At 47.4% G+C, this 144,179-nt stretch overlaps 2 protein-coding genes across 2 annotated transcripts; one reads left to right on the forward strand and one right to left on the reverse strand.

The window, feature by feature from the left end:
* Positions 1-10,958: 10,958 nt before the first annotated feature.
* On the reverse strand, positions 10,959-103,111 carry NR1D2 (nuclear receptor subfamily 1 group D member 2). The gene is made up of 8 exons (XM_086939917.1): positions 102,931-103,111; positions 85,722-85,988; positions 75,114-75,202; positions 65,897-66,041; positions 61,925-62,571; positions 54,684-54,869; positions 43,753-43,963; positions 10,959-11,976 (listed from the first exon to the last, which is right to left on the reverse strand). The coding sequence occupies exons 1-8, from the start codon at positions 103,109-103,111 to the stop codon at positions 11,780-11,782; spliced, it is 1,923 nt and encodes a 640-aa protein (XP_086796043.1). The 3' UTR covers positions 10,959-11,779.
* Positions 103,112-107,857: 4,746 nt separating this feature from the next.
* On the forward strand, positions 107,858-109,408 carry LOC147689339 (uncharacterized). The gene has a single exon (XM_086940072.1). The coding sequence runs from the start codon at positions 107,858-107,860 to the stop codon at positions 109,406-109,408; it is 1,551 nt and encodes a 516-aa protein (XP_086796198.1).
* Positions 109,409-144,179: the final 34,771 nt, after the last annotated feature.

The following is a 144,179-nucleotide window of genomic DNA, read 5'->3' on the forward strand; positions in this document are numbered from 1 at the left end:
AGAAAATAGAGGTTATCTCTCGTAAGACAAAAAGAGTAATTAGGCCAAATCAAAAATATAAGTCCCCAGAGTGGACCTATATAAATATTCCACCAATTGTTGAAGTGGAAAGCAGTGGTCAGGAATTTTTAGAAAGTGACAAGGATTAAAATTGTTAGAAATTAGTTGAGGATTTATTTCCTGGCAGAAGGCTGAAGAAAATGTGTTAGGTAACTTTTTGTTTCCTGGCATAAGGCTGAAGAAAATTTGTTAGGTGACTTTAGGCCGAAGAAATTCTGTTTAGTTGAAGAACACATATTTTTGTGACACAAGGTCAAAGAAAAACTGTTTAGGGTTAAAAAAAAAAATGTAAAAGGGGGGATATAATTTTTTGTTGTTAGTTAGTTACTTACATTCATTTGAATTTAAAATTTTTGTTTTTAGAAATGCCTAGATCAGATACTTCTAGGTGTTCAATTTTTAAAAAATGTTGCAAAATGACTTCAATTTGTGTGATATTATTAATTTTACTTTGGTTAATGTTAGCTGTGGTCTATCCTTTTGATGCTAATAAGCAAAAATCCAAGACTAATATAACTAGTAAAGTAGAGTCTAAACATGAGAAACATGCTGGCAAGTCCAGTAGAGTTATTAATCATGATCCAGAGTCTCATCAAGATAGATCTATTGGTGATTTTTCAACCAATTCATTTTCAAGGCTTTTATCTGAATATGTCAAAGTAATGAATGTCAAAGATTGCTATGTGTGCGTAAAATTACCTGCTTCTGTTTCTGAGGGGGTGACATATAATATGTTACCTCTCACTTATGGCATTACCTGTAGTGTGATTGCTAGCCTGTTTTATCAAACTGGTCGTCTGGAGTATTATTACTCAGACTTCGATGAGGTTTTTGCAAATCTCAAAGTTGTAAATAGCTTAAACAAAGTAAGGCCTGCGAAGCAGATGAGGGAATTCTTTTTAGTTACTAATGAACTTAATTATGAATATGCCTATAGAAATAATTTAACATGCAAAATGAGAGCTGAAGAAAAGACTTTCCTTAACATGGTTGAGGAGAGAAGGGCTGTTTACAAAAGAAATGAAATGCTAAAACATGCTAAATCTAAATATTGGCAGTTAGAGGATGCTAAATTAAATGGTGTCAATACTAATGCAGGGATTCATATAGATGAACCAGTTAGTGGTAAATTTTGCATCAGAAGAGATAATACACTTTATGATAATCTTTTTGTGGGTGCTAGTCAATGTGAAGATACTTATCGAATTGTAGGGGGATGGGGATTCAAAGGTGGAAAGGATCCAATTTTCCCTGGAATTTATTTTATTTGTGGTAATAAAGCATATTTTAGCCTTCCGGACCACTGGTACGGGACATGTTATCTTGGCCTGGTCTTTCCAAAAATATTTCATGTTGACAGAAATGAAAAGGGTACCTTTGAATTTGGTGAACACTTGAATAAGAATAGGTACAAAAGAGAAAGTTTTACGGAAATCCTGGGAGACATCTTTGGTGCTGTTATTCCTATGGTGGGGATTACTATGAACTCAATTAAAATCAGAAAAGTTTCCACAATTGTAGATAGGTTGTCAACTGATACTGCAAGCGGTTTTCAATTGGTTAGCACAGAACTTGTTGCTACCAGAAGTATGGTTATGCAGAATTGTCTTGCATTAGACATTCTGCTTGCAAAAGAGGGTGGAGTCTGTGGGGTCTTGCATGTCCAACATTGCTGTACTTATATACCTGACAAAAGTCGGGATATAGAGTTACTTGTTAAGAACATTACACATTTTCATGAAGAAATAGAACCTATGGAGGAAGAGTCATTTACAGAGAAAATTGGGAAGAGAATGGAGGCTATTAAAGATTGGTTTTCAGAACTTGGCAGATCAATATTAGGCAAAGTGCTCTATCCAGTAATTGTCATTATTATAGTGATAATGCTGCTAAAAATGAGTTGTTTGATCCACAAGATGAGGAAGCATCAGAATGAAAAGAGAAGGATTTATAAACTCAGAAAGGAACAAGAAAAGGAATATGAGTTAGAAGAAATGCGAAGGGTTCAGTTTGATAGAGATAATCAGACAGCTGAAACAGGGGTTTAGGGAAACTAATGTCGAGAGAATTCAGTGTGTGTTGTCTCCAAAAATGGGTAAAAATTTTCTAAATTTTTTGGGTGTTGCTTGGTGATTTTAAAATCACCAGATGAGGGAGTTGATGAAGCGGGCTTCAGAAAATATTTTATTCTGACTCGTGGATTCAATTCCCCATAACATGAACTAATCAATTAATGAGCTGTTGCATGATTTGTTTAATTAACACAACCTAGATTAAGTTTGCACCACACATATACACGCGGGAAACTAATTACATGTGCTCTTGTTGCATTTGCAAGTCTGTTTTTGTAACACATGATTAATATTGTCTTGTTTGTTATGTCTGTCCTATTGTCTTTGTCACTATTAATATGCGGCTGATCATTCATGGCATGTGCTTTTTATATGTGCTTACATGTATGTCCTATGTTGTGTTTGTCTGTCCGTGTATCATTTAATTATCTTTTTATTCTTTCAGAAACATAAAGCTGGATTACATGAAGAATGGTAGATATTTTATGTGCTGCTTTAAATGTTTGCTTTTGCTAAATGTCTTTTTATTAGTGGGTTAATTAATAATTAGCAAGGGATTGGGTGGTACAAAAGGGTTTGCTTTACCTGAATTAATCACTCTTTTTGTGTTTGTTTAATAATTAGCTCAAGAGTGAGATGAGGCCTAGTCTCTATTCTGAAGAAAAGTTGGTCGGCCTGAACTGAGCAGAAGCTGGAGCCAAGTGTACACGTTTGGAAATTTTCCATGCAGAGTTTGTTGAACTTACTTCTTAAAAGGATTATGGCTCTAACTTTTGAAAAAAAAAAGAGGCTCTAACAATGGAGCTTGTTTTCATGGACTGCTCTGGATGTTCTTTTACAAGGCCGAGGAAGTGACAGGCATAATTCTGCCGAGCTTTTGGTGGAAGTCGGATTGGTAACTTTTTATGTTGCAAAGTTCGGAAGTTGATGTCACTCTATGTCAATGGACAATGGCATGGTGACGCGCATATTCTCTGGACTGGTAGCTCTGGTGGCCTGACAGCCATCAACCAATCACAGTGCTGAACTTTTCTAAAAAAAATAACATTTAGTTAAATTTGAGAGCAAAAATGATATAAAAATTGGTTCTCTTGAAGGGTTTGGGGCTGTCTATTCCAGAGGGGCGAAGTGCTGTCCGACTGCCTTGGGATTGATTGTAAGCATTCAACTGTTTATTATTTGTTTCTCTTTCAGGTCAGAAAACTAACTTAGAGAATAAGATTTATGTTTTCCTTAAGTTCATTATTTTGATCAATTCTAATTTGACAGCAGACATTGTGCCAATGTTAATGAAACTGAATTAATAAAACTAAATGTTTGATTTTAATAAAGAGAGTTAATAAAGATTATTCAATTATGAATTTTAAAAATAAACTTTTAAAAATGACAAGCTGGTCTTGTTTATTGTAGATAGTTTATAGCTTAAAATTTAACAACATATTGATCTATTCGCCTCATGATTCAGCTGCTCTATGTTTCTTATGGGCCTGGTATTGATTGGTAAGTGTGATAATGGATTGTGTCATCATTTATAAAGAATTTTAGTTGCAGCGCTGGATCAGCCCCTAGTCCCCCCTCCTCCGATCCGTGTTGCTGGCCATCGTCCCAATTCCTTGACCCACCTGTTCTTTCTTCAGTTGTCTCTTGCGGGGGTCATGACAAAATATAAGTGCTATGACTTGGTCACAGCTAGCTGTGTCATAGCATTTCCCCCACACCCTCTGTTGTTTGTGTTGCCACACCCCCTCGGTGTTGTCTCTCATCCCACCCACCAGCCATAAAAAAAGAGCTATGACGTAGCCAGCGCTGAACGAGTCAATGCTCTTTTTAAAAAAAACTTGCAGCCATGCTGTTCTCCAACATGGCTAAAAAATATTGACAAAGCCAACCGCTCTTGTCTCATAGGCAATGCATGTTTTAAGGAGAGGTTTAATGAGTGTGGGTCAAGTTTATACCTTGTACGTTCAGAGGCATTAATGTGAGTTGTGAGTCAGAAAGCATTAGTGGGTGACGTTTGTGCTGCAAACGGCTACTGCCACTTGCAAGGATTGCTTGAAAATTACAAAATCATGGTGATGCCTGGCTGTGTGGCAGTCGATGGCCTCTGGCAGGTTGGGAGGGGTGTTGTTTCTGATGCACTGTTTTGTTTTTGAAGAGTGAAAGAGGTTGTCACATAGGTGACTGGAAGAATTGGCTGCACACTGTGGCACATTAAGGCCCACAGTTTTTTTTATAGATTTGGCACAGTTTTTATGGGGTTTTCTGTGCCATGAATCTACATCTTGAAGTCAACCTTCTTTGCTCCGAATCCATCAGATTTTCAACTACACAGATTAAGGAAAGCTTGAGACGACGTGCATAATTTGCACAAAAATTAAGTGCCAGGGCTCTCGTCAGGAGGCCAATGCATCTTGCACCCACATTGCCCCTACCACCGCTGCCAATGATCCTTACAACACAACTACTACCCATCACACTCCTACAAGTGTGACAATTCAGACTATTTCAAGCGCCCAAAGCTATAAGAGTGACTTGGACGGCAAATATTGGCTATTTTTTATGTATATTGAATTAAGAAACAACAGTTTTGTTCATCTCTAAATTACACAAACAGCACCACCATGTGGCAGACTGTCATTAGTACCGGTGTTGACAATTAAATGCCGGTGCCAAGCACTGTAAACCACCGGCTCAACTTAAGCTATGTTGGAACCCATGACAACAGATTTTGCTAGACTTGGGAGAGCTCACATTGTCTCAGATGGGTTTGGAGACTTCTAGTTTATGTTCTGGCTGAGACCCTCTGGCTCCGTACCCCTTTGCTGGCTAAGCTCATTACTGAGGAGTAGCTTCATCCTAACGCGGTCCGCCCAGGGGTGACACGTCTAATAAGGGGAATCTGGAGATCAGGACGCACAGACGCTCCAGAGTGAGACCATGGCAATGGGTTGGTTTTCTGATAAATGTAAGAAGACCAGATTGCGTTTTTTTTTAATGATTCCATGTGCATGTTTATTTGAAAGGCCATCTGTCCAGACCTTCAGGTTGAATGCATGATTCAAGATTGTGTGTGCATGGTGAAGGTCAAAACAAATGATCTTACAAACTGCTCTTATAGTGCCTCAGTAAACACACTGCCCCAGTAAAGACGCAATGAGGAATACAATGCCACAGAAAATGTTCATCGATAGTGTCCATAAAGCTGCAGTAAATACACATTTATAGCTTCAATAATGCCCCAATAATCTGTGTATTGCTGGTTCACCACATTGCCCAAGTCAGCATGAGTTTTCTATATGTTTTAGTAATCACAAAGTTGACTTTTACCACAATGCCTTTTTGCACAAATTGACAGTGTCAACATTAGGTTAGTGAAAACATTTTGCTGGTTTTCATATTTCCTCCCAAATTGACGTATTTTCTATTATTCACAATGTAACATTAAGTGTAAATTAAGAAAGTCCACAATGCTTTGTAGTTTCAGTAATGCCACAGGAATCAGGCATTGCCAGTTTCCATAAGGCCCCAGTATGCCTACACAGCTAGTTTCTTTAATGCCCAGCATGCACATATTAGCAGTGTCCATAATGCCCTAGCTATGCAGAGGTCCCTTTTTTATATAGTTCATTCTAGCACACATTAGCAGTTAACAAAACGCTCCATCATGCACCCAGTACTAATTTATTATAAAGCCAAGGTTAACACATATTTTGAAAATTGTTCTAATTGGTGCAGCAGTTGTATAGCTGTGCACTCAGCACAAATTACCAGTGTCATGTTGCCCCAGTGCACTGAAACAGTTCACAGATTCTATAAGGCCCTATATGCACGCATTACCAGTTTTCCTGTTGCCCCAGTGCACAGAAACCCTCCAGAGTTTTTATAAGGCCCAGTAAGCACACATTACCAGCGTTCATGCTGCCCAACAATGCAGACAGTTCAAGTTTTAATATAGTCTCACTTTTCTGTGATTGTCCAGTTTGCAAAAATGATCAATGTCCTCAATGACACTCACTCACACAGGAGCCCTGACTCTTTCCGTCCCTTACTATGCGCCCAGCAGCTTGTACTTCCTGTTGCTGCTGCCCAGTTTTGGGGAGACCAAGTCGTCTGATGGTTGGGGTGAGGCAGCTGCTGTTTGTGGCTTCTGATCTACACTAAGAGAAGATGAGGGTCAGGCAGCAGCAGCCTCCTGCAAGGCCATGCCCCAGTCTCCCTTCAAGCAAGGAGCATCTTAACCCCTTGCATGCTCATGACGAGCTCAGCTCGTCATGAGCTACAGTGCTCCGGTGCTTATGATGAGCTGAGCTCGTCATGGTCATTAGAACGCTCGCACGCTGGTATAATTCCCCTGCTGTACTGAACGTTCTATTGAAACGGGTGTGGACGTAACGAGCTCAGCTCGTCTTGAGCACAGGAACACTGTAGCTCATGATGAGCTCGTCATGAGCACCGGGGTGCTGTGCGTGCCCCCCACCCCCAGCACAGCAGGAAAATTACCTCAGCAGCCAAGGTAGGCATGCAGAGTCTGAGCGATAGAGGAGCGTGAATGCCGGTGCATGGGCAGGCCCAAATTACACACCTTGGGGCATATTTATCAAGGTGTTGCGTTTGTTTTGCACCACACAATGGGGTGCAAAATCAACGCAACCCTTAAGATGCAATTTATCAAACCACGCAAGGCTCTCTTGTGCGGCTTGGTAAATCCAGAGTAATGCAATGCAGCACACACCGCTGTGTTGCGTTACTCCAGCCCAGGGAGGCGTTCCATGGGTGCTGCGTGGGAACACCCATGGATTTTGGCCCATTCACAGATTTGCCATAAGTGGCAGACCTGGGAATGCGCCAGATTGCTACGCCTCCCTAGGTGAGGCGTAACACGGAGACATGTTTATTTCACCTCGTTTTTTCCTCTTTGTGCGCTGCACTCTGCCGCACACACAGAAAGAAGAAAATGCCTCAGGGGATTGATTTTGTGCAGGAAGGTGTCCCTTTCTGCAAAAAACAATCCTGCCTGTTACACAGGCACCCGTGCACAATGTTGCAAGAGTGCCTGCGTTGTCGCTAGGCATCACGTTGTGCACTTGAGTTGGGAAAAGCCAGGAATGCAGCCTATTATGTTAACCCCTTTACTGCGGCAGCTATTCCGCCGCAGTGCTAAGGGGTGGGGAGGCCGCGCGGCGGGTGCATGCTGGTGACAGAACCGCTCCGTCACCAGCCGCGGTTGCGCGGTGCTCATGACGGAGCGGTTCCGTCACGACCCCGCCCGCTCAATAGAACGTTCAGCGCAGGCGCGGAATCAGCGCCGCGCAGGCGTTCCGAGCGGGCCGTGACAGAACGGCTCCGTCATCAGCACAGCGCGACCGCGGCTGATGATGGAGTGGTTCCGTCAACAGCAGGGGGGGGTTAAATACAGCGCATTCATGCCCTTTCCCCATCATGCAGCTCAGCAAGGGGACTTGTTGCTCTGTGTGATTTCTACATAAATATGCCCCCTTGTCTACTGTTACCAACATACGGGAATTTGGCACCCACTTGTGGCAGGACCTGGTCCTGCACCTTAGGTTATTAAAAATGTTCTGCCAGAAGTGCACGTCGTCGTCCTCTGTGCATCGACGACTACAGACAGATACGGCAGTGAGGGGACAGAAGGTGGGTGTAGGGAATAGGAGAGAGCCTGAGACCAGGAGTACCGGAGTCACCATAAGGGTACTCTCATCATATTTCAAAGCATTTCTGTTTGCTATTCCAAAGTCATGGAAACAAATCCCCAAGACAGAGGAGAAAAGGGTGGAAGGAAAACAATCTGACAGCTGGGTTAACATGTGTCGGAAAAGCTGCTAACAAGGGGAGCATTAATCAAAATTTTTAGCTAATATTTCCGATTGTCTATTCAAGACCTTTTCGCAGCACAAAAAATATTAGCTGCAGACGTGATATGGAGCATTTCAAATGGTTGTGAAAATTTCCTAAAAATAGGGTGATCAGATGTTCCTAATTTTCCCGGACATTCCCGGATTTCAGTGGACTGTTCCGGTGTTCCAACACTTTCCTAAATTTTAAATACATGTCCGGGTTTCTGGGGAAAAAGTCAATTTATCGTGCAAAGGAGAATTGAAAGGTATATTTTTTATTCAGGCAGCACAGGAGGAGGTCGGCTGCATTACATGCTGCAGCAAAGGGAAAACAGATTGTGGAGGAGGACAAGGGGGTTCAGAGTAGAGGTCTTGCCGGAGTTAATATTATGTAAGCGTAGCTTATAAATGTGTGGCTATAAATAAAGGCTGTAGTCCAACTTTTACGTCTGACCTGTCCCGGTTTTTGCTTCTCAAAACCTGGTGAACGTACCTAAAAGGTATAAGACCGCAATTATGCAACTTTATGATACCACCATCAGGTGGCACCAAAGGCTTAAGAAACATCCTTTGCTAGTAGGGAGTGTTCCAGCAGCAAAATATTATTTTATCTGGAGGGCCCAACATCCGAGTGTTGTTCATGGCTGTCGGAATTTAAGTATTTCCCAAAGGGATTCAGCCAACTTGACAGGCTCCCCCATTAGCAATCACATGAGCCTAATTGGAGGGTCCAACTTGATTGGCTGCACCATTTGCTACTACTTGCTAATATACTTTGTGTGAGTTTCTCTAAAACTCCACTGCGAATTATTCTTTAAAATGTATTACATTTTGTTAAACTCATGCCAAGATGAATCAAAAGTGACACATTTGAATATTTTTTGTAAGAGATTCTTTAGAGGAAAACATCCAACCCTCTTGGCTATTTTGGAATTTGTTGAGCAATAGGCCTGGGCGAAATTTTGTTTATGCCAGCGTGACCTCGCATAATATCAGGAATTTTGCATTGAGCTTGTTAAGTGAAATGCCTGAAATTAAGCTATTATGCCATGTTGCGTAATTGAGAGGTAATTCGGGTTAAAATCCTAAAAATGTGAACGAAAAAAATTTGAGTGGTCGTTATTCTCTTCACATGTGATTTAGCAGCTTTTATTGCGAATTTAGCATAAAAAATAGGGTGAAATGCCAGAGTGCCATTTCACATGATTTTATGTAAGTTTTTGGGTTTTAAGCAGCTCAAAGGAAATTAAATGACTATAGCCAAGGTGTAACTTCAACACAAGTGTGATAGGAGAGAGGCAGGATGTCAGGGGAAAGCGAATGTGGGGGCTAGGCTTGCAGAATTACTTGTTCAACCCTTGCCCCTTGTTGACCAAAGAAGAGTCCCTGGAAGGGATTTTATTTGCACAATAAGGCAAAGCAGCTAGAACTAATACAAAAAATAAATATGCATTCTGCAGTACGCATTGAAAGAGAAAAACACCTCTTGTGATTGTTTTTGTGTAATCATCCCCACAACGCAGGCACCATTGTACCATGGTGCAAGGGGGCCTGCATTGGCACATAGCAGCCAATTGTGAGTACAGGGATCTGCCATATTGTTGCAAATATGACGCATCCCTGTGCTCTGAAGTAACCAGGACAGGGCCGTTTCTCCATTAGGCAGGACTAGGCAGCCGCCTAGGGCGGCAAAATTGGGAGGGCGGCAAAAATCATGCGGGCAGCAGCAGCACTGAGTGGTGGTGTGCACTGTGCAAGCGCTGCGCACCTGCTGTTTGTACATAATGCTGCTGCGCAGAGAGCAGGCCTGCACGCACGCTGGGAAGCCGTTCATCATTGCAGAAAACCGTTTCCGTGGACCTGCACTGCAGCTCTAACATCAAGGGCAAAACAACAAGAAAGCAAGGTTAAATAAAAAAAAAATGAAAGCAAGGTTGGAATTCTGGCAAGAGACTAAAAGAGTGAATCTCGACTGTATTTATCATGCCTTTTGAGCAAACAGGGCCTTGGCTGTGCGTTTCAAAGGGAAGAAAGCAAAACAATGCCGCATGAGAAACAGGCTTCAAATCTGTCGTGTAGCAGCTCAATCAAACACTGCATGTCGGACGGCCATCATTGAAAGGGGAGGGGTGTGGGAAGCGATAAGGACAGTAAGTGTGGGTCCCCACTTCCCAGGGCCGTCAATCTTGTAGCGCGGGATAGCGCTACCAATGACGGCCCTGGGCAACCTTGTTGTCCAATCCATGAGCAGTGCTTCAGCAGCCTGCTGTTACGCCGGTGACGCGCACCACCCTCTCTCTCGGCGCGCAGGGGACGGACTGTGTGCAAGTGTCGGCTGGCGCGCTGCTCGGGTGCCTGGATGGTGAATTAAAATTACAAAGTAATTAATACTGCTGCCACCTGCCTGCCACACAGTCTTCTTGTCCCGACTCCCGGCCCGTGGACGTACCGTCCGACGGCGTGACTTTTACCTCGAGAGCAGTGACCTCCCCCCCCTCCGGTGAGTTAGCGCAGTCAGCGAAGGCCGCTGCGAACGTGGGTGGGTGTAAAAAATATAAATATATATTTAGGATGCAAGCAATGTATGTATTATGGAGGTTGACTGTGAAGGCCTAATGACGCATTTGAAATTGTAAATGAGGCCTGTGAGTCTCCAAGGCTGAGCTCGTCCTCAGGGCCCCAGAGACACTGGCAAACTAAGAAGTGGTGTCGCATAGAAGTTGTCAAGTATGCGCTTATCCGCCTGCGCCATTTTATGTAGTCATTTTTTGTGTAGTCATCAGAAAAGCGTGCAGCTTCTTATGTGTAGTCAGTGCCGCATTTCCAACTGTGGAGGATGGTCAGCATGTAATATATATATTCTTGTAGCCTGGATGACGGGGGAAGAGAGTGATGTTAGAAAAAGGGAGGGGGCGTCATTTTTCAATTCTCGCCTAGGGCGGCAATAAACCTAGAAACGGCCCTGGAAGTAACACAGCATGGCGCAGACATATGGCTTGCAGCACCCCGCTGCCCTACTTTCTCGAAATTAGAACCCAGGATTTATTTTTTTAACATTTTCTATTTTATGTACCTTCGTTTTCTCCATTTAAAATTTGATACAATACTTTTATAATTTTTTTTTCAAGAAAACGATTCAGAATTTGGTCGCTATAGGCTGCAGAGAGGCAACCACAAATAGATGTTATGTAAAAGCTGGTTCCGAAGTGCCCTGAGAGGGCTTATCAGTGCTTATGATTATCAATGGAGATCTCCTGAAGGAAATCTTGAACTCATAAACTCCTACTGAAAGGACAGTGCATTGATCTTCAGTCACCGTCAATACCGGCATACTTCATCTCTAAGTTTGTAGCTACAGCAGATGATCCTCATGCATGTTTCAACTATAGTTTTTACAGGGCTTAATTTGTGCCCGTGGTTGCAGTTGGTGGGCACTGGCAATAATTTTGGCAGTGAGGACTTATTCTTCGTCATCCGACTTCAACCAGAAGCAAGACAGCAAAAGGAGAAATAAGAAGGAAGAGAAAAAAATTAGCCGCCAAGAAAGAAGCTGGGCTGAAAAAGAACAAAGTAGAGTGAGATTGAGAGACAAGAAATTTAGAGTAGTGGAAGAAAGAAGCATGAGGTGGATGGAAGGTTACCAAAGTCATGCAACCGTGAGCAAGAGAAACTGGCCCCTAAATTAACACTGTTTGTCCATAGAACATGCTGGTTGCCCCTAGAGCAGGCGATATATCTGCAGAACATGCTGGGTGTCCATAGAACTTGTCACATGTCTCAATAGCTCAGGGCTCAAGGGTGGATGCTGAAGGCCAGGAGCTCCTCTGAGTGCATGTTGCTGAGCGACCGCAGATCTGGCAGCTTCAGCAGCAGTTTAGTGAATGTCGATGCCGTGTTAGGATGCTTCTTCCTGATCAAAGCCTTAAGCGCCCGAATGAGCATTTCTTGCAGGGCTTCCACCGAGTTGACGTTTTCTATACCAGATCGATCTGCAGGTAGAGAGAGAGAGAGGCAAGGAGTGAAACACAGGCAGAAGCTGCTTCCAAAGCCATCAATTGCCTTGTTGGAGTGCTCAAGACACACCAATGAGGAGTGACCCAGCCCTGAGAAAGAAGTGACCCAGCATTGAGAAAGAATAGCAGAAAATATACGTTTTGGAACAATATCCAGTGTCATTATCCAGATCCATTGTTTTCAGGTCAATCAAATCAAAAGTACAGCTCTGAAAGTATGACATCTCATGAAATGCATAGCAAAATTATTGTAACATACCAAAAGAAAAGCAATACACAGTGGAAGGAACATGTTAATCAGTGAATAATATGAAAAACACACATCGTCAATGAAATAAGACCTACTGAAACGCACAACCACCACACTGAAATTAAAATGGGAATCAATAAAAAGGAAATAGCAAGCAATAAAATTCATATGACACGTGTTGAAATGCATTTTACATGCACTGAAATGATGGTAACTCCACTGAAGCACATTATGTGTTAAAATTAATATAGAATAGGTTTGGCTCACTATGGTATATGTAGAAAAGAATGTGATATGTTGAAATGAACATTACATGCACTGAGTTGAATATAACTGTATTGAACAAGTTACTTACCTTCGGTAACGATACATTTGTAAGAAACAGTAGTTAGTATTAGATTCCTTACCCTAGAATATCCCCAGGCGTCAGACTGGATCCGGAAATTTTTGCGAAGCAGTACCCTTGCGCGTCGGTAGGCGTCGTCTGCGGCTCCGCGTCCGTCGTCGGCGTCGTCATCGGAGTACTTAGACGCCGCCTCTGCGCGCAGACGTCAGTTCTTAGACACAGCTTTTCCGTGCCAGAAACGCAGAGCCATGTTAAAAACCAACACTGGTGCCATTGAAACTAGGGCCCTGAAAGGGGATGACCTTAACCCTAGATATCGGTTCGCAGAACGGGGAGGATGGGTGGGGCGGTAAGGAATCTAATACTAACTACTGTTTCTTACAGATATATCGTTACCAAAGGTAAGTAACTTGTTCATCTGAAAGAAACAGGTTAGTATTAGATTCCTTACCTTAGAATAGATACCCCAGCAAAACCAACCCCGGTGGTGGGTCTGCGAACCAATAATCACACCAGAAAGTCCTGGAGGACGGAACGGCCAAAGAAGCCATCCCTCCGGACTTGGCTGTCCAGGCAGTAGTGTCTTGCAAACGTGTGCAGCGATGCCCACGTAGCTGCCTGACAGATGTCCTGCAAGGGGACTCCCCGGCCCAGGGCAGTGGTAGCCGCCGTGGCCCGAGTGGAATGAGCTCTCAGCCCAACAGGAGGCTCCTTCTTAGCCAAGGAGTAGCATGCCTTGATGCACAAGACGACCCACCGAGAGTTGGTCCGTTTGTGCACTGCCTGTCCCTTCTTAGCGCCCACGTAACCAACAAAGAGTTGGTCATCCACCCGGAAATGGCGTGTGCGATCCAAATAGAAAGAGAGCGCATGTTTTGGGTCCAGACGGTGGAGCCGCTCTTCCTTTTTAGAGGGATGCGGAGGCGGATAGAAGGTGGGCAGGGTAATAGACTGCCCGATGTGGAAGGCCGTGACAACCTTGGGCAGGAAAGAAGGTCTAGCCCGCAACACAACCTTGTCCGGATGGACAGAAAGGAAAGGAGGTTTGGATGAAAGAGCCTGGAGCTCACTCACTCTCCTGGCAGAGGTGATGGCAACCAGGAAAGCAGTCTTCAGAGTAAGAAGGCGGATAGGACAGTTGTGAAGTGGCTCAAAGGGAGCACACATCAGATAAGTAAGAACCAGGTTCAAGTCCCACTGAGGCATCACGAATGGAACAGATGGAAACGTGTGTGTGATGCCTTTCAGAAAACGAGTTAAAATAGGGGACTTGAACAAAGATGGTTGGTCAGGCAGCCTTAGAAAGGCTGAAAGGGCAGAAAGCTAGCCCTTGATAGTTCCCAGAGCAGAGCCCTGCTGGGCAAGAGAAAGAAGGAAGAGAGGAACCTCAGAAAGAGGGGCAGAGAGAGGATCCACAGCCTTTGCTGTGCACCATGCCACAAATCTGTTCCACCTGCAGGCGTATATCGACTTTGTGGAGGGACGCCTCAATCAATCAATCAATCAATCACAGGCATTTATATAGCGCACTACTTACCCGGAGGGTCTCAAGGCGCTAGGGGGGGGGGGGAGTGCTGCTACTGCTTGAATAGCCAGGTCTTGAGCTTCTTCCTGAAGGAGAGGTGGTCTTGGGTCAGGCGCAGGTCGGTCGGTAGGGAGTTCCAGGTCTTGGCGGCCAGGTAGGAGAAGGACCTTCCTCCCGTTGTCGTTCTTCGGATGCGGGGGACGGTGGCGAGGGCGTGGCTGGCTGATCGGAGATGTCGTTTGGGAGCGTAGAAGTTGATGCGGTTGTTGAGGTAGCTAGGGCCTTGATCGTGTAGGGCTTTGTGTGCGTGGGTGAGGAGGCGGAAGGTGATTCTTTTGTTGACGGGGAGCCAATGCAGGTCTCTCAGATGTCCGGAGATGTGGCTGTGTCGTGGGATGTCGAGGATGAGTCTGGCTGAGGCGTTCTGGATCCGCTGGAGTCTCTTCTGAAGCTTGGTGGTGGTTCCGGCGTAGAGGGCGTTGCCGTAGTCCAGTCGGCTGGTGACGAGGGCCTGGGTGACTGTCTTCCTGGTCTCGGTGGGGGATCCACCGGAAGATTTTCCGTAGCATGCGCAGGATGTTGAAGCATGATGAGGAGACGGCGTTGACTTGTCTGGTCATGGTGAGGGAGGAGTCCAAGATGGCTGCCAGAATGATGTTACAGACTTCAGGAGGCAAGTCAAATGGCCTCAACTGTCGCCGCTCAATCTCCAAGCATGGAGGTGGAGAATGGACAGGTTCGAGTGGAGGACCGTACCCTGCTGCTGCGACAGAAGGTCCTCCTGAAGAGGCAGACCAACCGGGGGATCGACTGACATACTGAGTAGCTCGGGATACCAGTACTTTCGTGCCCAGTCCGGAGCCACAAGGATGACTTGGGCCCGGTCGCGTTTGATCTTCTTCAGCACTCTGGGCAGAAGTGGTTTAGGCGGAAAGGCGTACAACAGACCGCATCTCCACTAGTGACGAAAAGCGTCTCCGAGCGAGTGCCGCCTTGAAAATTCCAACGCGCAGAACTGATGACATTGCGCGTTCTCTTCTGTGGCGAATAGATCTAACCAAGGCTCTCCCCACTGCAGAAAGAGACCTTGCGCTACCTCCGAGTTCAGACGCCATTCCTGATCCATCATGCACCGGCGGCTGAGTTTGTCTGTCCTGGCGTTCAGAGAACCTGCCAGGTGTTGAACCACCAGGGTCACGCCCTGATGTTCCAGCCACTGCCAAAGGCGCAGAGCCTCCTGGCAGAGGGTCTATGACCCCACCCCGCCCTGTTTGTTGCAGTACCACATGGCGGTGGTGTTGTCTGTGAACACCTGCACTACACTCCCCCAGATAGAGGGGAGGAATGCCTTCAGTGCAAGACGAATCGCCCGCAGCTCCAAAAGGTTGATATGGAGCCGGGACTCTGCCGGAGACCAGAGGCCTCTGATCTCTGCCTCTCCCATGTGGCCTCCCCAGCCCTGGAGGGACGCGTCCGTCACAACTACGTGCTCCGGTTGGGGTAGGGAGAGGGATCTGCTGCTGACCCAATCACGGTCCGTGAGCCACCACTGCAGCTGTCTCGCAGTGCCCTCCGAGATCAGGACATGGTCGGACAGGTTGCCCTGATGCTGGGCCCACTGAAACTTCAGGTCCCACTACAGAGCCCGCATCCGCCATCGGGCGTGATGCACCAGAAGGATGCAGGAGGCCATCAGCCCCAGAAGCCGCAGCGTCCACCGGACCGAGACTCCGGATAAAGGATGAAAGACCGGAATCAGAGCCTGGATATCCCGAACCCGCTGCTCAGGAGGATAAACCCGAAACTGTGCCGAGTCGAGAACCGCTCTGATGAAGAGGAGCTTTTGAGAGGGACACAGGTATGAGTTTGGCACATTGATGGAGAACCCCAGCAGTTGCAGGAGGTCTGCCGTCATCTGGAGGTGGCTGATGAATGTCTGGGGCGAGCCCGCCTTCAACAACCAGTCGTCGAGGTAGGGGAAGACTGAAACAACTAACCTGTGCAGATGAGCTGCGACCATCGCCATCACCTTCGTGAACACCCGTGGGGCGCTGGTAAGGCCGAAGGGGAGCACTGTAAACTGAAAGTGCTTGTGGCCTACCGTGAACCGCAGATAGCGCCGCTGGGCCGGCAGGACGGGGATGTGGAAATAAGCGTCCTGCAAGTCCAACGCTACCATCCAGTCTCGTGGGTCCAGGGCAGCTAAGACCTGAGCCAGTGTCAGCATTTTGAACTTCTCCTTCCGGAGGAAGCAGTTGAAGTTCCGTAGATCCAAGATAGGGCGTAGGCCCCCTTTGCCCTTCTTGGGTACCAGAAAGTAGTGGGAGTAGCAACCACACCCTACTTCTGGCCCAGGAACGCGCTCGATGGCCCATTTGGCCAAGGGGGCCGTAACTTCCTCCTGCAGAAGTCACAAATGATCCCCCGACACGCGGTGGAATTGCGGTGGCATGGCTGGAGGGATCTTCTCGAAGGGGACGGAGTAGCCCCTTCGGACGATTTGCAGCACCCACCTGTCCGATGTGACAGTGCGCCAGTGGAAGTGGTGATGGCGAACCCTGCCCCCCACTGGTGTCACATGGGCCTGAAAGCACGGACTAGGAGGGTTTTGAGGCGGATGCTGCAGGGGTAGGTGTGGACTGGCCTCGCCGTTGTCCCCGACTGCCGCCACAGTAGTTTCCACGGTCGCCACCGCGTTGATAATTAGTCTGCGGTGCGTGGCTGGCAGCACGTGTGGGGGCGCCCTTCCTTGGCCACGAAAGGAGCGAAAGGCACCCGATTGTTTGCGCGGGGCAGAGAGGCCCAAGGACTTGGCTGTAGCCCTGGAGTCCTAAAGCGCTCAAGCGCATGGTCTGCCTTGTCGCCAAACAGGCGACGGTCATCAAACGGTATGTCCATGAGGGTATTCTGGACATCGGCCGAAAAGTTGGCGGACCTCAACCAGGCCTGGTGACGAATCGCCTCTGCCGTTGCCATCGCTCTGCCCAGTGAGTCGGTGGTATAGTTCAAGTTCAAGTTCAGAAATTTATATAGCGCACTACTCACCCGGAGGGTCTCAAGGCGCTTGGGGAGGCGGGTGCATTTACTTATCGAATATCCAAGTTTTTAGTTGCTTTCTGAAGGAGAAGTGGTTTTGAGTAGGGCGGAGGTGGGTGGGGAGGGAATTCCAGGTCTTGGCTGCTAAGTAGGAGAAGGATCTTCCCCCTGTGGTGGATCTGTGGATGCGCGGAATTGCGGCGAGGGCTTGATTGGAAGATCAAAGTTGGCGGGTGGGGGTGTAGAAGGACAGTCTAGTATTGAGGCATTCGGGTCCTAGGTCATAGAGGGCTTTGTGTGCGTGGGTGAGGAGCCGGAACGTTATTCTCTTGTTGACGGGGAGCCAGTGGAGATCTTTCAGGTGGTTGGAAATGTGAGCTTGATGAGGGATGTCCAGTATGAGTCTGGCTGATGCGTTTTGGATGCGTTAGAGTTTTTTCTGTAGTTTGGCTGTGGTTCCGGCGTAGAGGGGCTACTCTCTTCATAAGCTGGATAGACCTGTACGTAGAGGAGGAGGAATTGCCATTCTTTTAAAATCTTCTTTTTCCTGTACGGTTAAACCGCTATCCATGCCTCAAGATCGCTTTGAAGCTCTATACTTCTGTATCATGTGTGCTCCATCGGTCTCTTTTACGGGGATACTGATCTATAGGCCGCCTGGCTATAGAGCCAGCTTCTCTTCTGACTTATTGAGAATTCTCGAACCCTATTTTGGAAAGCCCTGTCTTACCATATTGGGTGACCTCAATTTCCATCTTGACGAGGCTGACTCAAAGGATACCCTGTCATTGGTTGAGTCACTCGGAGCCTGTGACCTTGTTCAGCTTGTGAACAGTCCCACACACAAGGCAGGTCACATCCTCGACGGGGTATTTTCTAATGACTCGAGACTCTCTAGCGGCTCTCCTCTGCCGTTGGTCTGGACTGATCATTTTGCAGTACCATTATATCTTGCTCTTTCTGCCTCATGTCCCACTAATCAGTCTACAACTTCACTCGCTCTTAGAAGAAACCTCAGAAACATCACGGATGAGGCTTTTGCCTCTCTAGTTCTATCTCCCGAGGTCCTCTCCCCCAAAGACGCGGATGAGGCAGCTCAAGATCTGATGGATTCTATCACTAACGCAGTGGAAAAGCTTGCCCCTGCATCCCTGCGTTATGTAGCCCGGCGTAAGCCGACAGCACCGTGGTTCTCTGACCAGTTGAGATCCCTAAGGCAGGGCTGCAGAAGCAGTGAGAGAAGATGGAGGAAATCCTGGGACCCTAAGGACCGGGAGGCCCATAAGTCTGATCTGCGGGAGTATAAACAGAAAGTGATATTGGAAAAGCAGGAATACTTTTCCAACCTTACTAGCTCTCTCACTTCCTCTAGGGAGCTTTTTAAAATCGCTGACTCGCTATGCTCCCTTCAACTCCCAGATCCCGTAGTCAGCTCTCAGGATCTATGCAATGACATCTCAAACTTTTTTCACAATAAAATTCTTGACATCCATACCTCATTAGAAGTACAACGTCATTCCCTGGACGAGAATATCCCTCCTGTTATAAGTACTTTGGATTCTTTGGATGCAGCTCCTTCCAGTTCATTCATGGAATGTCCATCTCTGTCTCTTGAAGGACTGAACCTTCTACTTGACAGGATGAAATCCTCCTCCCCTATGGACCCTCTACCTCTTAAAAAACCGAAAGAGTGTAGAAGCAGTCTTCTTCCCTCCATGTTGGAGGTGATGAACAAGGCTATTGCCCAGGGTTCCTTTCCATCGGTATGGAAGAAGGCTATTGTGAAGCCTCTCCTCAAAAAACCATCACTTGACCCCGGCCTCCTTAAAAATTTTAGGCCTATTTCCCTACTCCCTGCACCAGCAAAAATACTAGAAGCACATCTCAATCTCCATCTGTCTTCCTTTCTGGATGCTTCCGAGTACCTTGACAACACCCAACACGGATTTAGAAAATATCACAGCACAGAATCTGCTCTCACTCTTGTGGTCGATAACATCCGACGCAAAGTGGACGCTGGTCAAACTACAGTTCTAGTGCTTCTGGACCTCACAGCCGCGTTCGATACCCTGTCTCCCGCCATCCTAACATCTCGGCTTAGGGAGGCAGGTGTTACTGGGTCGGCCCTGAGTCTCCTCAACTCTTTTCTCCTTGATAGGGAACAGAGAGTGTTGCTCGGAAACCACCTCTCCCCTGCCAAGTCTCTGCAATGTGGGGTGCCACAGGGGTCGGCACTAAGTCCGACCCTGTTTAACATCTACGTGGCCCCCCTTGCTAGGCTGGTAAGATCGCAGGGGATGGAGGTGGTATCTTACGCTGATGACACCCAGATCATGGTGTCACTCACTCATTCCTCTGTCACTACATCTGCCTTCAGCTTCAGGTCATGCATGCAGCATGTGGCAGACTGGATGATCATCAACTCCCTGAAGCTGAATGGCGACAAGACAGAGGTACTGGTCTTTGGGAAGGACCAAGATGTCTGGTCGAGTGAGTGGTGGCCTTCCTCTCTTGGCACCTGGCCCACCCCCTCTCAATCAGCCAGAAATCTCGGCGTGGTCTTTGACACTTCACTCTCGATGTCTCTACAAGTGAATCGGACTGTGGCCACTTGCTGGGGTGTGATCAGGATACTCAACAGAATCCGTAGCTATCTCTCCCTTCAGGCGCGCAAGCAGATTGCAGTCGCCCTTGTTGGCTCCAGGTTAGATTACTGTAATTCCTTATACATGGAGTCCAACAAGGGCCTCATACATCGACTGCAAATCGTGCAGAATGCTGCAGCGCGTTTTGTCTTAGCCCTTCCTAAGACATCATCTGCCACCACCGCGAGGAGGGATCTCCACTGGCTTCCCGTCCAGCACAGAATTTATTTTAAAATGTTGTGCTTGACGTATAGAGCACTCGAGGATGGCTCTAAGGGTGCTATTAGCTCTCTACTCACCCGCTATTATCCAACAAGGTGTCTCCGTTCTGCGGGATTATTCCAACTTGTTGTTCCTCGATTCAGGCTGACCAGATGGGGAGCCAGGGCTTTTTCCGTCGTTGCCCGTCAGCTCTGGAACGCCGTTCCAATTGAGATTAAAACCCTACCCTCACTGGACTTGTTCAAAAAGGCCTTAAAAACGTGGTGCTTCTTAAGAGCCTATTAATGATGGACTGCTACGCCATGGATATGAGTTGGTATTTTGAAGTAGGCGCCTTGACGCCGATTGGGCTAAGTTTGAGCAGGATAAGACGCCTTTCATTCATTCATTCAGGGTGTTTCCGTAATCCAGACGGCTGGTGACCAGTGCGTGGGTGACCGTCTTTCTTGTTTCAGTGGGGATCCAGCGGAAGACTTTTTTGAGCATGCGTAGGATGTTGAAACAGGATGATGAGACGGCATTGGCTTGTCTGGTCATCGAGAGGGAGGAGTCCAGGATGAAGCCCAGGTTGCGTGCGTGATCCGTTGGTGTGGGTGCGGTTCCCAGGGCTGGTGGCCACCAAGAGTCATTCCAGGCTGAGGGGGATGAGCATAGGATGAGGACTTCCGTTTTGTCCGAGTTCAGTTTTAGACGGCTGTTCTTCATCCCCCCGGCTACTTCTTTCATTCCTTCGTGTAGGTTGGTTTTGGCGGTGTTCGGGTCTTTGGTGAGGGAGAGGATCAGTTGGGTGTCGTCTGCGTAGGAGATGATGTTGAGGTTGTGTTGCCGTGCGATGGATGCGAGGGGACTCATGTATACATTGAAGAGGGTGGGACTGAGTGATGATCCTTGTGGTACGCCGCAAATGACTTCGGTGGCCTCTGATTTGAAGGGATGGAGGCGGACTCTCTGGGTTCTTCCGGTGAGGAACGATATGATCCATTCCAGTGCTTTTCTTTCTATTCCGACGTTGCTGAGTCGTTGTATGAGGGTGCAATGACAGACTGTATCGAAGGCTGCGGAGAGGTCAAGTAGGATGAGGGCAACTGTATCTCCGTTGTCCAGTTGTGTACGGATGTCGTCTGTTGCTGCGATGAGAGCGGTTTCGGTGCTGTGTTTGGCTCGAAAACCGGACTGTAAAGAGTCGAGGGATTTATTGGATTCGAGGAAGGCGGCTAGCTGGCTATTAACGGCTTTTTCAATGACTTTGGCGGGGAATGGGAGGAGTGAGATGGGGCGGTAGTTCTTAAGTTTGGTGGGGTCTGCTGTGGGTTTCTTCAGAAGGGCGCTGAGTTCGGCATGTTTCCAGATTTCCGGGAAGGTGGCGGAGTTGAAGGAGCAATTGATGACATCGCGGAGATGGGGTGCGATGATGGAGTCTGCTTTGTTGAAATTGTGGTGGGGACATGGGTCGGTTGGCGATCCTGAGTGGATGGAGTTCTTCAGGCGGATGGTGTCTTCGGTGGAGATTGGGTTCCAGGCGTGAAGGTTGTTAGAGGACGGTGTTGGATCGGAGATGGATGGAGTGGGCAGGTCTTCGGCCTGGTTTTCAAAGCTGTTATGTATTTCGGCGATTTTGTTGTGGAAGAATGAGGATAGAGAGTTGCAGAGGTCTTGGGAGGGAGAGATGTCGTTGGTGCCGGCGGTGGGGTTGGTGAATTCTTTGACAATGTTGAATTGTTCCTTGCTGTTTTGGGTTTTGTTGTAAAGTCGATCCTTGAATGCTGATTTCTTGGTGGATCTGATTAGTTGGTGGTGTTTGCGGGTGGCGTTCTTGAAGGTGGCTAGGTTATCGGTGGTTGGGTTTTTTCTCCAGGTTGTCTCGAGAGTACGACAGAGCTTCTTGGATTTCTTAAGGTCATCGTTGAACCAGGGGGCTTTTTTGCTACCTTGCTTGATTAGATGGTTTTTCAAGGGTGCAAGTTCGTCAGCACCCTGGGTGATCCATTGTGTGAGTTTAGTGGCTGCTTGGTTTGGGTCCGATGGTTTGGTGGGGGGGTTTTGGTGAAGCGATGTGAAGAGTTGTTCGGTTGTGATTTTGTTCCAATTTCTTCGCGGAATAGGTAGTGGGGGGTTGTGGGTAGTGGACTTTTTGTAGTTGAAGTGAACGCAGCTGTGGTCCGTCCAATGGAGTGCTGTGGTGTGATCGAAGGAGATGTGCTTGCTGGAGGTGAAGATAGGATCGAGCGTGTGTCCGGCGTTGTGGGTGGGGGTGTCTACGAGTTGTTTGAGTCCTAGATTGGCCAGGTTATCCAGAAGGGTGGAGGTTTTGCTGTCGTTGTTCTTTTCCAGGTGAAAGTTGAGGTCTCCCAGTAGAATGTAATTCTCGGAGGGGAGGGCATGTGGGCTGATGAAGTCAGCGATGTCTTCGCTGAATTGTGTGCGGGGTCCTGGCGGTCTGTAGATGAGGGTGCCTCTGAGTGTGGTTTTGTGGTCGGTGTGAATCTGGAATTGGAGGTGTTCGGCGGAAGCGAGGTTGTCGTCGGAACTGGTTGTGATGCGGATGGTGTTCTTATGGACGATGGCGATGCCTCCTCCTGTTTGGTTGGTGCGGTCTTTACGGATGATCTTGTAGGTGTCCGGGATGGCTATGGCGATGTCGGGCGCTGATGAGGCTTTCATCCATGTTTCTGTGAGGAAGGCGACGTCCGGCGATGTAGTGTCGAGTAGGTTCCAAAGTTCAATGGAGTGTCTGTGGACTGAGCGGGTGTTGATCAGGATGCACTTTAGATGGTTAGTGTCGGAGCTCTGTTTGGAGTTAGTGGATTTGGTGTGGGTCCTGATGCAGTCGAACTTGCAGGAGTGGCAGGCGAAGGGTCCGTGGGTGTGAGCTGGGGCGGCATGGTAGCAGATTGGGAGTCAGCCGGGGTTAAGGGCTGAGAGGGGAGCGGTGTCATAAGTAATGCGGGGGGAATGGGTTTTGTGGAGAGGAGGGGTCTGGCGCTGGGCGCGGTCCAGGCGCGGACTGGCGTAGACGGGCTTACCTTTGGCGCGACCGCTGCGCGTGGACGCTGCACGTTGGTTCATCTGTCTTAAATGGAGAGTGGAGGGGGGCGGAGCGTGGGAGGGTCAGCTGGGAGGCGGGAGCTGGGAGGAGACACGGGCCACAAGTAAACACACAACAAAATGTCTGCCCGGTACCTGAATCGAAACTGGGGCACAGCCGGAGTGCGAGTCAAGGTACAATTGCACAGAAATTACCAAAAACACTTTTCAGGCACTTTTAAATTCGCCGCAATGCAAGGCCAATGTGCTAAAAATAAAAGGAGAAGCAAACGATACCAGGCGCTGTGTTCAATTCAATGCGCTCTATCAGGGCAGGCAGGCAGCAGGGAGCAAAGCGTCTGTTGGGTGGTTGTGAGCAAGGGGAGCGACCGCTATGGAGAAAGTCCAGACGGTCACAAATTGAGAGAGGACGGGGCGAGTTTACTATACCAGTGGGTGGGAGGGTCAGCTGGAAGGCGGGAGCTGGGAGGAGACACGGGCCTCAAGTAAACACACAACAAAATGTCTGCCCGGTACCTGAATCGAAAGTGGGGCACAGCCGGAGTGCGAGTCAAGGTACAGTTGCACCACACCGGATGGAATAGCGTGCTGCATCTCGACCCTCCACAAGGGCTTGGGTGAGTTTAGCCTTGACCTCCTCCAGGCATTGTGGCAGCACGTCCGCGACCGTGTCCCACAGAGAGTGGGTGTAGCGGCCCAAGAGGCATGCAGTGTTGGAAGACCGCAGTCCCAAACTGAGGGAGGAGAATCCCTTCTTGCCGTATTGCTCATACCTCTTGGATTCCCGATCGGGCGGAGCCGACGGGAATGCGGTCTGGGAGTTGGAGGCCCGGATCACCAGGCTCTCGGAGGTGGGATGGGTGGACAGGAAACAAGGGTCCCCCGGGGCCGGGAAGTGGCGTCTGGCCACGTTCCTATCTACAGGCGCACCTGTAGCGGGCCTGGACCAAGTGCCCAAAAGAACGTCAGTCAAGGCCTCATTAAACGACAGCAGGGTCTCGGCTGAGCTTGACTGCGGTTTAAGGACCTCAGTGAGGAGGTTAGTCCTCACGGCCGTGACGGGGAGCTCAAGGCCCAAGGCCTTGGCCGCCCGCGTCAACACCACACTGAAGGTCACCCCCTACTCCGTAGCCACGGTAGGGGGTGAGACAAAGCCAGTGTCTGGCGACATCCCCAAGTTCACCTGTCCAGTCCTCTTGGGACTGACACTCACGTGTCAGAGGGAACTCAAACCCCTCCCATTAGTCCTCATCACCCATGTCCTGAAATTCAGAGTTGTCAAAAGATGGGGCCGGTTCATTGAAGTAAAACTCTCCAAGCGGCGTCGTAAGCGGCGCCCAGCGCCGCCGTTCCGACGCCGGAACCGGATCGAGGGAGGTATCGGGGACGGCGCTGCCCAAAGACGGCGCCGGTGAGGTCGTTAGGTCAACCGGCGACAACCCGGATCCGGAAGCGGATCCAGCGGGGCCCTGCGGCGCGGGCCTGAAGGCGCCGGCGGCGTTGGGGCCAAAGCACCCGACCCGCTAGGACCACCAGACTGGTCCGCTGGGCCCGAAGGCGCCGCGGAGCCCGTCGGAGGAGAGAGGGACCTCATGGCCATGAGGAAGCGCTCGACCTCCGGTGTAGCTTGCTGCCCAGGGACCGGAGGGTATGGGCAGGTTGCGACACCCGCGACTCTGTCGGAGCTGCGTGGGCGTTGTCACCCGAACCTCCGGCCACGTGGCGCGAGCGTCGGGGGGGGGGAGTAGGAAGAGCGATGCCGCCTCTTCGACTTCTTGTGCTTACCTGACGACTTCGAGCCTGATGAGTGATGTCGACTCCCAGAGCTATGATGGCTCCGCCCCCGCGACCAGTCCCTCGACCTCCGTCTGGACCGGGACCTCTCACGGCGCGGGGCCGACTGCCGGAGCTCGAGCCTCTTGCGGGACCGCTCCCGCCTAGCTTTCGAAGTTAGGGCTCGGAAGTCGGGGCAGGCATTGTCGTCGTGGTCGACGCCGAGACAGTGAAGACACCGGCGGTGAGGGTCGGTGACCGACATCAGTTGGTCGTAGTCCTCACAGGGCTTGAAACCTGGCATCCCTACCGGCACCGCTCGGAGTCGAAGACTCGAAAAAGGATGAAAAGAGATCACACAAAAGTTTAGTCAAAAAGTGACTAAGGTACCACTTTTTCCGGATCTGCGCTGCTGGCGAAGTGAGAAGTGTGGCTCACTGGTTAGAGTGGCAGACCCCGGGACCAGGGTCCAATTCCCGTCGCGGCAGGGTATTGGGCTCGATGTCCGCGGACCCAATAATTCTCGCCACGGTGCCTACTCTAATCATGGGTCCCACTCTGCAACTCTGGGCAATAGCTTGCTTAATCTCCACACCGGCCCTAATCGCTAAGGATGCCTGGCTTCACCTTGGGGTGCCCAGGAGTGGGCGCCTCACAGGAACAGGCCAGGATGGGTTCCTCAGTGGTACAGCGCGGGGACACACTGGCTAGTGTAACCAGGCACTTCATAAGCTCAGTTACTTACTTACTTACTGGTGCGGAAAAAAGAAGAACTGACGTCAGCGCGCGGAGGCGGCGTCTAAGTACTCTGACGATGTCATCACGGCGCCCACGACGCCGACGACTGATGCGGATCCGCAGACGACACCTACCGACACGCAAGGGTACTGCTATGCAAACATTTCCAGATCCAGTCTGACACCTAAGGATATTCTAAGGTAAGGAATCTAATACTAACCTGTTTCTTTCAGATGAGATGGATATGACACAATTTGAAATTCATATGACAAAACACTGACACAACATTTTGACATGATCTTTTCCTATACTCCTACAGCCAAGTATCAAAGTTGACACTAGCAGAGGGAGCAACTGTTGTGTGCCTGATATAGTTTGTGTCCGTTTTATGTGTTACGTTTCTCCGAAAGATCTCCCTGATGCATCACTGACTGTAACTAGAACAAATCTGAATTAACTGGTGATGAGAAAAAACTTTTTTCATGTAAAAAATCTATCCCAGCTCTACAGAGGTGAATTATGCAGGAATGTTCCCAACTGATGAAAGTTTAGTTTTCAGAATGAAGAAAGTTGAAGTTCCAGTGTAGGAAACTTATTTGAGTCATAGTGGGACTGCTGTGAACAAATGTGAGCAGTGGAAAAGTGCCCCAGGATTGGGAAACATTTCTGTTAACTATCTTACAAGTGTTGCTGCTTTGCTGGAAGTTTTTTCCCAGCATGTCAATACCACTTGCAGGGTTTACTGTACAAGACTACAATGATATACAGGTCAGTGTTTTACAGAGGTGTGGCTCCCAAAAATATAAACCGGCCATCCAAGCTATATCTGGTGTCTGATCCAACACCATTTTTGGTTGCGTAACAAAGCAGCACACACAGAAAGAGGAATATGTCTCTCAGGATTGTTTTGTGCAGGAAGGTGCTCCTTCCTGCACAAAAATAATCCTGCATGCAACACAGGCGCCAATGCACCAAGGTGCAAAGGTGCTTGCGTTGGTGCTTAGCTGCCAAAACGGTGCCAGCGCAGGGGAAAAAGCAGGAATGCACTGTATTGCCTTAAATATGGCGTATTTGTGACACTGAGCTCTGCTACCTGGGAGTGATGGTTCCCAGAGACAAGGAACAAATCCTAAGGGTAAATTATGGCACAGTGCTTTCTAATATTACTGACTGCATAACATGCTGGATCTCTCTGCCCTTATCCTTAGTGGGACACATCTCACTGATCAAAATGGTTATTACGCCTAAGCTTCTGTATCTGTTCCTCAATATATCCAATCTCGCCAGGACACCCCTTCTTCAAGGCCATTACGGAACAGCTAATACGTTTGGCAAGGGCTGGTAGCAGGCCCAGATCCAATGAGAGACGCTCATACTGCCCTTCGCCAAGGATAGATTTGAAGCCGGATGGTGGCCTGGGGGCACCTACGGTGCCCCTCCGTTGATCCCTACACCTGGTGGAAGGCACCTTGGGGTGCCGGCCACATGGTGCAGGGATAAACTGCACCCCTGCTCACTATATTGCAAGCATGCTTTCCGGTCGGAAAGCATGCTTGCATTGTAGGGTATACGAATGCGACCGAACCCTGTTCGTTCGCATCGTAGTAGCAGGGCTGTAACCGATGACAGCATGTCGGTCGGTTATAGCTCCTGCCCGATGTCGGACGGACTTAGGTCTGTCCGACATCGGAATAGACCCAAGAATGTAATATACGCCGGTAAGGTTACGTAAATAGCGTCTCTGTCCGGATAACAAATGTGACAGATGTGGTATGCGGGCACAGAGTTTTTTGCATGGTCCTGCGCTTCCATACACATTTACTGGAGGGAGGTAGCCCAAGCCCTCACAGACATGACGGGTCAACCTATCCTACTCACACCGCTCATGGCACTGCCGGGCTACACTAGTGAGATGGACATCAGCTTTAGGAATTAAGTCTGAGCTTACTCCTAGCTAAACGCAGATTAGCTTGCAAATGTGGAGAAGTGTGGCTCACTGGTTAGAGCAGGCAGACCCTGAAGTAGAAGTCAGACCCGGGACCAGGGTTCGATTCCCGACGCGGCAGGGTGTTGAGCTCAAATGTCCACGGACTCGATAATTCTCGCTTCGGTGCCTGACCTAATCATGGGTTCACACTATGCAACTCTGGGCATTAAGCTTGCTTAATCTCCACAACGGCCCCCCGCGGCGGGATGCCTGGCTTTCACCTTGGGGATGCCCTATAGGGGCTATCTCACAGGGAAAAACCAGGACGGGTTCCCAAGGCAAGCGCGGAGATACCCCTTCGGGGGTCGATTCTGGCGCTATATAAGAAATGCAATAATAATAACAATAATAATGGGGTCGCGGCTGAGCAGCTAAATTCAAGGAATGGCTGAAAGATCTGACCCACTGCCAACAACCATTAACCACACATGACAAACTTCTTCCCCCCAGCTCCCGTCCTAAAAATATATGGGAACTCTTATATACTTATCTGATTAGCCAGCAACAAAACAGGAAGGCACCCTCAGTCTAAACAGCTCCTTGCATCAAGGGGCTGGCCCTGTATCCATAGATAGGACAATGGATCTACTCACTCCTACTACATTACGATTCCTTTCGCTCACTCCCCATACCAACTGCGCCTCCCTACAAAGTACTGGCCTACACATAAGCATATCCCCTTACAAAATAACACCATGGTACTGATAACTACTTCCCCAAAGTCACTGGGATTGAGGTTCCAAGATGTAATGTTGTGGTGCGAGAAATGGCAAATGTAATTGAGAGTGATTTGGTTGTGAACTATGTTTATTATCATTCTGTACTTCTGACTGGTTTCAAATTCAGCTAAACCAGCTGAAAACCCATTAAAGAAGTTTTTTTTAAAAGAGCGCATATCTGCCCTTTCCCTGTCACACTCTGCAGCGCAGGAAGGTAACTCGCTGCACTGCGTGACTTTTTCATAAATGAGCCCCTTCATGAATTAGAAGTGATTGTGATCCTATCAAGTGATGGTTAATTAAGGTGATATTGTCAGACTGCTGAGAGAGACCATTACTCAACTCAATTTCCTATAGACAAGCACTATCAAAGCCAATAGGTCTGACCTTTGTAACCTATCAGTTTTGACAATGATCTGCTGTTCTGCAGCACACTTGGAAGGAGAAAAACACCATTAATAATTGTTTTATGGCCAATTATTCTTAACATTAAGCATGGGCGAATTTTGTGAATTCGCAATCCGCAATGCGAAAAATTCGCAAATTCGCGCAAATTTGGGGATTTTGTTATTTTTGCGAGTTCGCGGGTGTTCGTGGGGCACTTTGCATGTTCACGGGTGTTCGCGAGGCGCTTTGCGTTTTCGCGGGTTTTTTTTTTTGCTGGTTAATCACTGCCACCCTCTCGTTTTTTATGCCCATCTGCCCTCTGTACCACTTGTTTCTGTGCCCTTCTGCCCTCTGCCCCACTCATTTTTTGTCCCCTTCTGCCCTCTGTCCCACTTTTGTTCCCTTCTGCCCTCAGCCCCACTTAGAATGGCGCCGGCAAGCTGCCAGCGCCATTCTAAATTAGCTGCAAATAGCTTCCACAGGAAGCACTAATAGATAATGTAAAGCTGGTGCTGGAGTTGAAGGTCAAATTAAGTTGCACAATCATTAATCACCCCAAGTTTGGGGTGATTAATGATTGTGTAACTGAATTTGAGCAGCACCTGCTTTACTTTATCTATTAGAGCTTCCTGTTGAAGCTGACTTTTGTAACTATTTTAGAATGGCTCTGGCAGCTTGCCGGCGCCATTCTAAAAGAGTTACAAAAGTCAGCTTGAACTTTTGACCCAATCTGTTCCGCTCGCGGATTTTGCGGGAAATTCGCGAATCTCGCGGATTGCGAATTTACCGAAAATCCGCAAAATCTGCGAGCGGAACGGATTTTCCGCCCATGCTTACTTAACATGACCCAGAAGAACAGAGTCGAGGAACAGTCGACATTCATGATGCATCACAGTCATAACTTGTCCCTATAATGTGGCAACCCCCAGAAAACTCCATGCTAGATGGAGGAAATCCGCCCCCCCACACACCACATCTTTTACACCAATTAACAAGCCCCTAGCGCCACCGGTACATCACTTTTGATGCTCTGTTGGCGCTCAATGCAAGCCCATATTTACAAGGTTGAGCTAAGCCACTTTGCATGGCTTAACACAGCCTTGTAAATATGGCCCTCTGCAACGCAGTTTTCTGCAGCAAAGGGGCGTGCAATGGGTGTCGCTGTGGGCGTTCCAGCAACACGCATGGCTTTTAACCCTCCAGATTAACAAGGATTGTAAATCTGAGGCAGTGCCAAAATCTAACACACTTCAAAAGGAGGTGTTAATGTGGCGCTTTTATTTCACCTTGTTTTTTGCTCTTTGTATGTATGCTGCATTCTGCACCACTCTTAGAAGGAGCTAAACGCCATTAGTGATTGTTTTTTTCCAGGAAGGTGTCCCTTCCTGCACAAACACAATCATCCCTGCGACGCAGGCGCCCTTTCACCGTGGTCATGGTGCCATGGTGTTGTAGCTCAACTAGTATAATTTTGACAAACAATCCCCCTACAACACAGGCACCTTTGCACCAAGGTGCAAGGGTGCCTGCTTTGGCGCATGACAGCCCATTGTGCGTCAGCGCAAGGGAAAAAGGACTGTGCTGTATCTCATAGATAAGGCACATCCCTGCCCTTTTGGTTTTACACTGTACAGCGCATGCAAGATTCCTTGCGGCGCTGCCCTGTGCCAAAACCTCGTAAATGAGGTCCAGAGTATTTCTGCAAGAAACTCCTTTTCCTACCATGCTTGGTGCATACATAGGGTCCTTGCATCCTACTCTGCATGCTTTATGGGAGTGGCCATCCCAGATAAAAAAAGAAACATTGTTCAGACACATACATTTCAGACCCAGAAGGGAGGTACCTTATATTCCGGTGCCTAGAATACTTCACTCATATGCCCAAATGTTAATGATCTGAACTTCTTCTCTAGGGTAATGGCAGCCTCTCAGAGAGTGTCACCTTCAGGAGTTCCAAGGGGTGGAGATTTAAACACAGCTATTGTAGGAGAGTAGGGTCTGCTATCCTATGGTCACCCCAAATTTCTGCTTTTTGCTTCACTGGTTTATGACTTAATGTGGCTGTGGGCCTGCTAATCAGACCCACAGCCTGCTGTTCTCTCTCTAAATTACAGCCAATGCACCCTAGGTGCATTACGAATTGGAGCTGGTTCACCTTATTGGCCCCTGTAACAGTGTACCCTAGGTACCCAGGGCATAGGTGTTTCCAAGGCCTACCATGGGCTGCAGCATGTATTGTGCCACCCCTGGCCTGGCCTCCATATTTGACACAACTGGCTGATCACTCAGCTGGGGTAAGTTGGTGTAATCACCTCTTACTTAGATATAGTATCCCTATATCTAACCTTAACTGGACACATATGTTCCTATCAGCCACTCCTATGGAAGGCCTCATCAATCCTGGAGGCAGAGTGCTTGGAAATATGTGAGATGGTGCTCTAGCATGAGCTGAGCCTGTCTGCAGCTGTCGGGAACCACTCCCTTAGCTGTTCCGGGATATTGCCATACCATATACTCTTAAGTGCATTATAATCCTCGCGGTTATTTGCTAACTTTGGTTTGGCTTTATCAAAACATGTCGAGTAAGGTGTCATACGATTTGGAATACTATCCCCTCGACATTTCTGTCGACGGGGATAGCATTCCACCCTTCTAGAGGGACACGACATGTGTGTAGCCTTAACCCCGGTTAAAGTTAACCAGAGCCTCAGCATCACAAAATAGATGCTGCCACCACAGACACAAGTCTGACCTCCTGTTGCTGGGAGTCCTTCCAGCGAGGAAGGCTTGGACAAAGGGTTTCCTGCCTTGGGAGGTGCGAGCACCACCCCAGACAGGATTTTGTGTATTGGGTAGGACAGGGCTGAATAGATTGAGACATGCCTGGGGCACACAAGGTGTCCCCGTGCATAAGCCAGTCCAAACCGGTCCTGGGACTTTCCAGACCCAGGCCTGGCGAGGAGCTGGACAAAGGTAAGGGGGTGTAACCGCCCCCCTTCCTGGTCCCACCCAGAGGAGGGACCTAGCAGGTGATCCACCCCTCAGATTGGGAATAAGAGTGGGAGCAGTGCCAGAGCACCTCAGATCATCCTGAATCAACTTGAAACTAAGAAGACGACTGGACTTCGACATTCTGCTGCACAGAAGACTGAAGAGCATCTCCCTTGTGGCCTAGGAGTGGCCACCCTGTGAACACAGGCACCAACCAGCGAATCGACGTCTGCTTTGCCGCCGCCGGAGCCCGAGCCCAGAGCCTGACAAGACCCAGACGTGGGACCGGACATCTTGGAAGACACCCGAAGAGCTGACTGCACAGCATCAGAGGCACCCTCGACGTTGTGCTTTGGGGACTGAGAACCCCCACCACCGAGCAGCCCTTGCACCAAAGATCAGCCCCCCAGCATCTCCACGATCTGCGTGGGGCCCTTTTGCATTGTGCCACTCAACGCGCCATCCTGGCCACTAGCCACGTGGTCAGCTCCCATCTTGGCGACGAAACCGAAGAACTACACTGCGGGTCTGGTTGCTCCAGACTTGCCCTCGCTCCTGTAAAAAGGAGCACCCGCTCTGACCTTGCTGGTCCGAGTGATAAGCCTTTTTCGACTCCTGCTTGGCTTGCATTAGCCAAGGCCTGTTTGCTCCGATCAAGTTGCTGACACCGCCAACAGCGAGAAGCCTGCGTGGGACAGCTTGTGACCCACTCCTGGACGTTCTCGACCCCCGGTGTCCACGTGGCTGCAGAGAGAAAATACACCTCAACGCCTGGTTGCACCCGACATCGCCTGGTTCCAATCTGGTTCCACGGTAGTCACTGGCTAGTGACTTTGAACATTGTCCCCTCTGCTTTCAGGTCTTCACAACTTCAGATCCACCCTTGGATCCACCGGAACTCTTCACATCGAGCCGCCTGCAGCATCTTCAGCTCCAAGCACCATCGACCAGCCTGACGAAACCCGACACTACTTCGACCCTATGCACCCGCTTCCTGTGGGTGAGGTAACTCAGCAACGCCGGTGTTCCCACACTGGTACACACCTCTAGGGCCTGTATCTTAAGTTTCAGCTTTCTAGGTCACTCGGAAGGTTCCGAACTAACTAACTTTCTAACTTTTATGCACCATAGACTTTGCATTGGTGAGTGCGTGCACTTTAAACACTGCACCCGAGTCCCGCGGGCCTTTTCCCGACTTAGTCACTGCTAGTCCCGAACAGCTCCAGCGATTCCCAAGGCCCTAGGCCTGTTCCCTTTTAGATTGGTATCTCTTATACCACTTTCTTAGTATATGGTTTAGGTGGCCCCTAGGGCTCATCCATATTGTGCAACTTTTGTGTATTTTCAACTGTGTTTTGTTTAACGCTTGTGCTTCTGTGCTCATAAAGAGTCCAGGGGATATTTGTAGTTAATAAATATATATATATTTTCAATATATATCTGTGTGGTGTCCTTTCATTTGGTATTCAAGGGGGTTGTTTATGGTAATACAGCTGGCTCCACATGCCTTTCAGAGTTTAGCCTAAGACTGCTTTGTCCACGTTACCACTAGGATAACTGGTCTATAAGGTTGACTTACAATCGATCATCATAAGGGTTGCTTGGCATGGTACAGGGTGATCACTAGAATTAGTGATCATCACATACCAGGCCAACTTCTCACAGCTATATCATAGAATGGACAGAGCTTACGCTACCTCTACTTCACTGTTGATTAAAAGAGACTTATTATGGTTACCATTAACTAGTTTTCTCTCTACAATGTCAAATTGATTCCTCTTATTACATATTACATTGTTGTTTATTATATACTTAAGATTGCTCTTAAAATGTTTATGTTGTATCTTTTTTAGGACTCTACCTTCTCTTCTCTCTTTCTCCCCCTTTTCTTTCTTCTTTTTTCTTTCTTTCTTTTTCTTTCTCTTCACCTTAAAATCTTTTAAAAATGCACTTACTCTAAGTACAGATTTTCTATTATGAGGATATTGCTTGATACTACTGCTCATAACACATTCTATTTTATTATTATCCTGTTTCTACCAGACTTTGTACTGATGTTTTACAGTGTTTATAATCTCAATAAAGCATTCTAAACTTAAAAACACAGCTACGGACTCCCTCTTGGATAAACACAATGCAGTGCCCCATTCTCTCTCACAGGAGGGCAGGCAGGCCGCATGAGCTGGTAGATACTTGACATCACAGATATCCTGTAACTCAAGAATTCACCTTCCACTCCATATTACATAACATGCCATCATTGTACGAGAGATCTCTGAGGCAGGACAAGTGACATATCAGATCCGGTCTGCGCACTTCCGACTCGCACACCAGTCAGCTCTCCTTCTAGAATTACTGACTGTAATAGTTCACTCAGCCCACCCTTCCTCCCGAGACATCTTCCCCCCATGACCTCTACAACCACAATAAAGTTTACCCTCTCTCCACCTCGACTTCGAACTCCCCCCCACCTCATGCATCTATCCCAGTGATATTGGGATTTAATAGGATCCCGTCCTCTCCTGTTTCTCCTTCTAAACTGACAGACAGTATTAGCTCATTCAGCCCTCCCTCCAGCCATCTTCCCCCCCATGACCTCAATAAAATCTACCCTCTCTCTACCTTGACTGCGAACGCCCCCCCACCTCACTCATCTATCCCAGTGATCATGGGAATTAGTAGGATCCTGTCTTCCCCAGTTTCACCCAGACTCCCTCAACAACTCACTTCTATCCACTCCTGTTCCTCCACAAAATCTAGTGATCCTGAACCCCTCAACTAAATTCTGCTTAATTGCCAGTCGGCCTCTTGTCACGCAACAGAAATCACTGAAACCATCCTCAGCGAAAGCATTGACATCGCCTTTTTGACTGAAACCTGGCTCAACTCCCACTCCTCAACAATCCTTGACATGCTTTCTCCCCCAGGGTACTCCATCCTCAGAAAAGACAGACTTGATAAAATTGGTGGGGGCCTCGCTATAATTTATAAAGAAGAACTTAAACTTTCACCTGTCCACCACCATGACCTATCCACTTTTGAATACCTTGGTGCTGAACTTACAGTACAGGGTTACCCTACTATCTGCCTGCATAATATCCACCACCCCCTGGCAACCCTCTCTCCTTTGCTGAGGAGATGTCCAATCTCCTTATTCAATCATCGCTCTCCAAATCTAGAAACCTCTTCGTAGGGGATTTTAACCTCCATTGGAACAAAACCGAAGACCCCGCAGTTGACTCTGCAACTCTCCAACTCACTCCAAAGGTGCCATGCTTGATGCTATTATCACTAGCAAGGAACTGGCTTCTCTTTCCCACATCATCCCCATTGACTGGTCAGATCACCATCTCATCCTCTTCACCATTAACAGCTCTATGCCCCCTCCTCCCTCTTGCACCAGTAAACAAAAGAAGCTAACCCGAAATCTTCACCTTATTCCTCCAGGCGAGCTGGAGTCTACAATAAAAGCTAGACTACAGCTATCATCCCTCTCTCCCAAAGTACCACTGGTCTTACTGAACATTACAATAATTCTATCCTCTAAGTTCGTGACCAAATTGCCCCAGCCAAATTGAAACTCCAAAAAACTATTCCCTCCAAAACTTGGTTCAATTCTGACCTAAACAAAGAGAGACAAGCTCTCAGGCAGACTGAACCCATTTGGAGGCATCAACCTTCCACCTCGAATCTTGCCCTCCGCAGAGCTGCTAGGGCCAGCTACAACAAACACATCTTTAACGAAAAAGCTTCCTTCCTCCGTTCACAACTTGATCGGGCTCGAAACCGTCCTAGGGAGCTTTTTAACATTGTCAAAAACCAAACTACCTCAGCCCCCCTAAATTACGGTTGAGAGGTGTGAAAAATTTGCTAGCTTCTTTTCTGATAGTCACCATGATTGACCAATCCTTCGCCTTAACTCCCCCACCACCTAGTCCACCCCCCTTCTAACATTCCCCCTGTGCCTTCTTCCACTCCCTCCCCCCCTGATTCCTCCCAACTCCCCCCTCTATCACCCACTATGAACCTTACCTTACCGCCCCCCAGCTAGAAAATAATGCTTCCTGGAATGATTTTTGTCCAGTATCAGAAAGTGATGTCCTCAACATCATCACCAAGCTTAAACCATCCTCCCATACCAGAGATCCACTTCCTGCTCATTTGGTACAAGAACTAAAACACATCATCGCCCCACTATGGACCAATATCATCAACTCCTCCTTTGCCACTGGCATTGTTCCTGCTTCCCTCCAACTAGGCCAAATTACCCCCATCATCAAAAATACAGCGGCTTACCCCAACAACTTAAACAATCTGCGACCTATCTCCAATCTTCCCTTCCTATCCAAAGCTCTCAAAAAATGCGTCCTGGTACAGTTGGAAAAACACATCGACTCATTCAACCTCCTAGACGTTTTCCAATCAGGTTTTAGAAAGGGATGCAGCACGGAAACAGCAATGCTCAATATTACTGATGACATACATCGCTCCCAGAACAAAGGTGAATCCTCCTTCCTCATTCTTCTTGACCTCTCTGCTGCCTTTGATACTGTTAACCATGTTGCCTTACTCAATATTCTCAAAGACCGTTTTGGCTTTGACGGTGGTGTTCTCAAGTGGTTCACCTCTTATTTCCAAAATAGAACTCAACAAATGAAAGTCAGTGGTTGCCTTTCTAAACCTCAACCTGTCTCCTTGGGCTTTCCACAGGGCTCTATTCTTTCTCCCACTCTATTCAACATCTTCATGGAACCCCTCACCCTTATTTTTAAACAAGCAAAAATCAGTTATCACCTCTATGCCGATGACACACAACTATACTACAAGATCAAATCCCATGACGACATCTTACATCTTAACGATGCCCTGACCAAGATTCAATGTGGTTCCATCAAAACCACCTCAAATTAAACCCCAAAAAACAGAAATCATCCTATTCTCTCCCAAGAACAACTCGCTCCCTATTCAACACTGAATCACGGACATTAAAGCTCTCAACTGCTCTCTCGCCATCTCCAACTCGGTCAAATCCCTCGGTATTAGCATCGATCAGAACCTCAATCTTACTCCCCATATAAAAAACTCAGCAAAAGGTGCTCTCTTCACACTACATCACCTTAAAAAAATTAAACCCTTCATTCCAGCAGATGACTTTAAATCAGTTGTACAATCACTAGTCCTGTCTAGAATTGATTATGGTAATGCCACTCTTGCTTGTACCCTTAAAGTCCACCTAGCCCCTATCAAATCCGTTCTTAACCTCACTGCCAGGCTTATTTCTGACTGTAAGCAATACGATCACATCTCTCCTTTCTCAAAAACCTCAAATGGCTTCCGATCAAAGGCAGATCCACCTACAAGGTCGCCTGCCTCACACACAAAGCCCTTCACCAAAATAACCCTTCTTACCTCTCTGACAAACTTCAAAAAGCTGGGTGTACTAGAACATTGAGGAGCACCAATGCCCTTGTACTAGTTCCTCCTCAGCTAAAAAAAAAAAAAAACTCAATATCGCTCGTTGTCCGGTAACGCCCCTTCTATCTGGAATACTCTTCCCAAAGACCTAAGTTGTAAACCCTCCTACCCCTGCTTTAAAAAAAGACCTCAAGCTGCTTCTCCTCAACAAATACTGGGGTTCTTAATTATACTTACTGTCTCTGGCCATGAACTCCTCCCCTATACACTGTTTATACTGCCCCCCCCCCTTTACTTATAATTCACCTCCTCCCTCCCTTCCACAAATGTACCTCAATCTCACGCCTTTCCATCCCATCTACTGACACACTATATAATTCTTCTCTGTCTTCCTGATCTACTATCTTCAATTTGATACATGATTTTGATCTTCCAAACTTAAAACATTCTTAAAGTTCAACTGCCTTTCCTTATTCTCTCAATTGTACTAAGTTGTGTCTGTTATTATGTTTAACCAAATCCTGTAAAGCGCTCTGATACTCCTGAATGTGGACAAAGGTCTCCATAAATGGCACATTATTAAGTTATGGTATATTTATTCATACAGCGTGTCTAAACAAAGGTTTCTTGGCACTCTGACACCCACAGATTCTCCAAACTGCTATAAATCCAACATTATACTTCAGTTGGTGTCTAGATTGAGACAAAGATGTTTCTGCGAGAAGAGAGATAGTCAAAGAGTCCCAGGAACTAGCCGCGGCAACTGAGAATGAGCAACCAACCAACATGACGGTCCTTGTTCTGGGGATAATAAGGCAAAATAAGTAATCTGATCTCAAATTATAGCAGGATCATAATATTTCAATTTTGGCAGGCATAACATCAGGGAGCTGTTGGGATGGTGCTCGATGTACAATCATCACAGCCTTAAAGGTAATCCTTTGCGGCACAGGACGCTTATGTAATTGCTTCAGACTTAGTGAAATTTGTTGGTGCCAAGCTAACCGGCAGACTAACTGTGCGGCTCTACTTTGAACCAGCTGTAGATGGTTTATTGATTTCGCAGCTGAGCAGCTGCAAGTATAATGACACTCCTATAATTAATTTATTGGTAGATTAAATCAGTTATAACCGTAACTTTATAGCAGATATCTAGAAAAGGCAGAATATTTTGAATGCTTTTTGAGGTAGTTAAAGCAGGTGCTGGCAATTTCCTTTGTGTGAGGACCAAGGTACTGATTTGAATCAAGGGAAAATGCCCAGGTTGCACAAGGTGTAAGAAACCAAAGGTGGAGGGTCCATTACAGAAGGCCGACGGATTGCTCCCTTAGGTGTAATTGAAAGCTCCACCATGGTGGAATTTAACCTAAGAAAGTTCTATGCTATCTACTAGTATATCAAATGCAGGGTACGAGAAGGTGGAAGCTGTCCCATAATCAAAGTCAAAGATCACTTGTCTGCATACACGTAAAATTTGGCCTCATCCTAGAAGGCATCGCGCCAGAGAGCGCTTATTGATGTTAAAGAGTAGGAGTCAAAGAAGGGAGTCCTGGGGAACGCCATACTTATCTTCTTCGGTGATCATGACGAGCCCAGCTCGTCATGAGTCTCAGTGGAGCTGTGCTCATGACGAGCTGGGCTCTTCATAACGGCCACGCTCCACCCAAGCGCGATTGATTCCCCGCCTGTGCGGGCGAATTAATCAGTGGGCGTGGTCGTGACAAGCCCAGCTTGTCATGAGTGCAGCTCCACTGTGAGTCATGACGAGCTGGGCTCGTCACGAGTCCCCCTCGCAGGGGAATTACCCCCGCAGCAAAGGGGTTAAAACCTCTGGCTTTGACTGATATGGTGGAATCGCAACAACGTGGTACCAATTGGCAGAATGAAGAAAGGCAGTTCAGCGAGGAGTGACAAATCCCTTTTCCTTTCGGTCTCGAAATTAAGATGGCGCGGTCTATGGTATCAAAAGCAACCAACGGGTCCAAGAGAAACAGGGCTGCAATTACGTCTTTGTTCAATACCTGCAAATATGGTCGACCATGGAGAGTTCATTGCTTCTGCCCATCCGAAAGCCAACTTGGAAAGGAACAAGGGGATCAGGTGATTCCACAAAAGTTACAGGTCTTTGAAAACCAGTTTTTCCTAAAGCTTTGACAAATAGAGGAGGAGTTAAGTAGCTTGAATAGATTGACAATTATGTGTCAGTGGGATCTAAACTGGATTATTTATAAAGGAGTTTCACTAAAGCAATTTTCCTATCCTTAGGAACAAAGACAGTTTCAATCACAAATTAAACAGCCTAATAATTAATCTGTTAAGAGAGGACTAAGATTGGGTCCCCACCTGGCTGTCAAGGTCTAAGGTGAATCATAGGGTCTACTTTGAGATAGTTGTAGTCGGATCATCTTTTGAGATATGGACAAAAGCAGTGAAGGTGAAGCTTCCAGAACATAAAGGGGCATATTGAGGTAATCAAATCAGATGCAGGAATACATGCAGAGACTATATTATGCCTAAAATTAGCAATTGTATTATCAAAGAATGAAAGTAGATCCTCACAAAAAGAATCTGAGCAAGAAATGTTGGACATAGCAATAGGCAATTGTAAGTCATTCATTCAATGCAAAAGGTCTTTGGCCAGGTTCAAGCTTGGCTATTGCAATGATTCTAGTAATGTGATTTTGCATCAGTTATCCTCTGCTTGTATTCCTTGGCTTTTCTAAGATACATAGCTTTCAGTTCTGACTGATAGGTGTTTCTCCATCACCTTTCAGGTTGACTAGTTTCAAGATTTGATTTGTATAGCTCCTGGGTAATACAAGGTTTTTTGAATGATTTTGAATGGGTTTTTTGGTCTCATAGAGACGATTTAGTCCAAGCGGTCATGTGGGATTGAAGAGAATGAAGATAAAGTGTCATTTAGGTTTGTAACTCTATTTCAAGTAAGACATAGATTATATTTATGCTGGTGACAGCAGCTTGCCAGATCCTTTTTAATTGGGATGTATCAGTGAAAGTTCTCAAGGCCGCAGGAGGTAAATGAAGACTAAATGACGCTAAAAGAAGATTGAACCATATAAGGGGCAACACCTTAATGTATGATAGATTCTCATAACGATAGGGTTCAGCATATGGCCTTTTAGATGTATAGCTTCCACAGAAATTAACTTTGTTTACGCAGTTCGAATGCTTCCTTAAATCTGAGGCTTAGGTTGTGAAGGTTTTCTAGCCATAAGTAAAGATCACCAAGAATCATCACATCCTTCCTCTTAAGACAATACCAACCAATTTCCTCTGAAACCTCCTTGTGTGCACGGCGTTCCAGGTCCCGGCCACTAGGGTTAGCAGGCTAATGAAGGTACTGCTTAATGGCATACCTTTGGAATTAAATTACATTTAATCACTACTAAGATTCCATCACGCGTCTAGATACATGCGCATGGGGATACGTCCCCCACTGGGAAACAGTACGATACAATGTGGTTAACAGAAATAGAATAGAAACCCATAAATACACGATTTGAATGTTTATGGAAACATACAACATGCTACTTTTTCTTTGATTGACATAGGGTTAGCAGGCTTATCAAGGTACTGCTTAATTACATACCTTTGGAATTTAATTATATTTAATCACTATTAAGATTCCATCACGCGACTAGATACATGCGCAATGGTGATACGTCCCTTACTGAGAAACAGTACTTTACAACACGGTTAAGAGAAACAGAAGAGTGGAAGTGGAGCGTTGTGATTGGCTTAGGGGAGGGGAGGGAGGTTGCTTGCTTCCTGTTCCTGCCAGAGGCAGATGAGCAGGAGCAGTGAAGACTTGGGACTCGGGCGGTAGAAAGGTAGTTTATTTTTATTATTGACTCCCCCTCCACACCCGCACCGCCACCCGCGAGCGATGCCAGCCGCTACTGAGAGTTTGGTGTGTTAAGCACCAAAATCTGCATGTTATTCCCCTCAAACTTGTACGTAATAGGTGTTATCCATTGAACTTGCTAAATAATATAGCCCATGGCATCGTTATTTATCAGGTGCAATAAATAGCACCTGAACTCGTAATAAGGCCCATAGTAATCAGAGAAGTTTCAAATCAAGAAAAGCTGCCAAGTGGGGTACAGCAGTGATTAGTACAAGAGTCTTGGGGGCATATTATCAAGCATGGCTTTAACATTACTGCCGCTTTAGCAGCAGAAAACTGCTGCTAAAGCGGCGATAATGGGCTTGATAATACGCCTTAGAGAATTCCCATTGAAGCCCATGTTCACACCAGAACATGGGCTTCTATGGGAAATCACAAGTGCGTATTATCAAGCCCATTATCGCCGCTTTAGCGGCAGTTTTCTGCCGCTTAAGCGGCGATAATTTTAACTCTGTTTCTTGATAATATGCCCCTATATTATTTAGCATATCTAGAAGTTCTGCAGTGGGAGAACCCATTGTTAGATGTTGAATTTTTCAAACACACAAAAAATTAGGGAAAAATGCTTTCAGCTGTATCGATGAAGCTGGTGAACATGGAGTTTAACTGTAATAAAAGTGAACACCTGCACCTAGAAGGAACAAAGCACTATACTAGTACACAGTGAGTTATTGCTGGCTCTACTTTAGTAATGCCGAGAAGAATCAGAGTACAATTAGGCAACAATCTTAAATAATAACAAAAGACATTCAGTACAAAAAAGAGGGGGGAAAAACAAACAGAAACCTAGTGTAGTAAAATAGAGAATAGAATATAAAAACAGTGATTTTACCTTGAATTGTGTTAGTAAGACTACATTCACAATACTGCGCTCAGTGTTGTGATGCAAAACATTAAAGAAGTATTAGCAAACTTGAAACACACAGACAGTAGAGGCAATCATTTATTCTTCAACGTAGAAAATATCTCTGGGTATTTTTGAGTTGTGTACGAGCATGCCAAGGGAACACCCCTAAATCAAAGGGACTACCTTAATAAATGTTGTAAATGATATTACAAGATGCAATTGTTTCAAACCAGGAAAACATCAAGTTAGATTTTAGAAGCAACTTTATACAGACCAACAGGCCTTCTTGAAAAGTGTTGAAAGCTCTTTACAAGGTTGGAAAGGCACAATGAGGTATACTGCATACATTACTGTATAGATAATTCCTCTGCTGTTTTCAAGGGGTTGGATATGAAGACTTCTAGCCCATAGATCAAACTGCATAAGTATCCTCTAAATAGAAATGTATTGCTGGAAACTGATCTTAAAACAAGTTCATCAAAACATATTTAAAAGTACGAAAAACCACTTAAGAAAAAGATCAGGCGAACATATATTAAAAATGAAAGGTGCATGTAAGCAGGTGGGAAACTGCATACGCTGATGTGAGAGACTTTGGGGTAAAGGAGTTAACCAATTATATACAAGGATATTTTAGGCGTAGCACACCGTTGACTATTTTAGAGCTATGTAACAAGACTAAAAAAACATTCTTTATAAAATCAGTGAAATGGAAAACTATACAAATTGGTAGGGGAGGTTACTATATCTCTCCCTATGTATCAGGAGGGAGGGATACTGTTATGAGAAGCAAAGGTTTGCAGATTGTTTAGTAACTTGCAAAGGAAGAATACTTGATGGCTTTAAAGAACATGCAATCAGTTAAATTAAGACAAACAATAATTTCTGACAAGAGTGAGTGGTGAAAGGGAAAACTTAAAAAGTTCTATGTAGCCTTCTAAATGATGTTAAATTAGATGAAAGGGGAACAATGAAACTATCCGAGTTAAGTTAAGTACACAATTAAATGTTATTTAGATATACTTTATGCAATGAAATTGCATGCAAGTTTATTTCTAACACTTCATGCCAACTCACAATAACAAGGCAAGGTGTCTGTGCAGCGATGGTTGAACATGACTAGATTGTGACGTTAATGAAATTGCTAGCCTCAACAGTCATTGATTATTGGCCAGTCAGAACGGCTGTATGTGATTTTATAGAGAAACGATTTCATAGAATACCATTACTGAGAAACCATTTCATCTAAACTCAGCACCCCTACACTCCACACCTCACTGAACCCTAAAAAAAACTCCACCCAAACCTGATACCTAAACAAAATCCTCACCGCCTGTAAACTCCACCCATTCCTGAACACTGAAAGTCCCTTTCTATACCTCAACTCCAGCCATTCCTGACCCCCCAGAATCCCTGATCATCATCCCTAAACATTTCGAATCCCTCACCCCAAAAAGCCCTCACCAGTCCTAAACTCCACCTCAGTTTATTAGCATTTAAAATTTTTCCTTAAAAGTATATTTCCTTTCAAATGTTTCCTTTAATTTTCGATTTATTTGTATTTCCTCAAAATTACCTTCCCTTAAAATTGGTCTTCTATGATTTGGTTTCCTTCAATGTGGTTTCTCAGTTTTCGTTTTTCCATTAATTCACATACATCAGTCAGAACAGCTATATGACTTCACAGCTCATATCCCAGCCAGGCGCTTGGTTGAACAGGTCAACCTAGGAATGAAGACCTCTTCAACTTTGTGGCCGACTGCTGAACCAGCCAGTCCACAATGTCAATCACCCACTTAATGAAACAAGTCAGCATCAGCAGGAGTGTGGCAACCACAATGCGTTAGTTGGCTTGCTGCATGAAAATGATGAAGTGATATGTAAACAACTTTCCTTACCAGCAGAAACCAGGACAACTGCTGTGAAGAGGCTCATCTCCTCCTCGCTAAGGTGCAGGGCGCGGAGTTTCTCGCTGAAATCAAACATTGACTTCAGCAAATCCCCAGCTCCCATGCACTGTAACTCATCCACACTGTACTTCTTCCCACTAAGGAAGGTGACTGCACGCTCCTTTGCGTCAAAGAGCGACGCGAACCGTACCATTAACACCTGGCAAACGAAAAATAGAAGAAAATGAAGGATTTATAATGGGCAAGACCAATTTTAGAATTCAACATGTTACATAACAGATTAGAAGCCAGAAGGTATTCTGAGTTTTTGCACTCACGAGCTGTAAAAAAAGAAATTGCAAAACGTTATCACTCTTAAAAAAGAAATTGGTCAAATTGGTGATAGAGCTGAAAAAAGGCCACAGCTCCCGACAAGCAGATCAAGTGTAGGATTCTGATTGAAATGAAATGAAATGAAATGAAAAAGAAATTTATAAAGCGCTCTGTGGCCAAGCGGCTTCCTGGCGCTGAGGAACACATCGGTAACTGCCTAACTGGTGCGAGAGAGAGCAAATATTTAGGTCTGCACCATAACCTACATCTGCAGTGAAAGATCTCTAGTCCACTCATCCAAAAGGATAAAAAAAAAATGTATATTGATAGTTGTATAGCACACTACTCACCCGCAAGGGTCTCAAGGCGCTTGTACGAATACCGCTGTGGAACCCATCCTGGCTTTCCCTGTGAGGCGTCCACTCCTGGGCACTCCCAAGGTGGAGGCCAGGCATCCTTAGCGTTGTGGGGGCTGTTGTGGAGATTTAGCAAGCTATTGCCCAGAGTTGCAGAGTGGGACTCCATAATTGGAATAGGCACCGAGGCGAGAATTATCAGGTCCGTGGAATTTTGAGCCCAAGACCCGCCGAGGTGGGGAATTGAACCCTGGTCCCAGGCTAGACCTCTGCATCAGGGTCTGCCTCTCTAATCATTGAGCCACACTTCTCCAAGGATCTGCTCCAACATTTATTTAAACAACATAAGCGGGTTTTTCAAAGATGGGCAAACAACCACCACTGACCTCCCCGCACCTGAAACCAATCACAAATGTGGCATTCTCTATGGGTAAACCAAACCTGCTTCTACCTTTCGCGAGAGAGGACGCCGTCCCGCGGTCCATACGGAGACCGACTATCCCAGGTTTTCCCCTGCTCCTTGCTTCTCCTGCCGGTGCCCCATATCCGACGGGAGACGACCTCGGCGCTGGATCCCAGAAGATCTGATCGCTACGAGATCGCTAAGAGGCTCCACCATTATTGAACATTCAGGAATTCCATCTTTATTCGTGAAAGACCTCCTGTGACCTGACGAGTATTTAACTCCCAAGAAGGACCCTCCTTTAATTTGATTTAACCTCCTTCGTCATCGTCTCTCGCCGCAAACAAGGACCCCTGACCCGATTTCTGACCCACGAATTCCGAGCTTACATAGAACCCCAGCCGCCCGACTTACGGATATAGACTCTGTCCATCCAGATACTCTCCCATTACTGACGCAGAGAGAACATATTAACGCTGGTGAAATCTATACCACGCTCATTTTGTGCAGCGTGGAAAGTGTGTGTGTGTCCCCGCCCCCTGGTCATCTTCGCCCTGATGAAGGTGCAGCCTAAATAGGCCCTACACCGAAACGTGCGTTGGCGTAACCTTTATGGATGGGCCAAAGTGCAGTCTTTGTTAAACCACTCCCTTTCCATCTTCCTGCCTCCATAAATGTGATTGCAGTCCTAGCAGCCACAAGATACTTCTTCTGCAGGCCTTGATGTACCTTTATGAACGTCATGTGTGTGATTGTATATTATTGTAAAAAGTGAGTTTGAGAGTGAGTTTGAGTCTAGTGGATGATTCTGGGAGAGTGTGGGACTTGGATGTTTGCATCCGGTTTGACTCAATTTATGGTTCAATCTAAAACCATTAATACTATGGTTTTTCTTTCCACCCTATTTGTGATGTTGAGTCTAAATTAATGTATATTTTTCTAAGTATTTATATGAATCCTTTATAGGAATTCAACAAATAACAAATAAACCATATATATTTTCAGAAAAAAAGGTCTATCAATTTTATTTGATGTACTATTGGCTCTGACACGTATTTTTTTGTCACCACTCATTTGATTGTTAGGATCCCTGTGGGACCTTGAAATTTACCCTGGCAGGGTAGTCCTTGTTTCTGTTTAGCTGTTCTTCTCCCCCGTTTTCTGCCAGCATCCTAAATCCCTCTGGGGAGCCCACTTCTATTCTGTTGTTAAACCAAACCGTGACCCTACTCGGGTGCATTGGGACACATAAACGGTCTGGTGATCAAGTTGAACCCATTCAGCGCCATATTCAACCGTATTTTTTGGAAATTTAAACCACCTTGCCATTGTTTGGTTGAGCTAAACTTTCCTTTTTGCTTATGTATTTCCTCTTCACCCTCCCCACCCCCCATACATCCTGGGTTTTTCTACTCTTTCTGGTCTTCTCATATGGTCAACCAGCAGGTCTTAATTACTTCGATCGATTTTCTACTTATCATCTTCACGTTGTAATTCTTTTCTCAGTTCTTTAGAGAGTCCCTCTGAAAGATCACACATTGTACGCTATTTATTGGTCCAAATGTAGTGAATACTTGGGTAGGTTTCACTTCTGGGAGCATTAGGAGAGGAAGAGCAATTATGGATGAAAAGTACTGGAATCTCCAAAGTAAAACACTTCATTCACATGGGTAACTTCTAAGAAGGGCACTTGTTTGAGCACAATGCCTGTGAGACTGACAGTACACACTATGGGCCTCATTTACAATATTTTGATGAACAGAACCTCAGCAAGCCTTCCTGCTGCACTGCAGTGAGTCAAAATAAAAGTGCAGGAATTTGCCGTATCTACAAGATAAACACAATAAGATGATAGACGGAACTGAAACTTTTCAGAAACTCCTCCTCAGTCACTAGTAGATCTGGGTTAAATCCATCATCATTCTTTTGCTCACTTTGCCGCCCCAGTTCATACCCAGCCATATGCAAATCCGTCTTCATTCTGTTCCTCAAGGGCATAGTCCAGCCCAAACTGCCAGGCCAGGTCCTCCCTGGACCGGTAAACAAGCATCTGGACTTGTTTCTGGGTAACACCCATCATCAGCCAGCCTAGCTGGAATCCAGTGGCAAAGTGAGCAGGGGACCCACATCTGGACATGCCCTGACAACTTAGGGCAAACAAAGCAAACAGAACCAGTCCCAGGATGCTTGCATTAGGATAACATTGAGCCATAGTGGATCATTCAAGGAGGAGGAGGAGCCAATTTTTCTCTAATGTTTGTAAGAAAAATGTATGTTACCCTCATGCACCTGAAGACTGATTATAGGTTGTGTAGGAGATGTTTACACCCTGTACACTCACAGCTGCAGACTCATCAATTTTTACAGTTTTTAGCTGTGACGGGCAGGTCAGAGGTCAGTTGATAATTGGGCTGAAGGGGCCCCCTGGAGCTTGGACTCCCTCGCACCGCGGCGGCCTATGTTACGCCACTCCACCTTAGTGTCACAGCCACTTTCCCCGAGGACTGGAAACATGCAGAAGTCAACTCCCAACTAATGAAACCATCGGCAGACCAGGAACCACAACCACTACTGAAAAATCTCCCTGCTCCTGTTCCTGGCCAAAGTATTTGAAAACTCCATCAACCAACAACTCTCTTAACATCTGGAATGGAACCTCCTACTTGACTCTTCCCAATCCTGATTCCGCAGCAAACACAGTATAGAGACTGCCCTCATTGCGGCTACCGATGACACCCAAGCCCTACTTGACCTAGGAGAGACTGCGCATCTGACCCTCATAGACCTCTCGGTAGCCTTCGATACGGTCTACCACCACGCACTGATCACAAGGCTGCACAACAAAGGTATAAAAAACACGCTCTCAGATGGATTGCCTCTTTCCTCACCGTAAGAATACAAAAGGGCCACCAGCCTCTTCAACTCCGAACCTAAGGAAATCATCTGTTGAGTAGCCCAAGGATCCTTCTCAGCTCCACCCTCTTCTACACTTATATGACACCTCTGGTATCCTACGCTGATGACACAAAACTCATTCTTTCCCTCTCCGAGGGAACCACTAACACCAAGACCGACTTCCACAACTGCAAGACAGATGTTGCCAACTGGATGAAGGACAACTGCCTGGAGCTCAACATGGACAAGACAGAGGTACTGATTTTTGGAAACAAAAGCTCCCCATAGGATGCATCCTGGTGGCCCTCGGAACTCTGACCTACTCCTACGCACTAGACATCACTTCTGGACAACAAGCTAACCATGTCCACACAGGTCAGCTCTGTCTCCTCCGCCTGCTTCTTCATCCTCTGCATGCTTTGTAAGATATTCAAATGGCTAACCCAATGCTCAAGAAGCACCATCACCCAGTCCTCCTCTCCAGCCGACTAGACTACAGGAACGCTCTCTACACCGAGATAGCAGCTCACCTCCTCCAATAACTACAGACAACACAGACTGCTGCAGTCAGACTTGCCCTGGATCTTCCTAGACGAAACTGGTTCCCTGTACAGACAGGATGCCAGTTGTAGCTCCTGACCCATGCAAACAAGGCCCTCACACAACTGTGGACCCGCCAACTTGAACCACCACCTGAACTTTCATCAGCCCACCATACACCTCTGCTCTGCATCCCTTTCTCTAACCCTCACCCCTCTAATCCGATGTGGCAGATGCAAGGTCGCTCCTTCTCTTAACTAGCAGCGAAGACATGGAACAAGCTAATCTTTCATCTACAGACCTCCCCATCTCTTCCAGAGATCCTAAAGTCCCTGAAGACCTGGTTATGAGGCTAATCAACTGGACCCTGCTAGAGCCTTGATACCCTCACAGGTGTCAAGACGCGCTCTACAAATCAACTGATTAATTGATTGAGTGGTTGTCAGTTCTTTAAATGGGCCGGTACTCACCGGTACTGAGTACCAGCACTTCCAAATGTTCTACCCGTCAGTACTGGCACTTTTCTTTAGTCAGGGAGAGTACCAGTACCCTGATTGATGGCACGGCAGGCTTGGTTTCGGCATCTCCTCCAGATGCCACTATGCTTCTGGATCTCGCAGTCGCACTGAGCCTTTGAAGTCGACTTTTGCAGAGACGTTGCTAAAGTCCAGTAGTGCCTCTTTGAATGTCCCCACACTGCAGGGGTTTGAGAGGGCTTACATCACGCTGTGATTAACAGGACAGGGTCTAGGCAGACCCTGCACTGTTAATTAGGCGTGCAACGAGCATTCAGGTGAAAGTGCTAACTGCCAGCATGAGGTCTGCACTTTCCTTTTCTAGAAATGCCTGGCTCGGCAAACTGGCGTCTCGCTGGTGACTGGGCACCATGGAAGCCTACGCGGAAGCGGTGAGGTTTGATCTGCATGTTCATTTGTATGTTTACAGGTCTCCTTCGACCCCGTACTTGTGACCTTCACAAATGCTCTTTTGTATGCTGCTTTCCAGAGCGGGACATTGAGACATTTTGGCATTTCCCCTGAATTTGTTGGAGTTGTAAGCTGCTGGTTTTCCCGCTATGATTGCTTGCCAATTAGTAGCATAAGGAACTTAATGAGACAATCATGTGTTCAGAGGAAATGCGGTTTAGCATTCGGATTCTACTGAGTTATTTCTATGATAAAATTGCCCTGTACATAAGGCTTATGTTAATCTGCAGTAGGTTATGCCTCATATTTGACTTTTTTTCAGGTCGAGACTTACATAACTTAACCTGAGGCATTATGGGACTAGTAGTTCCGGTCGTGTTATGAATGTTAACATGCAGCCCGACAATTTTGTCTGTAAGATTACACAATTTGTGTTTCTCAGCCTCTTGCATGTTGTTCATTAAGCTTAATATTAGACTGCCCCTCCCTGTTGAGTGAGTATGTGTGGTATCTTGTGGCATGCTGTTTATTGGGCACTTCAGAATATCGCTCCCCTCTGCAATGCATTAATAAGACAGTAAAACAGAAAAAGGACATAGGTAATATACATTTCTGAAGAAAATGTCAAAAAGTCCTCTGGGGTAGTTTGGGGATGTAAAGGTTAGTGTTAGTCTACGTGCATTACTCATAATATTCACTAGAGGCTGCTACTATATCAAAAATTAAAACAACAAAAAGTTACCAGTAAACTGTTCTCATTCTTCTATACTCCTTTTTAGGTCTCGGCCTGCGTAGGCTGCGCTTGCGCAGTTTCACTGCCGAGATTTTATGTTTTCTAGAGTACGGGGTTAAACCCGCCCCTCTTCTCCATTGGCTGGCTTCCTAAACAGAGGCCAGCCATTGGAGAAGAGGGGCGTCTGTCCGTTTAAGACCCGTCTTTTTAGGATTGAGGGGTGTGTTTTTTAGTTTCTTTCTCTCCTCTTCCCATTGGCTGAAATTTTACATTCCAGCCAATGGGAAGAGGGGAGAGTGAAAAACACGCCCCCCAGTCCGAAAATGACGAGGCTTTTCGGAGAGCCATTTCTGCTTGACCGCCGCCGGAATAAGAAGAGAAGCTGCTGAGTCCTCCGCCCCAGCCGGTGAGTGCTCGCTTTTCTTGCCTCTGTTCCCTGATTGTGCCCGTTTTCTTGCCTCTGTTCCCTCGTTGTGATTGTTTTTCTGCCCTCTGTTCCCTCGTTGTGATTGTTTTTCTGGCATCTGTTCCCTCGTTGTGATTGTTGTTCTGCCCTCTGTTCCCTCGTTATACCCTTCTCCCTCGAGGTCATTGATACCCCCGTGCCCTCCACGCACCGCGGTACAGCAGGCATGGCCGCCAGTGGGGACAGGCAGAGGCAGGGCCCGCACGGTGCTCGCCGAGCGTGCCTGGCCTGCTGCCTGCCTCGTGTCCCTCCTTCCTCCTCCCTCCCCGTGCGTGCACTTTGGTTTCAGGCTATGTTTTTTCTTCCCTGGCTCCCTTTCCTGGGCTGCGAGTGCTGTGGGAGGAAGGTGGAATACTTTCGACATGTGTGTCCATGACGCGGTGAGGCCTCGGATGTGTAGCCATACGCCAGGTGCTTGGCAGGGCTCCTGAGCGCCGAGCCCAGCTCCCACCACAGCGGCAGCGCTCTCCCCACCAACACCCTCCACTCGGGCTCAGCACCACAGCCTCGCCGGTTCAAGGCTCCTCATGGGCTCTGGCACCCCTGCTTCCCTCCTTTCTACTTCTCTTGCCCCAGAGGACGAGGTGGATGAGACGGGATGGCGTCTACCTGCTTCCCTGCCTTCCTCGACTCCTTGTGTGGGTAGCCGAGACCCGGAGGAGCCCCTTGGGGCAGAAGAAGCTGTGTCGTCCCTGCAGCCGCAAGTGGTGAGTAGAGCTGAGTGGAGGGTACTCTGGAGGTTTTGGGGGTACTTCGGAGCGGTAATAGGGTAGACGAAGAAAGATTTGCCCATCACTTGCTTGATAAGAGAGACCCAAGTAGCAGTGCTTTGAAAGAGCTGGCATCAAGGTAACTTTTTGGCAAAAAAAAATCCTCGGAATGTATTCTGTGCAGCACTGGCATGTTTTTTAGTGCCTCTGTTCCCTGCTTGTGATCATTTTTTTAGTGCCTCTGTTCCCTGCATGTGAGCGTTTTTTGTTGCCTCTGTTCCCTGGGGCGTTACTAGGCAGAGATGGGCTTGTGGCTGACCTAGACTGAGGGATGTCTGTGTGTGTGTGTGTGTGTCTGTGTGTATGGCTCTGTGTGTGTGTGTGTGTGTGTGTGGGTGGCTCTGTGTGTGTGTGTGTGTATGGCTCTGTGTGTGTATGGCTCTGTGTGTGTATGACTCTGTGTGTGTATGGCTCTGTGTGGGTGTGTGTATGGCTCTGTGTGTGGCTCTGTGTGTGTGTGTGGCTCTGTGTGTGTGTGTGTATGGCTCTGTGTGTGTGGCTCTGTGTGTGTATGGCTCTGTGTGTGTGTATGGCTCTGTGTGGGTGTGTATGTCTGTGTGTGTGTGTGTGGCTCTGTGTGTGTGTGTGTGTGTGTGGCTCTGTGTGTGTGTGTGTGGCTCTGTGTGTGTGTGGCTCTGTGTGTGTGTGTGGCTCTGTATGTGTGTGGCTCTTTGTGTGTGTGTTTGGCTCTGTGTGTGTGTGTGTGTGTGGGGCTCTGTGTGTGGGGCTCTGTGTGTGTGTGTGTGTGTGTGTGTGTGTGTGTGTGTGTGTGACTCTGTCTGTGTGTGTGGCTCTGTCTCTGTGCCTGTGGCTCTGTGTGTCTGTGGCTCTGTCTCTGTGTGTGTGGCTCTGTCTGTGTGTGGGTGTGGCGCTGTCTGTGTGTGTGTGTGTGTGGCTCTGTCTGTGTGTGTGTGTGTGGCTCTGTCTGTGTGTGTGTGTGTGGCTCTGTGTGTGTGTGTGTGTGTGGCTCTGTCTGTGAGTGTGTGTGTGGCTCTATCTGTGTGTGTGTGTGTGTGTGTGTGTGTGTGTGTGCGTGTGTGTGTGTGTGGCTCTGTCTGTGTATGTGGCTCTGTGTGTGTGTGTGGCTCTGTCCGTGTGTGTGGCTCTGTCTCATTGTGTGGGTGTGTGTGTGTGTGTGTGTGTGTCTGTGTGTGGCTCTGTCTGTTTGTGTGTGGCTCTGTCTGTGTGTGTGTGTGTGGCTCTGTGTGTCTGGCTCTGTCTGTGTGTGTGGCTCTGTCTGAGTGTATGTGTGGCTCTGTCTGTGTGTGTGTGTGGCTCTGTCTGTGTGTGTGTTGGGCTCTGTGTGTGTGGCTCTGTGTGGGTAGCTTTTTTTGTAGGTGGGTCTGTGTGAGGGTGGTTCTGTGTGTGTAGGCGGGTCTGTGAGGGTGGCTCTGTGTGTGTGGCTCTGTATGTGTGTGGCTCTGTGTCCGCTAATACTCTCTACTACTCTCTAATGCTCACCTAATGCCATTGTAAATGACAATACCATTTATTTATGTTTTTTTTAAAAACAAAAAATGAAAAAAATGCCATTTGCAATGCTAATAGCTCTAACTTTAACAAAGCCGAGACCATTGCATTGTAAATGCTTGTTTCTGCTACAATCAAGGGTCTTAATACTTGATGCTGGTAAGATCACTGCTACAGCTCCCAGGTCCTCATGGAATGGTTCTAGTATTCTTGTTTCTTGCTAACATTGTGGTCTATTGTAGGCCATTCCCACCTCGGTAGCAGGGTCAAGCCATTTACCGCCTTTTATGTCCCTCAGGACATCTACAGGAGGCCCGCAAGTTGACTCTTAGATAGACGTTTCAGCACGGTGGGTGCAACTGGAGCATAGTAACATTTAGGAGTACTCCCCAGGAAGACAGTCAAAATTGTTCTTCCTTTAGATGTTGTCTTCAGGATGTAGGGTTGTTCTGAGGGGCTGATAGTAGTGAGCTAGATTTATCTATCACACTAACCAATGACAGTCATTTCGCTATGACCTCTACCAGCAGATGTCCCACCAAATTTCACCACTTTTACCGCACTTCCTGTCTCCCCTGCTATAAACCTTTCCAGGGCCTCTGTTCAAGATGGTACAAGTCAGATTACAAGTCAGATTACCCATTCAACTCTGAAGACAGATCCAGCCCTATGGAAATAAGGAACCAGCCCCTCTTCCTGATCTGGGAATAGCCTGCACTCTTGTAATTGGAAAAGAGGAATGTTTATTAAGCAACTTTGAATGAAAGGCTTTTGTTAGGGGCTCTTTATGGCATATTCATGTGATCAAGCCAGTTTTGCTCTGGTCTTATTTTGATGGTGTTTATTACTGCCGGCTTCAAATGCCTAGCGCAGCTAATAGGCCACAAATTCCTCCCACAAAAGTCTTCCGGGCTTAAGAAATAAGGGGCATATTACCAACAAGTAGCGATATTTATCGCTAAATAGGCTTAGCGACAATTTTTTTATCGCTGTCTATCGCTGGATATGTTAGCGGAGAAAACATGCTATTAGCAACGTTTTTCTCCATTGTGCTAAAATATCCAGCGATAGCGGCGAAATGCGTGAATATCGCTGAGAATACAGCGATATTCACGCATTAGCAACAAAATGCTCTTAGCCATGTTATCCACCTCCCATTGGATAACATGGCTAAGAACTGGTCTGGGCAGGTGTTAGTATTTGGAGATATTCGCGCTTAGCATGAATATTTCCAACGCTACGCCTGCCTTGCTAATAGGCGATACCGACGTTAGCGACTGCTTTCAGTGGCTAACTGGTTGGGTACGCCCACTTTGCATGTCATTAGCGATAAACATCGCTGACATGCAAAGCGAGCCCCAAACCGCTCGCTATCGCCTAAAAGCTGTCGCTAACATCAGTTAGCGACAGCTTGCTAATAGGGTGATAGAATTATCGCCGCTTAGCGGCCGAAAACGGCCGCTAAAGTGGCGATAATTGCCTATCGCCCCCCTCTGTAATATGTCCCTGAGTGTGGTATTTCCTGGCAGAACAGCACTTTATGCCTAATTGGAATGTTAATTACAGAGATTGGGGACAGAACTAATTTAACTCAGCTCTGCTTTCAAGCAGCGCAAAATATGACTTTTAAGTTACCTTTCCACTCCAGGTATCACTATTTTACTTTTACCAGTGAATTGGATTTTTAATATATACCTAAAAAGAACTTTCATGCACGCTTCTATTATTTTTCTAGGCAACATTGGACAAAAATACTTTTATTTACTATCATGCAACTAAAAGGAACATTCAACTTCACCAACACAGTGACAAATGGCTTTTGGGATCTGTAAACATTCAATATTTACTTTTGTTTAGTATTTGGTAGGATCCACTTCTATAGATCAAGATCTATATCCTGTGGTCTGAGGGGTGGCTTTGCTTATGTATAAAGTAGGTCAACCTCTTTTTGGTACCTGGAGTATGAACCTCTTCTTGGTAACTAGGGTGTTAGAGGCAAGTGAAAGAGAATACATGCATGAAAGTGGGGGTGTCACCTCCCTCCATACCTCCAGGGTGCCGGCCTTCAAGAGGTTGATCTGGTCGGGCTGGGAGAGGTCACAGAATCCTGGGATGCGTTTGGCAAACTCCACCACCTCCTTGACAGCGGGTGTGAAGCTCATGGCGAACTCCTCCCAGACTTGCTGGCCTGACTTGCGGGGGTCAATGCAGGGGGTCAAACTCATTGGGCACACCTACAATTAGAGAACAAATGGCTTGAAGAAAAAAGAGGGTACCAATATGCAGAAAGTGACATGTCAGAGAACAGGAAGCAAACAATACAGTATCATGCATGCAGCGGAATAACGCAGGCTCCTCAGCAGTGCAGGGGGGGGGGGGGGCAGTCCTTCCGGTGCCCCAATTCAGCACAAGGCCAATGAATATATGTGAGATATAGGGGACTCAGGTCCTTCTCCTCACATTCTGCAAGAGGACCCTCATATTGTGTTACACCAGAGCATGAATGTCTTTAGAAAATGGTAGTGCATCCTATTTGCAATGAAAGTTATGCCCCACCAGCCAGCACCATAAACCCATCTGATCATTACGATAAAAGACATTAAGCCTCATCAAGCAATTATTGTGCCAATGATCATGCCTTTAATGATACTACTGTGCCAGTCATCAAAACCCTTTCAGATGGTTATGGTGCAAGTATTAGTGCGACTATCAGACCTTTATTGGGACAGTCCGCCCCTCCCAGAGCAATATCTTTGTACATATCTTAGGCAGCCAGCCTTAGGGACATTTTAGGGTTTATCACCAAGTCATACAGGGAAGGACAATCTTTGTGCACTTTTACACTGCCAATGATTAGGCGCACCTGTTATAGTGCCAGGAAGCATACCCCATCAAACAGATATTTACCAGTAACCTCAAAAGACAAGCGTTTATCATCAAGCAGACTTTCTGACAGTAATCACGCCTACATCCGATACTTGTTGGAATTCACAAGTACATTAGTTCACGACACATGCACTGTGTGAAGACAGAATCATAAATGCGATTCTAGACGGATCACAAAATGGTTTCCAGCCCAGACACAGTACAGAATCTGTTCTTCCGAGAGTCACAGAGCAGCTGAGGGCCACACTAGACAAGGGTAACACTTCAGCACTGATTTTAGTTGATCTCAGTGCTGTCTTCGACACGGTCTCCCATAAGAGTCTGCTTCAACGGCTAGGGGAGATCGGGGTCAAAGGCAAGGCCCTGGCCTGGTTTGCATCCTTTCTATCTAAGCGCTCCTTTCAGGTCTATGCCCCTCCCTACCAGTCCAGCATCTACCCCCTCAGCTGTGGGATCCCCCAGGGCTCTGCCTTGAGCCCCACGTTGTTTAATGTGTAAGTCCACCCTTTAGCCCTCCTGGCCAAAGCACGGAACATCAATATGCTATCTTATGCTGATGATACTCAGTTGGTATTTACCTTCTCTAGCAACCCTGATCAAGACCAACTGAAATTCCATTTCGGATTGGATGGCGGACAACTACTTACAACTTAACTCCTCTAAGACTGAGGTGCTCTTGGTCGGCCATGATACCCATAAATTGGATTACCAATTGTGGCCCACGGCTCTGAGTACTCCACCCCAACCGAAAATTGCAGTCAAGAACTTAGGGGTCCTGATGGACAATGCCCTCTCATTTGAGCTTCACGCTAAAAAAGTAGTAGGGACATGCTTTGGCCTCTTACGCGGCCTAAAAGCAATTCTGGGGTTATTTGATGCATCCACCTGCCAAATGACTGTTCAATCTGTAGTTCAGTCGCGCCTAGATTATTGTAATGGGCTCCTACTTGGCGTGAATGAAGCTGTAATTAAAAGACTTCAGCGGGCACAGAATGCGGCGGCATGCATCCTTTTTGCCCTACCAAAGTACTGTCAGAGCTCTAATCTTCTCTGCCGTCTACATTGGCTGCCAATTGAACACTTTAAAACTCTCTGTACCACACACAAGATCTTACATGGCCAGGGTCCACAAATTCTGCAGGGGCTCTGCACACCATAGCGAGCTCTGTGCTTCGCTGACCTGCATCTGGTGTGTACTCCTCGTGTACGCAGGCATAGAGCGGGGGTGCTCTTTCAAGGTCAGGGCCCCTGCCCTATGGAACTCCACTCCACTTGCTTCCCGGAGCACATAAGATCACTGGGCATTTAGGAATTGATTAAAACCCAGCTTTTTTCCACCATCTAGTCCTTTCCCTCTGGCCACCTGTCTGCTAGTGCTGCGGCTTCCCCATTGCTGGGTCAGCCATGCACTATATAAATGTGTTTAGCATGACATAACTGTCAAAGAGATATACACACATGTACAGCAAAGAACCGGTTAACCTAGTAGCTTGTACCACATGTGTATTATATAGTTAAATGCAAGTTTGCACTGTTGAGACAGATGCAAATATGAAGTCTGTAGAGATGCACACATGTACAGCAATGTGCAGCCACGTGCAAGTCAGCTTAGTTAGTAGTGCATTACATATATGGGCAGTACAGGCAGATTTAAAAGTGCACAACATTTAGAGATGCACACATGCATAGCAATGTGTAAGTTGGCTCCATAGTAACATGTATTTACACAGACAGATGTAAATGTGCACAGAGAGGTGTAAACATCTACAGTAATGTACATCTTAGCTCAGCAGTCAATTTCACAAGTGTGCTGGATAGACAGATGCACACATCCAAAGCACTGAGATGCGTGCATGTCCAACAATGTGAAAGTTAGGCCAATAAAATGTTATACGATGTACACTACCTGTATATAGACATTTATGCTTGTTGACTCAATAGTTTATCACAGATGTACACTGCACAGACACATGCACATGTATACGGTACAGAGACATGCAAAGATGAATAGCAATGTATAAATTAGCTCAGTGCACTGTACAGAGGCACACCTGCACTGTCTCCAGATGCACACCAATACAACGATGCGCACATTAGCTCAATACTGAATTACAGATGTGCACTGTTGGACTTGGCCCTTTTGGCAGGTTCCCCCCTGAACTTTTTGCCTTCTAATCTGACATTATGGTAGTGATTTCTGTTCTCTGCGCACTTTAGCACTGTGGCCCAGTGTAAAGTGCGTGCGCTCTCTGAGTGCGTGTAGTGAGATTGGACTGCCCTCCCATAGGAATGCATGGGGAATATGTGTGTCCATGGTAGTTCCTGATGTGTGAGGAATGCAGGGGCGAGTTTGATATGTGCGAACTCGTGAGATTAAATGCTGCGCAATGAGGTGCGCAGATTTATTGTGTCTAGTGTAGAAGTGCCACTTTTAGGCTGGTGTGCCTGGGACCTGGAAGGCACCTGGGACCTGAACAGGGCTGGGCCTTCCCTCCAGAATGCTGGCTCCACCCCCCTGTGGTGTGTCTGATGTCCCTGGCCTGTCCTGTGAATAGGGAGAGGGGCTGAGCAAAACAAAGTGCTCAAGAACCAGTTGCATCTGGTTCGCCCCTTGCCTGCACCTTTGGAGACAAAGGAAATGTGTGTATAAAAAGAGGCTGTGACCTCATGTAAAAAGTTCTTGTTCCTGACTTGAATCTACCAGGAGCATGCTGCTGCTGGGGCCCAGGTGAAGGCTTGCCTCCCTGGGCCCTGCCCAGCCCCTGGATGCCTGAAGGTATTTCCTTTGCTGGGAGCTGTTGTGCCCCATCTTTTATGCCCAGGACTTCTTGGAACCCTTTTGCTCCAGTTGCTCTGTTAAACTGGGGTTGCTTTCTCCCTTAGCGCCTAGGAAGCGCTTTATTTTAAATTGTCTTGGTATTGAGGAATCCTACCCCTTATTGCTGCATTTATTTTTGCAGCGTGGGTGCCCACCCCGCTTGTTTGCTTCTAAAGGTACGCAGGTGCCCACCCTGCGTCTTTGTTTTATTGTCTAATTGATGCGGGTGCCCACCCTGCTTATTTGCGCCTCTTTGCGGGTGCCCACCCTGCTCCTACATTGTTTTTTTATTTCAAGGGAGCCTACCCCTTGTTGTGCCCCGATAAAGTAACCGCCGCGGCCGAGGCCAGAACCGGAAGTCAGGCGGAGCTGCCTGACGTGGGGCGGGACTTCCGCTTCCCCGAGGGAAGCCCCGCGCCCACCCTATGGCCGCCGGATGGAAAACGGATGTGACGCTTCAAGGCGCTGATGCTGGGCTCCCATGCGAAGGGGAGAGCCCCGCGGTGGCGCCTGATGGGGAAAAAGCCCCGGGACCCAGGAGGGGGCCTGGTGAATCAGAAATGGCGATCGAGACCGCCAACGGCAGTGTGGGTCTCCCAGGAGTCCAGGGGAGCCCTGCCAGAGAAGTACTGCTGCCTCCCGAGTTGAGGTGGAGGACGCCGCCGGGACGCCTCCGAGAAGGAACCGCTGAGTGGGGCTGCACTGGGAGCACTAGTAGTGCTCCTCTCCTCCCTACCCTGAGCTGTGCTACACCGCTGCGCCGCAGTGGCGGGCATCTGCCTCATGGGGGAACCTGTGGTCATGGAAAGGCCCCTAGGGGCCCGTATCCCTCTACTTCCCAGGCACCATAGTTGTGCCCCTTTTTCAGAGCGGCCCCGGATGGCAGCGGGCCACTCCAACGCTTTGCCCATTACTTCCAGAGCCAGATGGCTCCCTTGTGGGCATGTTTATCTTTATCACCAGTGGCTCCTAGGGGGCACAGTTATTTTAAAGCACCAGTGTTTGGGGGCCAGTGTTTCGTCTACGATGGGCGCATGAGTAGTCTAGGAGCCAGAGGGCTTCAGGACACATGTTTATTTTCAGAGCCTAGAGGGCTCCGATGTGTGCATTTTTTTGTTCTAGAGCCTAGAGGGCTCCAACATGTGGCAAGTTGTTCTGAGGGCCAGTGAGAGCCCATGCCGCCGTTTTGCTGATTTACAGCTGCCCAGCAAGTAGTGGACAGCTGCAACGTTTAGGTTCTTTCTTTCAGGGGACCTGTGCTTTCTAATCTAGGAGTAAGACGCACTCCTTTGCCCTACCCAGGCCTTCCACAGCTGCGCAGCACTTAGTGCCAGCTGCAACGTTTAGGCCTTCATTTCAGTCCTTCAGCTGCCCAGCAAGTAGCGGGCAGCTGCATTGTTTAGGTTTTGGCTCAGTGGTGCAGCCTTCACCTTCGCTGCTTAGGCAGCAGCCCTGACTCTCTGGACATAGGGCATTTGAGCCCCTTTCTAGATGGCCAGTTGGCCAGGGGGAGTGTTACATTGATAGGGCGCAAGGCCCTAATGTGATTTAGGTGCTAAATTGATTTAATGTGATTTATGTGCTAAATTGATTTATGTACTGATGTGATTTGTGTGCTAATGCTTTTGGGTGCTAGGAAATGTATGGTGTATAGTATGTTTTGCACACCCTGTTTTGATACCTTTAGATATGGTTTATGCATAGGAGGTTGTTTTACCTGTTTAGGTTGGTGTTAGGGAGATTATACTTCCCTGTGTGATTTACGCCCCTAGTGTAATTTATTCTTAGGTGGTTAGGGTATAATGTAGTTAGATTTGTGGGATACTGTGCATGAGGGATTTCATGTCACAGACTATTGCAAAGTACAGTGATTACCAGTGTTTACTGGTTGTATGTTTTATGGCCTATTTTACTTTTGCCAAGTTATCCATGTTACTGGTTCTTTACCAAGTGCTGATGCTGACAAGTGTACATAATCCCTTGTAAATATTGCCCGTGCGAGTTGGCACAATGTACATCATGTGATTATTATTCTAATGTGTTGTGAGAATAGAAAGGCTATTTTTGATATAACCTTGTGTGGAGATCCTTCCGTGGGGGGCCTCGGATGTTGTTGCTGGTGGGTGCGTGCGCAAATGCTTTATACATTGTTGTCTGGATAAGCCTTACTGCTCGTGTCACGTTGCCAAGGGGTGAGCAGGGGTTATTCTTGGCGTGTAACTCCCTTGCCCTGACTGGAGTGGTGGTTTCTGCCTGGCTTTGGCGCAAGCCTCAGCGAACCAGAAATCCCATTTCTAACATGCACTATGAGGAGAGATACAACCATGATGAGAGAGATGTGGGCATTAGCTTAGTAGTTTATTATTACACAGCTGCACTTCACAAAGACATTCACACAAGTTTAGACATGTATACATTAGCTATGTATTTGATTACACATTTGCGCTACACAGAGAGACAGACACACACATGTACAGTGATGCACACATTAGAACCACACACGTGTGTCACTTGTCTAGTGATGTACAATGTAGCTTGGTGTATTATTTGTTTACATATTTGGTTACAACTAAAACATGTATGGTGCTTTTAAATATTGTACCTTAAGAAGTTGCTTACGTGGGGAAGCGTGTCTTTCTTTACATATTTACAGGTACCTGGGGCTATTATGTTATGGTAAGCTATGTTGTGTTGTGTGCATTTGTAAAGTGCACTATCACATGCCAGGGCATCCTGGCTCTGAGCAGGCGTGTGTGCCTAGCCCTGCGTATGGTAGGCTGGTTAATTGAAAAGGCAGGTTTTCAGCTTCTTGCGGACTTCAAGAATAGAGGAGGAGTCTCTGATGTGGAGTGGGAGGTTGTTGAATGCTTTAAATGTGAGGTAAGAGAACAGCCATCTCCCTGACCTGGTTCTGTGTATATGTGGGATGTGTGCGAGTCTGAGTCCTGCGGAACAGAGGTGTCTGGGTTGTTAGTAGAAGGAGATGTGATTGTTCAGGTTGGTGGGGCCTAAATTGTGTAGTGCCTTGAATGTGTTAGAGGAGTTTGAAATGAGCATGCGTGTGCATCAGCAGCCAGTGAAGCTCTCTGAGGTGTGTGATGTGAGTCCTGTGTGGGTTGTTGAGGGCGAGTCTGCCTGCTGGGCAGTGCCATGTGTTTGCTGAGCCCAGGATCTGGAAACAAGGGTTGCAATGAAATATTTCCAGAGGTTTGTTTACTACTGGGTTCTGGAGAAACAGCCTCAAGGAAGCAGGCTCTGGAATATGCCAGGTCCTTCTCCGAACTGACCTCTTGCCCCAAAGCCAACCTTGTATCCAGACTGGGCTCAGCAAACCCTTGGCACTGTATGGCAGGCTGGCAGCTGAGATCAGGTCAGCCTATATTTTCTGGTTGATTCTGATGCTGACCAAAGCTGTCCTAGTGAACAAACCCCCCCCCCCCCCCATGCCCCTTGAAGCATAGCATCCAGAGAACCCAGGCTGGTCCCCTGGTGTCTACAAGGAGGAGTGCATTATTTTTCTGCAGTGTTTTGCCACCTACTCCACCCTCTGTTTGCTAAATGAGAAGCAGAAACATATTACTTTACCAGGTGGGTTTTCTGCACTACTCCACGCGAGTAGTTTCTGGTGAGGCCATGGGGCGCACGTTTGAATGCAGGGGCTGAGTTGCACTTTCCATGCATAAGACCACTGGAGTGATCACCACCATGCCAAGTGGGCGAGTAGGCGGCTATTCCATCTGGATGATGCATTTGGCTACTGCCTCTGTGCGGTCCATGCTGGTGCAGCTGGTTATGACTAGGTGGACAAATGAGGCCACTGTTGCTCGCAGGATGATCTTCGGCAGTAGTATTCATTCTTGCCCCACTCAGCAGCCACTCTGGGCCCGCCTCTGGGTCTGCCGGCTGCTCCTGGTTGTACATGAATGTGTCCTGCTGGACTCTGGTCACGCTTCTGATGACGTCCTCCTTGGACATGTTGACAGAGGGTGGTGAAGCTTGAGAAGAGGTCGCGCGGCCTATGTAGCTCCCTGAAGCCTGCTGAGTCTTGGCGGCCAGCTGTTGTGGAGGAAGAGGAGGCACCATTGGTATATGTGGTGTAACTGGATGGTCAGGCACTACATCATTCTGCATCTGGCTGCCAAACTGCCCACTCATCATGGTCTTCATGGCGCTTTGCATGTCCAGCAGCATTCGTTGCTTCTCTATTTTGGGTGTGCGGCCAAAGCGCACAGCTGCAGAGGAGAGAGGTAACAATTGTTAGTGGAACACAAGGTAAGTATCCTCATTCTTTAAGTTGAACGGAGAAAAGTCAGTCTATGAGAGAGCACTGGGGTCTCTAAGGGGGAGGCTAGTGGCGCCAGTGTCTCCCTTGTACCACCACACTGTGGAAGGCGTCCCTATGCGGGTGCCGACAGAAAAACAGGCAGCACCTTGCCACACAAATGAATATGCCCAACTACTAAAAAGTAGCAATAGTTTTAAGGCAATACATGAGCCTCTATGTTTGCATAAAAGATACATATGAATCTATCTATGCATCTATCTATCTATCTATCTATCTATCTATCTACATACCCACAAACACACACGCAAAACTTTGGATGTCCTGTGATGATCTAAGAAAGGACCCTTTTCAGAAGAATAACTTAGCAGCTACTCTTTGTTAGCTTAAGCATGTGACAGACATTACTTATTGAATGACCAAATTAATTTAAGCATTCACCATCAATGCTTTGAATTTTGTTTCTAGAAACATAATTAGGTGGCAATAAGACCGAGTTCTAACCTATTTGAAAAGCACTGACACAAGTTAGGAAATTATTTGGGATGATAAACTCGAGATTCACTGTCTAAAATTGATTATACATTACTCCTTGTATTTAAAAGAAATATTATTTTATTGTACACTTCTTCGAAGTATTTCAGTCTGTTTGTTTTGGGGTTTCTCAGACTATTAAAATCTTAACTTGCATACAATAATACCCCGGACAGTGAAGTGTGCCAGCTATTATAAGCTTTCTCTGTGGCCATGGTGGGGTACTTTTTTTTTTATTCAACACCACATTCCCTCCAATCTTTACTACTTGGAACACATCCAAAAAGTGTGACTAATCCTTCATTCAAAAACGGCATAACATTTTATTTGGCCTTTAACTTACCCTGAACCATTTGACACATTTAAGTTTGTAACTTTATAGTGAATTTTTCTTTACACTAGGATCTCGGTTTTCATTGCAAATATCCATTTTGATTAAAAGAAGTAGACTCCTCATACATTTTTGGTGCAACCGCCATGGACAATTGTCTTTCACCAACCATTTCTTCCTTATTAACATAAAACAAGTGATACCAGTGGTCACTGAGTATGTGGTGTTATAATCCCATATCACGCCAAAGTCTGCTTGTTGCCACAGAATACCGTAGTTGAACAATACATTGATACTTTCTTTCATTACACAATTAGATCTTTCAAAACAGCCATGCATTTGGGGATAATAGGATGACACTTATGAATCACCATAGGTTCAGTTTTTCATTTCAGATATCAACAGCCAGACACCACTGTCCAGCACTATTTCCTTTAAAACATCTGAATGGAGAAATACCTCCAACCACTTCAACAAAAATGGAGAATCCAAACACTAGCCACTGGAGCACATCACTTTTTTTTACTGTCTACTCATAAAATAAAATGCCATTCTCTGATGTCACTTCTACAGCACGATCTCTTTCCTTAATAGCTTCTTAGCAGTTCCACCTTCATTGGGCCGCAACAAGCAGTGGGTTCACAAACTTGATTTTAACAAGTGGTGTTCTGTGGTCGTTTTCCACTACTTGAGGTGTGTGTAGTGTTTGCACTGCTCGTATCATCTGTTTTAGGGTCAGCATAGGTATCTCATTTTACACAGAGACTTCAGAATGCAGCACATTGCCTTGTAGGAGGCTTACGGCATAGAGATCATGTATTGAAAGCAGTGTGCTCTTGCCATCATCACATATGTCTCAAGGTGGCCTGACACAATTTCCAACGGAGGAAGCTGCCCAAAGGGCACAGCTTCCCCTTTGCAAATTTGTTACAATCTCCTCTGAGAAGATGGTAGCTAACTTGTCAATGCTTTGAGACAACAATTGCAATCCCAGACCATCAATATATACCATTGTGAATCGAAGTCAGGAGGGTACGCCTCTTTAGTTCGCCACTATCATCTGCGCTTCGGGGTGGGTGAGAAAAACGTTTTTGTGAATCAGAAAGATTTTTCCGACTCACTAAAAGGGCTGCGTAAATCACCAGACAACATTTAGCAGTAGTAAATCCTGGTAGCATTTGCAACTAAAAAATGTTTTCTTATATCTGGTCCTAAATCTTTGGGCCCTTTGAGATGTTGTGAGTACAGTGATTGCAGCCCTTATACAGCACACATCACAAAAGTAAGTTTTGCACTTATAAAGTATATGTTGGTCAACTCAGCAACATTCACATTATTTACTATGACATAGAAATGTGAGCTGCAGGTTACACACAGATCTTTGCAGAAGATGCAATAACACGCCAGGCTATCGTAAAGGAATTTGAATGTCAGGTTACACATTCATCTCTGCTGCAAGCACTCAATCCATTGAGATGTCCCTTAAAGGATAATAGGAAATAGATACATTAGAATATATTTGTGGGTAAAACAAGCTGCTCGTGCCACAAAAATGCAGGTGTGTTAGGAAAAAAGGAAGGCATATTCCAGAACAATGCCAAAAGGCGGGACTTACAGGAGATCAACCGTTTTCATAACACCATGGATGCTGAAAGGTCAGGAAAGCTCAGGTGGGGGTCAGATTTCACAGCTCAGCTCAGAATACAGCCAATTTGCATTCTGAACACTGTACTCACTTCACTTGGAGGAGGAGCTTGTGAGACCTGATATGTATATTTGTATGGTATGTGTGTCAGTCACCCGGTAGGGTACCCTGGCGCCTGCAAAGAGTGGTGCTGTCCTGGCTGGAGCCTATTAGAAGTGCCAGGTTTTCACCTTGTAGAATTTGGTGATGCAGCTGGCGGCTTGGATGTGGAAGGGGAGGTATTTTCCAGCTTTGGGGGGTAGGCAGCCGCGGTCTGTGCAGGTGACAGCGGTGGGGCAGTGAGGCCACGTGGGGGGCGTGGGGGGGGGTATTTCAAGGGACGAATTTATTTAATTTTCCCATCATCCCTCGAAATACCCCCCTCTGCGGCCCCACCGCCCTACCGCTGTTACCTGCACGGACCGCGGCTGTGGATAGGTAGGTAAAAAGTGCAGCCTCTAGCTATGCCTTGACAGATGTGGAGGACTTGGGTGATGAGGACGTTTGACGAACAGAGAAGCCTGGTAGTGTAGTGCCTTGTAAGTGTGTGTGAGGAGCATGAAAATGGTGCATTTGTGGATCGGGAACCAGAGGGCCAGACTTATGCATAGCATTATTGTTGCATTTTTTTTCAGTCAGTGCTATCAAAGAGATGCAATACTGGAGTGCAAGAATGCTGTGGTTATTGCGGAGAAGGCAATGCAGGTGTCATGGGCTAGGACTTACCATCTCTGGACATGCCCACTGCCAGGCACTTCTTCAGGCGGCAAGGTTGGCAGCGGTTGCGGCTGAGTCGCACAATGCTGCAGTTCCCGCTCTCCAGGCACTTGCGGTACTGGGTGTTCTGCTGGATGCTCCTTCGGAAGAACCCCTAGTGTACAGAAAACACAGACATTCAGACTCAAGGGGCAACCACAGTTGGATGGGATGGGGGGTGTCTTACAAGGTGCAACAGTGTTAAGTACTGAGGTGGCCATAGTGAAGTCTGCAAAATTAAGACATTGGCCCTTCCCTCCTTCAACAATGGTATTAGTAATATATCGCATATTACTGTCTGCAGATAGATACGGGAAACATCCGTGACATCATGATGAGTACACCGCGATGCAGTTCCAACACCGCTGTTCCAACGCAAGTCGTTACATCGACTTGCGCTGGATGGTGCTATAGCCTAAGGAATAGTAGGATTTACTATTCCAACACCTTCCCTACTGTACGTAGACTGGTGTTGGAATAGAAAATCTTACTGCTCCTAAGTCCAGCGCCCTCCAACGCAAGTCGCTGTAACGACTTGCCTTGTAAAACCTGCATTGTTACATACCGCGATCAACATGATCACGTAGTAACATCAAACATTCATAGATACATCATTTATGTCGCACTGTCTTTTATGTGTTGTAGTAATACACCAAATTATTTAAAAAGAACCAGGATACAAGAAGTTAAAACTATGAGGTAAAATAAAATCACATTTAATAGTCCTGTATGTATGAACCTAATTGTTTTCCTCTGTAAACTCACTACAATGTGTAATCTCTGAGTTAGGGTACAGGTTTTCTTACATTAGAAAGCTGTACTATGGTGATAACATTCACTTTGACCTGATCACTGTGGTAATAAATGAAAGAATATACACTTGTACAATTCTTATCCACATACCACACTTCGTTTTACCACATTTAGGGGCTGATTAGGATGGAGGATTTTCTGCATCCTCCAGGCCGGCGGTGGCTTCCGCCGGCCCGGAGACAGCGGAAAATCCTCTGCGGACCCACCAAAGACTCACCGCCACATTAGTATGGCTGGTGGGTCCTGGTTTCAGTCCGCCGCTTTTCCGCCGCTTTTCCGCCGTGGTTGACTTACAACCGTGGCGGAAAAGATGTAACATGGCTAGCGGTGTCCATCAGACACCGCCAGCCATATTAGGATAGAGTAAAAGAGATGCTTTTCCACAGCGGCTTTTCCGCCGTGGAAAAGCATACGGAATTTGACTTCGGGGGCCCATTGTGGGCCCCCTGGGTGAAGGGGATGTGGGGGGTGCACATGGGGGGTACCCATGGTACCCCCCTGCATTTGTATGCAGAAATCGGCAGGCACCGCGCGGTGCCTGCCGCTTTCTGCATACAAATGCAATGTATGCATTTTTAACATTGCGGCGGGTGCAGCTTGAAGCTGCACCGCCGCAATGTTAAAGATAGAGGATGTGACCACCACCCTGGCGGTCACATCCTAATCTGCACGGAGGGAACGCCGCTGCCCATGCGGATGTTCCCTCCTACTCTGGGGTTGCGGACGGACTCAAGTTCGTCCGCGATCCTAATGAGCCCCATAGTGTCACTGGAATGGCCTGCTGCGCCTACAAAAGTGCTGCCTACCTTACTCATGCTCATATTCAGCCTTAAATATGTGTTCCCATGCCACCCAACACTTACAGCCTTCAGCACAGAATCAAGAGACCTACAGATGTGCTTATACAATATTTTACACTTCCATAATTCCAAACAAGAAGTTCAGATTATTATTTTATCTCAAGTTAAGGATTCATTTTTCAGGCAGCCTTTCTTCCCCTTTTCTTCTCAATACATCCAGAAGGTGATATTCTGTCTAGTGTAGCGTAACAAAACTCTTGATATGGAAAAGCTATTTTAATTCGACTTTTCTTACCTGGGTCATCAATAGCCTGCTTTTGTATTAGGACATTAGGAGAGATACTGATTTAAACATTTAAAACACTGTGAAACAGTATTTCTCATAGTGTGCTTATTAAAAGGAAATTTTACTACACAATATAACAGAAAGGTAAGTGTATGCACCAGTGCATCCAATTTAAAGAACTTTTCTACAAAATATATTAGAAAACCAAGTTTAATCACCAGTTCATCCGATTTTAAGAAAGGTTTTGAGACTCTTGTAAGAGATTCTTACTGCTGAAGTTAGCAGAAGACTGAGGCCTCTCTACGCCCTCCTCTATCTTCTGGCTCTACGTGCTGTGAATAGGTATTTGATTGGCTTCCCCTAAGCATCTCCAAAGCTGTTTTAGAATGTTGGGCTCATTCAAGACACAGCAGTTGGAATTCTGTTTTCCTGAATTCCTATGGGAACAGTGATGCTTTTCTGAAGATCACTGTATTGAGGTCTCCCCTACTACTATAATGTTTTTCCCTATCCTGAAGTGATATAGACAGAGCCTTCCAAAGCCTTAACCCTGAGCAGGCTGAAGGCTCTCCTGCACATGCCATTTTGGTATTTAGAGCTCATAGTTCGTCCAAACTTTTTACTAGATCTCAAGGCTGTCAAAGACGGAATTCTTCAAAAATTAAATAGATGAGACTGCTGTCCCAGAGTCCACCATGTACCGTATACAGAATTCTGAGCTCCAACCTGTCTAGTCGCTAACCAACAGACAGGCTGGAGCTCCATAAGAGACTGGCTGACATGGAAATGTTTCAGCAGTCTGAAAAGTAACCCCCCCTCCTCCTGAATTAATATGGGCATTTATGTAGGCTGGAAGTACAGTGCAGTCACTGAGGGTGACGCCACTGGGTAAACCCGAAAACATGACATCGCGATGAGATGAAGATTTTCACAAACAAGCTGTATTTACGTATGCATAAATATGGTATTTATAGAGCAGGAATCTACCTGAAAGGCATAAGACAGCTAAGCAGGTTTAAATGCAAAGATAGTCAACAAGGGATTCCATATTCGGGGAATTTGTGTTGTGCGGTGTGATCGTGCCCACCATCTTGGATTGGGAAGATGTTGCGGGTGGCTTCATTAATACAACAAATGGAGATTGAAGCCTGGTTGGAGGTTATCATGAAAATGGCGACCCACAAGCTTGAATTTGAAAAGCAGCCCAAAAGGAGAATGTTTACCAATGCTTAACGAGGTGGGAGCATATACCATGACACTTGCAAAGACTTAACAGCTCCTTCTATACCGGCAACCGTTTGATACTACTGTGGCAGGCTGTACCCAGTTTTAACCCGTTTACCATGGCGGACATTCTGCCACGGTGCGGGCGTTCCAGGGAGTGGGCGGAGCTGCGTTGGCCGTTGGTTGTGCGCAGCACCCCATGGCCGACGCGAGCAAGCAACGGGTTAATGAGCTCTCTGTATGGGCCCAGCTGCAGACCGCAACCGCTGCCTGACCCTGCACCACCATCCCATATTTGCTGTGCTGCTTGTCCATGGTCCAGAGTAGTGGTGGTAAGCGCCATGGGGCCGGAAACAGCAAACAAACAGTCAAATTTAACAATTTCAAAACAGTAGCAAGGGTGCACCACTAAACACAACAGAAAGCAGACACCTAACAAATTATCAAGTCTGTATCCATAGCATTTGTTCTTCAAGTTTCTTATTTTATTCAAATTGTGTTAAAAACCATTTGTGATTGAAAAGAACAGCCGACGCATTTCGTCCAAAAGGTGGACTTCTTCAGGGCATTCAAACAAATAAAGGCACTTCTAGGCAATATTTTCATCAGAGTTGCCGTGGAGGTTAAAAATTCAAGCAGAATGGCGAAAGTTGTTTCATCAGGAGTTCTTATAACAGCAATGTATACTTCTCGCAAGTATTGAGACCTTCACCGTCGTCAGCTTGCAGGAGGCATCGCCAAGCCGGTTCTTGACCCTATTAAGGTTGGAGCCGGTGATTGCGTCTATACTTCCAGTCCACGTTATCTCTGTGAGACTGTTGAATCATCCTACACTGGTTAAATAGATAGTATGATGCAGTGCCTCAATCCCATCAAAGAATAATCCAGACTGACATGGAGCCAGAGTAGATGAAGGGGAACATTGAATTTCTGACATGGAAGATGGATCCAAGACAACCAAAAACCAACTTAGTGATCTGGCAAAACCAGTCTCACTTGTTTGAGGGCACTGAGGTGTGCTCATGACGCCACACTGTTTGCATCATGGGCATAGAGAAGTCCACCTTGATTGAAAAAACTGAAACTTTTGTTGAATCCATGGATACTGAACCTTTAGGCAGAGAAGCCTTCTAGCAATGCTTTAAAGTTGAGAAAGCCCACAGATCCCATGTCTTAACCCGTGCCTCGTCGCGTTCCATTATCGCCAGGCTATTATTAAAGTACTGTGACAGAAAGCAAACAATAAAATTAGCAAGAAAGAAAGCTTACTGGAATAGTTAGGGTACAAGATTTGTTTCTATTGAGACTTCACGAAATCTGTTCAAGAGGTGAGAAAAGCGTTTGCTGAACCCAAGAGGGTCTCTGTGAGAGGCTGGCTTTGGCTATGCAAAGCTCTACCCGATCAAATTAAAAGCCATATTTGTGAGTTGGGGGCTTTTCTCTGCTAAACCAGATAAAGTACTTAGGGACCAGATGTATGAAGCTGAAATGGGTTCGCAAACGCCGAAATTCGCAGAATTTCAGCGTTTGCGAACTCATTTGAGCCAAATGGCATGTATGTGGCAAATTTCAGTGCAAAATAAGGAATCGCAAATTTGCGATTCCTTATTTTGCGATTGTATTTAAGGAATCTCAAAATTTGCGATTCCTTAAATGCAATGTATGAAGCAAAAAAAAAATTTGATAATTGTCCTTAAGGTGGTAATTTGCGAATTTCTTGAAAAATGCCCATTTATGCATTTTTCAAAGCGCCATGTGATGAACATACATGCCCTTAGGGCATGTATGTGCACCACATGTGCACCCATGCTTATTTCAGGGGTGCAACAGGATGTCCTTTGGACACCCCTGCACCCTTGAAATTATTCTCAATTTGAGATTAGCAAATTGCGAATCGCAAATTGAGAATAATTTCACATTCATTCCTATGGGCCTCCTGGACCATAGAAATGAATGGGAAATTATTCCTTAATTGCGATTAGCAATTTGGTAATCGCAATTAAGGAATTTTAAGAAAATCGCTAAAAAATAGCGAATTTCTACATACATACCATTTTGCAATTCTCAAATAGCGATTCCTTAAAAATCGCTATTTGAGAATCCCAAACGTCTATCTTGATACATCTGGCCCTAAGTTCTGAAAAAGAATGGTGAATCGAAGAGTCAATCAACTGTCACTAATCCCCGGCGAAGCTCCCAAACCTCTGTGAACGACAGAATAATGTGTTTGCTTAAATGTGAAGAATTATCGAACACGTTTAATGCAGAGTATGATCCCTTTGCTTCTTAATTCATTTGCAATGTTTTTATAGCTATACTTCTGTGTTTGAGGTATTGCACCATAAATGCACGACTAGATATGCACATAGGTTAAAAATACTGTTGCTTTGCTCTCTTTTCAAGTTAGTTCTTCGCTAAGAAATATTTGCTAGATGCAGAGGATGGAGGTGGCTAGTGGTGGATTATGCATCCTAGTATATGCAACCTAATAACTGGAAGGCTAATGTTTTTGGGGATGCCACACTGATAGTTGGGATACCAGTGTGAGTGTGAGAGAAGTAGAGTTTGACACAATGACCTGCATAGCGGGTCATACATTGGTCATTATTTTCACTAATTCTTCCAGTATTTTATGTGATCCTCCCGAGCATCTGACATTGTCAGATCATGCTTCCATCAAATTCCTTTTCCAGGGTCCAGGGAGGGGAACACATCCTGCCCTGCTACTCACTGTATTAGCAGACAATGGAAAAAAATCTCTCCGGAGCTCTTCCAAGATTCCTTTCCTGCACCTTGAGATATTGAACCAGACAATATACAGGATGGATTAGCTAAATTGAATTCTGCTGTCACCCGCACCATTGGCCAGCTCGCGCCGCTGAAATCATTCCCTAACTCCTCTAAGCGTCCCCAGACAGCTTGGTTTTCCCATGAGCTCCGGGCTCATAAACGGCAGTGTAAAAAGCAGAAAAGACGATGACAGAGTGCCCATGATGAGAGGGAGAACGACAGATTTAAGGTCACTCTCTCTTGCTAACACAAAAACATATAGGCTGCATGGAAGGCCTATATCGCTTCTCCACTAGCCCGGGCTGAGAATGTTCCCAAAACCCTTTACCAAATCCTCAAGTCCTCCACCAATCCCAAGGCCTGTGATATTCTAGAGGCTCCCTCACAAACTCTGCAATAATATTGCACAACATTTTTTGCTGAAAATCGAGCTCATCTATGACAAGGTCATCTCGTCAGTGAGACAGCCTCCGGTTGCTAGGGCATACGACCCGCCAGTATATGTAAATACTCAGCTGCTGGAGAAATTCCCTCTGTTGACTTCGGTAGATGTAGAAACTTTACTTCATATAGTAAAATCTGGCTTCCCCATTGATAATATCCCAGCCAAAATCGCTGCCTCCCTGTCCTGTCATAAGATGTGTAGGTCCTAGATGGAGAATTGTAATAATCTGGCCCAAAGTTTATGGGAAAAGATCCTGGATTGCATGCATGTTTGTATATGGCATTTCTATAGTCCGAACCTATCCAAAAGTCAGCAAAGTGCTGTAAATGGTCAAAGACCGGCCTAAAGTCAACGAGTAAGAGGAGAGGAGGCTGAGTTTTGGATGCCTAATGCATTGTGATGTAGTGATCTTTAAAGGGGAGAGTCTTCAAATCTTTCCTAAATTGGAGTAGCATTAGGGCAGTCCTAACAGATAAGAGGATGTAGTTTCAGATTCTGGTTGCATATACAGAAAAGGACTGCTATTTTATGTTTTACCTTTGTTAGTCTGTAGTCTGATGGTGTTATGGCTGCAAGTGTGCCGGGATCCACCAGAGATGGTGAGCTTGTCTGTAAGATAACTAGTGGTGCTGGTTGTGACAGCTTCGTAAATAATGGATGCAGCTGGTTTAGAAGATGGCGTGGTCCGGCAAGGAGAGCAATGGAGTTCCATCAGGAAGGGGGTTGTAGGCTCATATTTTACCAGGCCCTAAGTGAGATGTGCTGCAGCATCTAGTATAGTTTTGTAAGAATGTGTTTACGAATACTACTGCACCCAGACAAAATTACTCTCCATGAATTATTGGAACGAGATCTTACACTTCAAATTTATTAACAGGGTATAGTTTATCCCGTGCTCACTGCACTAACTTGATAAATAGATAGATGTAACATGGATTGCTCTGATTTCTTACATCTTGCTAAGAGGTGTCCAGAGACAATTCATTACTGGAGGGATGTATGACGGTACAACACGTACCGTTACAACGCGTCCCTTTACGACGCAATTTTAACAACGCAAGTCGTTACAACGACTTGCATTGGGGGGGTGCTGATAGTGAATAGTTTAATTTACTATTCCAACACCAGTCCCCGTGGATAGTAGGGAAGGTGTTGGATAGTAAATTAAACTATCCCCTATCCTAGAGCGTCCTCCAGCGAAAGTCGTTGTAACGACTTTCGTTGTTAAAGCTGCGTCGTAACGGTACTGCGTTGTACCAGTTACGTTGTAAAGGATGTTTCCCTTACTGGAGTAAAAAAAATACACAAATAGAAGACATCACAGGGCACACAATAATGCTATCTCCTTAAATAACGCTGCTACGGCCTGTACCAGAGGTCCCTGTTTCGGAAGCGAGGTTGGCTTCCCTACTGTTATTACTAGTTAAGCACGAGGTCTCCAGAGCTTGGGTGAGAGGTCCCATACCCAAGGTCGATCACTGGCTTCATGATGCGTTTTATGGTAATGAAGCTGCGGACTATTATGCAATGTTATTACTGCCTCAAAGTAAGCCCAAAGACATGTGGTGCCCAAAGAGCTTAAATTTACAGCATGAGACCCAACACAGTTGGAAACAAGTTATTAGATGTGTCCCATTGTGCCCACTGTACACGGTTGTAAAACTATCGTAATGAATCTACCTGCACAAACTAATCATGATTCATCCAGGTCACGCTTTCCACTGGCTACTGCAGTGTATGGACACACCAAGGAAGGAAACATAGCAAGGTCTTTATGATAATTCTGTAAACTGTATTTTCTGTTCTGGTGATCCATCTGTAGCTATGTAACTTTCAATGAAACTCAAATAAAGTTACAAAATAGGGTTTCCCCCTCTCATACACAGTGCTACATCAGCTTTTGAATTAGGAAGTAATTAAAGACAATTCTCCAATGAATAATATGTAGGGAAATGTGAAGGGATGATCTTCACTGTCCTTATAAAGGAAGAGGGTGAAAGGAGATTCTCCATTGAATTGTATGGGGAAGAGGGTGAAAGGAGATTCTCCATTGAGTTGTATGGAGAAGAGAGTGAAAGGAGATTCTCCATTGAATTGTATGGGGAAGAGGGTGAAAGGAGATTCTCCATTGAGTTGTATGGAGAAGAGAGTGAAAGGAGATTCTCCATTGAGTTGTATGGAGAAGAGAGTGAAAGGAGATTCTCCATTGAATTGTATGGGGAAGAGGGTGAAAGGAGATTATCCATTGAGTTGTATGGAGAAGAGAGTGAAAGGAGATTCTCCATTGAGTTGTATGGAGAAGAGGGTGACATGAGATTCTCCAATGAGTTGTATGGAGAAGAGGGTGAAATGAGATTCCCCATTGAGTTGTATGGAGAAGAGGGTGAAAGGAGATTCTCCATTGACTTTCCATCGACTTGTGCCAAACAAAGTTGTGAAAGAGGATTCCCTAGTGCCATAGCTCATTGATTTATGTAGGACACAATGGTAACAAGTACCCAGAAATAGTACAAAACATTCAGGGTAAAGGTTGAAATTGCAAGAGGTCAGAATGTCTCTCTTTCAACAGTGCAGTTAAGGACTTGTACATCCACATGATCAGTCAACGAGAAATGTAAGGCATTGGAATGTTAAAAACAAGTGTGTTCACTTTACAGAAACAATGCATGGATCAAACATGTATAAAAATATAAATATTAAATACAAAACATGCAGGTGATCCTTTTTGTAAAAAAAAAGTGAATGTAGACTTGGACTTTTAGGTAATTAAAAGGTCGACTATGCTTTCTGAGAAGCAGAGTTCAGAATTTTGCAGACAGATGGTTTTACCTTGCAGCCTTCACAGGCGTGGACACCATAATGGAACCCTGAAGCCACGTCACCACACACCTTGCACAGCAGAAGCAGGCCACTGGGATCTGGGGAAATGGACAAGAGACCTGCAGTGTGAGAAACTGAGGTGTGACTCCTTGGGAGGCAAATAAAGAGAGGCAGGAGGAGCAGAGCAGGAGAGAGAAAGTGAGAGAGGGCAAGAGAATGAGAAAGAGTCAGAGGGAGAAATGGATAAGCCAATGGGAGTGTGAGAAACTGAAGTGTGACTTCTTGAGAGGGAGAAAGACGAGTGGTTGAGGAGGAGACAGTAACGGAAAAAAAGAGGCAGTACAGGAGAGACGAAAAGGAAATAAGGAATGGAAGAGTGAGACAGAACTGAAAGCAACCAGACAGTGTGCAATGTACTTTAGTAGAAGTTGCTGTGATACTTGGACCCAGATTTACAAAGATATTGCATTGGGTTTGCGTTAATTTTTGAACGCAGACCCGGTGAAAAGTGTTGGGTTAGTATTTACAATTGAATAGAAATCATGATTTGTGTTGGATTGTAACCCAAAGTAACGCAATGCAGCACAATGCACTGCCTTGCGTTACTCTGTGTCAAGGGGTCCTTCCATGGGTGGTGCATGGGTGTTCCCATGCAACCACCTGTGGGTTTTGATTTACATCCCTATCTATACAGACTTGCAGACAGGGATTTGCTACAAAATCCTGCACCTCCCTGAAGCAGGCGTAATGAGGAGAAACATTTTATTTTCACCTAGTATTCGGGTCTCACCTGATGCAGCCTGCATGCGATGTCTCCTCGAGATCTATTGTATCTAAAATAAACCTAGACAGAGTTTAGAACTTACCCATTACTTACCACTGGTTTGTGTCTTTGCTACTCTCACTTTTTTTGCCTTCATTGGTCAGCGGCAGCTGGGTCAGTTTCATTTCCCCCTTTAGGATTATGGTTTGGTTTTAGATTCCACACACACAGTAACTGCAGCTTCGTGTTGGCACATATCACATGAATGACGCCACACAATTCCACCCTACACCACTTTATTCAACTCTGTACCATCCACTCTATGACACTCTACTCAACACCACTCTACACCACTCCACTTTATGTCACTATTCCACTCTAGGACACTCCACACCACTTTACTCCACTCCACTCTACACCACTCCACTCTACATCACTGGACTCTACGACACTCTACTCCACTCAACTTCAACCACTCTATAATATTCTACTCCACTCTATGCCACTCCACTATGTGACACTGCACTCTAAGACACTCTTCTCTACTCCCTTCAATGACACACAACTCTACGACACTCTATGTCACTTCACTCTATGACACTCTGGTCCACTCCATTCCACCCCACTCTACAAAACTCTGCTCCACTCCACTTTATGCCACTCCACTTTACAACTCTGCACTCTAAGACACTCTTCTCTACTCCCATCAATGGCACACAACTCTTAAACACTCTACGCCACTCTACTCTATAACACTCTACTCCACATCACTCTATGACACTCTGCTCTACTCTATGCCACTCCACTCAATGATACTCTACGCCACTCTACGCCACTCTATGGCACTTATCGTCACTCCACTCTATAACACTTTACTCCGCTCTACGACATTCCACTCCACTCCTCTCCACAACACCCCACTTCAATCTCCTCTAAGTAACTAACTTTTAGCCATGCTGAACAGCAGCCACGCTGGTGTACAACCTGGCTGAAACACATTGGCAAAGCCAACAGCTCTCGCATATGCCTTAAAGATCACAGAGCAAACACCTTTGCACTATGGTGCAAGGTTGTCAGCAGTGGTGCATGCAGCATAATGTTCATCAGTACAAGGAGAGAGCAGTAAAGCTCCACATCTTAGTAGATATGGTGTTGTTCTGCACTCACTGGGTAATGCAATTCAGAGAGCAACTTTACTTGCTGCACTGCATTACGTCGTTTCTTAATAAATTTGGGCCAAACAATGACAGTGTGCCCTATTACTTATATTGTGTTGCCCCCAGGGCAGATGCAAACTTAAACCACCCTGGTGACCGTGCATTAGTCAAAGGCTGGATCCAGTGAGTGACTGCACCAGTGCTTAATTTAAGCATGTGGTTTCCAGTGCTAAGCAACAGCACTTATGCTAGCCCACCACATGGTGACACTTTTTGTCTAATTTTGTGATGAACACAAAAACAGTTCTTTAATAATTCAAAATACACAAAAAATAACTAAGGCCTGCAAACCAAAGCTAAAAGAACAGCTTGGGTGTGGTGGCATGTATTAGACATGTTCAATGTCTATTAAAAGTCTGGTTTGTCACACTTGTAGGAGTGTGATGCTTAGTAGTTGTGTTGGTACTGTAATTGGCAATGGTGACTGGGAAAAAAGTGGTTCATGCTGCAATGGCGTCCTGACAAGGGCCCTGGCAATTATGTTTTTTACAATTAAGCACAGGACCGCACCCACCTGCAGGGTGATGTCTGATAAAGTCCAGGGGTCCCTTTTCATCCCTCCAGATAGCTGCTCTCAGGGGGCACATTGACTCTGCACAGCCTTTTTATGGCCCACAGTTAGAGGGACAACTGATGGCCTTGTTACGTGTGGGTGCAGAGGTAAAGTGTTTCACTCATTTGCATGGGGTCACGCCCCCATGCAAATAAGGTAAGCCCTATAAAGATAGAGTTGGCGCTGAATGTGGCTGGTCCTATCTGTATTATTGAAGGGGCCGCAGAACCATCAGCGGCCCCTCTAAAATACTAGTGTGTCCAGAGGCACAAGCATGAGCATCCTCAGGGTATTGTACGTAAAATGGCCGCAGATGGTTCAGCTTTGAGGGAATGAGTCAATGTCTGAGCTCTCACAGAGCCAAAATAGTCGGAATCCTATCAGAAAATCTGGCAAGAAATTCCTGGATACCCTTCGTGCTTGGCACAAGCACCACGGTAATCTTTGAAGACAAATGCATTGAGTGCGCGGACGACACCCAAACGATATCACACTTAAGAAATACATGGTTTAAAACATTCACACCAGTTACGTTGAAAAGCATAGCAAAGTAATGTTTAAAATGGCAACACAATGAAGAAATTGATAAGTAGGAATTAACAGTTAATACAAATTCAAAACTCCTTCCATAAGGAACAAGGAGAACAAGAAAATTAAAGTAACAAATCTTCAATGGAGCACAATTGGGGGCTGCAGCAAGACCTGGCTCCACAAGGTTGGATAGTTCATTTTCATACTTACCACAATATCCTTAAACGTTGCTGTAAAAAGCTCTGATAGGGACAGAATCCTAAAATGTAGCCAGCAATGTCACATACTTTTGAGCTAGCTTTGGCATTAGGGCCCAGTTTTCGAGAAAATGTTCTTTAATTCTCAACTTTTGGAAAAAGTTTCATAAATTCTTTCCTACAATATGTAGAATCTTAACTTCACTTAATCGTGTACCTTTAGTTCTGGCGATTACAGGATCAAGTATGTGGGGTTTTCTTAAGACTTCTGATTAACTATGCTGTATGTATTTTGATACTTTGTGCTTGTTGCTTATGGTTTTGATTAATTAATACATTATATATAATATATGTTTTTGGACGCTAGGTCACAGGCTCAAACTTTTGGAAGGTTCTCAACAATGCTGAGTGCAAGGTCTGATTGTAAAGGTACTTTAGTGCGCTTATTCTGAAAAGCAATTGCTAAGGCTCGAATTTAGCTGTCTCCCTGATTCCTTTTTCGAACATTGTGAACACCTCAGGCTGTGGGGAATCCACGTGCAATTTTTATTCATGTTGGTAACTTGAAATGTCAACAAATTATATAAGAGCAAGACTGTGACACAAAACCTATTTCTAAATATAATTTCTCTTCTACCCTGCTTCCCATTTTTTGCCATGCTACAGTGGAGGGGCGTTGGCATCTGCGATAACTGATCTCTCTTTTTCAGACTGGTAGGGTGTTAGATTTGAGGGTCTCTGGTTGGCACAGGCAGGTACTTGTGACAAGCAGGGACCCTCTCCTCTAGTCAGGGAAAGGGAGATTACACACCTAAAATCACCCCTGCTCACCCTCTAGGTTGAGTGGCGCTAGCAGTCAAGGCTTATTTCTATGGCGTTGTAATTTAAGCAGTTGTGACCACATACAGTAACCCAGTGACAACACTACAAATGGACACCAAACAGGTTTTATATAAAAAATAAGTAGACTTTATATAGAGTTACCACAAGACCATTAAACGACAAAAATACACACTATGATTACTTTAAGATGGTAGATTTAAGCTTAGTTCAGTTCAGTTCTTAGATGCAACACTCTGCGTCAATGTACCTTAATTTGCGTTGCTCTTCCACGACAAGCAATGTCGCAGCGATGGGAATGTGGAAAACATCAGGTGCAAAGAAATAAAGACGTGAAGATCTTCCAGATGCGGCGCACTTCTCGGGGATGCGAGAAGCTCTCGGTTCAATGCGTGGACTACAGTGGCGACATCCAAGATGCGACGGCAGCAGCTCTAGCGGCGACGCTCTTCTCCCACGATGCGTGAAGCTTCCGCACAATGCAACAACTACAGCGGCGACATCCAAGATGCGACGGCAGCAGCTCCAACGGCGGCGCGCTTCTCGGGAGATGCGAGGTGCTCTTGATCGATGTGGTGCAGTGCGACAGTTCCAGCGGCGACACCCTCCTTCGGAGTTGCAAAGGCAGGCACAGCGATGGCGACACGCTCCGACCTCCTTACGAGATTCTTCTCCTGATGCAGTGCAGTGCGACAGTTCCAGCGGTGACACCCTCCTTGCTCTGGAGTCGCGACGGCAGGCACAGCGACGGCGACACGCTTCTCGTTGAGTCGCGCTTCCAGGTCCTTGCGACACGCAGTTCCTCAGAAGGCCCAAAACAGCAGCAGGCACTTCCAAAAAAACTCTGGGCAGCTGGGGGGTGAAGTCTGTTGTCCCTGAGACTTCAGCAGGAGGTAAGCCTTTTCCAAGCCCTTGGAGATCCTTCACAAGTTGAAAGCAAAGTACACAAAGTTCCTTTGTCCTTCCTTTGGCAGTAAGGCAACCACTGCAGGCCAATCCCCCAAGCAGCACTTCAGCTTGGGAATAGTCTCTCCTCAGTTTCTTCAGGTTCCTCTCCTCAGTAAAGGCGTCTTCTTGTAGTCCAAAGATGATCTAATTTCAGGGGAGCAGGGTCCCAATATTTATACCCCAAATCCTTTGTTCTCTGAGGGGAGAGGGGCCTGTGCCTAGTCCAAACCAGTTCCTGAGCACTTCGCTTACAAGACTTCTCCTTTCCTATCACAGTGCAGGGCAGAAACATCAGACGCCCCACAGGAGGTGGAGCCAGCATTGTGGAAGGCAAGTACAGTCCTGGAGCACTTTGTTGACAGGACTCCTTCTCTTCTTTCAGTGTGCAGGGCAGAGATATCAGCCGCTCCCCAGGGGGTGGAGCCACCATTGTGGAAGGCAGGCACAGCCCTATTCAGAGTTCAGGTGCACTCCTCCCTCCCATCTAGATGCAGATCTCTCTATTCACCACTGGGTGACTCAGCCTGTCTCCTGGAATTCCCCCGCCCTGTCACTCACAGAAACCAGACATAGGAATACACATCCTAGCAAAGGCAGGTTTGAATGGTTAGACAAGCAAAGACCTACTTTCTAAAAGTGGTATTTGCAAACACAGAATATTAAAATAAACTTCACTAAAAGATGTATTTTATTATTCTGAGTTCAGGCATACTAAACTCGAATTTCTGCCATGTTCTCTGAGCCTGTTAGGATGATAAAATGTAAACATTGTAACAGTACATTCTGGCCTATGGAGAACAGGTAGCCTTGCAATAGTGAAAAACGAAAATGGCTGTAATTCACTATTAGGACATGCCACACACATCAGGGCTTGTCCTACCGTATACTTACAATGCTCCCTGCCCTTGGGTGTGACTGATATGAAGAAAAGGGAAGGTTTAGGGACTGGGAAGTGGGTGCACTTGTCCAGTCAGCATGACAGTACCAGACTTCATGCAGGCTCTGCAATGGCAGACCTTAGACACAAATTTGGCAAGGCTGCTTCTTTGGCTGGCACAGCCAGTCCTGCAGGCCCACCAGCAGCATTTGGATTACACTCAGTGCACTAGAGTAGGGTCTGGCAAGTAAACCAAATAGCCAAACATGGAACCACTGATTCATACATCAATTTACAATGGGGAGCACTTGCACTGTGGCACTGAATAGCAGTGGCACAGCGCCCAAAGCATCAAACACCAGCAAAAACACATGAGGCAACAGCAAAAATGGAAGGGAGACCCACGCCAATGGTGCCAGGTCTAACATAGGGGAGATGTTTTTCCAGGAGCCAGCTAAGGTGAACATAATTGTTTACAATCACCGTACATATCCCGCTGCCACTGAAGCTAAAGCACAGGAACCTAGCAAAGGAGAGCCAAGTAGGATGGGGAATGACTTCCATTTGAAGTCCACCGGTGGGAGGTTTGTGTTCTGGGAAAGGACGGAGAGGGTGAGGGCCACTAGAATAGCAGTTGATGTGCAAAAACATGGTACTATATGTTATTGTGGGGTTAATGTCTGGTCTGAAATGTTAACAGGTTAAATTCTCGTACTAAAAGAAGTAAGGTATGGATAGAATAGAATAGAATAGAATAGAAGCCATTTATAAAGCGCCTGGTTACTCAAAAACAGAGTGTCCCCGCGCTGAGAACCGCAAAGGAGCTCAGAGGAATGAACACAGGAAGAACGGACAGGGGCAAGGGGGGATGAGGAGGTTAGATGCGGGGAAAGAGGAAGGTTTTCAATTTTCCTCGAAATCTTATTTCAGAGGGTTCCATCCGCATCTTGAGAGAGAGTTCATTCCAGCCCTTGGCAGCCAAGTATCTGAACGAGGAGCCACCCATCTTGGCTCTAGTTATCTTAGGGATTTTGAACATCATCGTACCAGAAGATCTAAGATTCCGGGTAGGTCGATGTGAGTAATCTATGCAGATAACCTGGACCAGTGCCATGGGCTATGCGGTGGGCGAAGCATAGGGCCTTGAATTTAATTCGCTCCTTGATGGGGAGCCAATGGAGTCTGGACAAGGCCAGCCTCCCTGAGGCTCTTCGAGGAAGCTTGAGCACAAGGCGCGCAGCGGCATTCTGAGCGCACTGGAGTTGGTGGGTGCCCTTCTTGCTCAAACCCAGTAACAAAGCGTACCCATAGTCCAGATGGGGGGTGACTAGGGCATGGACAATGGTCTTTCTTGAGTCCATGGGAAGAAGATCTAGTACCTTCCGAAGGACCCTCAGCACGCTGAAACATCTTGCTGTGACTTTGTTCACATGAGGTTTATATGACAGGTTAGAGTCCAATGTTATGCCCAAGTTCCGCACCGAAGCTTGAACCAACTTATATAAAACATGACATAGTCTGCTTGCGGGTGGCCCATTTAGCTTCTCGTGGTCACTCTAGGTTACATTGATTAAACGCAAAGTGCCCTCTGGAGTGGGTTGCCAATCATGGTAGGCAGGCATGTGGAAATGTGTTTATACCAAGGCTGATAATAAGGGACAGTGGATAATAGCATAGACCAGAACTGATAAACAGTTGGACCTAATAATATAATTTCTTTGGTCCAAATAATGATAATCCCACACCAAATGCACAATTGCTTCTGGTGCTGACAGAATGGTAATTGATTCTATGTGGGGTTATTAACATACCACCTAACCCCAAGATTAATAGCTCTGGTAGAAAGGGAAGATTTCTATAGCATCCATATAATCGAATCTTATGGTTTAAAAGATTACTCCCTGCAATTAAAGATAAGGAACCAGGATGCATATTCTTCTCCAACCTTCACAGAAGCAAATCGTGCTCATTTGCAAATCCACCAGAAGGCATTATCAGATCATAGTTTCTTCTCTATAGACATAGCATTTTTTTCTGCAGATTGGTTCACAAGTAAAAACGTAGATGTTTTATTGCCCATTGTTGGCGGATTCTGCCTATAAATCACAGATGATGCATACAATTCAGGAGGTGTTTAGGATTAATGCTGGGACAACCCCTCCTAGCATTTTATGGGATACATTAAAGGCTATAATCAGAGGGTGCATTTTGTCCTGTGCAACTGGTCATGATAAGGTGGCCTGCTAAAGGAAAGAGAGGCATTGTCTGCAATTGTATAATCTAGAATGCCGATTTGGTTTTCTAGATTGTTCTCGATAAAATGCTATAGAAGTAAAACTCTAAAACCAATGAATATCCTTGCTTGTCAAACAAACAAGAGCTAAAAAGGCTGAAGTATGTTATAACTATTGCTTACATACAATTGGTAACAATGAGCAAGATCTTGGCACAAAAATTAAAGGAGGAACAGAAAATACTCTATACCTGCCATTTATAATAAGGCAGAGTGTAAAATCTAATTCTAGGGAAGGGAATTCTAGGGAAGCATTTCATGAATTCTATTTTATGAGGTATACAAATGTAAATGTAATTGAGCTTATATAGCGCACAGCTACCCGCAGTGGGTGTCCCGGCGCTTGCTTAGGGAACCCGTCCTGATATTCCCCTGTGTGATAGCCCCAGCGGGTATCCACAAGGTGAAAGTCAGGCATCCCGCGGCGAGGGGCCAGTGGAGATTAAGCAAGCTATTGCCCAGAGTCGCAGAGTGTGAACCCGTGAGTCGAGAAGGCACCGGAGCGAGAATTATCGAGTGCGTGGAATTTTAGCCCAAGACCCGCCGAGGCGGGGAATTGAACCCTGGTCCAGGACGGATCTCAGCTTCCGGGTCTGCAGCCTCTAACCCCTGAGCCACACTTCTCCACAAAGGAGGTACCTGTTTCTAATAGATGATATAAGGCGAATCTTGGAAAATTTATTAGTGCTCCTTTGGGTCCTGTGACTGGGGGTGCATTAGAGACACCATTACAGCATGCAATAAAAAAAATTCCAGCTGGGAAGACAGAGGGTACAAACTCCGTATCTTCGGAGTTTTATAAAACATTTTCAAGAGAACATGTCGAAAGGCAAACATGCACCCTGCACAGGTCCTGGATCCCTTTGTAATCATAGTTCATCAAGAAGCTGTCTTCCAAAGCCCTTGGACCCGTTTTCTAGTCCCGATGATTCAAGATAAAGCTGGAGACATCTTCTTCCTCTGAACAGTCCTCTAGCTGGCATCCATGAATTCCAGGAGTCTTCTTCTATTTTTCTTTACCAGACAGCACTCTGAGCGTTCACGCATATAGGTGGTAGCCATACAGATGGAGAATGGATCTTGTGACCAATTTTTGCTGGTTGAGCACATCAGTGTTCTCCTCTAGAACAGTCTGGTAGGTATACACCCGTTACAACGCAACTTTTACAACTACTTACTATTACAACGCAACTTTTACAACGCATACCATTACAACGCATTGCGCTGGGGGGCGCTCTAGGATAGGGAATAAGTATAATTTACTATCCAACACCTTCCCTAGTGTCCACGGGGACTGGAGTTAGAATAGTAAATTATACTTACCACTATCCAGCACCTCAAAGCGCTACGCGTTGTAATGGTATGCGTTGTAATGGTCGCGTTGTAATAGTAGGTAGTTGTAATGGTATGCGTTGTAACATGGTACATCCGTCTGGCAGCTCTCACTTAGATTACTCAAGCAGACTATGGGCCTGGTTCCGATGTGGTTGGGAATGCCTCCGACCGTCCGTAGGAGCTGTTCCCACCGCATCGGAATTACCCGTTCGGATTACTTTCCGACCGACCAATTTCGATGGGCTCGGACTGAAGGCAATCCGAATCGGTTTTCTGAATGGCCTCCGACAGGCTCGGAGAGCCCGTCAGCCATTCGGAAAGCCTTCAGTAATCCCTCGGCTGGCTCTTTCTGGCAGAGGGATTGCGATGGCAGCTTCCCACTGCCTTTCTGTGCCGGCCTTTCCAATACAGAAAGGCAGTTGGAAATAACATTTACACACCCCTCCACTAAATGTAACAGATTAAAGTTACACCTTTCAGGAGGGAGAGAGATTAACTTTTTTTAAAGCAACAGAATGGAAATCAAATCAAGTATTCTTAATTATACGAATGAAAAGTTACACAAGTTTTGTTAAAAGACGAAGAACATGACTGCAGTAAATACATTTGAAACCATGCACACAGTTTGTGCTCCTTACGAAGCAACATGATTCTACTGTCAGTGAGCACCATGGGCCTGATTCTCAAAGTTAAACTTACACTCTGGTGTAAGTTTACGTTTGTTTTGGAATTCACAAAACTGCATTTTAATGCTACGTTTATGAGTGTGGAGACTTCGTGTTCGGAGCGGAGAACTCCGCGCACAAAAAGATAGGCATGTTTTATCGTTTTATGTGTCTCGTTCTCCGCGCCCTTACATTTAGTATTAAAATGCAGTTTTGTGAATTTCAAAAGAAACGTAATCGTAAACTTACACTAGAGTGTAAATTTACCTCTGTGAATCATGCAGCACATTTTTAATCTACAGGTAGCAACAATGGCTAGCATCAGAGAGAGAGAACTGCTACTTGTTAAATGCACACACGTATTCATTTCTCGCAGTGCTCCAATATGCCACACTTACTTCTCATAACTTGGCTGAAACTTTTTGTGTGCAAATCAGCGCTTGAATAAGCTGCCTTCTGATTTAGCTGCTGAGATCCCTTGGAGGTGGAGCTACACTTTTTGGAGGACACACCGCTGCTTCCACTGTGGCAGCTGCTTTCAGAGGTGGAGCTGCCAGGCGAGGGCGGTGAGGAGGAGCTCTGGAAGCTGCGGTCAGAGGGCTCACTTACACAGGAGGATGGACAGGCGAAACCACTGGAGGAACTCATTGAGGCAATCACAACACCTGAAAGAAGAGACAAAGTCATGAGATGCTGAACAATGATACAAACGTGCTCCTAATGGAGGCCCTTTTGGCATGGTCTCATTGGACGACTTCCCTTTGCTAGATGTCCAAAATACCTTAATGGAGGCCATTTTGGGTTGGTTTGATTAGACAACTTCTCTTTGCTGGAGGCACAATATATGCATCATAGGTTGGGTGCAGCATCCAAACATCATATTGGCAGCATGTCTTCCCAAATGACCTAAAATACCATTCCCTGTTTAAGTGCAATGTGTTTAGCCTCTAGTACCTTACAATGCTTTACTAATTCGCCACAAATCAATATTGATTGATTGATTTTCCTATCTAACAATGCAGTCACCTGTTGTGGAAATACTGGTAGGCTCCAAACGCTGACAATACTTTTAACAGTTAAGGACCATATTGCTGGGCTCAAATAGCTTACAATGCCTTCACCACTTAGATATATTAGTAGACCGTCCCAGCTGATAATAAACAACCCCATTTCATATTCAAATGTTCTAATCAAATATCCGTTAACACAGACCAACTGCCCCAGCTCACAATGTTTACAATCTTCAAAATAGCACTGGTCTCTTCAGAAAACTTGCTGAGAGTGAATAGCATTCTGTTTCCCAAGTAACTCTTTAGTTCAGTTTACATTAATGGAAAAAACTGAAAGAATGTAAATAGATATTTTATGTTACACTATAATATATGTTTACAGCAAGCATGGGAAGAATGGGGCATTAGAAGTGATACAAAGATAACATTATACAACTATAGTAAAAGGTTTAATAAACAACAAATGTTATAATGAATAATATTAAAGAGACTAATTACAATTAATCTATATAATATTTTAATTCAAACTAAAAATATGATTGATTAAAATCTATTAGAACAATGTAATGTTGGGCACTCCACTGAAGACAATGTAGTGGCTCTGGGCTTATAATGGCTCCAATACAACATTCCAATGTTTGTATTCACGTTTCTCCCTTTCTAATTAAAAACTTTCTGTCAGTGGATGGAATGTTCGAGTAGCCTAAGAGCCATTCTGTCTCGGGCTATACAAGATGTTAATGACCCTCTCGCTAGTTATAGGTACATTGGAGAGGGCCTTTATCAACCGGAATAGCCTGAAGCAGAAGGGCTAAAAAGTTATTAGAACAGTCCAGTGTGGCTTAAGAAACGTGTCTACAAACTCAAAAAAGGTATTCAGTAAGCGACCTGATTTCAGAAATGATGGGCCGTCCTGGTGAGGTTCCGTGAGAATCGTAATGACGTTTTGGGCCTGTGCGAATATGGACGAGTTCGGTATCTATGAACCGCAAATGACGAGTTTAGTGGGTGTACGCGTTTTTGCTACTCTACTCTGCAGCATTCGTCTTAATCGTGGGTTTCTTCATCTTAACCCACGGGTTCCATTTTAGATACGGCATCCATTTTGTTTCTTGCCCTCACGTAGCCGGCGAACGGACAATGTCCGCCTCATGACCCTGGGTTTCCCAAGCTCTTGCGGAAGATGCATATCCCTTTGAGTGTGTCTTTATGACTAGGGGGATGACACGGCAAAGGCAGATGGGTCCGCTCGAGGCTCATCTTGCCGTGCCATTGTTTCAGCCGTGCATGCGTTAGGCTCTAATCCTTTGATCCTGCGATCACGCTTCCGATATTGCCCCTACACTCTTTTCAATCTGTTGTCTGTCTTTGTCTTCCTTGCACCTGTTTCTGTCCCTTCTCTTAACTCGTTTACAGCTAGAATGGAATGTGCCTAATGTTGAGATAACGTGCTTTTACAGTTGGGAACCGGCAATGCTACTGTAATTATGTTCCGGGCTTCTGAAAACATGAATGCAACCCTTTTGAAGTTTACTGTGGGAACTGAGTTGTAACCTTTTGTTCGCTATGTTGTGCAATGACGAAAATATGTATAAAAGGAGCGATCCCCTTTTGCAATTCGAAGCAGACTCTCAGAACCTACACTTCGTTGTACTTCTTGCGATCTCTGTATCCCTGCAGTAAATAAACGCTGATCTTTGACGCAGAAGGAAGTGTCCCGTGTCTCTGTGATTTGTACGCCGGAACAGGTAACCCACGAAGGTTTCAGGTGTTGTTCCCTGGCACCGCTGGGCCTTAGAATAGCCTAGTCCTTCAGTTGGCGCCCAACGTGGGGCGACATCAGCGGTACCGGTCCAAAGCCTGATGATCGTGAGGAACTTCGTGTGAAATCTCCGAGGGAAGGTGCACCCCGCTTCATCGATCCTGTTGTCGAAATAAGTGGTCCGAAGACTTTTCCCGCGAAGATTCCCGCCTCCTGACGGCTGCGACGGACTGATGCCCTGACTGTCGACCTGTTTTGGCGCCTGGCGTAGTTCTTTGTACAGCGAGACGATAGACGGGCCTTCCTGGTGACGCCATTGTTCTTTCAGTTAAGTATTTGTGGGTCGCTCCCAGAATCCTTGGTTGTTGTTGTTGAAACTTGGTTGTTTGCATGGTTCCATTGCATTTGTGGTTCTTAGTTGTTGGTTCTTAGTTGTTGGGTTTTTATTTGACGATTGCAATTGCCAAAAACCGAGGGTCTCGTACTTTTGCGAGGACATCGTAATCCGATAACCCTTGAAGTTGGTAAACTCGGTTAGTGTGCACGATGCCTGGCCGTAGTTCTTTGTTTGGTTTTCTTAACTGTTGCCGCACGGATTCCCGGTTGGAGGACTCGTGTCCGATACCTCCAGTTGGAACTCTGATTTATGAGCTCTATAGTCGACACGGAGTGGGCCCCATCGTATATAATGAATATTGGATCTGTTATACTAAAAACGATGGTGTCCTTAGTTGGCCACCCCATGGTAGTTTTGAAACTGGGATTTTAGATAATCTCGAAGCAAAATTGTTTAAAAAGAAAGCTAGGCCGGCCACGTTTGATTCCTTTCGGTTATGGCGAAAAGAGGCCAAACAGAAAGAAATCAGGCAGATAAAGAAACATAAGAGAGATGGTATCATTACAATGATGCAAAGTGCAGAACAATATCAGCGAGACAAAGACGAGAAGGAAAAGGACGTTTTTACTAGATTACATCGTATGGCGGTGGATAAATGTTATCCGGTTTTACCGTCAAGTTCTGATAAGAAGGGAGAGGAATCGATAGAGGATCCTTTGTTATCCTATTTAATAAAATCACCACCTCCTTATGCACAGGGTACTACAGCCCCTGTAGTTCCTCCTGTTCCTCCACCTGTTGTTCCGGTGGCTGCTGGTCAGCCTGTTGTTGGTCCTGTTCCTCCAAATCCTCTTGTTCCTCAAGTTGTCCCTGCTCCCTTACCCGCTCTTCATCCTACTGCTCCATTGCCTGTACCTTCTCAGTCTATTGTTCCTGCTACTTCTGCTATCTTGGCTACTCCTACTGCTCCTACGTTCAGTCCTCACGTTGTACTTCTCTCCTCTTCCCCTTCTGTTCGTAGTCGTATACCTAATGCTGTTGCTAATCTCTATTCCCCACTTTTCGGACCGATACTTGGGTCCGATGTCTCTGATGTCTCTCAGAGACGAAGCCAAATGCCTGGAGGTAGGGAGAGTGAGACGTTAGTCACTATGGCGCGTAGGTGGATTAGACATCCTGCTAAGTACACTCCGCGCATAGTGTTCGATACGTTTTCCCAGTTCAATGAACCCACACAAAGATTTGTGTTCGAGGAAATGTGTAAATCCTTGAGAGAAGAGTGGGATAATGATGAGGTGGATAATGTACCGCCCGATAAGACTGAACTTCAGAGTCAGTTTTCGAACGGTATGATTGTAGGTGGCGATGTACGACGTGCATTAGAGCGTCTGTTAGCTTTTCGATCTACAGTGCATCCTCAAGTGTTGTTTGATGACGATTCCGATGATTCGAAAGCACAAGCTGGTCAGTATCCCATGCGAGAAGTTCCCCCAGTGTGGATGCCAGGTAATCCTACTGCTAACCCTGCAATTTTGCCACACTTCCAGAGAGTTTGGATACACCTCCCATGGAAGCGATCGGAAGTTTTGCAGGTGAAACAATCTTTGCCTGACCCCCGGAACAATCCGGCAGGTTATTATAAGGAGTTATCCCAACTTGTGGATGTTACTATTATGAACCTTGCTGATATTGACATGTTGTTTGGTAACGTAGTACCGCAACCGATTTGGGCGAAAATTCGTCAACAGAATCACGCAGCTGAGTTAGGCGGTGATTGGGCTGCTCTTGTAGCGGCTGACGGACGGCAAGTTGGTGGGGCTAAGCCTGAACAGTTAATTACGGATCTGCCCCAAAGAATTATTACGCTCATGAAGACACTTATGCCAGCGATGAGGGTCAACTGGGATAAATTGTCTGCTTGCAAACAAAAGAAAGACAAGAGTGTCTCCGATTTCTTCACTAGATTTGAGGAGGCATTCATTGATCATAGTGGTCAGGATATGAGCACTGAGGGAGGTCAGCGGTTGTTTGTCGATAAATTTGTGTTAAATCTGTTGCCTGAGCTGTGCAACAAATTGAAAAATTCTGAAAGTTCATGGGCTGTTTCAACCACTGCTCAAATATTAGCAACAGCTCAATATTATGAGAATAGGGAAAAAGAAGAAAATGATCGTGCAGACAAGAAAACGAAGGAGCTTAAAACTAAGGTCTTGTTGCAGCAAGCATATCCTCCGCGCTCGAATCAACAGGCCTCGCAACAGCAAAATCGATCACAGTCACAGTCTTCTAGGTCGCAGTCGCGTTCTGACTCTTCTACACCCAGATCTATGCTTGGGTATAATCAATGTGCATATTGTAGGGGTGAGGGCCATTTGAAGTTTAATTGTCCTGTTTTACGTGATCGAAATAATGGGGTTTCGGCCCGAGGAGATCGTAGTGGTCCTCAGCAGGCATCTCGAGGTAGAGGTCGTGGCACCTCTCAAAATCAAAATGAGCGTTCTACTCCTTCATCGGATGCAGACAATTGTTTTGATCAACAAAACACGTCGTCCGGTAGATCTGCACAGTATCATGTGGATGACTATTATGTCGAGCATGACATTGATGCAGACGGTAATTACTAGGACAGCCATAGACAAAGAGAGGGAGTAGTATCAGTTCCGGTTGATCAGAGAGGGCCTTACGTCGCAGTTGCCACATCAGGCGTAGTTGAGCCTTTTCTGTTGGACACTGGTGCAGCAAAAAGTTCCATCATGCATTTGAAACTCCCTGGCGCAGCTTTGTCTGGCTTAACAAATGTTTCTGTTGGATTCTCTGGCGCCCCGGTTAGCAATCCAGTTTCTAGCCCTTTGTCCCTTACGTTCGGGCCACGTGAGCTGGAGGCTCCTTTGATTTTAACTACTGGTTGTGGTGAGAATCTTTTGGGTCTGGATTTGTTGAAGCGGTTATATGGGACTTTGTATTGCTCTCCTACGGGAGTGGAGCTTACATTAGGTCAGAGAGTAATCTCTTCTATGTATTTGTCAACTGACAAGCTCCCACCGGAATTGAGTTCCCTTCCTGAGTCTTTGTGGGCAACGGGTCCCAATGATATGGGCCTATTAGATATACCACCTTATGTTGTCCAATTGAAATCGAATGTGCGATTACCACGTATTCCCCAGTATCGTATCTCTCTTGATGGTGAGCGAGCGCTATTAGCGATCATTTATGATTTATTCAAAAAGGATGTTATCGAGGAAACTCGGGGAAATGTGTGCAATAGTCCGGTGTTACCTATTCTGAAACGAACTGATCCATCCAAGCCTCCTGTGTACCGTTTTGTCATTGACTTGAGAGAAGTCAATAAAATCGTGATCCCACAGTTTCCCGTGGTGCCTGACATTACAGCTTTGCTGACCCTGATTCCAGCTTCTGCCTCTTGGTTCTCGGTAATCGATCTGAAGAATGCTTTCTTTAGCATTCCGATTGCTGAGGAAAGCAGAGACCTATTCGGCTTCTCATTAGGTGGTCGCAGCTTCAGGTTTAAACGCGCACCTCAGGGCTACTGTGAGAGTCCATCGATCTACAGTCAAGCCCTTAAGAGTCAACTTGATGCGTTTGTGTTACCGGCTGGTGCGGCCTTGATTCAGTACGTTGATGATCTGTTAGTGGCTGCTGACACAGAGCAGATTTGCAAAACTGCTACAGTATCGCTGTTAGAGCATCTATGTGACTTACATCACAAGGTGTCACATTCTAAGCTGCAATATTGTTGTCAAGAAGTAACCTATTTAGGTCACTTATTGTCAAAGGAGGGAAGAAGGTTGACCCCAGAAAGAATTGCAGCGATTGCTCGCATGACTGTGCCAACAACTTAGAGAGATGTGCGTGCCTTTCTAGGTATCACGTCATACTGCAGACAGTGGATACCGAATTTTTCATTGTTAGCGAAGCCATTGTCAGCCCTCACGTGCAAGGATGTTCAGACTCCTTTGCCATGGACCGAAAAATGTCAGAAAAGTTTTTCTGAACTGCGTGACGCGTTGTGTTCGGCTCCTGTGTTAGGTACTCCTGATTACAGTAAGCCGTTTACACTATACATTCACGAGAGGGAAGGTTGTGCGTTGAGTGTCTTGACGCAACAATTTGGTGGTAAGCAGCGTCCATGTGCATATTTTTCCTCGACCTTAGACCCAGTAGCTATAGCATTGCCGAGTTGTCTGAGGGCCACAGCGGCAGCTGCGGTCTCCATTCGACAGTCCGCAGGTCTGGTCATGGATAATATGCTTACAGTGATGGTCCCGCATGCAGTTGACACTCTCTTGAATCGAACGAAAACTCAACATTTGACGAGCGCAAGGTTGTCCGGTTATGAGTTGACACTTTTTGCAAGTCATATACAGATCAAGCGTTGTAATGTGCTGAATCCAGCGACATTGTTGCCGATTCATGTGGAATCAGGTGATGTAGCACCACATGAATGTTATCTAAGAACTGAAGAAGAAACGAAGGGTCGTGTTGACCTGAAAAACACTCCATTGGCAGATCCCGATGGTACTTTGTATGTTGATGGTTCATGCTTCAAGTTGCCGAATGGTGATGTGACGACCGCGTATGCTGTAGTGACGCTGAGTACGGTTGTGGAAACTGCGAGATTGAGTCAGAACTCAGCGCAAGCGGCAGAATTGATTGCGTTAACGAGAGCGTGTGTTTTGTCTAAAGGGAAGCGAGTGAATGTGTTTACTGACAGTCAGTATGCATTTGGCGTAGCGCATAGCTTTGGCCGATTGTGGAGAGAAAGAGGATTTATGACATCGCATGGTACAAAGATCCAACACGGACAGCTCGTGAACGATCTTTTGGATGCACTTACATTGCCTAAGCAGGTGGCAATCATTAAATGTAGCGCGCATCGAAAGATTACGGATGATGTTGGTCGTGGTAATGCGTTTGCGGATAAGATTGCTAAGGAAACGGCTAAGAATCTGACAACTCGAATGTATGTTACGAGTTCAGTGAGGTGGCCGACGGAGACTGGTATGTGTGAGGACACTGTTGAAAGCGTGAAAGCGATTCAGAATGAGGCCACCGAAACTGAAAAGACTAAGTGGAAAGAAAGCACGGGGAAGTTAGATGTGAATGGATGTTGGGTTTGTGAGAAGTTGGCCCGATATGCAACGTTCGCTATTCTAGCGACCGCTATGTATCGTTCCAACGACCCTTATGGTGTTTGGTTGTAAGTCAACCTATAGACCAGCTATCCTAGTAGCGTGGATACGAGCAGTCTAAGGCTAAAGACTCGAGAGGGCGTGTTAAGCCAGCTGTTATACCATCACATACCCCTTGAACACCAAGTGAAAGGACACCACACAAGTGTTATGAAAATAAACAGGATATTTATTAAGATTCACAACAGCCCTGGACTCTTTATGAGGACAGGGTACTAAGCACAAACCAAATCTCTTAGGAAAATACTTCAAGTGCACAATTAAAACAAGTGTCCGAGGACACGGAAAGTTTAAGGTCTCGGGCGGACCCGATAAGGCAAGTCGGAAGCGAGGGACTCGGGACCCTAGAGTAAAGAGGCTATGCAGGCACCGAAATGCCGAGTTACCTAGCCACGAGGGCTGCGGCTGCACAAGTCTTACAGGCGTCGGGGTCTTCGCTGACGAGCCAGGAGCCGGAAGAAAAGGAGTTGCTGGCCGGCGACCAGTGATGAATAGTTCGTAGAGATCCAAGCCTGGATCAAAGATTGATGATACCTGAAAGCAGAGGGGACCAAGTTCGTACTACTAGCCAGTAGTCAGATGGTACCAGGAAGGCACCGGATGGCCGTCACCTCGACTAGGTGAGTGGGCGACGCTAGGCTCTGCAGTCTCACGGGCCAGGAGACGTTGTCGGCGACCACGGCAGAGGTGCGAGCTGTCCCACGAAGGATGATGCTGTCGGCGTCGCTGGGCCCAGGATGGGGCAACAAGCCTTGGCAGATCTCAGGGCCACGTGGTGGGCCTAAGATGGCGTCTTGAGTGGACCAGGAGGGTCCGGGGTGCTTCTCGCAAAGATGGAAGCAAGGGCCAGTCTGGAGCAACCAGACCAGCAGTGTTGATTGTCGGATGTCGTCGCAGAAGGGCACAAGCCAGCGGCTAGTGACCAGACAACGTGCTGAGCAGCGAGCAGAAGGGCCCCACGCAGATCGTGGAGATGCTGGGAGACTGCACTTCGGTGCTGGAGCGGCTCAGGGTCGGGGCTTCTCGGACCCCAGAGCACTCACCAGGGAATCGCTTCGATGGTCGTGCTGGTTAAGAGCGTGCAGGTTCTGATGATGGCCGGTCCCTCGAGGTCTCGTCGTACCCACAGATCACAGCTGAGCTGATGACGTGGGTAGAGGTCAGAGGTGCCAGGGAAGCCGGTTCTCGTCGAGCTGGGCCGTCGGATTCCTTGAGGAAGGACTTACAGCAAACCGCAGAGTTCTTAGATGGTGCCCGCTGATGCAGGGTGACTACTCCTTAGTCACAAGGGAGAAATCTTGAGAAGAGTCTTGAGTGTCCTTTCGTAGAAAGTAGTTCTTGATTCAAAGATGATCTAATTTGGAAGGGTCCCCGCTCCGGCCTTTATTCTAAAGAAAGGGGTGGGTACATGACTAGGTCCTGCCCTAAGGGTGGGACCAGGAAGGGGGGTAGTTACACCCCTCTCCCCTGCCGGACTTTCCCCAGGCCAGGGCTGGTGCCCCTGGAACTGGTTCTAACCGGCAGATGCGTAGTGAGCACCGGGGTGCCACTCCGCAGTCACCTTCTCGCAAAAGCCCTACCTACCCAGAATACACAAACCCTGTCTGGGACGGTGCGAACACCGCCCTCGACAGGAAACCCTTTGTCCAAGCTCTCCTCGCTGGAAGGACTCCCAGCAGCAGGAGGTCAGACTCGTGTCTGTGGTGGCAGCATCCATTTTGTGGAGCTGAGGCTTTAGTTAACTTTAACCGGGGTTCACAGTTACGTACATGTCGTGTCCCTCTAGAAGGGCGGAATGCTAATCTCGTCGCCAGAGTTGGTGAGAGGGCAGCATCCCGATTCGTATGACACCTTACTCGACATGCCTTGATAACGCGACACCGAAGTTACCGATGTGGTACGCGTTATCATGGAACAGCCATTGGGTCTTGATTCCGCAAGCTGCAACCGGGCTCGGCTCGGGCCAGAGCCTAGTTCACGCGAGCCCATGCACTCTGCCTTCAGGATTGTCAAGGCCTGCCATAGGAGTGACTGATAGGAACTCGAGTGTCCATTGTATGGTTAGATATAGGGCTACTATATCTACAGCAAAGTGTGATTACACGACTTCGCCCCAGCTGTCATGCAGCCAGTTGTGTCAAATTTAGGAGGCCAGCCAGGGGTGGCATAATACATGCTGCAGCCCCTGGCAGCCCTGAGTACACCTATGCCCTGAGTTACAGGGTCTGACAAGGTGGCCCAGTACCAATTGGTAAATGCACCTAGGGTACATATCGTAATTTAGAAAGAGAACAGCCAGGCTGTGGGTCTGATTAGCAGGCCCACAGCCAGAGAAAGTCGTAAACCAGTGAAACAAAAGCAAAAAATCTGGGTGATCATAGGATTGCAGACCCTACTCTCCTACATGACCCCCCCCAAACGTCGGAACAATAAGCTAACCTTGACCAGGTGAGTCTTCTTGTTCTAAGTGGAAATATATGGAGAGCCCATCGGCATTGCCATGATCAGTACCAGGTCTATGTTCCACTGTAAAGTCCATCCCCTGTAGGGAAATGGACCACCTAAGCAGTTTGGGGTTTTCACCCTTCATCTGATTTAGCCACAAGAGGGGCTTATGGTCGGTCTGAATCTTGAAGTGAGTGCCAAACAAGTATGGCCTCAGCTTCTTCAGGGCCCAGACCACAGCAAAGGCCTCCCTCTCAATAGCTGACCAATTCTTCTCTCTAGAGGTCAGCCTTCTGCTTATAAAAGCAATGGGCTGGTCTTGACCATCAAAATTCAGTTGAGAAAGAACAGCTCCCACACCCAACTCAGAAGCATCTGTTTGGACAATGAATGGTTTGGAGTAGTCCGGACTCTTGAGGATAGGCGCCGTGCACATGGCCTGCTTTAGGTCATCGAATGCTTTTTGACAGCTCGCTGTCCACTGAACCTTTTTTGGCATTTTCTTACTTGTCAGTTCATTTAATGGTGTCACAATTGAACCATAGTTCCTGACAAACTTCCTATAGTAACCAGTCAGGCCCAAGAAAGCTCGGACCTGAGTCTGGGTGGTTGGAGGAGCCCAGTCCCTGATTGACTGTATCTTGCTCTCCAGTGGCTGAACCTGGCCTCCACCTACAAGGTGGCCCAGGTATACAACCTGTGTCTGCCCTATCTGGCACTTGGTGGCCTTGATAGTGAGGCCTGCTGCTTGCAGAGCCTCTAACGCTTTCCGCAGGTGGACCAGGTGATCCTCCCAGGTGGAGCTAAAGACAGCAATATCGTCAAGATACGCCGCACAGAAGTCATCCAGCCCAGTAAGGACTTGATTCACCAACCTTTGGAAGGTGGCAGGTGCATTTTTCAGACCAAAGGGCATCACCACGAACTGATAATGCCCACCAGGGGTTGAAAATGCGGTTTTAGGCTTGGCGTCCTCAGCTAACCTGATTTGCCAATACCCAGCTGTCAGGTCAAACGTACTTAAGTAGTTGGCCGAAGCCAATCTATCGATAAGCTCGTCTGCCCTTGGTATTGGGTGGGCGTCAGTCTTAGTGACTGCATTGAGACCCCTGTAGTCTACGCAAAACCTCATCTCTCTCTTACCACCCTGGGTGTGAGGTTTCGGCACTAGAACTACGGGACTAGCCCAAGGGCTATCCGAGGGTTCAATGACTCCCAGCTCCAACATTTTCTGCACTTCACTCTTGATGCAGTCTCTAACGTGATCAGGCTGCCGGTAGATTTTACTCTTAACGGGCAAGCTGTCACCAGTGTCAACCTCATGGGTGCACCAATTGGTCTGACTGGGTGTTAGAGAAAACATATGTCTGAACGACTGAAGAACCTGTTTACAGTCGCTCTGTTGATGTTCGGAGAGGCTGCCACAAAAGACAACACCATCTACCGATCCATCGTCAGGATTCTGAGTGAGCAGGTCGGGGAGAGGGTCACTCTCTTCTTCCTGTCCCTCATCTAGGGCCATGAGCAAACTCATGTCCTTCCTGTCGACATATGCCTTGAGCCTGTTGACATGAAGCACCCTGTGGGGGCTCCGGGGAGTTCCCAGGTCGACCAGGTAGGTGACCTCTCCCTTTTTCTCCAGGATGGTGTAGGGCCCGGACCATTTGTCCTTGAGTGCTGCTGGGGCCACCGGCTCCAACACCCACACCTTCTGTCCGGGCTGGTAAACAGTCAAGACAGCCTTTTGGTCATGCCAAGCTTTCTGGAGTTCTTGGCTGGCCTTAAGGTTTTCAGATGCCTTCTCCATGTATTCAGCCATCCGCGAGCGGAGGCCAAGCACATAGTCCACTATGTTGGCTGCAGGCTTTTTGAGAGGTCTCTCCCATCCTTCCTTCACCAAACACAGGGGTCCTCTTACAGGATGCCCGTACAAAAGTTCAAAAGGGCTGTAGCCAACCCCCTTCTGTGGGACTTCTCTGTAGGCGAACAAGAGGCAGGGGATCAGGACGTCCCATCTACGCCGAAGCTTTTCAGGTAGTCCATGAATCATCCCTTTAAGGGTCCTGTTGAATCTCTCAACAAGCCCATTGCATTGTGGATGATAGGGTGTAGTGAACTTGTAGTTGACACCACATTCCTTCCACATAGCAGTTAAGTAGCTCGACATAAAGTTTGCACCTCTGTCGGAGACGACCTCCTTAGGGAAGCCCACTCTGGAGAATACTCCAACTAGGGCTCTTGCCACAACAGGTGCTGTAGTGGTCCTAAGGGGAATAGCTTCAGGATACCTGGTGGCATGATCCACTACCACCAGTATAAACTTGTGCCCTGATGCTGTTGGTGGTTCCATGGGACCGACGATGTCGATCCCCACCCGTTCAAAGGGCACCCCCACCACAGGCATTGGTATAAGGGGGGCCTTTGTCGTGCCACCTGACTTACCACTGGCTTGGCAAGTGACACAGGAGCGGCAAAACTCCTTGGTATCTTTGTTCATATGAGGCCAGTGAAAGTGTGAGACAAGCCTGTCCCACGTTTTCGTCTGGCCTAAGTGACCTGCTAAGGGAATCTCGTGGGCCAAGGTAAGTAGGAAACCACGCTGAGACAAGGGTACAACCAGCCTCCTGGTCATGCCAGGCTTGGGGTCTCTTGACTCAGTGTACAGGAGTCCATCTTCCCAGTATACCTTGTGGGTACCTGTGGCGTTCCCAGCAGCCTCAGCAGCAGCCTGCTGTCTGAGGGGTTCAAGAGAAGGGCAGTCTAACTGGTCCTTCCCCAGGTCTTCCCTTGAGGGTCCCCCTGAACCCAAGAATTCAACTTGATCAAGTTCGAACTCCCTAGGCTCAGTTTCCCTCAATTCCTGTAGGTCAGCCTCCTCTGAGACTTGATCCACGACCTGGGGCAAGGGGGAAGGCGCAGCCTTAACCCTACTGCTCTTTTTCTTGGGAGGTGTCTGGTCCGTTGTTCCAGGATCCAGCACCTGTTCAGTGGGGCATTTCCTGACCTGTGACCTGGTCACAGCGAACACATGTGCTGGCAAACCTAACATTTCCATGTGAGTCCGGTGCTCCACTTCTGACCATTGTGATGACTCCAAATCATTGCCCAACAAACAATCCACTGGGAGGTCTGGACTAACTACAACCTTCTTTTGGCCAGTTACCCCTCCCCAGGAGAAAGCTACAATTGCCATACTGTGATTGGTAGTGACATTGCTTGCATTGGTCACCAGGAATTCTGTACCTGGCATGATCTGTCCAGGGTCCACAAAGTTAGGCGTCACCATGGTGACGCTGGCACAAGTGTCCCTATAGGCCTGAGCCATCTTTCCATTTATGAAAGGCGTCTGTCTGTATTTGCCCAAGGTATTGGGACTTATGTCAGGGGACACGTCCGCGTCCCCTGTACTGACAAGGACAGCCTGAGTGAGTGTGCCAACTAAGTTGTCACGCCCCTCAGAACCCAGGGTTAACCCTACTAAACCCTTGGGAGGCGCACTACCACTGCTGACTGTACTAGGGGGCACAGGTGCCTTAGGGGCTGCAGTGGCAGGAGTCTGCCCTCCTCCTTTCTTGGTGCACTCACTAAACCAGTGAGATTTACTTTTACAGTACTGGCACCATCTTTTGGATTGGCCTTCTTTCTTCTTTTGGGGAGCCTGACCCCCACCCTCTTTGGGTTGTTGGGGACCTGTCGAAGACTTCTGGTCATTTTGTTCCCCCTTAGAATCTTTACCCTTCTGGTCTGCTTTCTTCTGACCACCTTGATTCTGGCCCTGGTTCTGTTTAACTCTCGTACGAGCCCATCTGTCTGCCTTCTTTCCCAATTCTTGGGGAGAGGTCAGATCCGAGTCGACAAGATGCTGATGCAACAACTGGTTCTGACAATTGTTTAAAATTTGTTCTCTCATCATCAAATTATACAATCCTTTGTAATCAGTAACCTTACTGCCCAGCAACCAGCCCTCAAAAGCCTTAGTGGCACAATCGACAAAATCAGACCAATCTTGAGACTGCGTTTTCTGGGTATCCCTGAACAGCACCCTGTACTGCTCAGTGGTTAGGCCGAACCCTTCAACGAGTGTATTTTTCAAGACTTGGTAATCGTTCGCATCCTCCACCCTTGTGGTGAGGAGCTTGTCTCTTCCTTTACCTTCAAAGGAGAGCCACAAGATAGCTGCCCACTGACTCTGGGGAACACCTTGCACCGTGCAGGCCCTCTCCAAAGCAGTAATCCATTTGTGGATGTCGTCCCCTTGTTTAAAGGGGGGCACTATCTTACCAAGGTGTTTCGTATCGAAACTCTTTTCCCTATTGCTAGGTACATTGCTGCCACCAGTGGGGACTACCCCACTTAACTGTTGCTCTCTCGCAAAGGCAAGCCTTTCTTTGGCCAGGGCAAGTTCTTCCCTTTCGATCCTCAGATTAGCTGCCCTTTCCTTAGCTTCGTACACTCTCCGCTGAGAGGACGTCATCCCTCTTTGCGAAGAGTTGTGAGAGCCATTGGTTTGAAGGGATCTGCCAGAGCCTCTTGACAGAGATCTAGCTCGTCCATTCCCAATGTTAAGCTGACCTGATAGTGGCCCCAGGAGTCCCCCAGTACCACTGTCATGTTTGCTTAAGTTGGACCTGCTTAGTCTAACGACTTCTACCTGTCCCTCATCTGCCTCATCCCCAGAGGGATCCTCATCCTCATCATCCTCCACATCTTCGTTCTCAGTTGCGAGGTGGATGAGGTCAGGATCGTCTCTGGTTCCCTCGAGGGGAGGCATGTCTCCTTCTGGATTAGAAGAGCTAAGACGGGTCTCAGCTTTTCTGGCATCATAAGTCTCCAAGAGACCAATCAGAAAGGACGTGGTGGGGTTAGACCCCTGCTTGATCTTCCGGGAGTGACACACCTGTCTTAACTCCTTGAAGCTCAGCACAGTATATCTTGAAGGGATGACCTGTGGAGGGTCAACTGACACAAGGGGAGACTCAGAGTTTCCTCCTTTGTCCGACATACTGTTTCTAGTGTGGTGTAAGTGATGCACCTACCTACACTACGTGTTTACCTACTGTTCCCTTGCTAGGAGTTGCAGCCAAGGTGTGCTAAGCCTTGAGGAGCTGCAACAGCTGGTTCAGTAGAACTCAGAGTATTCTAAGCTTTAGTTATATGTACTAACAGTACTTATGCGATCTTTCAACAAGATATTCTTAGGATACGTGTGGTAAAACAACAGCAAGCTCAAATCCCAACCGCTGCTCACCAATGTGAGAAGTTGGCCCGATATGCAACGTTCGCTATTCTAGCGACCGCTATGTATCGTTCCAACGACCCTTATGGTGTTTGGTTGTAAGTCAACCTATAGACCAGCTATCCTAGTAGCGTGGATACGAGCAGTCTAAGGCTAAAGACTCGAGAGGGCGTGTTAAGCCAGCTGTTATACCATCACATACCCCTTGAACACCAAGTGAAAGGACACCACACAAGTGTTATGAAAATAAACAGGATATTTATTAAGATTCACAACAGCCCTGGACTCTTTATGAGGACAGGGTACTAAGCACAAACCAAATCTCTTAGGAAAATACTTCAAGTGCACAATTAAAACAAGTGTCCGAGGACACGGAAAGTTTAAGGTCTCGGGCGGACCCGATAAGGCAAGTCGGAAGCGAGGGACTCGGGACCCTAGAGTAAAGAGGCTATGCAGGCACCGAAATGCCGAGTTACCTAGCCACGAGGGCTGCGGCTGCACAAGTCTTACAGGCGTCGGGGTCTTCGCTGACGAGCCAGGAGCCGGAAGAAAAGGAGTTGCTGGCCGGCGACCAGTGATGAATAGTTCGTAGAGATCCAAGCCTGGATCAAAGATTGATGATACCTGAAAGCAGAGGGGACCAAGTTCGTACTACTAGCCAGTAGTCAGATGGTACCAGGAAGGCACCGGATGGCCGTCACCTCGACTAGGTGAGTGGGCGACGCTAGGCTCTGCAGTCTCACGGGCCAGGAGGCGTTGTCGGCGACCACGGCGGAGGTGCGAGCTGTCCCACGAAGGATGATGCTGTCGGCGTCGCTGGGCCCAGGATGGGGCAACAAGCCTTGGCAGATCTCAGGGCCACGTGGTGGGCCTAAGATGGCGTCTTGAGTGGACCAGGAGGGTCCGGGGTGCTTCTCGCAAAGATGGAAGCAAGGGCCAGTCTGGAGCAACCAGACCAGCAGTGTTGATTGTCGGATGTCGTCGCAGAAGGGCACAAGCCAGCGGCTAGTGACCAGACAACGTGCTGAGCAGCGAGCAGAAGGGCCCCACGCAGATCGTGGAGATGCTGGGAGACTGCACTTCGGTGCTGGAGCGGCTCAGGGTCGGGGCTTCTCGGACCCCAGAGCACTCACCAGGGAATCGCTTCGATGGTCGTGCTGGTTAAGAGCGTGCAGGTTCTGATGATGGCCGGTCCCTCGAGGTCTCGTCGCACCCACAGATCACAGCTGAGCTGATGACGTGGGTAGAGGTCAGAGGTGCCAGGGAAGCCGGTTCTCGTCGAGCTGGGCCGTCGGATTCCTTGAGGAAGGACTTACAGCAAACCGCAGAGTTCTTAGATGGTGCCCGCTGATGCAGGGTGACTACTCCTTAGTCACAAGGGAGAAATCTTGAGAAGAGTCTTGAGTGTCCTTTCGTAGAAAGTAGTTCTTGATTCAAAGATGATCTGGGGGAGGACCCAAGATGGCGACCTGAACGGACGCTCGATTCTCGGCTCCGCAAGCCGGTATATTTTGTACTTATATCCTGATCTCCAATCCGGCCTTGCACCGCAGCGGACCAAAGCTGCTACTGTACTGATATTCCCGGAGCTCCGTCGAGGTCCCTACCTGCTGGATTCCCGAAGATATCGTCGCGTCTGGCGGGGTCTCCATGCTCGGACGCTGAGACCAGTGCTGCTCCTGGCCGCCGTGGACCTTCAGACCGGCAGGCTTTCGCTGAGTCCTGGAAGCGGGGATCCACTGTTTGGAAACAACGCCGCTTGATGAGTCGGACGGATCCGCCTTGCATCACCTGCGCCACAGCCCGCGTGATCGGTGCAAGAGGGTGCAGCCCTCCATTGTTGTTATTGTCTCCCTGGCTGGGCTGACCCGCACCGTCCGAAGTAAGTGGATCGCCCCAGGACTGCCCAGACTTGCACCGCGGCGGCAGTGATTCTCCTCTCGCAACGCTCCGGAATCGAGAGGCACCTTCGCCTGATCCCAAACTCACTGAGACTGTCTTTCTCCCCCTTCAATACTGCGCCCCACCAGGCACCGAAAATGGCGGCTGCCCTCCCTGCCGCGGAGTCTCTCCGTTCGCATCGCGCCAGCGACCCCCATCCAGACATTAAAAGGACCGCGGTGCAGCGTCCATGGACACGCGTTGCGGAGCGGAATAATTTACAGACGGAGCCGACCGGCCGTGATGTTCTCATGGCATTAATTGACCTCAGGGCGGAATTGCGAGCACTAGCTAACATTACGGGAGGCACCATGACATGGCGGACGGAGTGGGTCCGACCGGCCGCCTCTCAGCGATGTACTGACTCAGCTTTTACGTGCACGGAGGGGGAAGTCGTGGGACCGAGAATTGACGTGGAGGTGCGGAATGCCAGCCTACATCGCGACTCCCGTGAATGGCAATCCGGCATTGGTACCGGGGATACATTGTTGCACATACCACTGGAGTCTGAGACCTTGCTTATGGAGAAGTTACTGTTTCCCCAACCTCCATTTACTCGGAAACTGTATCCCCCTGAGCTTGCTGCTTCTCAAGTGCCTTTTTCCCAGCAATGGAAGGTATGTCCGTCACTGTATGTGGGGGTGCTTCTACTGTCTGCCTTTTGTGCGGCTGCCGCCTGGGGACCTCCATTTTGTCCTCATCTCCTGTTTCCTCATCGACAGTGGCCATTTTATATCCCGACTCTGTACGGATTAGGCTTTCCTCTGTTGATGTGCTCAGGGGGACTGTTGCGCTCTGGCCAGGGCTGAAGACCTCTGTTTGTATATCGGGACTGACGAGCTAATGGGACTCGGACTGGAACATTTTCGGCTACGCTTTGGATTGTGAGCACCGCAATGCCCCACCCCGTTTCTATCGTAATTAAGACTGCTATTGTTTTACTATCTTACGGAGTGGGGAGAGACTACACGGCGGGTGTGTCCGGGAAGAATAATGTTAGGCCCTCCTCTGACTTTCTAGTATATGCTGCCATGTTGTTTCTTGTTTTCAGGGGGGCGAGCTATCTCCAGGAACTCCATTCGGGGACGTACCCGGGATCAGGCCAGGGCTAAATTGCTCTTCCTGGTTATCGGTGTATGATATGGTTGAGTTGGGACTACCACTGTTTGAGCATGAGACTGCCTTTTGTTTGATTTACTCTTAGATTTGGATTTGATTTCCCCACCAGCAGTTTCGCTTGCCACCATTGTTTTGCATTTGATACTTTCGGGGAGGGGATGCTTATAGGGCCGGGGGGGACCGGGAATATGTTGAATTTGGCTCCTCCCTCCTCTTCTGGGAGTTGGGGAGTGGGATGTTCTTTCTCACTCTCTCTATTCTCTTTCCCACTTGGGGGTTCTCTTGGGGCGACAGGCATGCCTACTGGGGGGGGGTGGGCCGTGGCCTTCCGCTGGTATGCAGGGTGGGGGGATGGGTTGTGTTTTATGTTCTTTCTTTGTTTCTATGGCCCTCTTTCTCTTTTTCTCTTCTTCTTCTTCTTCTATGTTTCTTCACCTCTTTGGGGTCGGGGTTCAGTGTTCTTCGAATGATGATAGCTATCCTGGTCATTTAGTAGCCTCTACTCTCCTTGTAGTGTTATAATTTGTACTCGACAAAATCATAAAATTAAACCTTTTTCTATCCTCATACTATCGCTCGCGACTCCACATGATACTCCTTGCTTAGAGATGGCTTTAACAGCGTTCTGTCCGAATGGCTTCCTTTTTATCCTTCTCTTGTATGTCATAGCGGCCGGCCCTGCGGGGTTGTAGGCAGACGCTGTGTATCGTGCATTTCATAAATAAAGGTTTAAAAAAAAAAAAAAAAAAAGATGATCTAATTTGGAAGGGTCCCCGCTCCGGCCTTTATTCTAAAGAAAGGGGTGGGTACATGACTAGGTCCTGCCCTAAGGGTGGGACCAGGAAGGGGGGTAGTTACACCCCTCTCCCCTGCCGGACTTTTCCCAGGCCAGGGCTGGTGCCCCTGGAACTGGTTCTAACCGGCAGATGCGTAGTGAGCACCGGGGTGCCACTCCGCAGTCACCTTCTCGCAAAAGCCCTACCTACCCAGAATACACAAACCCTGTCTGGGACGGTGCGAACACCGCCCTCGACAGGAAACCCTTTGTCCAAGCTCTCCTCGCTGGAAGGACTCCCAGCAGCAGGAGGTCAGACTCGTGTCTGTGGTGGCAGCATCCATTTTGTGGAGCTGAGGCTTTAGTTAACTTTAACCGGGGTTCACAGTTACGTACATGTCGTGTCCCTCTAGAAGGGCGGAATGCTAATCTCGTCGCCAGAGTTGGTGAGAGGGCAGCATCCCGATTCGTATGACACCTTACTCGACATGCCTTGATAACGCGACACCGAAGTTACCGATGTGGTACGCGTTATCATGGAACAGCCATTGGGTCTTGATTCCGCAAGCTGCAACCGGGCTCGGCTCGGGCCAGAGCCTAGTTCACGCGAGCCCATGCACTCTGCCTTCAGGATTGTCAAGGCCTGCCATAGGAGTGACTGATAGGAACTCGAGTGTCCATTGTATGGTTAGATATAGGGCTACTATATCTACAGCAAAGTGTGATTACACGACTTCGCCCCAGCTGTCATGCAGCCAGTTGTGTCAAATTTAGGAGGCCAGCCAGGGGTGGCATAATACATGCTGCAGCCCCTGGCGGCCCTGAGTACACCTATGCCCTGAGTTACAGGGTCTGACAAGGTGGCCCAGTACCAATTGGTAAATGCACCTAGGGTACATATCGTAATTTAGAAAGAGAACAGCCAGGCTGTGGGTCTGATTAGCAGGCCCACAGCCAGAGAAAGTCGTAAACCAGTGAAACAAAAGCAAAAAATCTGGGTGATCATAGGATTGCAGACCCTACTCTCCTACAGGGTTGATTTGTCAGAATATCGGAGATGGATGTTACCGGATGCGTATGTGCTTGCCGTTGTTACTATGGCTCACGGCATGTCACATATTAGCGCGAAAGGTATATGTAAGTTGTTGTCTTCTGAATGGAAGAATGATGGGATTGCTAAATGTGCTGAGAGAGTGGTTAAGAACTGTATGGTATGTTTGATGTATAATCCTGGCAAGGGCACCCCCACTCCACCTGGTCATTTTGCTCCTCCTACATGTCCCTTTGAAGTTATCCAGTTGGACTTCATCCATATGGAGAGATGCAATAACCTGAAATATGTCTTGGTTGTGGTTTGTGCGTTCTCCAGATGGATCGAGGCTTACCCTCTTAAGGATAATACTGCCCTGTCCACAGCGAAAGTCCTACTGAAGGAATACTTTCCTCGGTACGGAATGCCACGGATTGTATGGTCAGATAACGGAAGTGAGTTTGTGGGAATTGTGATGAAGAGTGTGTGTAAGGGCCTTGGAATACGTCAAAAATTCCATAGCGCTAATCATCCTCAATCGGCGGGTTTAGTGGAAGGGTACAATGGTACTCTGAAACTGAAACTTGCCAAAATTCAAGCCACGACTGGTTTGTCTTGGCCTGATGCACTGCCTCTAGCTCTTTTATCGACCAGGGCGACTGTGCACTCTCGAGTAGGGCTTAGCCCATATGAGATTGTGTTCGGCCGTCCTGCGAACATTTGGGGAGTCCCGAGGCCTAAGGCATTTGACAGTCTCGAATATCCAATGTTGATTGACTATCTTTATGATCTGACTGCTAAATTGAGTTTGATTCATCAACAGGTTTTTGAAGCTCTACCGGCACAAACAGAAGGTCCTGGACATCGGCTCCAACCTGGTGACTGGGTCGTTACCCGTAATTTTGGGAGAAAGCGTAATCTTGAGCCAAGATTTGTGGGACCCTTTCAAGTTCTGCTGGCAACAAGGACTGCAGTTCGGTTGGAAGGCCGGAAGCACTGGGTGCATGCCAGCCATACAAAGAAGGTTCCACTTCCTTTGCCAGCAGATAATTGGGTGAAAGCAGGAGTTGCCCCAACGGAGACTGAGGCCCTTCCACGTTACGTGCCATTCAGTGATGCTCAACCTGTAGAGAACGATTCAGTTCAGTCAGATACACCTGTTGAATCATCTGGAACTGTACCTACGTCTTCAGCATTGGAGGATTCGAGTTCTGAACTGTCACCTGAACGATCGAACACTGTTTTGCCATCTGAACCGTTGTTTGAAGAGCAAACTCGGCCTGGAAAAAGTCGATATTTTCTTCGATCGCGTGACAAGGACTAATAAAAAATTCCTTTTTGTTTTTTCAATTTTACATTACCCCCTCACTGTTGCTACGAACATTGCGAATATTTGCATTTTTTCATTGATTTTGAGTTTTTAATTCTTGTTATATACATCACGTGTGTTCCTCTTCAGTGCAGCTAGGAGATTTATATTAAATTGAATGTTTATTTGATTAGAACCTATCATCCAGGTTGACCGTAGGGCCGTGCGGGTACTTCCTTCTGTTTAGCAGGTTCCTGACACTAGGTCGGTTACTTTTGTCTATTCCTGGGAACTCCTGGGAATTGATAATTGCTACTCAGGACGAAGTGCTTCAAGAACGTTACGGACGGTTTTTAGAGGATGGAGTTCTCTAAGCTGTCAGAAGTAGAGAGGATGTCGGCGCAAAGATCCAAACTGCATAAGGTTTTGCGAACAAAATGCTTTTTGTTTCAGGTTTTCATGCTGTTCTTAACTGTTTCTATGCTATCGGTGGGTGGAGTGTATCTTGGGGTTCAGTCGTTATTACCTTCCACTTCGCCTACCTCTCCTTCTCATGATCTGAATTCTGTTCCCACTATTTCTCCACATTCCTTTCATCCTCTGCCCCAACATGAACAGGTTAGACGTGCGGAATTCATGAACAACTCCTTTGTCCAACTTCTTCATCAACATCAATTGGTGATGAATACTACCAACTGTTGGGTGTGTGGGTTAATGCCACATACCATGGATAAGGGTATTCCGTATTTGGTTCTTCCTTACAGCACCCAAGGGTCAGCTCGGGCATTCCAAACTATGTTCCGTAGTGCACTAGATTCCTACCCCCGTCGAGAGCCACGCTCTGCAGACCTTGGTCCCGGCCCGTACCACAAGTCTTTGGCGATAGCGATTGCCGACTTAGATAGAGATATTTTTGATGCATCGCTTATTCCAGAGGAAGAGGTGCAAGCGTACAAGGATCTGAGTGAGGCTGAGTATAGTATGTCAGTGGGTGATAGACAGCTTAAGAGCTCGTCTCCGATTTGGATTGTACCCCACCTTGGTCGTTTCTGCCTGCAAGGTCTTGGTCGAAATCCGAGAGCTCAGCTTGGGAAGAGTGCTTGTACAGAAACGTATGTTTTACCAATGCTCTCTTCCCCTGTTTTCCTGACTGCCAAGGGTACCTATTTTGTATGTTATGATCGCGCATATACATGGTTGCCCTGTGACTTCTCAGGCACCTGTTATATTGCGAATCTTTTGCCACCGACTTTTACAGTTGCCTCAGACTATCACAAGACTAAAATTGTGAGAGGCGTTATTAGCGAAGAGGACACTGCCGGTCAAGAAGCAGGAGACTTCTTCAGGGGTTTCCTGCCGTTTTGGGGACCTATGGTTAATAGTAGGAACCTGAGACAGTTGACTCGTGTGGTGGAATCGACTGCTAACATAACTGCAAGTGCTCTTGGTAATTTGACAGCGGAGCTTCAGGCGGATAGACTTATGACGTTGCAGAACCGTATGGTTCTAGACGTTGTACTCGCAGATAGAGGTGGTATGTGCAAGGTGATCCATTCGAGCTGCTGTATTTTCATTCCTGATAACGCTCCAACTGTTTATCAAGCCATCTGGAAGTTGCATAAAATCTCCGAGTCCATACACGTGGACGAAGGTAATTGGACGCTTCTAGGATGGTTTTGGGGTCTGATATCGACTTGGGGTTGGAAAATTCTGATGATTGTAGGGGTTGTTGAGACGTTTCTGTTCACGTGTTGTCTTTGTGTACAGTGTGGTCCAGCCTTATGTGGCCTCTGTGCTACAACGTGTATAAGACGGCCATCTGTTACCAAAGAGACATTGATGGATAGAATGATGTTCCAGCAACAACTGAACGATCTGATGAAAATCGAAATCGATTCCGATATCGACTAGTGCTTGCCTACATGAGGGCAAAAGGAGCGTCTGAGGTTCCGTGAGAATCGTAATGACGTTTTGGGCCTGTGCGAATATGGACGAGTTCGGTATCTATGAACCGCAAATGACGAGTTTAGTGGGTGTACGCGTTTTCGCTACTCTACTCTGCAGCATTCGTCTTAATCGTGGGTTTCTTCATCTGAACCCACGGGTTCCATTTTAGATACGGCATCCATTTTGTTTCTTGCCCCCACGTAGCCGGCGAACGGACAATGTCCGCCTCATGACCCTGGGTTTCCCAAGCTCTTGCGGAAGATGCATATCCCTTTGAGTGTGTCTTTATGACTAGGGGGATGACACGGCAAAAGCAGATGGCTCCGCTCGAGGCTCATCTTGCCGTGCCATTGTTTCAGCCGTGCATGCGTTAGGCTCAAATCCTTTGATCCTGCGATCACGCTTCCGATATTGCCCCTACACTCTTTTCAATCTGTTGTCTGTCTTTGTCTTCCTTGCACCTGTTTCTGTCCCTTCTCTTAACTCGTTTACAGCTTGAATGGAATGTGCCTAATGTTGAGATAACGTGCTTTTACAGTTGGGAACCGGCAATGCTACTGTAATTATGTTCCGGGCTTCTGAAAACATGAATGCAACCCTTTTGAAGTTTACTGTGGGAACTGAGTTGTAACCTTTTGTTCGCTATGTTGTGCAATGACGAAAATATGTATAAAAGGAGCGATACACTTTTGCAATTCGAAGCAGACTCTCAGAACCTACACTTTGTTGTACTTCTTGCGATCTCTGTATCCCTGCAGTAAATAAACGCTGATCTTTGACGCCGAAGGAAGTGTCCCGTGTCTCTGTGATTTGTACGCCGGAACAGGTAACCCACGAAGGTTTCAGGTGTTGTTCCCTGGCACCGCTGGGCCTTAGAATAGCCTAGTCCTTCACTGGTGGAAATTTAGCTTTTTTGTGTATCTTTGGCAAGAGATAAAGGCAGGGGAATCTGGAATGTAGAACCTTAAGAAAGCCAAACTCAGTGTCAACAGCAGACCCATTTCCTTCCACTGAGATAATCTCGCATTGATCACCGTTTGTGCAACAGGGCAAGGATTTGACTCTAGTCTCTGATCACTAAGTTGTCGTAAGGCCTCTAGCTCATAGTCCGAACGGTTCATCAGTACGATATTCCCTCCCTTATCTGCTTCCCGAACAATGAGGGAAGTATCATTTTTTAGGCTAAGCAATGCACTTCTACCAGTTTTAGTCAAGTTGTCAAAATTGTGTTGCATGTTTATAGTTGCTAACTTGTCCTCTAATCTGTACAAATCATCCGTGACTATTTTACAGAATACGTCTGTAGGAGAGTAGGGTCTGCTATCCTATGGTCACCCCAACTTTTTGCTTTTTGCTTCACTGGTTTATGACTTAATGTGGCTGTGGGCCTGCTAATCAGACCCACAGCCTGCTGTTCTCTCTCTAAATTACTGCCAATGCACTCTAGGTGCATTACGAATTGGAACTGGTTCACCTTATTGGCCCCTGTAACAGTGTACCCAAGGTACCCAGGGCATAGGTGTTTCCAAGGCCTACCGGGGGCTGCAGCATGTATTGTGCCACCCCTGGCCTGGCCTCCATATTTGACACAACTGGCTGATCACTCAGCTGGGGCAAGTTGGTGTTATCACCTCTTGCTTAGGTGTAGTATCCCTATACCTAAGTAACCTAAACTGGACACATATGTTCCTATCAGCCACTCCTATGGAAGGCCTCATCAATCCTGGAGGCAGAGTGCTTGGATATATGTGAAATGGTGCTCTAAGATGAGCTGAGCCTGTCTGCAGCTGTCGGGAACCACTCCCTTAGCTGTTCCGGGATGTTGCCATACCATATACTCTTAAGTGCATTATAATCCTCGCGGTTATATGCTAACTTTGGTTTGGCATTATCAAAACATGTCGAGTAAGGTGTCATACGATTTGGAATACTATCCCCTCAACAGTTCTGTCGACGGGGATAGCATTCCACCCTTCTAGAGGGACACGACATGTGTGTAGCCTTAACCCCGGTTAAAGTTAACCAGAGCCTCAGCATCACAAAATGGATGCTGCCACCACAGACACAAGTCTGACCTCCTGCTGCTGGGAGTCCTTCCAGCGAGGGAGGCTTGGACAAAGGGTTTCCTGCCTCAGCACCACCCCAGACAGGATTTTGTGTATTGGGTAGGACAGGGCTGAATAGATTGAGACATGCCCGGGGCACACAAGGTATCTCCGTGCATAAGCCAGTCCAAACCGGTCCTGGGACTTTCCAGACCCAGGCCTGGTGAGGAGCTAGACAAAGGAAAGGGGGTGTAACCGCCCCCCTTCCTGGTCCCACCCAGAGGAGGGAACTAGCAGGTGATCCACCCCTCAGATTGGGAATAAGAGTGGGAGCAGTGCCAGAGCACCTCAGATCATCCTGAAATCAACTTTAAACGAAGAAGACGACTGGACTTCGACATTCTGCTGCACAGAAGACTGAAGAGAATCTCCCTTGTGGCCTAGGAGTGGCCACCCTGTGAACACAGGCACCAACTAGCAACTCGACGTCTGCTTTGCCGCCGCCTCCCACCGTAGCCCGAGCCTGAGCCCAGAGCCTGACAAGATCCAGACTCCCAGACTTCTCACTACCCGATCCACAGTCCCTGCAAAGAAGGGACCCGTGGAGGCACCGAGAGACGTGGGACCGGACCTCTTGGAAGACACCCGTAAAGCTGACTGCGCAGCATCCAAGGCATCCTCAACGTTGTTCTTTGGGGACTGAAAAGCCCCCCACCGAGCAGCCCTTGCACCGAAGATCAGCCCCCCAGCATCTACACGATCTGCGTGGGGCCCTTTTGCATCGTGCCACTCGATGCGCCATCCCGGCCACTAGCCACGTGGTCAGTGGCCATCTTGGCGACGAAACCGACAAACTACACTGCGGGTCTGGTTGCTCCAGACTTGCCCTCGCTCCTGTAAAAGGGAGCACCCGTTCTGACCTTGCTGGTCTGAGTGATAAGCCTTTTTCGATTCCTGCGTGGCTTGCATTAGCCAAGGCCTGTTTGCTACAATCAAGTTGCCGACACCGCCAACAGCGAGTGACACACAGCAGTGTGTGACTGCGTAGTGTGGGACATTGCTGTGTGTGTGGCAGCGCAGTGTGTGTGAGGCAGCGCAGTGTGTGTGAGGCAGCGCAGTGTGAGTGACACACATCAGTGTGTGACTGCATAGTGTGAGACATTGCTGTGTGTGTGACAGCGCAGTGTATGTGAGGCAGCGCAGTGTGTATGTGAGGCAGCGCAGTGTGTGTGTGAGGCAGCACAGTGTGTGTGTGTGAGGCAGGGCAGTGTGTGTGATGCAGCGCAGTGTGTGTGAGGCAGTGCAGTGTGTGTCTCACAGTGCAGTTTGTAACAGCGCAGTGTGTGTGTGAGGCAGGGCAGTGTGTGTGTGATGCAGCGCAGTGTTTGTGTGAGGCAGTGCAGGGTGTGTCTCACAGTGCAGTGCAGTGTGTAACAGCGCAGTGTGTGCGTGATATGACAGTGTGAGTGACACACAGCAGTGTGTGACTGCGTAGTGTGAGGCATTGCTGAGTGTTTGACAGCGCAGTGTGTGTGAGGCAGCACAGTGTGTGTGAGGCAGCCCAGTGTGTGTGTGAGGCAGCGCAGTGTGTGTGTGAGGCAGCGCAGTGTGTGTGTGAGGCAGCGCAGTGTGTGTGTGAGGCAGTGTAGTGTGTGTGAGGCAGCGCAGTGTGTGTGTGAGGCAGGGCAGTGTGTGTGTGATGCAGCGCAGTGTGTGTTTGAGGCAGGGCAGTGTGTGTGTGATGCAGCGCAGTGTGTGTGTGAGGCAGTGCGTCTCACAGTGCAGTTTGTGTGTAACAGCGCAGTGTGTGTGTGATAGGACAGTGTGAGTGACACACAGCAGTATGTGACTACGTCGTTTGTGACAGAGCAGTGTGTATGAGGCAGCACAGTGTGTGCTACGCAACACAATGTGTGTGAGGCAGCACAGTGTGTGTGAGGCAGTGCATTGTGTGTGTGAGGCAGTGCATTGTGTGTGTGAGGCAGTGCAGTGTGTGTGTGAGGCGGCGCAGTGTGTGTGTGAGGCGGCGCAGTGTGCGTGTAGGGCGGCACAGTGTGCGTGTAAGGCGGCGCAGTGTGCGTGTGAGGCGGCGCAGTGTGCGTGTGAGGCGGCGCAGTGTGCGTGTGAGGCAGCGCAGTGTGCGTGTGAGGCAGCGCAGTGTGAGTGTGAGGTAGCGCAGTGTGTGTGTGAGGCAGCACAGTGTTCTGTGACAGCGCAGTAGGAAACCTTTAAAATTGCATAGGAAAAGCTCCGTGTGAATGTAAAATGTTTTTTAACATAATGCGTGCGAGCCAGGAAGTCTGTGGCTGATATGCAACCACTTTGTGAGGCTCAGCAGGAGCAAGTGGGAGCAGGGAGTGGGAGTGATATAGATCAAAGCACTTTCAGTGGCCGCAGGCTGCCAAATGGAGAGCGCGCGCCCGCCGCACATGAACTGTGTGTGATCCGCTTTTTCGGTGCATTTCTGAAGTGCCTACATAGGCTCTCGCTTCGCTCGTAAGGCTAAAGCTACCGCCTTTGGAGCAGAAAAAGGAGGTTTGAGCCTGATTTGGGCTCAACATCATGTTTGCACTAAAAGCGCTTCAAGTTTGGACTATATCAAAAGAGAAAATGAATTCTTATTTAACTTACATCCAAAACCAGTATTGCAGAGTTAAGTTTTATTTATTTGTTGTCACCCTGAGGGTAAAAATGGAGAGCCCAAAAGGGACATGTCTCGGGACCTGCGTTTAACCCCTTCGATGCTCATGACGGAATGGTTCCGTCATGAGCATCAGTTGAGCTGTGCTCATGACGGAACCATTCCGTCATGACCACACCCATTAACATTAGGGGTCAGCACTGGTGATAAATCTGAGCAGCAGTCAAGGTGTTAAGGACTGCTGGTGCGGAGCACCGGTCCAGACCCCGCCCACTTAAAGCACTAAGCCTGTTTTCTTTATGTGATATGCTTTAACTTATGTTGCGACATGTAGATGAAAGAGAAGATATTTATTAGGCGCTAAAGTGAAAAACAGCATTTGTTGTCGCAAAAGGTGTTTGGCATTGGAAACATAGCATTTTAGTGCCAAAGAGGACACACAATCTTTTAGTATACTATTTAACAATGTAACGTTTTGTGCATGGCAAATACATATTTGCAAAAACAAGTTAACGAGTGAAGAAGAGTAAATACAGAGTAAAAACCGACTGCCTATGTCACAGCAATAATGTAAAATGTGTTCGGACTTCTGTGACAATAAGTGTATAGGAAAGAAGCCTAAATATACAGTAAACACAGACGGAAAAAATGTAGAAAAAAAATCCCAAACAGGGTAAAGGGAAGAGAAGTCATACATTGAAAAGTCGCACTGTACATCCTCAGATGTCGGGATGATTAGGGAGATTGTTAACAGATGCATGTCCCTGTGATAAGAAAGTGAAAAAAAGCCATACAAGGGGAGGGGAATCAGCAGTGCCATGCAGGCTCCCCGAAGAAAAGAGGCCAACAAACAGAAGGGAGGAGGGAGCAGCTGCAGCCCAAGAGAGAGCGAAGAGCAGCTGTTCTGAACAAGCAGCGACTAGTGGTAAAATTAAATAAATAATTGCTACCAGATGCACGTCCATGCCATGGGAAAGAAAAAACAAACCCCGACAAAGTAAACATTTATGAAAAAATTTTGAAGTCACACTGGAGTTGTGATCGGGATAATTTCTACCAGATGCGCCTCGTGAAATGCTCTCAAGTATGTCATTAAATTACAAAGAAAACAAGCTCTCGGCATTGCTGTGGTGGGGGCGGGGGAGCGTTTTCCTTTGAAGTCTGATGGGGGAGGCTTGTGAGAAGCTTCCTTTGAAGTCTGATGCTGAGGCTCAGACAAATGGTGTATGGTGTGCGATGTGCGATGTGGCTGGTGATGTGCACGCGCCTGGCTCACATGAACTGCACCTAATCTGCAGTGGGTAGACTTTTGAAAACCTCTTACTATAATCTTGCCGAACAATGCTTACGCATTGCTTCAGCGAGACCTAAAAAGCTCTCCTTCGACCCAGCCATGGTGCTGAGACGTCACCATGTCCTCTCTGAGACATCGCACAGAGACGCTTCCTCACAGCCCTCAGATGGTGCCCACTCTCTCCCTCAGGAGAGCCTCCGCTCTGCTACTGCCAGGGAACCGGTAGGGTTCAAGCCTGCCTCTGATGCCACCCGCCTCATTGTACCCATCTTTCCCTGCCTCGTTTGGCCCATTTTTCGTGCTGTTCTTGCCTTTTAGGTGTGTAAGTATTGCTGTTTTTAGTTTTAGTCCAAATACAATGGTCACTGTTTTACTGTTGTCTCATGTTCTGTGCATTCTCGCTTCCAACCGCTGCTCCCTGCGGCCCCTGCCCCTCACACTCCTGCATCCCAGCTGAGCTCTCCATTCCTTCTTCTTTAATGGGGGCCGCTGCGCGCCAAAGGCAAGCCCGTCTGCGCCTGTCCGTGACCCGCCCGCGACCAGTGCCAGGAACCCTGGTCCTCCGGCCACCCACCGCTTCGACTCAGTTGCCCTCCTTGTACTCAACCCCGGAACAAACAACAACTGCCATGTATCCACGCTGAACACCACCCATGAACAGTTCTCCTCCTGTCACTGTCACCAGACTTTCACCACCCTCTGCACGCCCACGGGCACCTCCCCCACGTTGGACACCAACACCACCAAAGCCCTGAAGTGCATCCTCCTCAACGTGCGCTCCCTGCACAGAAACGCTGTTGAGATCTGGGACCACCTTGACATCATCTCACCAGACGTTACCTTCTTTACGGAAACCTTTGACCATTGGCTCCTCAGCCCCCGACATCGCCACTGCCATCCCCGACGGATACAAGATCCAGAGGAAAGACCGCCCCAACTGCCCAGGAGGAGGTCTCGCCATTGCACACAAGAGCTCCCTCCGACTCTCCACCTCACCAACAAATGACTCCCTCTCCTCAACCGAACACCTCCACTTTCAGATCCAGACTAACCGTAGATCCACACCCTGCTGCACCCTTTCCTACAGACCCCCCCGGTAACTTGCACCTCATTCGACAGGACCATCGCCATCCTCATTGCACCACATGCCATCGCCTCCATGGACTACACACTGGCGTAACAAAACTTGAGGGGGCCTCCCTGCAAGCCACGTGGAGCCCCCCTCTGGGCTCAATTAGGAGCTCTGCAGCCAGATTGCTGTGCTGAGGGGGCCCCCTGGAGCTTAGAGGTCCCCCCGCAAAGAGGGGCTGCATGGGCCAGTGTTACGCCCCTGGGGCTACATACTTATTGGAGATCATAACTTCCACCTCAACAACCCCAACTCAACCACCCTCCTGGACAACCTTGCCAACATCGGCCTGAAACAGCTCATTACCATGACCACCCACAAGGCAGGACACACCCTCAACCCCATCTTCGCAGGAGGAAATAGCACCCACTTCAGCCACTCCACGCAACCCCTTTGGACAGACCAACACTGCACACACTTCAACATCAACAAACCCGCCACCCCCAAACCTGCAACGAGCCCTCCATGAGGGAACTGGAGCAAAATCAATGACGAGCAGCTCAACTTCACCCTGAACAGCGATGCCCCACCACCTCGACCAACGCCAAAGAACTGCGCAGATGGCTCTCCAACTGTGCAGACGAGCTTGCACCCCTACACAGCCCCGACAGACAGAACTATGAAGCACCATCAACACCACCTTCAAGACCAGCATCTTTCCAAACGACTGGAAACACGCCGAAATCAGACCCCTGCTCAAGAAGCCCTGAGCAGACCCCACAGACCTCAAAAACTACTGACCCTTCTCCCTCCTCCCCTTTGCGGCAAAAGTCACCAAGAAGATATTCAATGCCCAGTTAACAAAATTAATAAAAGACAACATCATCCTCGACCCCCCCCAATCCGGATTTTGCAGCGAACCACAGCACCGAGACCGCTCTACTCGCCGCCACTGACGACATTCACACCCTCCTTGACCAAGGACACACCGTGGCCCTGATCCTACTCAACCTCTCTCCCGCGTTCAACACCCTCTCCCATCGCACACTCACCGCCAGACTCCACGATGCCGGCATACAAGGCACCGCCCTCAACTGGATCCACTCCTTCCTCACCGGCAGAACCCAAAGAATCAGATTACCACCCTTCCTCTACGAACCCACGGAAATCATCTGTGAAGTACCACATGGATCATCGCTCAGCCCAAGGCTCTTCAACATCTACATGGCCCCCCTCGCATGGACTCAGCATAGTATACGACACCCGGCTCATCCTCTCCCTCACCAAGGACCCCGTCACCACCAGACTCAACTTCCAGAAAGGAATGAAGGACGTTGCACCCTGGATGAGCAGCAGTTGCTTGAAGCTCAACTCGGAGAACACATAGGTCCTCGTCCTCAGCCCCTCCCCCTCTGCTTGGGAGAACACCTGGTGGCCCACCGCCTTTGGCAGCCCTCCCACCCCCACGGACAATGCCCAAAACCTCTGCATCGTATTCGATTCCTCCCTCTCCATGACCCGTCAGGTCCAGCTCTTCCAACACCCTTTGCATCTTCCGAAAGACCTTCAAATTAATCCCCCTGAATCCAGGGCCGGACTGGGAACTGAAAGCAGCCCTGGCAAATTTTGGCAGACCAGCCCCCGGCATGCTTAGCGAGCGAGCGCAGCGAGCGAGCACGACCACTAATAGGGGGGTTTGGGGGGGTTCTCCCCCCACGAAAAGTTTAGAAAAAGACAGACCAAAATGGTGTATTTTACAGCACATTTTTCATTACATATTCAATTGTATCAACTTTCAAATCACAGTAAATAGTAGATGATGACCTTAAAGAGCACCAGGTTACCCACCCAGTCATATGTACCCATAGACAGTCTTTCAGAGAGCACCAAAAATAGACACAAGTAATGAACCAGAGAGAACAAAGTAAAAGTGAGACCAACTCCCACTACTAGGGGGAGTTTGGGGGCTTGTCCCCCCAAGAAAATGTTGGAGACAGAAAGGCCAAAACAAAGCATTTTTCAACACATTTTTCATTGAATGTTTACTACAGGAGAGAGTTTACAAGTGTATATTCTTTAAAGTTCTTTTAAACTATTCTGAGTGTTATGTGACGCGGATTAGCAGATACGCATGTCCATTTACTTCGAGGAGTTATTAATTGGCATAGCACTCCATCACTAGCAGCAATGAAAGTCCCTGATGTGCGCTGCATGCACCAAAGAAAGTACAAACTGCTCCCAGATAAATGGGAGGCCTCAGTCAGACCAAAACTTTTTTACCATGGGTCGGGGATATGTCCACAAGGATTTCAGACGCCTGCATGGGATGGTACCGGACTTCACGACTGATATAATTTTCTATGGATTGATGTGTACACTAGCATCCATTCTGGGTCACCCAGATGCCATGCTAGTGTACACATCACCGATGCTGCTCCGGTTCTCATATGATAGCCTAGAGCCAGGCCAGCTAATAGTCAAGTATCCTTATAAAAAGTTGACAGGGGACTCCTTAATGTTGTAAACTGGTACTACAGTCAATTCATAAAGGGTATATCATAACCTGTTCAAACTAGAATACACTGCTTGCACTTTTATCATAAACAGCTCAATATATGACTGGATTTGCCCCGCCATACTGGCAAAATGACCAGGAAAGACATTAGATAATTTCAGACACAGCACTACTTGTTAAAGCCTTGTCGGTCTGAATTATAGGCAAGACAAAAGATTTCATAGGGTAATCTAATATTTGACCGAGCCTGTCCTGGACCTTTTAAGCTCTCAGAGGTCTCTCATTGCTTTGAAATTCCGAAAGACTATACTTTGTAGTCACCAAAATTGTGCAAAAACTTTTCAATCTGCTGGTTGGGATCAGCGAATTATGGGGCAAACCTAGGAGGCATAGGACAGATGAGTGAGACAGACATATGTCGAGTTAGCGTGTTCACTTAATGTGCAGGTTTCAATCTACCTTCCACAGGTTTCAGTCTATACTGTGTAGTAACACACTAAGGAGCTGGCACTTGGGTCAGTCGTAGGTGGACATCACTTGCAGCTCCAAGTCTATGTATCCTCAGATACCCATTTGAGGAGGGTGAAGATAGAAGAGGGTGAAGAGGAGATGGGATTTAGAGAGTGTATGGCAGCATGTTAGGAAATGTTTGTGCATTGAAAGGAGACTTTACATACCAGGGTTTCTGGTATGGCTCTATATTTGTACATACCGAGATGATGTGTATTTGGCCTGACAGTGGTGCTGGACATACCTGGGCAATATGTTTAGCATTAGATCATGTCAGCATGCACTACTATTTTGATTTTTTGTATGAAAGGAATCTCCACAAATAATGGCTGCTTTCATAAAATTGTATCTTAAAGCCGAACGATTATTGACCGCAAACAGTCAAACAAATGTAACCTAAGTGACTTTTTTTAACCAGGGCACAATTGGAACTTTAGTGATGCTAAAGGAAACTTTTAAAATCTGATTTTAATTTCAGTAGAATTAAGATCTTTTAACCTTGTTATCTGTGTAATATTCCATGTTTTTTATTAACTGAAATAAATGTATCTATCTATCTAAAAAAAATACCTGGGCAAGAGGGAGCTAGGAAGGATTGTCCAATGGCTGAGAATGATCAATTCTGGTTCAACAATGCTTCACACACCAGAGGAATCTGGTTTCTGGTATGATTTCTATATCTGCACATTTTGTTTTATGTCATGACAATGGTGATTTACAGTTTTAAAATGTTATGATAGTATGTCCTTGTAATACTATGGTAAAGTGGGCACTGTCACTTGGATGTATATGCAATCTGATGAGCAAGTGAGCCCTGAGATATACTAATGATTAAACCTTGCCAGTTGCACCACCCTGAACAGGAGCTCTAGTAGCTTAATCTGCCACTGACTCTGTGAGCTTTCTCACTTCACAATTAGCAGCACTTGCCACTTTGAGGATCAGTGATCACCTTCACAAGCTGAGAGTATGATAAGTACTCTGTCATGCAGGAATAATAACCCTAGCAGCCTAAAATAATTTTGGATGGTGTGTTTAGTGGCAGAGGAACAGTGATGGACAGTATATTCTGACATAAACTTTTGTTCTTGGAGCTTGTGATTTTTAGTCCCCTTTTATTTGGAGGGGACATTGCCTAAGATAGGCACTGCATCGCCTGTAGCAGCCACAATATTCTGATTTCCATCAATTTTTTTCTGCAACAAAATTTCTTTATGGGCATATCCGTGTTCGCTTAGAAGGGATTTTGCTACTCGGTGGTCTGCTAAACCTAGAACTATTGGGATATTTTAATATTTCTCTTTTCAAAACAGTTTTAAAAACAATTTGCTTTTCAACAGCTTATTAGACAAGCATTGGCATATCCAGTAGGTCTCGCCTTTGGGAACTTGTATGCATTTAGCCATGCAGCACATTATCCTGGGTGCTACAACACCTACTGATACTTCACATGCCACTGGAGCCTGAGCTGCATGCCAATAAAGGCCTGGCTTGTATGGGACACAAGGGGTGAACAAGCTGTCAGGTACTATACTATGGAAGACATATAAACAATATGAAAGCTTGGCAGTTATGCTCATGAAAACGGTGTAAATGTACGCTGAACTCACTCCCAAGGTATCTGAGGGGATATTAACCTCAAAAGAGTATATCAATGATATCTTCTACCAACCCAAGGATCACATAATACACATTGGGTTGCACACTCCCAAAGGTGGAAGCACTAACAGTGCTTGTGGAGAATGGGTCACTCACACTGTCCCCAAACATCCGTGACCAAGCAACACCAGCTCTCAGTGCATGAAGCATTTCAAGGCGTCCTGTGGCACTGTGATCTCCTGGGAAACTGAGGTGAAAAGCAGATACAGCCTGGGAGCCATGTTTGGAGCAAAGATGGGCACGGATTACTGTGATGATAACAGTGCAATAGTGGTAAAAGTGAAGACTAAACGGATATCAGATACCGTAGTATCAGCTCCCCGTGTCAAAAACAGATAAAAGTTAATGAACTCTCACCCTAGATGTATTTCAAAATATTGCTTATAATACTTCGCTGTATCTCAACCTCAGAATTTGTTATTGCAGACAGCAGTGGACGATGGAAGCCTGCTTTTAATTTGCATTTATTCAAGCAAGCTTTGCTGCAGCCAAAAAGTTGTCAATCTAAATTAGTGTTTTTGTAATTACTTGTTGCATTGTTTGCTGTTGGATGGAACTGCATCTTTTTGAAACAATTGTTATTTCTGCTTTACCGAAAAGGAAAGAAATGCAAGTTACATCTTTAACTTCTGCGCTGTGCACATTGAATGTGATACATCTGTGCTACTCATGGCATTCAGCAGTAATCTTTTACGCACAGAATGCACGTGAAATGCTATTACAAATGCCTGCTTTGCTTGGGTGACAATAGGTAAAATACAATTGAAGTCATCAGGTAGCAGATACAATTCTGCAAGAAGGGCACAGAGGATATTTGTTCTTTTAATTTGATAATCGGATGTCCGAGTGCTAATATATGCTATTTAGACCGGTCAAGTGTACCGTACCACCTTCAGCATGTCCTCGCTGTGCACTTTTTAGGTTGTGGCTTTTGCTAGCGAAGGGAGACAAACATGTGCGCGCACAGACAGGCGATGTGCATGCGCATGGTGTCTCCTCTCTGCAAGCAGATAAGAAAAGTGTTCATGAAGCAGATGAGCTGCGGCGCACAGGCATTCCAAGGGTGCCTGTTCCGAGCACTTTCCTTTTCTCTTATTTGATGGGCCATTACTCATGTCTTCTGTTTCCTGCCCTCGCTACCAGGGCCGGACAGGCTACCGGGCATTTAGGCATTCTGCAGAGCTTGGGGCTGATGTCACTGCGGTGGGGGCTAATTTCGTAGATGGAGACCTGCGTGTGCTTCGAAATCAACAATGCAAAACGAATTTCGTTTTGCTCACGCAGGTCCCCATCAACAAAATCAGACCCCAGCTTGGCAGCATGACAAAACGCCCGGTAGCCAGTCTGGCCCTGCTCGCTACTCTACCCCCCACCCCACTCTCTCTGCAGTTCCTCCCCTCCAGTGCTGGGTGGGGCGCAACTGCGACAGCTTGTTTAAGCAAAGTAGTAGAAGGCTGTTTTTAAACATTGAAAAGTGCACACAAGCATTACAGAAAAACTCCAATGCAACTATTAATGGACAGACAACTCCACCAGCACGAATGCATAGTTTCTTGGTAAAAATCACATGGATAACCAGTGGGAACGCCTGCAACATAGGGTCTTTTAAAAGTCACGCCCATTTTAATTTAACATGGTCATGAAATCGGGAGCTGTGGCAATTCTTGTTTTTCTCTGTCATTCCTCCTTCATTCTCAACCCCATGCCTCACAGACACTGTTTGTGCTGCAGTGCTTGGAAGCAGCTTCTCAGCACCGAGCACTATACAAAATACAAATACATCATTTGATGGAATGGAATCTTAATGTCAAAACAAAATTCTGCACATGTGGATGCGTAAGAAAGCAGAAGACCAAAGTGACACCTTTCTCATGAGCGGTAAACACATGTAACCTACACTAGTGCCGTGAAAAACACAGTATTCTGGGAAGCACTATAGAACACTCCCAGAAATGAAACTCTCTTTACAGCAGGAGTGCGCAGGGAGGAGGGTACACCCAAGGGCAGAGAGCCTCAGACACAGCGTTTACGAGCCCTGGCAAAAAAAAAAACAATTTGAAGTCATGTTTCACCAAATACACTCACACCCTTTGCAGCACGGAGGAAGCTTCCAAGTGCGGTTCACACAAGAGAGAGAGGCGCTTCCAGCATTCCTCCGCGGCGGCAGCGGCACTAGGCGATATGTGTCAGCGGCCCTCAGCGTCTTTGTTAGCTGCCACAGACCACCCATCTCACCACAGACCGACAGGGTCCTGCAGCCTCGCTCTCAGAGGCCCTTGACAGTTCTGGTGGTAAGAGTGAGGCCCCTCTTATAATGCCCGTGTCACCAGGACGAACCGGGAACAGACGGGCCCACGTGGAAGCATAAAAACATGTCTCACAAAAACCTAAACTCCAAAATAACGGCTGCCAAACTCTCGCCCTTGCATTAAAAAAAACATAAACGTCGACCGTTATCTAATTCCTAAATCCACGTCACTACATTAGGAGAGGGTTAGTTTCTTCATCTGACACCACTGCTCATGGAGCCCTTCCAGAACGGAGGGGGGGGAGGCTTACCCGTGGGGAATTCGAGCAGATTTGGGCAGCGCTAAAGACAACTATCAGAGATAGGCATCCATTTTACCCTCCACACTAAGTTTCTTTTTCATTTTTTTCTTCACTCCTTTTCATTTGTTCATTCCTTCCATTTTATTGTACATTATTCAATTATCCCTCATTCCTTCGTCTTCCTTCCTTTCATGTCTTTTCTCCTCATTCCTTCCTCTCCTTACCTGTATTTCTTTTATCTTCTCTTCCTCCCTTTTTTTACTTCCTTCGTATTTTACTTAACTTTTCCTCCTTTCTCTACCTTACTTTATACCTGCCCACTTTTTACCTTCCTTCTTCTTTCTTTCCTTTCTTTCTCACTTTTGTCGTTCTTCACTCTTTTCATTTGTACGTTTATACCATTTTGCCATACTTTCAGCTCTTCCTCCTTCATTTCTGTCAACATTTCATCATTCTCTTCCTACTTCCTCTCTTCCTAAGTTGATCTTTTGCTTCGTTTCTATTTTCCTTAACCATTCCATCTCCATCTTTCTACTCCTTCCATCTGCTCCCATTCCTTTCAGCCATACTTCCTTCTTCCCCTTATTTTCTCTTTTATATATATCTTGTTCCTTCATTCACTTCCTTCGTTTCTACTGTCCTGTCTTCTAATTTGAGTTTATTGCCCCATCGGCCATTGCCATTCCTCACACTTATTTCATCTCCCCCCCTCTATACCATCCTCGCTTTCATTCTTCCTGCTCCACTAACCCTCCTTTTGTTCCTTTTCTTATTCCTTTCTTCACTCCCCCTCCCTCCCTTGCTCATCTGCACTCCCCTTCCTATGCACTTTCCTTTCCTTCCTTTCATGGTTAGTGTTCTGCTTTTCTCCCTTCCCGCTCCCTTTCTTCCTTTTTTCCCATTCTTCCTTTTTTCCCTTTCATTCTACACTCTTTCTTTTCTTCCCTTAGCGCACCTCGCTCACCTTTCTTCCCCTAGCCTTCCTTTTTAACTCCCTTGCTTTTGTTTGTCTTTCCTTCTTTGTTTCTACCTTCGTCCCTCCTTCCATTCTTCACGCTTTCCTTCCGTCACTTAGCTCATGCCTGCCCCCCCCCCCTCCCTCCACGCAGTCCTTTACCTCTTCCCTTGAAACCCAGGGAGGGCGGCAGCTGCCCTCTCATCTAACGGACCTTCTAATTTCGCACCCAATCGCACCTGCAGCGCTGCGAAGGCCCATTTTCCTGAGCAAAAAAATACATAATTGCCTCGAAAGTAGTGAAAAGAGGCAATCTGTTGGCGCTGTTGTTCGATTAATCATTGTGTTCCAGCCTGTGCCACGCGCCGGCCTGCCCTGCTTGTTAATGTAAGCTACCAGTGCGTTTCATGCCGGAAATGCTGTTTATTTTGGGGCCTAGCCTTTTGCTCTTAATTCCGGCCCGGCCGGCCCCTCAGTGCTTTAATCAGGGATTGCATATTTTCATGCAAAGGACTGGACTCACCTGCGGACGGCAGACAGGGGGTCTAGATGTAATAAATTACAGAGTGCATCTCCTCAGCGTCGACTCGTATGTCTGGCCTCTCAGTTCATGAGATGCCTGCCTCCTCCTAAGTCCCCTCTGCAAGTCACACACACTTTTTGAAAAGATGATCATGCGCATTGGGGCTGCGCGAGCCCCAATGCGCATGATCATCATCACCAGACCCACCCCAGCTAAGGGTGAACTGTAAAACAGCGGCGCGCAGATTCGGCGGGGGCAGGAGAAATCTGAGCGTTGCGAGCAGCATGTATAATGTGCAGCTGCAGGCGGAGCAAAGAGAGACACGGCAGAACACTCGTCTGACTGTATTTCAACACAGTCAGACTAGTACGGTCGGACGGGACGGCCTGTCAGTCACGCTCAGGGTCCAAATCGGCCCTCATCACAAAAACCGGCCCCCTGTCCCAAAACCGGCCCCCACCCCCTCCAGCCTACCGGGGGATTGCCCGGTGCCCGACATTATCAGTCCGGGCCTGCCTGAATCAAGGAAGACTGTCACCCATGCACTCATAACCAGCAGACTGGACTACGGAAACGCCCTCTACACCAGGATCAACAAGTCTCTGCTCCGCAGACTCCAGACCATACAGAACACCGCAGCCAGGCTCGTTGTCGGCATCCCTCGACACAAACACCTCACCCAGCACCTGCGTAACCGCCACAGGCTCCCCGTTGAGAAAAGAGTCACCTTCAAGATACTCACCCACGCATACAAATGCCTCCACAACACCGGACCCCAATACCTCAACGAGAGGATCTCCTTCTGCGTACCCAAGAGAAACCTCAGATCCGCCGACCTTGCCCTCGCCAACACCCCGACAATTGACAGAGCTAGAACAGGTGTAAGACCCTTCTCCAACATTGCGGTCGAGACCTAGACCGAGCTCCCTATTGACATCAGACGCACCCTGTTGGACTTGGCCCTTCTGGCAGGTTCACCCCTAAACTTTTTGCTTTTACTTGTGACATGGTGTTATTGATTTTTGGCTTCTGCGTACTTTACCACTGTGTCCGAGGGTAAAGTGCGTGTGTGTAATGAGGTTGGCCTGCACTCCCATAGGAATGCATGGGGAATGGGGAATGGGGAATGTATGTGTCCCTGGTAGTTCCTGATGTGTGGGGAATGCAAGCTCGAGTTTGGTATGTGCGGACTCGTGTGATTAAATGCTGCACAATGATGTGTGCGGCATGATTGTGTCTAGTGTGGAAGTGCCACTTCTAGAAGTTGGCCTGTCTGTGTAAATTATGTGAATTGGCTGTCTGGCTTGCGATTGGCTGGAGCTGGCTGGTGAGCCTGGCTCCAGGAGTCAGGATGGGTCTGCCCCGGTGGTGAATGGGAGATTTGCATGTTAATGTGAGGGAGGGGTGCACCTGTGACCTGCATAGGGTTGGGCTTTCCCCACACAATGCTGGCTCCGCCCCCTGTGGTGACTAGTGAATGGGAAGAGTGGCTGGGCACAACAGAGTGCTCCAAAACCAGCTGTGACTGGTTTTTCCCTTCACCCTGCAGCCTAAACAAAGGGATTTGATGTATAAAAGAGGGGCTGTGACCCCATGTAAATTTTCTCTCTTCCTGATCCTATCTTGATTTAGGCCTGCTGCTGCTGGGCGCCAGGGACTGCCTCCCTGCCTGGAGGGCCCTGTGAGCTGGACACTGGGCCCAGCCTTGCCCCCCCCTGCCTTCACTTCTTTTTGGACTTTATCCCTGGACCTGGGGGGACTTGGGTGGCCTGCCAGTGCCTGAGGAGTGCTGGCCTCCCCCCAAAATAGCGCGCTGAGCCGCTGCTGCAGGCGATCCCTTCCTAGAGGGATTCCCCGGCGTGGGGATTCCCCCTTTTGGTTAATTTCGGGCAGGTGCCCACACTCCGTCTTGGGATATTTTTATATACTTTAATACAGGAGCCCACCCCGTCTTATTATTTATTTCAGGGGGTCTACCCCGCTGCTGCCGTGACTTTTGTTCCCGAGGGAGCCTACCCCTCAGTTGGTTCATCTCCCCACCTGCAGTGCCTGGAGGGGGCCGCCGCGCTGCCCGCGGCGACCCGGAACTGCTGCTCCCCTAAACCGGAAGCGGACGGGAGCCCACCCCGCACTCCGGTGTAAGGAGGACGGGAGCCCACCCCGCCTCCACAGGACCAGGAAGTACACGCTGCCGAGCAGGAAGCAGCGGGAAGCTTCCCGCGCTCCTGCGCCCAAGCAGAGAATCGCCAGTGAGCCCCGCAGCCTACAGCAGCCGTCCCGTCCTCAGCGAGGCTCTCACGAGTGAGAGAGCCCCGCCCGCTGTCCGTGAGTAAACCCGGCCCCCAGGAGAGGGAAAGGGTGAGAGGGAGACCGGAGCAGGAGGAGAGCGCTGTGCCCGCCCCAGAGACCGGTGAGTGGGGCCCTGGGGCTTATTTTCAAAGAGGAGGGCATCGGGGCACATTGCTGGTGCCCGCCCCCCACACCCCTCCTGCCTGTGTTATCTTGGTTCCTGGGCATAAATGTATCTTGAGTCCCCCGAGCGCGACTCCAACAGAAGGGCATGCATTTCCTGGGGGCATTTATTGTTTTTAGAACCCACGAGGCTCTTCCGATGTTGGGGGCACCTTATTGTTAGCAGTCCGAGAGCGGGACACCAACGGGGGCATTTCTGGATTTCGAATCCCCACAAGAGGGACTGCAATGATAAAGGGGCATTTAGGGTGGTAGAGCGGCCCCGGCTGGCAGCGGGCCACTCCTCCCAGTATAGGCAGCATCTCTTTTCGAGCCCACGAGGCTCCAAGGCAACAGTTTTGTATTCAGAGCCACGAGGCTCCTAAGGGACCAGTTGTTTTGTCACGGATCCCACTAGGCTCCCAGGTCGTTCATTTGGAGCCCTACAGAGAGCCAGGAGGCATGCTGGTGCCAGGCTCAGTGCTACAGCTGCCCAGCACTTAGTGGTCAGCTGCTCCGTTTAGGTGCCCTTGTGAATTTCCTTTGGCTGCCTGCGCAGTCAGCCCTAACATTTTGGACACAGGGCGTTTCAGCCCCTGAGAGGCCAGTTGGCCTGGGGACAGCTCATGTGTTGTGCCCTTGCGTGGGGAACATTTTTGGCCCTATGTGATCTTTGCGCAATTTGTAATTACCTGCCTAATGTGATTTCTACATCATGTATAATGTCTTTGTGCCCATATCTCTGAATGTGTTTTTATGCTTAGGTGGTTGTTTTTCCTATTATAGTTATACTAGTGAGTTCATGGTTCCCTGCGTGATATTTTCCTAAGGTTGTTAGGGTTGCGTAGGTGGTACTTACTTTTTACCAGTGGTTACTGGTTCTGTGCTACATTGTGCTATTTGGTGCTCGCTGCGAGATGACTGCTGACCCTAGATTCTGCCGACTAGAGGGCTGTGAGAGGCGCTGTCTACGGGGCTGAAAGGAGAGGAGACTTACGTTGTGCAGCGGGATACCGGGACTGTGAGGACCAGCATTCCCTGTTTGAACACAGCTGGTGCCTCTTCCCGTTATCAGCCCGCCCGCCTGCCTGCAACTTAAATACGCCTCGCGGCCCCCACTCCGCGGGAGCCGCTCGCTGCGAGGTGACTGCTGACCCTGGATTCTGCCGACTGGAGGGGCTGTGAGAGGCGCTGTCTAAGGGGCTGAAAGGAGAGGAGACGTACGTTGTGCAGCGGGATACCGGGACTGCGAGGACCAGCATTCCCTGTTTGAACACAGCTGGTGCCTCTTCCCGGTATCAGCCCGCCCACCTGCCTATATTAACAATCTCCTCCTGCGCAACGCTGGACGCGCGTGGGACGAGCCCGGGCCAAGAGCGGGCCCGTTGTAGCCCGTTTGAGACCGCGAGAGGCCGGGCCGGGCCGGGCCATCCCTCTTTCGCCTGCATTCCTGGTGAGTTCCGATAAAACATACTATTCTGGAGTCTAAGGCCTGTGCTAGTAACAAGTGGTGGTCGGGCAGTGTAAAGATACTAAAGTATGGCAACCAGGGAACTGAGAAATACAACCATGGCTGCTAGGGGCCAGCTCACAGGTACCCTAGATAACTTTATCATAAGGGCAAGTGATTGACCAGGGCATTATTTTGATGGAGAGACGTGTATCGCAAGATCTTGCCATGGCAAAACGCTCCTCTATGGGTCGATTCGCAAATGCTCACACGCCAGACCGGGAGCAACCAGCGGGCACGATGCTGGTTTCAGCTATTGTTCATACTCCATCTGTTCCCCAGGTAGAGGAGCACAACCTATCATCTACCACACAGCAACCCCTGGACACCTCACTGACTGTGGATATTTCAACCTGCATAGACACCCCCCGAAAAATCACTATCCTTCTATGATCGAGGCTGCACGAAGGGGGGCAAGTCTAAAAGGAAACGTGCAGTAACATCCATGGCCGGTAGAAGGAAATCGAAGCGCACAAGAATTGTGACTGATAGCGTCACATCTCCTAGGAATGAGGCGAGCTGTGATGGAAATGCACCTGTTGATCAGAGGACTGAGCCATGGAACCAACAGGGAAGTGGCCAAAGCTTTGGGAGTGCGGACCAGCTTGTTACAGGCACTAATGTGGTCAATGACTGTATAATAACTAAACTTGGAGATTTATTTAAGACATTGCTTGGACCACTAGAAGACCGATTAGTGCGCATTGAGCATAGGCTCACTCAACTGGAGCAGGCTACCAGGGATCAGGCTACTAGGGGTTCTATGTCAACAAGTAAATCCAAGGTATTAGAACAGGGAAATGCAGCAGCGAACACTAGGTCTGAGGGGCCCTTGGTGCACAAATCTGCTGCAACTGTAATTGCTGACACTAGTCAACAAAACGCCCCTGGTTCGAATCCTAGACCCCTGTACCACCAACCAGGAAAAATCAGGTAAATCTGGCCCACTGGGCTGGGGAAATTCCAACGGGAGTGGCCAGACCCTATCCCAAGAAGCACCTAGGGCGGTCCCCAGCATTGACTTACCACTGGAAACTAGTCCTTATCTGGTGGTTTTAACTGGTATTCCTGAACTAAGTAATATGGAAAAGGAATCGTACTAATCTCTAAAAAATAAAGTGACCCATTGGTTGAATATGAATAGGCCCCTGCCTCCTCATGTCACTAGTGAACTACTGATGGTGCAAAGGGCCCCATGGGTGGGACGAGGGCCTAAGACTATAGTGGGTGATTGCGTCCTGGTCAGTTTTAGGGACGCACGCACTGTTGAGCATATTTGCAAATGGAGTCACAGCAGTACTAGCTCAACAATTCGACCCTACCCCTTATCCTTTTTCTATCCACCCGCTGATCCACAAGATAGGGTAGATGGATGGTCTCTAGTGCATAACTGCTTTGAGTCCAGACAAGAAATGGCCAGGCACGACCAGACACTAGCACTGAGCTATCCAGCCCTGCAGAACAGGTTTAGTTGCTTGGATGCGGTAGACTGACTGCACTGGCGTAACGAAAATTGAGGGGGCCTCACTGCACGGTGCAAAGAGGGGCCTCCAAGCTCAATTAGGAGCTCTCTGGCCAGAGTATAGTTTGGAGGGGGCCCCTTGGAGCTTGGGCACCCCCGCACTGCAGGGGTGGCAGGGGCCTGTGTTATGCCCCTGACTGACTGCACTGCATTGAGCAGGTCGAAGAGATGAGTACTCACTTAGGGCATTTAATGGTGGAAGGTAGGGCCAAAGAGATGCAAAAGAGTGACTTTCCAACTTTGCAGTCAGATTCTGCTATAGCCACCACCAGGGGATCTGTTCAGGAACTGGATTCTGAGGACCTGGCTGAACTAGATTCTCTGGATGGGGAGCTCTCTACCCAGTCACATTGTGATGAGGGAGCCCAGGGGGGGTGCACGGACGTTCCAGAGCCAAAGAGGCTAACCATACTATCCTGGAATGTTGCAGGCCTAGTAAACAAGTTTAATTCTATAGAATGGGGTTCCTTAGTGGATAATAATGACATCTGTCTTTTTCAGGAGACATGGGCCAGGGGGGATTACCCCAGGGAGGGCTTTGCAACATTTTATGTTCCTGCTAGGTGGGGAAGAAAAGGACGCCCGTCAGGCGGCCTTGCAATCTGGGTGGCCAATGACTTGGGCTGTATTGCAGAGCATATTCCTACGCACTCGATTGATGTACAGTGTGTTCTCCTTAAATGGCCAAATGCTTACAAACTAGCAGTGGTGAATGTTTATTCACGCCCAGTTAGTTTGACCATGGAATCCCCTACCATAGATGAATTATCATATTTTTTAGGGTCACTGCCAAGAGATTATAAGCTTCTTGTAGCAGGTGATGTTAACTGTCAGTTCGAGCCACTTTTGGGTCCAAAGGAGGGCGCTCTCATGGGTGAGGACGATTATTGGGGGATTCCACCTTGTCAATCGCCAAATCCTAAATCTTGGTCTCCCCTGGCGATCCAGATTATGTCTCTCACCCTAAACAATGCCTTGAGGGCCTGCAATGGGCGTACAGCATCAGATAGCCCTTCAATGTGTACCTTTAACAAGAAGGGTCATGAATCACGCATAGACTATATCTTAGTGGAGACAAGTATGTGGTCCAAGGTCCTGGACTTTAGTGTAACGGCGAGGGCTGACAGTGATCATAATGCCCTTCATCTGGAAATGGTCTTCCCGGGGCTCACGGAAAGGCCCACCCCTGAAACAAATGATCCGGCCGCAGGGAAGCTAATACTATCAAATAATAGGCGCAGGGTAAAGTGGGGGAAAATAGTGGACTCCCCGGAGAATGTTGGGAAAATTTATGATCTGCGCCTTCCAAGATTTGTTGAGGTGGACATTCTGAATAATCAACCCATATCCGCCGATTATAATGAGAAACTAAGGCGTATTTATGCAGATTTAGTCTGTGGGTTGGGAGATGTCTTTAACCCTGTGTACACCTCAAGGAAAAAGAGGACACCAAACTCAGCCTGGTACAACTCTGCCTGCAGAAAGGCTAAGGCTGAGTTGATTGCAGTGGTTAAATCTGGGACCAACAAGCATAAAATGCATGAACTGAGACGCCACTATAAACAAGTAATAGCACTCGCAAAAAATGAATGGGGCTGGGACAGATGGCATAATTTAACATCGGCCCTTGAAGCTAGAGATGCACGTAGGTTCTGGTCCCTAGTAAATACAGGTTCAGGGGACCCGAGAGAGGCTGTAGAACCAAACATTGCTCCCTCAGCATGGGAAGCCAATTTTAAAGCATTGTATTGTGATGGATCTATCCTGTCTATTGAGGCTGGCTCCTCAACTCTAGTTGAACAACTTGATCCACTTGAGTTTACACTGGGGGAAGTCCATAACGCAATAGGGAGACTTGCACTGGGGAAGACTCCAGGTCTCGACAAGCGTCCTGGAGACCTATTCAGGCACCAACCCGAGATATGGGCCCCTTATTTGCTTATCATTTTCAATGCGATTTTAAGGAGCATGGTGATCCCCTGCACTTGGCTGGGAGCAGAGATAGTTCCGATTTTAAAAAGGGCTCTCCTTTGCTCCCAGCCAATTACAGGCCGATCAGTCTCATTGATGTCCCCCAGAAATTTTTTGCTCGTCTTATACTGGACCATCTCCAGGGTTGGATGGAGGACCATGAGCTCCTGAGCCCTTTTCAGGCGGGTTTTAGAAGGAACACATCCACCATGGACCAGATCTTTCGCCTTATCCTCCTTTACTGGAAGACGGAAAAGATTGAGGGTGGCAGCCTCTACATAGTGTTTGTGGACCTCAGGGCCGCATTCGATTTGGTGCCGAGGAAGAAATTGTGGGGAGTTCTCGAGAATTTGGGCGTTCCGTCCCAAATCCTGCACGTACTGATGAGGCTCCACGAGGGGAACTTCGCGCAGGTTAGATGCGGAAGGGACGGGCACTGTCATCCAGGTTCCCAGTCTGCAGAGGGGTGAGACAGGGTTGTGTCCTGGCCCGACCTTGTTCTGCCTCTATGTAAATGGTGTCATCTCACATCTTGACAGTGTCCCTAACAATGATGCCCCAATGTTGGCAGGTAGGAGGGTGCCGGCAATTATGTTTGCCGATGACACCCTCTTGCTTTCTAAATCCCCAATGGGGATCCAAAGGATATTGGATGGGTTTGGAGACTTCTGCAAAAGTCACGGGCTTGAGATAAATGCAGAAAAAACAAAGTACATGATTTTTAATCCCTCGGCATCTACCCGACCAAATTCGACTCTTGGATCGGAAAGGTTGGAAAGGGTTATGACCTTTCAATATCTTGGGGTGACTCTGCACGAAAACCTCTCCTGGCGACCACAGCAAGCAAAATCCCGCTTAAAACTATCACAATTGGTGGGTGGCATTCTGAAGGTCGCAAATTCCTCAACCTTCAAGCCAGTAAGTCCGGCACTGGTAATGTATAAAACTCAGGCCAGAGCAGCAGCCCTCTATGGTGGAGTGTTGCGGGGGCACTGCGGTGCCGGTGAACTCATAAAAGTGGAAACAAATTTTACCAGACGCTTGCTGTCGGTACCACAAGGCACCCCATTTTTCCCCCTGAGATTAGATCTGGCACTACTATCCATAGAAGATGAGTTAGCTCTGAAGCCACTTAGGTTCTGGCACAGGCTATGGTCAACTACGGAACTGTTACACTACAGGCAAGAGTTAAAGCATGTGCTGAGCCTCAACACTTCTAACAAAATACCCAGGCTAACCTTTGTCAAGCGGGAGCTTTTGCGTTTGGGCTTGGTTGATATGTGGGAGGACCCCGAACGGGGTTGTTCTGAGGTCCCACGTAAAACTTTGACTAGGATTTTCAAGGATAAAAGCCTAAGTACGGCTGTGTGTGCTTTGAACGCTGGCACTCTAACCCAACAATTTCTTGCCGCAAAAAGTTCTTATAGGTTTGAGGACTTTATGGACATTGTTTTTCCTACAATTGCAAGAAAGATTTTTATTCAATGGAGGTATGGTACCTTGCCCCTTAAAGCCTTTACATGCAAATGGTCTGCTTCAGATGATAAATCTTGCCCAGGTTGTAGTGGAAGTGTGGAGGATGAAATCCACGTGCTTTTCTTTTGCCCAGCATACAGCAGATCTAGGAAGTATTGGTTGGTACCACTATGCAAAAACTTAGTCTTCAAAAATGTTTACAGTCCTTTAGAATCCTAAAAACTAGCACTTCAAGCTCTATTGTTTTTGCAGTTTCCAAGTACCTGCTAGCTATGTGGACGTTAAGATGAAAATTTTTGCCTAGCTAGGGTGAAACTAGAGACGGTATTTTTACTATCTAGTATTTTGTAAATGTGGATTTTAAGTATATAATGTAAATCGCTGTGTTTTATGGGCTGTGTATATTTACTTGTAAAAATCTCTCCGTAACTGTGAAATGATGGAATGATTTTAAATGTTTTTGTATCTTTTATGGCCTTGATGGCCGAAATAAAGAATTTTGGATTGGGTTATTATATGTTCTATGTTCTAAGCGCTATTCATACAAGTATTCTGTGTTCTACAAAGTGCTAATTCTACCAAGTGCTAGTTCTAAAAGTGCTTATTCCTGACAGTGGTCCATGTGACCCTGTCCTGTACATATATCCTGTAGGAGAGTAGGGTCTGCTATCCTATGGTCACCCCAAATTTTTGCTTTTTGCTTCACTGGTTTATGACTTAATGTGGCTGTGGGCCTGCTAATGAGACCCACAGCCTGCTGTTCTCTCTCTAAATTACTGCCAATGCACTCTAGGTGCATTACGAATTGGAACTGGTTCACCTGATTGGCCCCAGGAACAGTGTACCCTAGGTACCCAGGGCATAGGTATTTCCAAGGCCTACCAGGGGCTGCAGCATGTATTGTGCCATCCCTGGCCTGGCCTCCATATTTGACACAACTGGCTGATCCCTCAGCTGGGGTGAGTTGGTGTAATCACCTCTTACTTAGATATAGTATCCCTATATCTAACGTTAACTGGACACATATGTTTATCAGCCACTCCTATGGAAGGCCTCATCAATCCTGGAGGCAGAGTGCTTGGAAATATGTGAGATGGTGCTCTAGCATGAGCTGAGCCTGTCTGCAGCTATCAGGAACCACTCGCTTAGCTGTTCCGGGATATTGCCATACCATATACTCTTAAGTGCATTATAATCCTCGCGGTTATATGCTAACTTTGGTTTGGCTTTATCAAAACATGTCGAGTAAGGTGTCATACGATTTGGAATACTATCCCCTCGGCAGTTCTGTCGACGGGGATAGCATTCCACCCTTTTAGAGGGACACGACATGTACGTAGCCTTAACCCCGGTTAAAGTTAACCAGAGCCTCAGCATCACAAAATGGATGCTGCCACCACAGACACAAGTCTGACCTCCTGCTGCTGGGAGTCCTTCCAGCGAGGGAGGCTTGGACAAAGGGTTTCCTGCCTTGGGAGGTGCGAGCACCACCCCAGACAGGATTTTGTGTATTGGGTAGGACAGGGCTGAATAGATTGAGACATGCCCGGGGCACACAAGGTGTCCCCGTGCATAAGCCAGTCCGAACCGGTCCTGGGACTTTCCAGACCCAGGCCTGGCAAGGAGCTGGACAAAGGAAACGGGGTGTAACCACCCCCTTTCCTGGTCCCACCCAGAGGAGGGACCTAGCAGGTGATCCACCCCTCAGATTGGGAATAAGAGTGGGAGCAGTGCCATAGCACCTCAGATCATCCTGAAATCAACTTTAAACTAAGAAGACGACTGGACTTCGACATTCTGCTGCACAGAAGACTGAAGAGTATCTCCCTTGTGGCCTAGGAGTGGCCACCCTGTGAACACAGGCACCAACCAGCAACTCGACTCCTGCTTTGCTGCCGCCTCCCGCCGGAGCCCGAGCCTGGAGCCTGACAAGACCCAAACTCCCAGACTTCTCACAGCCAGATCCACAGTCCCTGCAAAGAAGGGACCCATGGAGGCACCGAGAGACGTGGGACCGGACCTCTTGGAAGACACTCAAAAAACTGACTGCGCAGCATCAGAGGCACCCTCGACGTTGTGCTTTGGGGACTGAGAACCCCCACCACCGAGCAGCCCTTGCACTGAAGATCAGCCCCCCAGCATCTCCACGATCTGCGTGGGGCCCTTTTGCATTGTGCCACTCGACACGCCATCCCGGCCACTAGGTCAGCGGCCATCTTGGTGATGAAACCGACAAACTACACTGCGGGACTGGTTGCTCCAGACTTGCCCTCACTCCTGTAAAAGGGAGCCCTCGCTCTGACCTTGCTGGTCCGAGTGATAAGCCTTTTTTTGATTCCTGCGTGGTTTGCATTAGCCAAGGCCTGTTTGCTTCACTCAAGTTGCTGACACCGCCAACAGCGAGAAGCCTGCGTGGGACAGCTCGTGACCGACTCCTGGACGTCCTCGACCCCTGGTGTCCACGTGGCTGCAGAGAGAAGCTACACCTCAATGCCTGTTTGCACCCGACATCGCCTGGTTCCAATCTGGTTCCACGGTAGTCACTGGCTAGTGAGTTTGAACATTGTCTCCTCTGCTTTCAGGTCTTCACAACTTCAGATCCACCCTTGGATCCACCGGAACTCTTCACATCGAGCCGCCTGCAGCATCTTCAGCTCCAAGCACCATCGACCAGCGTGACGAAACCCGACACTACTTTGACCCTGTGCACCCGCTTCTTGTGGGTGAGGTAACTCAGCAACGCTTCTGTTCCCACACTGGTACACACCGCTAGGGCCTGTGTCTCAAGTTTCAGCTTTCTAGGTCACTCGGAAATTTCCTAACTATCTAACTTTGTAACTTTGACGCATCACAGACTTTGTATTGGTGAGTGCGTGCACTTTAAACACTGCACCCGAGTCCCGCGGGTCTTTCCCGACTTAGTCACTACTAGTCCCGATCAACTCCAGCGATTCCCAAGGCCCTAGGCCTGTTTCCTTTTCGATTGGTATCTCTTATACCACTTTCTTAGTATATGGTTTAGGTGGCCCCTAGGGCTCATCCGTATTGTGCAACTTTCATGTATTTTAAACTGTGTTTTGTTTAACGCTTGTGCTTCTGTGCTCATAAAGAGTTCAGGGGATATTTGTAGTTAATAAATATATATATATATATATATATATATATATATATATATATATATATATATATATATATATATATATATATATATATATATATATATATATATATATATATATATATATATTCAATATATATCTGTGTGGTGTCCTTTCATGTGGTATTCAAGGGGGTTGTGCATGGTAATACAGCTGGCTTCACATGCCTTTCAGAGTTTAGCCTAAGACTGCTTTGTCCACCTTACCACTAGGATAACTGGTCTATAAGGTTGCCTTACAACCGATCATCATAAGGGTTGCTTGGCATGATACAAGGTGATCACTAGAATTAGTGAGCATCACATATCAGGCCAACTTCTCACATTGGTGAGCAGCGGATTGGGATCTGAGCTTGCTGTTGTTTTACCATTACAATCTTTGAGATTATCATTTGAAAGATCATACAGGTACCTGCTAGGTACATATAAAACAAGACTAGTATACTTAAGTTCTACTGAACTTAGTTGTTGTAGAGGATAGGGAGTAGCACACCCTGACTACAACTGCTATATAGGTTTAGTAGGTAAACACCAGTGTAGGTAGATTGCAACATATCCACCCACACTAGAGCAATGTCTGGAGCAGAAGGTCCCACTGGGAATGTCTCTGTTGAGAGTGACCCTCCAAGGGCACCATCCAAATTTGCTATCTTTTCCTTTAAGGAACTAAGGCAGCTTTGTGCCTTAAGGGGTCTGAAGACAGGGCCTTCCCCTACTACAGACCACCTTAGAGAGATCTTAGACCAGTCTGAGACTCTAAAGACCTCTAAAGCAGACCCCACAGGGAATGCTGAAGGAGGCTCTCCTTCTGAAGATGACAATACTGATGCCCCTGTCCCTATAATCCAGATAGATGAGGATGACCAAGTCACTGGAGCTCCTCAGGTAGATGTGGAGGAGGAAGAAGAAGAGGAGACAGAAGGGGGAGCAGTGATTCTGATGATGGCAGAAATAGCCAGGTGCTAGTCAGCAGGCTTAACCAGGCTAACTTAAGTGTATTTGGGACTGAAGCAAGGCTGACCTTGCCCAGACACCCAAGTGGACTTAACCAGGAGCGTAGGAGGAGGAGGATTCACTCAGGTGACTCCAATACCTCCCAGGCTTCTAGAGGCTCTCATGGTCACTCCAGAAGGGAGATGACTAGCCCTCAGAGAAGGGAGCATGAGGCCAAAATGAGAGAGGCTGAACTTAGGATCCAGAGACAAGAATTGGAAGTTGCCCTGGCCCAAGAGAAACTTGCTAGAGCAAGACAGCCTAGAGAGAGTGGGGTAATAAAACCCACTGGTGGCAGCAATATCCACAAGGATAAAGACAGGTCTTTTGATAACAAAAACCTGAGTAAGATTGTGCCCCCCTACAAAGCTGAGGATGATATCCACAAATGCACTTGAGAGAGCCTGCAAGGTACAGCCGATCCCTCAGGAGCAGTGGGCAGCAATCTTGTGGCTCTCCTTTGAAGGTAGAGGCCGAGACAGACTCCTCACAGTTAGTGATGGGGATTCTAGAAACTACCTGGTCCTGAAGAGTGCTCTGATTGATGGGTTAGGCTTAACCACTGAACAGTACAGGTTAATGTTCGGAGACACCCAAAAGACACAGACTCAGGACTTGTCTGAATTTGTTGAGTGTGCCACTAAGGCTCTGGAGGGATGGTTGCTGGGAAGCAAGGTTACAGACTATGAAGGATTGTACAATTTGCTTATGAGAGAACACATTTAAATAATTGTCAGAACCAGCAGTTGCATCAACATTTCGTTGACTCAGATTTGACCTCTCCCCAAGAATTGGGAAAGAGGGCAGATACATGGGTTTGAACCAGAGTTAAGCAAAAGAACCAGGACCAGAACCAGGGTGGTGACCAGAAGAAAACAGACCAGAAGGGTGGGGAGCAGAAAGCTAAAGACCAGAAGTCTTCAACAGGGCCCCAAACTAATACAGAGGGTGGGTCCCAAACTTCCAAGAAAAAGAAGAAAGAAGGTCAAAGAAAACCCTGGTGTAGTACTTGTAAAAACACCTCTCACTGGACAAGTGAGTGTAAAAAGGGTGGAGCCCCCAACACTGCAGCCCCTAAGACACCTGCACCCACTAGTACAGCTGGCAGTGTTGGTCCACAAACCAAGGGGGTAGTGGGTATCACCTTGGGAACTGAAGGAGATTCTGACCTAGTCAGAACACTTACACAGGCTGTTCTGATTTGTGAGGGGGACATAGATTTGGCCCCTACCATAAGTCCCAGTAACCTGGGCAAATACAGACAGACGCCTTTGATTAATGACAAAGTGGCTCAAGCATACAGGGACACATGTGCCAGTGTCACTATGGTGACACCTAACTTTGTGGACCCTGGACAATACCTGCCAGGTGATAATTACCTGGTGACCAATGCCAGCAATGTCACCACTACCCATAGTGTGGCAATTGTTAACTTTTCCTGGGGAAGGGTAACTGGCCTAAAAAGAGTTGTGGTTAGTGCTGATCTCCCAGTTGAATGTTTGTTGGGCAATGACCTGGAGAGCTCTCTATGGTCAGAAGTTGAGTACAGGACTCATGCAGAGATGTTAGGGATATCATCACGTGTCCTTGCTGTGACCAGGTCACAGGCCAAAAAGTGCCTCTCCGAACCTCAGGTCTTGGATCCTGGAACAATGGCCCAAGCACCTTCCAAGAAAAAGAACAGGAGGGTAAAGGCTGTGCCTTCCCAACTGCCTACAAGTGAGGATCAGGCTTCACATGAAGCTGGTCTTGAGACCTCTGAAGGAACTGCCTCTGAAGAACTTGAACCTGACCAGGTTGAGTTTCTGGGGACAGGAGGACCTTCTAGGGCAGACTTGGAGCAGGCTCAGTTAACCTGTCCTTCTCTTGAACCCCTCAGACAGCAGGCTGCTGCTGAGGCTGCTGGGAAAGCTCAAGGTGCCCATAAAGTATATTGGGATGATGGACTCCTTTATTCAAAGGGTAGAGACCCCAAGCCTGGTGCAACCAGGAGGTTGGTTATACCTCTGCAATTTAGGGTCTTCCTACTTACCTTGGCCCATGATATTCCTTTAGCAGGACACCTAGGCCAGAATAAGACTTGGGACAGGCTTGTCCCTCACTTTCACTGGCCTCACATGTCTGAAGACACCAAGGAGTTTTGTCGCTCCTGTGTAACCTACCAAGCCAGTGGTAAAGCAGGTAGCACCACAAAGGCCCCCCTGATACCACTACCTGTGGTGGGGGTTCCCTTTGAGAGAGTGGGGATTGATATTGTAGGTCCAATAGATCCCCCTACAGCATCTGGGCACAGATTCATACTGGTGGTGGTGGACCATGCCACCAGGTACCCAGAGGCAATTCCACTTAGGACCACAACAGCTCCTGTTGTGGCCAGGGCCTTACTTGGAGTTTTCTCCAGAGTGGGGTTTCCTAAGGAGGTAATATCTGACAGATGTGCCAACTTCATGTCAGGATATTTGACAGCTATGTGGAAGGAATGTGGTGTCAACTACAAGTTCACCACTCCTTACCATCCACAGTGTAATGGGATTGTTGAAAGATTTAACAAGACCCTAAAGGGTATGATCAAAGGATTACCTGAAAAGCTCAGGCGAAGATGGGACATCCTTCTACCCTGCCTTTTGTTTGCTTACAGAGAGGTCCCTCAAAAGGGGGTTGGCTTCAGCCCCTTTGAATTGTTGTTTGGGCACCCTGTAAGAGGACCCCTATGTCTGGTGAAGGAAGGGTGGGAGTTACCTCTCAAAAAGCCTAAACAGGACATAGTGGACTATGTACTTGGTCTCCGCTCCAGGATGGCTGAGTACATGGAAAAGGCATCCAAAAACCTTGAGACTAGCCAAGAATTACAGAAAGCTTGGCATGACCAAAAGGCTGTCTTGGTTGAGTTTCAGCCAGGACAAAAGGTATGGGTGTTGGAGCCAGTGGCCTCAGCAGCACTCCAAGACAAATGGTCTGGACCCCATACAATTCTGGAGAAAAAGGGAGAGGTTACCTACTTGGTGGACCTAGGAACTGCCAGGAGTCCCCACAGGGTGCTCCATGTTAACAGACTAAAGGCATATGTCAACAGGGAAGACATGGGCTTGCTCATGGCTACAGATGAGGGACAGGAGGAAGAGAGAGACCCTCTCCCAGACCTGCTCACTCAGAACCCTGAGGATGGCTAAGTAGATGGTGTGGCCTTAGATTGCAGCCTCACTGAACATCAGCAAAATGACTGTAGACAAGTTCTGCAGGCATACAGGCATATGTTCTCCTTGACACCCAGTCAGACTAACTGGTGTACCCATGTGGTGGACACTGGTGACAGTCTTCCTGTAAAAAGCAAAATTTACAGGCAACCTGACCATGTCAGGGACTGTATAATGGCTGAGGTGCAAAAGATGCTGGAATTAGGTGTCATTGAGCCTTCAGAGAGCTCCTGGGCTAGCCCAGTGGTTCTGGTCCCCAAACCTCACACCAAAGATGGCAAGAGAGAGATGAGGTTCTATGTGGATTACAGAGGACTCAATGCTGTCACCAGGACAGATGCACACCCTATTTCAAGGGCAGATGAGCTCATTGACAAGTTGGCTTCTGCCAAATATTTGAGCACATTTGACTTGACAGCTGGCTACTGGCAAATCAGGTTAGCAGAGGAGTCTAAAGCCAAGACAGCATTTTCTACCCCTAGTGGGCATTATCAATTTGTGGTGATGCCCTTTGGTTTGAAAAATGCACCTGCCACCTTCCAAAGGTTGGTGAATCAAGTCCTTACTGGGTTGGATGACTTTTGCGCAGCATATCTGGATGATATTGCTGTCTTTAGCTCCACCTGGGAGGATCACCTGGTCCACCTGAAGGAAGTGCTTGAGGCTCTGCAGAAGGCAGGCCTCACTATCAAGGCAACAAAGTGCCAGATAGGGCAGAGTAAGGTTGTATACCTGGGCCACCTTGTAGGTGGAGGCCAAGTTCAACCACTGGAGAGTAAGATCCAGACCTTCAAGGACTGGTCCCCTCCAACTACCCAGACTCAGGTCAGAGCTTTCTTGGGCCTGACTGGGTACTACAGGAAGTTTGTTAAGAACTATGGGTCCAATGTGACTCCTCTTAATGATCTGACATCCAAGAAGATGCCCAAAAAGGTTCAGTCGACAGTAAACTGTCAAAAGGCATTTGATGACCTGAAGAAGGCCATGTGCTCTGCACCTATCCTGAAGAGTCCTGACTACTCAAGAGAGTTCATTGTCCAAACAGATGCTTCTGATTTGGGAGTGGGAGCAGTGCTTTCACAGCTTAATGTAGATGGTCAAGACCAGCCCATTGCTTTTATTAGCAGAAGGCTGACCCCCAGAGAAAAACGTTGGTCAGCCATTGAGAGGGAGGCCTTTGCTGTGGTGTGGGCCCTGAAGAAGTTGAGACCATACTTGTTTGGCACTCACTTCAAGATTCAGACCGAACATAAGCCCCTCTTATGGCTTAATCAGATGAAGGGTGAAAACCCCAAACCACTCAGGTGGTCCATTTCCCTACAGGGGATGGACTTTACAGTGGAGCACCGCCCAGGGACTGACCATGGCAACGCAGATGGTCTCTCAAGGTACTTCCACTTAGAACATGAAGACACAACTGGTCAAGGTTAGTCTAATGTCCCTGCGTTTGGGGGGGAGGGTGTAGGAGAGTAGGGTCTGCTATCCTATGGTCACCCCAAATTTTTGCTTTTTGCTTCACTGGTTTATGACTTAATGTGGCTGAGGGCCTGCTTATCAGACCCACAGTCTGCTATTCTCTCTCTAAATTACTGCCAATGCACTCTAGGTGCATTACGAATTGGAACTGGTTCACCTTATTGGCCCCTGTAACAGTATACCCTAGGTACCCAGGGCATAGGTGTTTCCAAGGCCTACCAGGGGCTGCAGCATGTATTGTGCCATCCCTGGCCTGGCCTCCATATTTGACACAACTGGCTGATTACTCAGCTGGGGTACGTTGGTGTAATCACCTCTTACTTAGATATAGTATCCCTATATCTAACCTTAACTGGACACATATGTTCCTATCAGCCACTCCTATGGAAGGCCTCATCAGTCCTGGAGGCAGAGTGCTTGTAAATATGTGAGATGGTGCTCTAGCATGAGCTGAGCCTGTCTGCAGCTATCGGGAACCACTCCCTTAGCTGTTCCGGGATATTGCCATACCTTATACTCTTAAGTGCATTATAATCCTTGCGGTTATATGCTAACTTTGGTTTGGCTTTATCAAAACATGTCGAGTAAGGTGTCATACGATTTGGAATACTATCCCCTCGACAGTTCTGTCGACGGGGATAGCATTCCACCCTTCTAGAGGGACACAACATGTACGTAGCCTTAACCCCGGTTAAAGTTAACCAGAGCTTTAGCATCACAAAATGGATGCTGCCACCACAGACACAAGTCTGACCTCCTGCTGCTGGGAGTCCTTCCAGCGAGGGAGGCTTGGACAAAGGGTTTCCTGCCTTAGGAGGTGCGAGCACCACCCCAGACAGGATTTTGTGTATTGTGTAGGACAGGGCTGAATAGATTGAGACATGCCCGGGGCACACAAGATGTCCCCGTGCATAAGCCAGTCCGAACCGGTCCTGGGACTTTCCAGACCCAGGCCTGGTGAGGAGCTGGACAAAGGAAAGGGGGTGTAACCGCCCCCTTCCTGGTCCCACCCAGAGGAGGGACCTAGCAGGTGATCCACCGCTCAGATTGGGAATAAGAGTGGGAGCAGTGCCATAGCACCTCAGATCATCCTGAAATTAACTTTAAACTAAGAAGACGACTGGACTTCGACATTCTGCTGCACAGAAGACTGAAGAGTATCTCCCTTGTGGCCTAGGAGTGGCCACCCTGTGAACACAGGCACCAACCAGCAACTCGACGTCT

The sequence above is a fragment of the Lissotriton vulgaris genome, chromosome 10 (assembly GCF_964263255.1).
Source record: "Lissotriton vulgaris chromosome 10, aLisVul1.2, whole genome shotgun sequence".
NCBI lineage: Eukaryota > Metazoa > Chordata > Amphibia > Caudata > Salamandridae > Lissotriton > Lissotriton vulgaris.

Bases quoted from the DNA above. Each gene is read 5' to 3' on its own strand.
- NR1D2 (XM_086939917.1), bottom strand. From the start codon at position 103,111: ATGCAAGGCGGATCCGTCCGACTCATCAAGCGGCGTTGTTTCCAAACA. The intron at 85,989-102,930 runs GTAGGGACCTCG...CTCTTCTTTCAG, and splicing joins TATCTTCGGGAATCCAGCAG to GTGTTGTGATTGCCTCAATG. The intron at 54,870-61,924 runs GTAAAGTAATAT...CTCTAATTGTAG, and splicing joins TAGTGCAGAAAACCCACCTG to GTGTGCCCAATGAGTTTGAC.
- LOC147689339 (XM_086940072.1), top strand. From the start codon at position 107,858: ATGGAGTTCTCTAAGCTGTCAGAAGTAGAGAGGATGTCGGCGCAAAGA.